General features: G+C 39.0%; 3 protein-coding genes and 1 long non-coding RNA gene across 10 annotated transcripts in view; 2 read left to right on the top strand and 2 right to left on the bottom strand.

Moving 5' to 3' along the window:
- The window catches only part of CHORDC1 (cysteine and histidine rich domain containing 1), an 18,242-nt gene extending 13,469 nt beyond the window's left edge, over positions 1-4,773 (top strand). The window contains exon 11 of the mRNA XM_068930525.1: positions 436-4,773. Coding sequence (XP_068786626.1) covers positions 436-579 — 144 coding nt within the window. The 3' untranslated portion in view covers positions 580-4,773. The remainder of the gene's footprint in view (positions 1-435) is intronic.
- Positions 4,774-10,388: 5,615 nt separating this feature from the next.
- LOC104153279 (N-acetylated-alpha-linked acidic dipeptidase 2) lies at positions 10,389-47,040 on the bottom strand. 4 transcript variants are annotated; one of them, XM_009689104.2, is made up of 19 exons: positions 46,914-47,040; positions 45,210-45,321; positions 41,216-41,402; positions 39,699-39,800; positions 38,745-38,870; positions 37,861-38,047; positions 36,657-36,750; positions 36,031-36,129; positions 33,797-33,882; positions 33,344-33,463; positions 32,827-32,909; positions 30,579-30,642; positions 27,879-27,946; positions 23,766-23,857; positions 22,245-22,335; positions 21,308-21,572; positions 17,900-17,981; positions 15,909-16,001; positions 10,406-14,249 (listed from the first exon to the last, which is right to left on the bottom strand). In XM_009689104.2, the coding sequence occupies exons 1-19, from the start codon at positions 46,993-46,995 to the stop codon at positions 14,060-14,062; spliced, it is 2,223 nt and encodes a 740-aa protein (XP_009687399.1). In that variant the 5' UTR covers positions 46,996-47,040; the 3' UTR covers positions 10,406-14,059. The 4 variants fall into 4 exon arrangements, with proteins under 4 accessions (XP_009687400.1, XP_068786628.1, XP_068786627.1 ...); XM_009689105.2 differs by lacking the exon at positions 45,210-45,321 and having other exon boundaries at positions 10,389-14,249; positions 46,914-46,982; XM_068930527.1 differs by lacking the exon at positions 39,699-39,800 and having other exon boundaries at positions 10,404-14,249.
- A 7,158-nt stretch (positions 47,041-54,198) lies between these two features.
- On the bottom strand, positions 54,199-90,911 carry LOC104153277 (putative N-acetylated-alpha-linked acidic dipeptidase). 4 transcript variants are annotated; one of them, XM_068930529.1, is made up of 20 exons: positions 90,687-90,870; positions 89,123-89,231; positions 86,381-86,567; positions 85,522-85,623; positions 81,122-81,247; positions 79,604-79,669; positions 79,218-79,404; positions 77,620-77,713; positions 71,399-71,497; positions 70,208-70,293; positions 69,004-69,123; positions 67,334-67,416; positions 66,865-66,928; positions 66,249-66,316; positions 64,116-64,207; positions 63,212-63,302; positions 62,109-62,373; positions 58,542-58,623; positions 56,371-56,463; positions 54,199-55,498 (listed from the first exon to the last, which is right to left on the bottom strand). In XM_068930529.1, the coding sequence occupies exons 1-20, from the start codon at positions 90,802-90,804 to the stop codon at positions 55,309-55,311; spliced, it is 2,322 nt and encodes a 773-aa protein (XP_068786630.1). In that variant the 5' UTR covers positions 90,805-90,870; the 3' UTR covers positions 54,199-55,308. The 4 variants fall into 4 exon arrangements, 3 of the variants coding, with proteins under 3 accessions (XP_068786630.1, XP_068786629.1, XP_068786631.1); XM_068930528.1 differs by having other exon boundaries at positions 79,568-79,669; XR_011138754.1 differs by lacking the exon at positions 58,542-58,623 and having other exon boundaries at positions 62,263-62,373; positions 79,568-79,669.
- An 88-nt stretch (positions 90,912-90,999) lies between these two features.
- LOC138065839 (uncharacterized) lies at positions 91,000-97,558 on the top strand. Its single transcript, XR_011138901.1, has 3 exons — positions 91,000-91,450; positions 91,644-91,752; positions 97,286-97,558. It is a non-coding gene; the product is annotated as an uncharacterized lncRNA (long non-coding RNA).
- Positions 97,559-144,179: the final 46,621 nt, after the last annotated feature.

The raw sequence follows: 144,179 nt of genomic DNA on the forward strand, positions 1-144,179 counted from the left end.
TACCCTGTTTGGAACAGGACAACTTCCTGAAGTCCCCTCTCACCTGAATTAGGATTCCTAAGATCCTGTCCTAAATATGGTAGTGGTATTGCAGAAAACTCTTATCACCAGATAAGTGCACGCTTAGGTATGTGTTAGGCTTGTGTGTATACATAGGCATATCTTCATAGCTTAGGAGTTGGAGATGGCTGAATATTAAAGATTTTTCCAGATAACCGATGGAATTTCATCTAAAAGTTAAATCTCTCTCAAATTTTAGAATATGCAGAATATTCAGGTGTAAGATAGAATAGTTCATAGCGAGTCCTGCTCTCAACTGTCACATCTAAAGATCTCTTAAAGTGTAGTGCATCAGGTAGCCTTCTCAACTTTAAGTCTTAAACATCTGGCAATTGTATTCTTAAACTGAAGTGTGAAACGTTTGCTCTGTTTTAGGTAATTGATGTAAAGAGGAGTTACGTGAACATGACAGCTACAAAGATTGAGCTTACTATGAGAAAAGCAGAGCCCCTATTATGGGCAAGTCTTGAATTACCAATATCCAATGCACAACAGAAAAAAGAGAATTCAGATCAATAATGAATGCCAGAGACAAGTTATTTCCCATCATGAAGTGGTGACTTGCTACTGTAATCAAATATTTAACTTTTATATAGATTCATTTTTTATGCTAGGTCTTGCACTCCAGTCTACAAAGAAAGTTAAAGTTGATGCACAGTAAACGAGGTTGTAAGCTTGAAGAGTAATAGCAATTTCTGCTCTTGCTTCCAAGAGTGTATTTATTCTAGTTGGAGCGTTTCGACGGGAAGTTAAAAAGCTATTACAGTTTGCTTACAGCCTTGCCTACTACGCGCTGACTTTCCAAATGGATATTCTCTCAGTCCATGCTGTATGTTAATTTTTCAAATGTTCTGTTTAGACTGGATCTACTGGGTAGTACATGCTGAATTCAGCTCTGTTCATTATGAAACTTTGAATGGTAAGGATATAAAATCTGAGTTTATGAAATGATTAACATGCGATTCCACATCTAAAATAAAAAGGGTACTTTAAACATGAAAGGACACTTGCAGGCTTGCACTTCTGTGTTCTGAAAACAATGTTTGTTTTATTATCTGTTGGCTGTGGAATGATGGAGTTAAAGGGTATTTTGCTAAGGGGTTAAGTACTTGTTTGCTCTCTTTTATATTTGAAAGCAGGAGATGAGACAAAACCCTACAGCTAGATAGGCAAGAGGGGATTTGTTTTTGTTTTCCTTTTGTTCCTGTGCCTTTCCCTAGCATTGGTGCTTGAATTGTTACATGTAAAAGTGAATGGGCAATGGAATGGCTGAATAATCTATCAAATTGCAGAATATTGTAAAATCGCCAAGTTACTATCTGTCTCTTTGGCAGTTATTAGAATGTATATTCTGTCCTATTCCCCAACATTCAAAATTACGAATCTTTTCCAAAGTAGGCGGATATCTGCAGTAGTCGGAGACTGTAGGTATCTCCAGGATAATTCCCTATTGGTATACATAGCTCTTGCTGCTGAAGGTGGTAAGCAAAGACGACTTATCCCATAGGTAAATTTATTGAAGAGAAACAAACAGCAAGCTTTAAAATGTGTGTCTTAAATCATAATTGTACCTTTGAATTAAAATGTTTTAAAAATACTTTTTTCCCCTTCAACCTCATAAGCAAAAGACAGTGAATGAAGAAAAACAAGGTCATATTTTTGTTTCCGTTTCTCCAACGGTAAAGATTTATGGCTGAAAACAGGAAAATTTTAAAGATGTGTCTTTTATCTAAGCAGCAACTTTGCAGTAACATTAATTTCTCATTCTGCTTAAAATTGCTTCTTAATCTTGGGTTACAGCTGATAGAAAATGCATGCTTCCTTGTTTATTTTGCATGATTTACACATAACTATTAATTGTGCCAAAACGTAAAAAGATACACACGCAGTCCTGTGGGGCTGATGCTTATCTTACCTACATTGACAGACCTGGAGCAAAGCCAGTAGGAACTTAAAATACAGGAAAAGCATTCTGAAGTTAAGGGTTTTCTAAGCATCTTAATCTTTTCCAATAGGTGTAATTTGATTTGAGTTCAGAGTTCTTTCTCTAGCAGTACTTTGAAATCCTACTTCATGCTTAAAGTAGTAGGAAGTATATTACCAAAGAACTACCTCTCCTCCCCCCCCCCCAAAAAAAAAAGGTGGGAGAGAGAAGAAGAAAGTAACACCAGTGGATTTTTTTATATATATATGTATGTGTGTGTGTGTGTATATGTATATATATATGTAAAATCTGTTCAGTGCTGCTTTACCTTTGTTTCAAGATCCTGTTTCCTCATTGACTTTGAGGAGGGAGTATGATCGCTTGCTCCTTTGGGCCCCTCTTTAAAAATACAGCTCTAAGTTAGCTTTAAGTTCTGCCTGAAAGCATTCTGTTAACTTACTAATGCCTTTTTAAAAGAAATTTGAAAGTGTGAGATGCTATTCATTGGTGGGATACAAGCTTGCAAAAATTGATGCCTGAAAACGATCCTCTAAAGATCGTACAGGTGTTCTCTAGTATGTTCTAGGCAAACAAGTCCAGTTTTTACAGTAGTGACAGTGATCACTTAAGTGGATAAAGAATTGCAGATGCTGCAACTAGTAGCATGCCATCTGTATTTTTGTAAGCAGAACACTGAACTTGAACAGCAAAATGAGAACTGTATAAATGCCAGGATAGAATTCTTATTTAACAAGCAAGTTAAAAAGTCTGTTTATCCACATGGATATATAAATAGTATAAATGTCTTATGTTAATGTTCTTGATGCTTTATTCCATCGTTTTCAGTTTAATTGCAGCATCATGTACAGTAAATTTAATTGTATAAAAATCAATTTTAAGGAACTATAAGGGAAATGGAATTACAGAATTTCTGTTTTTAAGCATATCATAATATTTAATGAAAGCCATCAGTCACCTGATCACACTAAACACTAAATTTAGCAAAGTGTAGATGAATGGAACTTCTGTTGTTCAGGCTACAGGCTTTGGAATCCTGAATCTATTTATTATACTGTTTAAAATTACATTCTGCTAGTAGCTGGGACAACTTGGCAATGCAGTAAGTAAAAGAAACCTCCTGTGAACATTGTCTTCTCTCTTTCTCTCTCTCTCGTTTTTTTTTATTTTTTTTTTTTTTTAATTCAGTTAGTTGACAGTTCCTACACTTCTCCTCTGTTGTTCATGCTTTCAGTGGAGAACTGTAGATATTTCAGGAGTTCCCTAATGACTTTCCTAATCAGTGACAATGAAAAAAAAATTTAAAATGCACCTGTTTTTGTTTTGTTTTTTTAAACAAAAAGAAAAAAACTTTGACCAGGCAAGGAGGTATAGGTTTTGAGAAACTACACTGTTATTTGCATGACCTATGACGTTTTTGGGAATAAAGGATGAATTTTCAGGTGTTGTAAATTGCTGCAAGTGTTTTGTTTTAAATGTATTAATTTTTTAGCAGTTTTATGTATGCATCCATCATAAAGTTGCAAAAGCTGTATCACTTACTGAATTGGAATGCTTTGAGGAGATTCTCACTCAGAAGCTGTCTTTAAAACTGATGTTTGATCCTGTGATATGGTGAAATGAGATTTTGAAATCGCAAGTAGCAGGTGGCACTTGAGTAGAATTTTCTTTTCACTAACTTTTATTAGTAAACGTGGAGAGAAGGTGAAACCAATTTTGGTACACCAAACCAATCATAATACTTCTTGAAAGCAGTATTTGAGAAGGTAGATAAGTGATTTTTTTTTGATCATACACGCTTTCACCTAATACAAGTGAAATTAAGTAACTACATAAAGCGTGAGCCAGTATGTACTAGAATATTTGCAGTTAAATTACACGTTATTTCATGTCTTCAGAAGTTGTACTGTATTTAACAGATTGGTTAACTTGCTGCAGTCTAGTTATATTTTTCTGTCATGGGACTCTAAAAGCTATACTGTATTTAAGAATAGTTTACATGTTATACATGTAGACAGCATATTATGTGTCTCAGAACTGACCATGCCGGTGCATGTAAAACTGTTTTCCTTCATAGTCCCTTCTCAAAATGAAAGATACTGTATGGATGTACAAATTTTGTGGGTTTTTTCCCCCTCTTGTTTATTTTCCTACCTACTGTTACATAATATTATCTCTAACAGAACATTTCTTGGAGGAGTTAGAATTTATTTTCAAGGTTAATACACATGGGCTGTTCCACTCTTCTGACTCCTACGTTTTACAAGGCACCAATGTAATTTTACAAAAAAACTTCCATCTACTGATCTGCTGGAACACTTGCATTATCAAGTCACCATTTCAGTAGTTTAGGAACTACTTTTGCTAGGAATTCTGCCTTGGGAAAAAAAAAAAATCTACTTATTCTGTGTAATGATGCCGTTTTTTGCTTGCATTCTTTAAACATGGCATGAGTGTTGGTGAAATAATGTACCATCGTTGGTCCTTCCCTATTGCTACTAATGTTTTTTTATTTCCACTCAGGAAAGATCTTTTTTTAAGGTAATGAGTTATGTGTCTGGAACACTATTTTAAAGTGGTAATAATTTTGCCATTATAACAGTCTTGAATTATGTTGGGGGAGGGAGGTGTCTTTTGCATGGTTGTCTGATTCTGCATATACATAAAACTTACATGCAGAAAATTTCTCTGATCTCATGTCTTTGTGCTTTAGGTTTTCTTTTTTTTTTTTCCTAAATGTATTCAATAAAATTCTTACTATGTGCTGGTTACTCGTGTTTATTTTTGACTGACTTTTTATTAGGGAGAGCTTTTCGAATTTGCTACACTGTTGTCCAAAAAAAAAAAAAAAGAAAAAGAAAAAACCCAAAGTAACCCCTATGTTTAAGGGAAAAGATGTGGCAAAGGGCTTTTTTCCCAATGCCTTGGTTTGTTTCTTTTTGTTTGTTTTCAAACAACAGCCCAATGAAAAGAGACATGAAGTTTTGCCTCCAGTTTGAATGGGCATGGCTACTCCGATGGGGACTTGTCTTGCTCATGGAAACTGTTCTGTCCAAGAACTTTGAGCTGTCACAAACTCCTTGGAATTGGAAGAAGCAGGCAATTGCATGGGAAAATGCGGAAGAGTGTCGAGGCGATAGGCGATGGAAGCTAGCCAGACCCTCCTGTAGGAAAAGGTGCATCTACAGGGCAGGCAGACCCATAGTCATGTGGCTGAGCCCATGCCAGCGTGGTGCTACACCTGGGCTTTGAATCGAGATTAGTGATGAGCTCATGCATAAGTGTATAGCACATAAAAACCTCACAGAGTTTCCCCCCCACCCCAGCATTCCTCGCCATGGACCGACACTCAGCAGTGCCAGGGACTCTCCTGCTCCACGACTACCTCACCTGGGAAATGGCTGGGGAACCCCCGCTCAGACGCGGAGGTAACAGACACTCAGTGTCTGCCCTAGTGGGCCTTGTGTTTGTGCATCTGTCCCTTGCAGGAGTCCAGGCGGTGCCTCTGCCTTACCCTCACAGCAGTATAATAGGTGTTGTGAAGATGTTACAGCCCTGCTGCTTTTTTTCTGTTTCCTTGGGAAAAGGAATAATGTAGCTTTCACAAGCCCTAGCGTTCCACCCAGAGGCGACTGTCTACCAAATGAAGGGTAGGCACTGGGGGGATGGGACGGTAAAAGTACGGAGGACAGGCAGACAAAGAGCACGGTGCTTAAGCCTCTGTCAGGCAGGGCAAAAATCAATCCCTCTTCATGGAATCAACATCTATCTGTTGGATTGCTGAATGTTTTGTTTTCGTTACATAGAATGGACAGAACTGAAGGACTACACGACTTAACTGCTGTCAGCTATACATTCGTAGTCTGAATGAACATGTCTGTCTTTAGCTTATTAGATCAATCTATATGACGACTGATTCTGACTTTTTAGTGTGTTCAGGACTTTTATTTTTTAGTGCTTTTGTGGGAAACGGGGCATTTTCTTGAATTAAATATCTAAATTTTGTTACCTACTTAAAATATGTATTTGAAAAATTACTTCCTCATTAATTTTTAATAAAAGCTACATTGCGGCCAAAGTCTTTCAAATGTAGCTGAGAGCACAGTGGTATGTTACAGCTGCTGTGAAATATTTTTAGTCCCAATACCTTTTTCCCTGAAATATGTATTTTGAATTTATTCAAAATTGGATAAAATAAATTTGAATTTATATTGATACTGCAGTACTAATACTGAATTTAATGCTTAGTGTGAAACTACACTAATGCGCTTCTAGCCTAGTATGTTTAAATATATTCCTTTTTATTGAAATACGTATTTGTGTGTTAGAGGCAGAGTTGACACTGCGCACTTTTAGAATCTGAGGGACTTAAGTAGTTTTAAAGGAACATCTTATAATGGAGTTACATTTTTGTTTACATAAACTTTAACCCAAACTCTAAAAATTCTGCCTTTACTTATGACAGTAGTTAACATTAGGATTGTCTACTTCTGAATAAACCTACAACAAAAGCATTAGGCTCAGAGTTATTTAATTGTAGCTCTGTAAATGAGATGCCTGTCAGTGCTTCTGTTACAAAATTTTTTCTTTGATGGATTTATAAATTACATAGAATATTTATGCTTTCCAAGAACAATTTGTTAACAATTGTAAAGAAGGTGGAAAGAAATAACAATAATTTTATAAGCACGAAGAGAGGTTTTTCAGATGCTTATAGGAAGATAACAGTATGTTCTCAGAAAACATTACTAACATCGAGGTTAATACAGAGCAGCACCTCCAATTGTGAGTGATCAAAAGCACTGAGTAGTTTTAAATTGCAATGTTACATAATAATTTTCCCTTGTTCCTCCTTGTAAAGATTCACATCATTGCCCTGTTTCAGCATTTCAGTATTTCTCCTTTACTGTTACTTTTCCTCAAGGATATAGTACTTCAGAACATGGATTGTCTGGGCAGAAATCTACTAATTGTTGTATATACTACAAGTTTATTGAATTTATTGTTGAACCATTATATTGACCAGTACTGCCTGAAAATTGCACTGTGGTTGGGACTGGCAAAGCCAAATGTCAGCATGGCTGACTCCCATAGGAGTGCTTAGGTGAACATTCCCTTTTCGAAGGTGTATTGCAGCTGGCAGTGTTGTACTCCCTCGTTTTTCCTCAGTACATTTTGTTCTATTCTTCACTGAAATTGTAAATAAAATCATCTGTAGAACAAACATCAACCATGAAGGAGCTGATAGATTTTGGCAGTGAATGGGTGCTTTTGTCAATGCATGGGTGCTTGCTGGTATGTCAGAGCTTTTCCATAAGCCAGTAAATAGTAAAGAGTGCTTTAGCACAAAAGTGAGTGTAATACAACCTGAGAAGCAAGTGCTGAGTTTTGTAATTGCACTCTGAATCCCGTGTATATACATAGCCCTCAGTCAAGTAATCATTTATCAGAGTGTACAGACTGCAGATGACAATGAAATGATTTATTAATTTCGCTATATGTGAGAACAAAGGCTGGTTGTGCTGAATTATCCTAACAAGGGTGGTTTGAAAACGTAAGGACAGAAAAGCTAGATCTGTTTCATCTATTTGTCCAGTTTGTACATACTCTTGACAAAGTATAAAAGAGCTGTCCTCTTCGACAGTTCTTTCAAAACCTTAAAACGTTGGTCTGTCCCCTGGGTAGTCCTTAAGTGAAGATTCTTCCTGACAGGTGATAGTCGGGGTAGCTTTTGTAGCTTGGCAAATACAGTAGCAGGCAGCAAGCCTTGTTATATCTTGTTTGACTGTAACAGTAATTTTCTAATGCCCAAATGGCTATTGCCTCCTTTGTTTTATTTTTGTATAGCCATATGGTAAAACTATATTTTTTATATAGATAATAGTAACAAGCAGTTACTCTGTGTAGGATGAAATATTTATGGTTCTAGCATTGTGTTGCAGAGGAATACAAGCCTGATACCATAGCAGAGGCCTTGAAAGCTGAGGGACAGTGTAGAAGAGTACTTGCATAGGATGGTTAGAGAAGGGGTGAGGGATGCTACTGGAGACCCAGCAGCATAAGCAGCTCACTAGTTATCAGCTAAATAAACGCAGACTGAGAGGCTGGGCAAGCAACGCCAACAGCAAAAAATACTCAGCGTGTGTAAGGCACTCCATATAATTTAGTGTGGCGTTTCAGAGCAGTGAAAAAAGAGCAAGGTGTGAAGTATTTGAAGAAACTAGTACTCGAAGAAATGGCAACTATGATGAGGAGGAAGACGCCATTAACATCAATCACACTTACCTTTGTGAAGAGCTTACAATCACTGTTCAGTCACTGTTGCTGCCTCACCGTAGACTGAACCCAACAACCTTAGGACGCAATGGGCTAGTGGAAAGGGTAGGTATTAAGGAAGTGTGTATCTGTTACTGAGAGGTTTTTCTGTCATAACGTTCTTTATTTCCTTTTTCTGTAATAATTAGTTGGGACTAATTCTTTGATTGGACAGTTAAGATTTCAGTTATACTAACACTAAACTTGACTTGTAAGGTGTGTTTCATTCTGACCATAGCAGGATGCATAGCATTCTGTTCCTTGCTCTGCCCTGGTAATGGGTGACTTGCACAAGTGCCTGCACCTTTTTCGGCTCTATTTCTACAAAGCTAGGCATGACGATATTTCTTTGAACTATTGGCTGAAGATAGTCTTACAGAACAGGCAGAAGATGTTAGAGCACCTGGACTTGGATTGAAAGAGTATGGAAATATGGTTTGGGAAGAGAAAAGAGCTCAAGAAAGAAGAATAGTGTTGCTTTTTTCAGGTGGGCGGTATTGGTTCCAAGAATATCAGAAGGGAAGAGTGATCTCATCGAGAACTAAATCTTTTAAAGCCTTTTTCTTTTGGTGTCCTCAGCTGGCAGTGTATGTATCTGCAGCCTGATGCCCTGCTGTTTATAGGTTATCTAAGGATGTGTTGTTACAACAGACACTGTGTCCAGCAGCTGTGGCTTGAGTTTCATTCTAAAAATACAGCCATGTTTGGAGGTAATGTGCATGGCTGCATCAGCAGTACGTCAGCAGCTTACTGTTAGTAAGCCAGCAAAGCGCATCTGGGGGAGGGGCCAGATAAACAGCAAGTCTATCTGACACCCTCTTATGAAATGCTTTTTCCAGTATTGCCTCTCTTGTTCTTTCCCTTTTCAGAAGGGTATAGCACGTTTGCAGTTCTACTTGAACCAAGCCCTACCACTTGTGCCTGTGGTACCAAACAAACTGGTTCTACTTCTCCATTCTTGGAGCTCCTCACCGCATAAGAAAATGGATGCACACTGCCGATTGTCCCGTAGAACAACTCGTACATTTTCTTAGATCCAGAAGAGAGTGTTCTAAAGGGGAAGGATTCTTTAGGAGAAACACTCTGTTGGCACTGACAAGCCTGATGTGAGCTGCCTTGACTCCATGGGTTATTACTGGCAGAAGCAAGAAACAATCCATGTGATTGGCAGCTCCTAAACCATTTAGGCCATCTCAGTTCCACCTGCTGGCACTGATTAATAGATGTGACTGATGTCCCTGCTAAACTCTCCTTGGAACTTAAGTCTCATATTCCACACACTTACTGTTAAATTACAAGGTTAAACAGTAGCCATTCTTATTTTATTGAACCTACTTATAGTCTCAGTGGTGTAGAATGGAAATAGTCTTTTATCTTAAAAAACGCTGTTGACTACATTCAGCTCCTACTGGTTTCTCTAGGGATAATCTCTCTTTAGCAGGTGTTGCTCAGTGAGCAACACATTGCTTTGGTTTGACTGAAAGGAGAATGTCATAGCAGAAGCAAGAGAAAGTAAAATGAAATTTCTATATTTCATTTCGTGTTGTCTTTCCTGCTTTGCAGTAATGCAGTCCATAATGTTCGCTTTCATTCAGCTCTTTTAACGGCTCTCTTAATGTATAACATTAAAATCTCAGAAGCGAAGATGAGGGAGTTTAGATTAAGAAATTATGGGATGTGCTGAGTATATACTGAGGATATACTATTCCTACCAGCTATAAAAAGCAGGTCCTCAACTGCTTTTAATATCATGCTGCCTGGAGGTTCCAGCTCTGCCTCTTTGCAGGTTTCTATACTCATGGCATTTTCTGGGAGGTATGAAATGTCCTCAGTGACTTTCAGATCATGTCAGCATCTTCCAGAATCTAATCCTGCTGTTTTCCTTAGGAGTAAATTGAGGTCACTGTTTAGCTCTTCTCTGCAGACGCTGTACAGCACCTTCTACCCTCTGAATGGCACCACTGCAGGATAAACTGTTTCTGCTCTCAAGCAATTTTGTTATATTAATGTGTTTGCTTAAAGAAAAAAAAATATATATATTTAATTATTTTCTTGATTTGAAGAGGACAATAAGCAACTTTTAAGGATACATTTATTCATTTTCGTGGGTTTCAATTAAGTGTACATGATTAGATGACCACCAACGCTCTTTAGGGGCTGTCTATTTAGTTGAGAGAAGAGCTATACCCAGAGAGCGCCAAGTAGTCTTCCCCAGTAACCTCTCTGTTCTAAATGCTTAAGGCAAGGTAAAAGAACAAAGTGGATTTATCTGCTCCCTCCATGTATACATATGTTTCAATTCCCAGACCTTCAGGGGGCCTTCTGAACCAAAGGTTGCATCTGGATCATGAGGCATGATCCCTTTATGAATATTCATTTCTGCTTGCATATATTTGTTAACCCCCTGTGACGCCTATCGCCCACTTAACCCTTCACAAGCTCCTGTAGCAATGGAGTTCCATGATGTGATCGCGTATTGTGCAAGGAGTCCCTTCGTTTTAAACCTGCTGTCTGATGCTGTATTAGGTACAAGCACAGCATGGCTAGGAGCAGGAGTAGTGTTAGTTCCCAAGGGAGAGAAAGGTATGGGTTACACAATGTATTTTATTTTTGATTACTATTTTTAAAAAATGTAATTTTAGATAGATCAGCTGAAGCAATTTAAAAGTTTGACCTCGACTTGACAAATTGCTTTGACTGAATCAAAAAACGGGACAAGTCAAAATGCTCTGTTCTAACCCCTGAACGGTACAGTTTTTGAGAGGATTTATGAAACTTCTTCAGCCACAGTCATCAGAAATTATACTTGCACTTCAGTCATCGGGACACTGGGACAGGCATTGCTCCACTCAAGCAATTATTTGATGCGTGACTCAGCCTTCTGAAGGGGTGCTAAGTTACAGGGTGTTAAGGGTGTTGAGAGAAGCATTGGCATCACTTAATCCCAAATACAATTTAATTTTCGAAGGTATTGAATTAGTTAATTATTGAATTATTAAGTTTTTATTAAGGGCGATTGTTTGGTTGTTATTTATTTAATGACAACACGCTGAAGGAGTGTTTTAAATTACTACCATTTTTGGTGCATAGCAAGGAGTGTTGTGATTGAACTGTGTTAGCACTTACTCAGTACAGAAGGAAGCATGTATGTTGTCCCCACTTTCTGACCATCACTGAACTGGACAATTGTTATAGCTTCCTTTCCAAAGGCAAGACAAAGATATTTCAAGCTTAAGGGAATCTGAAATAAATAAATAAATAAATTTCTTGGCACTGATCCCTTGAAACTGTTTGTCTGAGAGACAATTAGCAAACCAAATATCGAGTTTCATCTTTAATTTTACCAGATTGTTTTGTAGTCCTGCTCCAGCTTTAAATGCTGAAGTGTCTTTCTTCCTGCTACATGATTCACAAATTGCTTCAGTCAGGTTGAGTGATTGAACCCAAGTGTAGGCAATGTGTAAACAGAGTTTGTAAAGGACAGAGTAGGTGATCTAGCGTTATCTGTTTGTAAGAAGAGCCTGAAAAATCCCCAAACGCTTTGGAATTATAGGCAGCTAGAGATACACAAATACAGGAGCTCCTGGGCCGGAAGACAGCTGTAAGTTGCTTTATTGCACATCCACAGAAAAGGAGATACCAAAGACTGAAGCATGGAAGGCAATTTCAGCTCTGACCAACTGATCCTTTCGATACCAAATGTTTGGGACTTTATGGATATCAATCAGTATAAGACAATTGTAAGTGGTATGGTTTGCTTTTTTATAAGGGTTTAGGTATCACTCTCCCTCTGTAGATTGTAGTAGAGAGCTGCAGCTATTCATATACTTTTCAGATGTAGCAGATCACGATGAATCATAGGTTATAGTTCTCAAGTACAGGAGAGGAAGAAAGCAATAGATTCCAGCTCCGCGTTCACCCTGATGCAAGTTGTAATCTCTTTCTAGTGCTTCAAACAACGTACACAAATGCCAAGAGATAATGTATTGTTTTGCCTTTTGCAGCTTCAAAGTAATGAGCTTTGAAAACTAACTTGCACTAAAAAAGTATGCTTTACTGGTGCAACACTTCGCTCACTGGAATAGGAGAGGTAAAGCAAGGGCTGTGGAAGTGTTATCTCTCTCTCACATGCCTAAGGCTTGATTTGCAAAAGGCAATTTTAACAGTAAATTAGGAGCCTAATTTCCACAGATATATAGCTATTTGTGTTTCAGAGAGGCTCATTAGAAATGACGCCAATGAAAGCCTGTTTTCTTGGTAGCATTTTCCCCACAAATCAACCTCCTAAAGGACTGAGCTATAGCGATTTCTGCTTTCCTTGGCTGAATTCAAGGCAATGTTTGAGAGGGGAACAATTCTTTCTGTAGCCTAGAAGCAGTTACGTCCACTGTTCCGTTTCCCTAATTCTGTCCTTTCTTCTTCCACACCTTTTCTACTCTCCATAAACCAGAAAATATTATTCTCACTATGACCTACTGCAATTTATAGTTGTGAGAAAACTGCAATATGTTTTATATAAGATATGAAACTGGTTATTATCAGCTCCCATAAATTGGAATGCAATTTAATAAAATTTTATACGGTTTTATTAGTTGTGAAGCAGGTGAATGGGTAGTACTCTTAAAACTCAACTGAAGCAAGAATCATTTTTTTGTAAATTAAATAATTTTGTACTATTATCATTTTCATGCATATGAGTTTCTCTTTGAATGTATACACAGCTACTAAAGCAAACGTACTTTTGTTCTTATTAGAAGGTAGAATGACTGCATGAACTCAAGCCTGAGGCAACCAAAGAAGACATGCTGCATGCAGTGACAATGTTCTCCATCTCCCTCAGCTGGAGGGAGACATCACTGCATGAAATAGCTATCGCTTTCCCAGGGAAAAAGGAACAACAGCTGCCACTGCTGTGGGACCAGTGAAAGTGTCAGAAGCAGCAGGAAGTCAGTTCTCTGTTATCCCCTAATTTCTGATTTCTGAAGTGCAAAGAAAGGAGGGAGGTGCACAGTGATTTTCACAGGGCAGGACTCAGTATTCTCTCTGTAAAATGCAGATAAATCAGGTTTCTGCAAAAAAACAGCTGTCTTCTCTGATGATCAAGCATGTCCAGTAGCCCTTTGGCTCTCTTCAGCAGGAGGGTCTCTACATATATATGTATGCAATATACATATATATATATATATTTTTTTTTTTTTCAATAAAAGAAAGCAAATCAGGATAATGGGTCCTCACCAGCCCTACAGAAGGGCCTCTAAAATGAAGAAATGCCTTCAGTGTCTTATATTATAGAATTCACTATTAGAAAAATGTACCTCCTGAGCACTGATATTTTTCTTTGACAAGTGTGCTGTTGATCACTGCTATAGACAAGATTGGCAGACACCTATGCAAATAACTGGTTTTGTAACTGCACATCCAAAAAATCAGGACCTCAAAATCAGTAGATCCTTCAGAAAATATCTAATTGTGAACTGATTATTTTTTCTCCTCCCCAAAATTTTGCTTCCGTCTAGTGTTTTTCTTCAGGCTACCGTTTGGCTGGTATCAGAGAGGCAGTAATTTCTAGCTCAGGAGTTCTTTGATACACAAAGCTCAGCCTAACAGAACATTTGCATGCATTTAGAAGGCTGGAAACTGAGAAATGGTAGGCAGTTAGAAGAGACTGTGTTGCTATAGTAGGACCACTGCAGTGAACTTTAGACTTTGCTATTTGAGTGAGCTTTTCAAAAGCATAGGATGCTATGCTACTTCTTTCAGTGTCTCTGCTGCTGCCTGCACAGTGAAAGCTGCAACTGAAATCTGCCTCTTTACTTCTTCCCAGGCTCCACGCTGATCTGCTTTGCTTTCAATATCAAACATGGCATCATAGATTCCTGGGAAGGACTCTCCAGCATACTTGTTGTGACTGCTTGGAGCAAAGATGACATGTCTGTGGGGAAAGAAAAAAATGAAGGTATACTAAATAAAAGTAATTAACAGAGTGTGTGTTCATTGTAAGGAACTGTGTAAATCTGTGTACTACACAGAGCAACTAGGCATCATGTGAAGATCAGCACTCATTAAACATACAGGAAATCCAGGGGGACTTATCTCTAAAAAGACAGCATAAGCCAACCCTTAGGACAAAATCTATAGGGAAGGGGACTGGTTTAAAACAGGCAGCATTCTCCTTGGAAGAGGAACTGCATTCGTCTATTAGGAATGAAGCCATGTTAAGCTTTTGCAGCGGGGAGCTCAACACATCTGCTAAACAAATGTGGTAGTCAAACAGAACAGGGAACAAACCCAGTGATGGGTATACACTCAGTGAAGTGGAGCAGAAGCCTCAGAAAATAGCTAAACAATTTGACTGACGCTAGGTAGATCTGTGAAATGAATGTGAAAAGAGGGCAAAAAAAACCAGGGGAGGATGCTTGAGAAGCACATGAATTTTGCAGATCTCCTAGATAAGAACTGACTGGAACGGAAATGGGTAAAAGCGTTGTTAAATTTTGAAATATTTGTAGCCCTGCTTTTAAATTGGTTTGGGTGATATGACGTAATAAAGCACATTTGAATCATGTAAAAGATGCCCCCCAAATCAAAGCAAACACTAAAACTAAAGTAATAAATGCAAGCTAGCAAGAAAAAAATCCTTCGGCCAGCTCTAAATGACACCCTAGCACCCAAGGAGAAGAACTTCTAGGAAACAACGATTTCATTCTCCCAAAAGCCTGAAAGGCAGTTTATCCTAGGAAGAGGATGAAGCATGATTCTGAATTCTACGTGCCTAAGGGCACCAGAAGGCTTGGTGTGAAAGCCATCAGTGAGTGAGTCAGATGTATCTAGTCATTAGGAAAAAGGGACACTGAGAGTAAAACGTGGTAGTCACGTTCTTGACATTGAAAGCTAGCTTCTGTCAAGTGCTACTGATAAATGCACTGGACTTCTAGAAAGTGCACCAGTGTGATTCACCAAACATTGTCTTTCTCTAGGGCCACATGCTTGGAGAGAGAAAACGTAAAGGAAAAAAAACAGCGAAGGACTTGAGCTAACAGGAACATCTACAGAAGCAGTCAAAGCTGGGACAGAAAAGACTCTGTAGCACAGCTTTAACGGACCTTTATCTACCCTGTGTTCAAAGGTCACTCCTCTCAATCTCATTTCTTGACTTCTCACCTTCACTACAAAACTGTTCTTATCCTTTTCTCCCTTTTAGCATACTCTTCTCTTCTTTCTTTCCATATAGTTGATTCACCACTGAATCCTCACTTGGTACAGGTTTAAAAGAACTAGTTACAACAGAAGTGGTACTAAACACTTGCACATAAAATTCATAGAGCAGGTTGGCTAAAAAATACAGAGTGCCAGACCCCAGAACTAGGGAATGGGAACTAGGCAACACAAGGCTGATGCAGACAAAGAGGTCTCCTTAGGGGCTGTAAACAAAGTCCTCTGCTCACTGGGTTATGCCTAAAACAGAATCTGTCAAGCTATAAGGCCTAAAAAAGGTCTACATAGCAGTTCAGCTGACCAGCCAGTCAGGGTGGGATCGACTTGCTAAAAACATAGTGCCTCAGACAGTTAGTTAGGTAACTTGTTGCCTCACCTGTAAAATTTCCTGCCTGGTAGGCCAAGAGGATCAATGAAAGCTCTTTCTATAAACATCAACTGATCGTTCATGATTCGCACTGCAACTGGACTGCAGAAAATGGAGAGAGAGATTCACATAATGAAGAAATATGACTGTTCAGTTTAATTCAAACACTTTTCCTTTTCTTTGGACAGACGAATGAAAAAGATGGTCTGCATTTTGCCAAAAGATGAGGTTTTTGCAAATTGAAGTATTCAATATATGCTATACCAATGCATTAGGATTTCTGTGTTGGAATTTGCAAAACTCAACTACAGCACTTTGTGAGATGTGAAATAAATGGAGACTTTCTCATAGTGACAGAAACCTGTTTAGTACTAAATGGTGCTTGGAAGATCCTACTTAGCAGAGTGGGCAAAGATGAAGATACCTGGATTCAGGTGTATCCCTGGAAGCCAGATGTCTAAGCTCTCACTCTAGTAAGTGGAGCCTATAGTGCAATGCAGCTGACCAGGCAGTAAGGATGGGATTCAGCTGCCTAAACATAACTATCTGGTACCACAGTAGGTGCCTAGGAGCACGTGGCTTCCAGCCACTGCACCTAAAGGGCATGGGATTCTCATAGGGCCCATAGGTTTGCAAGTCCCATATGCACATCTTGCACACTCTAGAGGATTACTGTTTCTTTAAGGATGAACGAAGTCACCCACTAGGCTCCACTGACTGGGCTGCCTAGATCTCAGTGTACTGAGAGTACGAATGTACTAAAAGCAACAAAGTGTAGGTGTAAATAGTGAGCTCAATCTCACATTAACTTTCTCTGGGACCTGCTGTTCTACTTATTATAATAATTTAAATTACAAGTTTATATTAGCAATAAGCTCTTCAGCTGATACTCCGCTTCTTCCAGGTTTTCCTGCGTGGCACAGGGTCCATCTGTCCGGTTGCTTCACTTGAAGCTGTGTCCAGCTCCTCCTCAGCTTGGGGGGCACTGAACCTCTTCATCAGCTGCACGTCTTCAGGAGGAGCAAGAGCCTTTCTCCTCACATGAGAAGTGATCCGCTTCCAGCCTTTTTCTTCTACACAGAGTTATGGCTTACTGTTCTACTTGGCACAGAGCCCACTTGCATCTCCAGTGCTGTGGAGACTCTTGAAGATGTAGGGTCTCAGAGAATATCCTATCTCTTGCTCATCTTCTCAGATGCTATGCAGCCTGCTTACTTCCTCCTGCAACTCCTTTACCTGGCAACACAACTAATCAACAGCAGCACACCTTCTGCAGAAAAGTTGATTGCCAGCCCAAACCTCACAGAGACGCCTCAGGCACTCCCTGCAGCCTGAGGCAGAGCTACAGCCGCTATCAGGTCTGTCTGGGTGGAAGCCTCTGATACGAACGATGCACTGAATCCAATAGCTACTGGGGAATGCGCTCTGCAGCGTCATATCCATATTGAGGAAGCGTGTGCTACTATGACTGGAGACGAAGGCCCCTTCTTTGCACCCATCTGCGTGAACTGCTGCGCCAAGTGCTGCATCTGTTTGCTGCCTCTGATAGCTGTGCTCTTCATCACCAAAGGCAGTATTCCTCTTAGCAGATATTACCTGCCTCAGGGTTTGAGGGCTCTAGTCTATGCTAGTCAGCTAGACAACTTGTTTAATCATTGGAGTGCAAGAGGGGCTGCTCTGGGTATCTAAGGCAGATATGATGAACTGGCTCTTCAAAATACAAATTTCACTCTACTCAAGATAATGGGAATCAGAATAACTAATCATATCTAAAAGCTAAGCTACATAAATATCACCCCAAAGAGAGACCAGAAATGCGGACAGCACTAAAATTAAAGCCTGTAGTCTTCTGTCAGATGGAACTAGCACTGACAGTGGGTCTTTTTTAATTCCTTTTCTAAGCAAGGTCTATGGGCTTCAGGAATGCCCCTGGACAAGGAAAGGAAAGACTATGTATGGAACTATGTTAAGATGGATATATGTATTTTCTTCAGACTTACTCATTCATGTCAGCTTGTTCAAGTCTCCTATGAAACTCAGCAGCCGCCTTTGAGAAATTCATCACAGCAGAAAAAAGAGGATCTAGAAAAGGAAAGATCTTTTACATAATTTCAGAGTTTTTCTGAACCCAATATATCTTTCAGTGTTCTGGGGTCGGGGGCAGAGGGACAAATACATTTGTTGGTGTTGTTATAATTCTATTAATTTTATTGTCTCTCCCAGAATTCATTAGTTTTTCTACTGCAGATTTCTAAAGAGCTGCGCTATTAGCAGTAATACACAAAGACCTTGAGCAACTATGCCAACAACAAAGCAGATTGCTCGGTAAAGCTTTCTCAGGTATACAACTTGTCTCTCCCTGGCAAGGAAAAGACAGGCTGGGATTGCAAGTGGAAGACACTGCAGTTTAATAAAGCACTGTACTGCAGTGTTTAGCTGAAGAAGCCTGACGTAGACCAAAAATTCTAGCTCTTCCTCCAAGCTCTTCAAAGACAGCAGGATTTTCCTCTTGGAATTTCAGACATTTCCTATCCACATCACACTAGACAACTATGATATGTATATTGAATAGTATTAACTGAGACGTAAAATAAACAATTGTCACGGTGCACAAGGATAGCCAAGGTAGCTTTAAAGTAACTAGTGAAGGCACTAGTTGCCACATGTATCGAGAAGTCCCATGCTTGCTCCATGCTTGCACTACAGTTGGAGCATACAAGGTAGCTCTGCCACAACCTTGTGTGCCATCCCAGAGTTCTGATACTCAAGCCCCGGGATTTTGCCTGTTATGCCTCATTATGTGGAAGCAACATGGTTAGCAGGTAAGTTCAGTTGCTTTTTCCTGCTCTGTCCCTGGCAGTATGCCCAGCCCCTGTGGAGCAACTTAGCCAAAGAAGCAGGAGAACTTTCTGCTAATGATAGTAGCTGGGACAATTTTTCTGTGGAAGGGTCTATTTGAAATAGACGTGGGCAAACCTATCAAGTAATTTTTGCTACAAGTAATTTTTGTAGAACAGGAAAAAGGTGAACGGTGTACGGAGAAGAATTTCTGACCTTACCAAAAACATAAGTCCATTCCATAGAAGGAAGTTTTACAAATTGTACATTTTGCCCACAAGTTTCAGAAAGCTTCAGATAAACTAGTGTTCCCTCTCTTTGATCCTACAGGAAAATGGCACATATGATCGGGCCATCTCCTACATCTAGTTGCCTATGGGTAACCATGACGTACAAATGTCCTTACATTCAACAGACTCTTAAAAAATCACTTAGGGTCTCTGTTCCCAAGATCCCTGTTGAAAGCTGTTCTACAGTCTCATTTGTTCTTCTGATTTCCAGCCACTGTTTTGATTCATCAGCAGCTTAAACTTATTTGTTCTTGTATTAATATTTTTGTTTAGCTTACACCATTTCAGGCAAAGATTTTACCCCTGCAACCTGTTTAGAGACTGCAGCGTTTAGAGATGCAGGTCACCTTGTGAGAGTGAGAATTTTACGCTTGTCTGCAACTGTGCATTTCCACAGGGGAATAGATATAAGTTTGTTAGAAGAGAGAGTCCTGCCCTTGTTTACATCATGCCTATCTTACGGTAACAGATTATGTTTCAGAAGTAGGAGGGGAATTAAGAGAAAAAAGAGCGGTCACCTGAAAATTTATAAGAATTTGTACTCATGCTTACTAGCTGTTCAGTTTTGGTTATTTTAGAAAATATTATTATCATAACAAACTTTTCTTTTTTTTTTCCCATAAACCTTAGCTCCTGATAGCATATAAGCAAATGAAAGTATTTCTTGAAAAAAAGGTTTCCAGCCTTCACTGCTGCAGAGGAGCAGCTGAAATGTGAATCCCAAGGCAAATAAAAAAGCTTTATCTACTAGATCTACTATTTTCAAAGATATTTGTGTGACTAATTCGGGCTTAATTTACAGTTTTCTGTCATTTAGTATTGGCAGTAGGCAATCCCATGGAAATGCTGAGTGAAATGAATTTTAATTTTTATAGTATTGCAAAAAACATCCATGCATTGTAATGCATTATGGTGCAACAGAATAAAACAATGAAAAAAAATATATAATTTTAATTAAGAACTAATTTAAAGATGCTCAGATATCACAGAAGAGCCATGAAAATAATAACATACTGGAAAATATGCCTTGTAATAAATGGTTTAAAGTGCCGTGTCTATCTCGTTATTAAGGAGAGGATTAAATGACACTTGGGGGACAAAAATTCCAAAAAAAAGACAGCTTCTAAAATACAGTTAACATAGGAACAAAGGCAGATGCATTTGCTGGAAGGCAAGGTTGGACAAATTTGAATTTTAAATGAGAATAAAACCCAAACAATGAAAATAATTATCAGAAGAATGATTTAACACAAAAATTGGCAGATTTTCCATTAATGGAAATGGAAAATCCAGATGTGATGTTTTTGCTAAAAGATACGCTGCAGTTCACACAAGAATTTATTGAAAGAAATCCTTGTGCCATGCAAAATCTCAGACCAGATGATGACATATAAGGCTTTCTCTGTCTTGAGTGGCCTTTTTACACAACAGGTATCGTTTCAAATTTGTTGAGAATATTAACCTAAGGCCATTCTAAGAAGGTTTGAAATTATGCTTTTGATTTTCTCCAAATGAGGATTCAATCTGAGTTACTTTTAATTTTTCACTTCACTGTAAAGAGCACTGCACCTCTAAAAAACTAATTTAAGTCTCTAAACCTTGGGCTCACTAGATGGCAAGTGGGATAGGACTGACTGAAATCATCCTTGGTACAAAAGCACAAGGTATGAATGAGGAAAGAAAAAGACGAGAGATAGGGAGAGAAGGAAAATGACTGTTGAAGCTGCACGAGCCTGTGCCCCAGAGTGCTCTACAGCCCCTTATGTTATATGCCTCATTACAGTGTGTTCAAGTGTTCAACCAATGAATGTATTTCTGCCGAAGTGACACAAGTGCTTCTATAGCCTAAAATAGGTAGCTGGGCACAGAAACAATAAGGAAGCTGCCCAAGGTCAGATTAAGTCCTTCGCTGAGGAGAGATGGACACTTGCGTCTCCCAAGTTCCAGTCAGTAGTCCTAAAGGTTGAGCCTGCCTTCTTTTTTTAAGAAAAAATACCTGGTCCTGGGCAAGACCAGTCTCTGCCTTTGGCTGTGGTACATGACTGCTCAAGAGCCCTCTAATAATACAAATCATTAATAATATGCATGAAAATTATTATAACTGTCTCATCTGGACAATAATGTGTTACATCAGTGAAATTCTTGGAGGGCTCTTTCTATCTTGTCATGGCATAATTGAAACATAAAAGACAGGAATTCAGAGATATAGCAGGTATGTCATGTCTCCGTATATTTCTAATCGATACGCTCAAAAAAATACTGCTGTGGTTAGTTACTCACCAAATGATACTTTGTAAGTTTTCAGTTGTTCTTCATGTTTTTTGGCCAACTTATAAATTCTATTACTATATCCTTTTAAGGCTTCTCCATAATCTCGACAGTCGAAAGGAAGGATGTAGGAATCTGCAAGTTCATAAACCAGTTTGCCTCGTAACTGGGCAATTGTTAGCTGTTTCCTGAAGGTGGGGTCATAAAATTTTTCCACTAACTCAAAGGTCTCATACACAGTGTGATAAACGGGATAATTGCTGAATTTGTCTGCTTTCTGAAAAAGAGCAAGTAAATTTGTCACTGCTCTGTATTCTAACTGCATTTAAGGGATGTGTTGACCACATAAAGGCTATGATGTTTTGCACAACTTCCAAAAAGCTGTACGTTACAGAGCACAATTTTCTATCCTTCCCATTTTTCTGTGTTCATCTTATGAAACTAAAACAACATGGATCTATGGATGTCACACAAGATAAAGTGAACAGGATTCCTTCTCTTCATCTGCACTGACCTGCCTTCAGCTCCATTATACAGAGACTGCTTTCACCAAATATGAGAAGAGTCTGGGGTTCTGGATAGCAGCAGTCTTTAATTATAGCCCTCTTGGATATTGTACAGTTTTTTTTCTGAACAGATTCATGGAAAATGTCTGTATTATGGGTACTACTAATAGTACAGTGGAATGAAGTCTACACCTCCAATAAGATTTTATGAATATCTTTCTGTGAGCTAGACAGCCTACAGAGCGTACACATCACTCTAACGTGTGTATTCTCCAAGCTTTTGGGTTTTTTGCTAAATGAAAAGATGACATTGATACGCAAAACAGTCAAAGATTCCTTGAAGATTTCTTTCAATTTCAGTACTAAATTAACTATGAATAACTGCTTTTAAAAGACAACTGCTTAGCACTATCAAACTTCTTCAAGGAGTATAGACCACTTACCCTATTCTTGGTATAACGAACTCTGCCTGATGCAATTCCCAGTCGCTGAAAGTAAGCTTCAAAATCACTGCCTGATCCCAGTTTGTTTATTCTACATTAGGAAAGAAAACATGTCTGTGTAAGAGTACTTATTTTATAACAGGGTGGGAATTTATGCCAAATGCAGATTTTCAAACAAACAGAGACGAAAGCTTCCGAAGGGCACATCAGGGACGCTAGTGAGATCAGAGACTGGACAAGTGGCAACCCTAACTTGTCTAACTGATTTTAGTCCAACACACTAAACCAGCATCCAGTATTACTAGGAGGATCTTTTACTCTAACAGGTAGCAACCCTGATTATGACACTGACTACATTAGGAAAAAAGCACACAGTGTGGACACTATCAGTCACGAGAGCTGCAGAATTGCATCAGATAAGCCTCTGCAATCTTAAAATGTTAATAATCTATTTCCAAACTAATACGTGTTGGAAATAAATGTATGTAAAGACAGATGTGTTTATATCCTTAACATATTCCGCAGTTCAGTCAAAGCTTGGTAAATAATTTCCACTGCAGAAGACACAACTAGCATTCAATACTTACAAGTAAATATTGCCATCTACTGGGTAGATGTGGCAAGACAGAGGAAAAGAAAACATATAAAAATGATAACAGAGACAACTGTAATGTTCTAAGAAATTCTTTAATATTTATTTAAATTTTTTGTTCAGTTTTATGTGTAAATATCTAGTCAGGAAAATAATTGGTGCTTCCCAATTGAAAAAGAAAAACCTAGTGAAAGTTGTTAGAATAAACTGCTTGCATGAAATTATTTGTATCAGCAGAGAGGGGCCAAATCTGGTAGCTTTTATACAGAGGAGAAATCTTACTCAGTCTAATGAATCTAGAAATTCACGTTACTGAGGTTTGAAAGATAGGGTCAATATATACAGAACATCATTAGTCAAATTGCATGATGGTCCATTCTATTTACTTACATGAGTAATGCTACACTGAATAAGATTTAGCTCTACCAATCACAAGCTCAAAAATGTCTTGAAGTTTTAATGCCTTCAGATATAGATTTGTAAAGTATTACATCTCTCTCCATTGTATAAACAAAGTACAAGTATCATGAGAGCTTTTTAATTACTGCTCTAGGCAGTTTCTTTCAAAAAAACTTTCGCTTATCTTAATAATCTTGATATTTTCTCATGTACTAGGGTGACTAAACTATATTCTGAATTCTTTCCCTGCCCTTCGCTTCTATAATTGCTTTGCAAATCTTTTATTTTTCTATACTCCTTTAAAGAGTATGAGGTTTTATTTTGCAGTGGACATAGATGTCACCAATGTGGGCTTAAAAAATAATATTGTAAGATTTTATTTTATTTTAAAAGATATTGTTAGAGAGTCACCTTGCAATAAAAGGTTTTGTACTACTGTCATCAAGAGCACCTCTTGAAAAATTCTGGAGAGTAGCCATGCTATGGTATGATGCAAGTACTAGGAAAGGAAAAACAGATTAATAGCTTACCTGGGGTAACTATTATTTTCAGTTGCAGGGTCTTTCTCTAGCCAGCTTTCATAAAGAGACTTACTTTCATAACCCTCATCAGGGCTTGAAATCTGGAGAGGAAAAGATTATAATCTCTAATACCCCTAATTCCATTCAGTTTCAAAGGAGATCCTAACAACTATCTATCTATCTGCATCATTCTTAATCTCAAAGATTGCTGTGTCCAAGACAGTAGTCATACATTATTTACATTCATTACTTACTCTTACGGATCCCAACCGTGAACACCCTCTCACAGGCGATGGGAACTGTCCACAGACAGGACAATCAATAGCTGGAGCCCATCATTTTCTGGGGGAAACTAGAAAAATCCTGGGTATTTCTGAGACTTTTTTCACACCTTATTATAGCATTGTGTACGTACATATGCATATACATATGTAGTGCTATGGAGCTGCTCCAGCAACCAGGCTGCTCCAGCTGTGCTCTTTTCCACAGGCAAGGGAAGAAGAAAGCCCTAAGCCATTGGAAGTTTGCCCCATGCAGCGCTAATATTCTCTCAGCTGGCTGAGCCTGAAATGTGACTGCTTTCTGCTGTAGGAAGGCTACAAAGGAATTATGCTAGAAGGAAGGGTCAAAAGCAGTCATTAACTACATTACAGCAGTGTCAAGGGGAGTCAACAAAGATTGGAGTCCTATTGTGCAAGACATTGTATGTACAAATGTACTTCCCATCCCTACCTTAAAAATATGGAAAGCTGTGTAACCATTTTAGAAAAGATAAGTATTATTAGTATATTCATCATACTGATGGGAAAACTATGAAACAGTACAAAATTAGTTGACCAGAGTTGCTAGGAAATCTGTGGCAGAGCTACAGATCAATTGAACGCTCTGGTCCCTGGCCTCTAGCTACACTTACCAGTCTTTAATAGTTATGGCTGAAGCCAGGCATGGTCCTTTATTATAAAATTGTTTGTGATGGGCAGAGGATTGGGATTTTTTTTTTTGTTTATTTTTTCAGACAAGGAAAATCTTTCTTTCAAATACAAAACCTAAATGTGCACAGCCAAAGCAAACGGTTCCACAGTACTGCAGGGACTTAAATTCTGCATTGAAAAATACACAGACTCCCAATTGAAAATTCCAGGAGTTCTGACCTCTGAGTTTATGGCAGCAGCTAGCAGAAAAATAACAACGCTGTGAAGTAACTGCTTGGCTGCTGTCATTTCCAGGGCACTTTGGTCAAGTTCTAGGGCTAAACTGAAAATGGCACATTCATAAAAGCAAGCTGAACTCTGACTTATGGGAATAGTACTCCATGCTAAGGCAGAGATGTTATTTTGACACCTCTGGTTATGTAAAAACCATTGGTCAGCTTTTTCATACAACACGGAGAGTCAAGTAAAATATACAATTTTCACCGACTTCTTAGATCCAAATCTAGAATCAGTGTAAGCTCACTAATATCTCAAGAGGAGATGCAGAGTTCTGTAAATATAAATGCAAGGCAAAAAGTGATCAAGAAAATATGAGAATTTGAGTCAGACTATTGCAGATGCTGGCGTTTTAAGTGCAGAACTCCCTGGAGCACAGAACTTCATGTGTACCCTGCATGTTTTGGTGAGAAGCAGCTCACTCAAAACCAAGAATAGAAAAGAGATATTGGGATGGGTGTGCTAGATTGAACTCTTCAATCTGAACAGAAATCGCTTTCCTTCAGACGTGCATAATTTCCACCCACATCTCTGGGCCTCTTTTGCATACTGCGCTTCCTGAATGAAATTCAATCCCACGCAAAAGCCCAATGCAAGTATAGGGAATATTTCAGTTCCATTTATACTAACTTCCTGAGGTGCACAGGACTTCTGGCTGTTCAAGAAACCGGTTACCAAGACATGCAAAGACTTAAAGGGTTGAGGCCTTGTTGTATACATCTAGTTTCCCAATGCTTTCTAAAAACAAATGCATTCCTAAATGCAATCCTAGTTAGGTATTCCTCACATCTTCCAGAGTCTATCAAAACATAACTGTTCTCAAGTATAAGTGTTTTAGAGAAAGGATCGCTGGAGGTCTCTGGTGACACATCAACACTAGTCAATTAAAGATGGTTGGGAAATGAAAACGCTAGTGCCCAAGCACTATAGAAATCGGATCGTGAATTTATTTGTCGTAACGGTGAGAGGTGGTCCCAGATCTAACAGTAAAAAAAGGTAGGAAAGTGCTATGCTAGAAAAATGTGGAAAGGATTATCTCAAATTTATTTTGAGAGCCAGTGGAAAAATACGAGTAAGAAGAAAAAAACACTGCAAATAAGATTCTTTGGAGAAACAAAATGACAGAAGAAAACTGAGAAAAGTGTTCCTTGAATGAATACAAAAAGCAGAGAGAAGAAGAGAATCAGAATGTTGCTGCAGAATTCTGCTCTGTGATACAACAGAAAAAAAGTAACTGTGTTTGCCTATAACAAATGAATAAGAAAAAAAAAAAAAGCTAAGATGTTCCAACAGTGGCTTTTAGGAACTCAGGGAATAGTCAGACTTTCCACTGACAACTCTCTACTATAAACCCATCCCCTCAATAAATGAAGGAAGAAGTATACACATGAACATAATGCACTTCTTAGGTACTCTTCAGCAAGGAAACAGCATGGAATTATGGAGTAGCTATCAGGCTTTCTATTGTTTATATTACATTTCTGCTGTTATAAGCTTAAATGACATTGAGCAGGAACATTCTCAAAAAAGCCAGTCTCTCAAGAATTTCATACGGTACTTTAATGGACGTTTTCTACCCAAAGTCAGTATTAGTTGAATGTGGACTTGAGATCAAAGAGTGAGGTAGTATTTATAGCCCTGAGCATTTTTAGTCCGCTTATCTTTTGCAGATATACGGATCCCTGGATAAGTGGATTGCCGCAGACAAAGTAAGTTATACTAAGCAGGGCCCTGCAGCACTAGGGATGTGGAAACGTTCACAGGTGAAACAGACTGCCTATCAGTACATACAGTGTCAAGGCTAATATATGAATAAATATAGCTTCTTCCCCTGAAAGGGAGAAAGAGTAAGATAAAATGAGCTGATAAGAAAATAAAACGTAGAGAAGAAAAGAAAAATACAGGAATAGCATTGATAAACCACCCTAGATTCACACCAAAGCATTTCCAGTGTTAAAAGAAAATGTCCTGCATTTGAAAATAACTCAAAATGAATGCAATTCTTATAAGGGAGACTAATACCTGAAGCCATCTGACCAAGTGCAGTTATAGCACAGATTCTGCTCCTTTAATAGTTAAAAAGGTACTTTGAGAGGTGTGTACGTACAAGAGTGGACAACCAGATCTGGTCAGATGAATCTCAATCTAAAGGCACCTATTTCTAGCCATTGCCTTTAAAAGAAGCCTAAGTTGCTTAACCGTGACACAGATGCCTTCAGTTAATTGAGATGAATCCAGATCTGAGGATAGCACTGGCTCATGCTCGCTCGTGAGGATAGTGCAATGGCTCATGCTAGGTACCTAATCTGGTTAACTCCTTATACAGCCAACAAAGTTTCATGCCTTAGTGGGTCCCAGTCTTATAGCGTTGTGATTATTCACGCTGAGGTGAAAGTGAGGGAGACCTAACTAGACCCCTTGTAGTCAAGCACATCCATACATGTGGTCTTGTAAGGCCCGCTAAATCTTTTGATAATACAGTATCTCAAGGTCTGAGTAAGATAGGGAGGAGATTTAAGAAGAACAAACAGACAGGAAAAAAAGGCAGCAAGCCAATCTGGAAAGCAATAGATTCTGTTCTGCACTTCAAATGGAAACGTAAAACACAATTTATTTCCTTGAATTTCCTTACTCGTTTTGACAATCTAACTTCAGTGGTTTATTATCTTGTCTTTATTCGGTTTTTATACCATACATTGCAAATAATATTCCAGGTAGGTAAGATACACCTTTCAGCCTTTCAAAGAATACTGAAGATCTGTGAGCCTGGACTGTACACCAACGAGGAGAAGTTTTGCCACTGATTTTGGTGGGATCAAGATTCTTCCAGCCCCGCCACAAGATATGATATCCAATAAACGTGCAGTTTCACATTATCAGAAAGTCAAAAATAATAGACAGTCTGATTTTGTACCTCTTTTGTCAGATTATACACCAGTTTGTAGAGAAGGGGGGTGCAGTCAACTCTTAATGTGTAGTTGCCTGAAAATGAAACACAGACATGGAAATCTTCCCCTTACATACCAGCTGGGATTAGTAACATTATCTTCTTAATGGATTAAGCCCTGCAGTCTTTTCTTAGACAAACCTCTCCTTGACTCTAAGACAAAAATTGTAGATCTCGCATCAGAATATATACAGAAACAGACTATTTATTTGGTCATGTTGTGTAAGCTGCTGCCTCTAAATGACAATGATGCACTGAATACAGTACCAACACAGTAATGTAATCAATCCTTCCCATATTTCTAAAATACACCCAACTATCTTTCATTTGCTACAAGCCCTTTTCGTTCACATGCTCCCCAAAGCTTATGTTAAACAGAAGGCAGTGGTAATATCCCATAAAAAGAAGTTCTTAAAAATAAAGTGAGTGCATTCAGGAACTGTGCAGGAGGAAGAACATACTTCTTACAACATTTTTAAAGTTCAAAGCGGCTACTTCTCTTACAATAAGGAGGTCTTTCTGAATGCTTTTGCTGACTGTAACTGGAAGATAGGCCATCTTCTGAGTAAGAGCAAGACACTTGGCTTTCTGTATTTCAGAACTAAACTTCACCTAGACAAGAGGCAACATAGATGAAGAGTAGTGTTTTCATCCATTCTCTTCTAAAGCTCCTCTATACCACCAGGCTCTGGCTTCTACACTTTACACCCATGAAGCTTCCACTTTGCCTGAGGGCTACGTCAGACTAGCTGGAGTCTCTCATGCTGAAGTTAGCAGAAAGGGCTCCACCCAAAAGAAATAATTACCATCTTGGAGGCAGGCAGGAGTAAAGTAGTCTCCTCTACAGACTACAGCCATCTAATAGCAGCTGGGAAAACATCTCTCCCCTTAGATACAGACTAAAACAAAGATGGGTGAGAAGGCTTTGTCTTAATAAAACATAAGCTATGAGATAACACTGTTAATAGATTTTGATATGGCTGTAGACTAAAGGGTCATCCTTTGCACAAGACATACTCGTAAAAGGACTAGACCGACAATTACAACACCCCCATAATGATAGCAAAAAGTACCAGGTAACATTACTAATGTTACCAAAGAGAGTCTATACTTGAGAACCGGAAATTAGACTCACAAAAGTGTGCAAAAGGATGATCCACTATTTCTTTTCTAAAACATGGCACAGGAAGCACTGTAGAAAATGCGTGATGATAAAGAAAATAATCTCCAGGGTATATGAATGGCATAGCTCTGCCAGAGATTTTAATATTTAGAGTCAGGTGAAAAATGGTTAAGATACATAAAACAGTACATTGCAGCATGGTGCTCTTTTTCCTTATTATATATTTCTTTTGCAGTGGTGTTGCTTTCACATTTTCTTTAATGCTTGGAGTAAGAGACATGTCTGAACAATCAAGATTTGGAAGCAAATTGTTAATGCATCAGCATGTTGGCTCCAAATCAGCTAAAAAATATGTGTTATAACCCATGCTGAGAATAATACGCGGTTGTAAAGCTATTATTTCATCCATGAGATCTTCTAGGCGTGAAATTCTGCTCTACTTTTTACACAGCATGTAGGCTGCATAATTGGAAGAATAGCTCTCCTCTCCCTATACCCCAACACCATTTCAGCATTTAGAAACTGCTTGGCTTTTTGTTTCCTTCCAAACCCTTTGTGACAGATAGAATTTGCAGTTGACGGAAAGAAAAAGATTTCTTAAATATGCCTATCGATATACATTGTATTGAAACGCTGTAAGCCCAGATAAGTTGGGTTTAACATGGGAAGAGCAATGCCCTAAGTAACTGATGTCATGATGCAGGACAGCCTCGTGGGATTCCACTGACTATTATTTCAGTACAGACGATACCAAATAAAGCCCTTTTGTAACAAAACTCAGTATAATTTAAGAGAGATATTATCGTTCTCATTATTCCAATTTAGGTCATAGTGCTGACCGCAACATCCAAAATTCAGTTTCTAAGCAGCATGCTGGCATGCCAGGTTCTTCACAGAATTTGAAGGGCATAGTGAGCCCAATAATGGTGGGTCATCTCTTTGGGAAACACTCTTGAGTGCCTATTTTTCCAGGAGACTTCTGCCATGATACATAAGTAACTCTCTGCACAGTCCAAGCAAAGTACAGGTGACAGCAGTGGCCCAAAGCACAGAAATGAATTCCTACCTCCACAAAATCTAAGCCCAGTGCCTTGGCACAAATTTTCTTGAGATTGTAATAAATGATAGTGCCCCAAAATATTATCGGTCCACAGTAAAAAGAGCTGGAGCTGCACACACAGCACAAAGAGCCCTGCCTTACACATACTGAAACTGTAATTGTATATTGAAGCTAATGGAGTTAAGAAAGAGTTTCAAATTCAGACTGCCTGATTCTTTAGCCTAGACTACTATATTCCCTCAGCAGACCTTCTGGACTCAGCACACGTGGGCTGGAGTTCACGGAGGGTGCTACTTGTAAGGAGAAAACAACACAAAAATTTAAATGATCTCTCTCACCACTCAATTTTACATTTGTTACATTTATTCTCAATTTCATATCATCTGTCTTATGTTTGCCAGCTCTGGATGCAATAAATAATAGAGAATGAAATATTAAAATTAACATCTGGGAAGTACAGTGAGTTTAAAAGCAAAAGACACACCTTCTATAGAAGAATCGGTGTTGATGTATGCAACTGCTCGCTCCTGGAGGACTCTGGCATTTTCCTGAGGTTGTAGAAGTATAATTGTTAATTTTAATTGTTGACATTCCGTCAAGAGCACGTTAAGTACATTCTTTTTTACAGCATTCCATTTAAGAATCCAGTCAGGATAAGTAGTGCTATGTACCTTACTAATTATATTAATGTTTGCGGATGGGTCAATGATCTGGGCACACGAAATGCACTCCTGCTTTCTGGGACTTCTTAATTTGTTTCAGGTGCATGAAATGTAGATGCTTTTCCCTTCATCACACATAAGCAAGATGGAACAGGAGACTTACTGAACAGTATCGCCACAGGGCAAAGATAAGGTTATACCTGTGTTTTAACTGTACACTTCCTGTGCTTAGAAACTATGGCACATTATCAAGTTGAACTGCAACTGCTTTTTCAACTTGCAACACATGACTGTGAGGTGATCCAGAATTCCTCTGTGATTTTCATCCCTAGTTACTCGTGTGAGCTCCCAGGACTGAATTCAGTTTTGATCTTTTGATCACTGGTAAACTGGGTATTGCTCTCATTTCTACACTCTCCCATTTCAAGAAGGGATGAGTCAAAGCACTGACGTTTCTTATTAAACTGAATTTGATTGCCCGTTTTGAGACAACGAGAGCATTTCTTTCATTCTAAATATATACACACACATATGCTTCTTTTTGGGAAACTGGTAACTATGTTTGAAATTGATACTCTAATCAGTAAGTCTTGGCTTTGTAATAGATATTCTAATTAGTTTAGTAATTGATATTTGATTTGTTCAATTTATAAACCAATTAATCATTGCTAAGTTATTTGAACTACAAATTGCATTGGTAATTGATAACACCACAATGCACTTGGTGTCACAGTAGAAGAAATTCTGCAAAAGAAAATGAATGGAGGGAGAAAGCATGTGTATACATACATGTGGCCTTGCATAAGTGCAAAATTATATTAGCAAAATAAAGAAATTCCTTCATTTACAAGCAACGAAGATTGCTTATGTAACAAAAGGAATTGCCACAGTTGCAGAGTCTGCTTGTTACATAGAGCAATGTGAATATAACGGGTTAATTTTCCTCAAGATTTAGAAGATGACAGATCTGCCAGCTGCAGAAAACACGGATGTAAGCTGTGAGGAATGTCTCTAGAGAAACTGAATCTAATTTAGGTGTCAAAGAGGACAAATGTACACTGCCAAAATAAAGCAAGAAAACAATAGTACAAGAACAAATATGAAATACGAATTGTGCATGTTCATTTCAAATATGTGCATGTTCAAATATTGTGCATGTTCATATCAAATATGAATTGTGCTTATGACTTTCTAATCTTTCAATCTTCAAGACATTGCATGAAGTAAAGGATTACTAGATACTAAATTATTAAACTAAAAATATTACAGAACAGAGGTAGCAATATGAGAACAAATCAAACAAAAAGAGCTCCTAATTTACTCATGACTTGCTTAACGGATATTGATATTTTAAGTATCATTGTTTCCTGTTCCTCAGAGTTTAAAAACAGCTGTGCTTTTCGTATTGACAACATCTAAATATGTGTAGATACATGGGCAGATAAAGAATGCACAAATAAAAGTTTTATACACAGTATACTTTTGCTACCCATGGAGTTTAGCTGGCATGAAGTTTTAATTCCAACACTTTATCTTAAAATCAATTATTAGTGAGAAACTTTAAATTTTGCTTTTCTGATCTAACTTCCCATAAACCAAAGATCACAGACTTTTTCATTTGCCAAAGAGGATTCATTTCCATGCAAAGAATTTGGTGTGCTTACGGATCACAGAGGCATGATCTGAACTTTACTTTATAGAAACAAAAGGAATTTCTGAAGTAGAAAGTGAGAGAATAAATCAATTTAGATTATATACAGTGCTATCATTTTGTTGAATGAAGGGAGAGGTTTCCACACAGGACAGAGACCACTAAGGGACACTAGTTTTGAATCAAAGTAGATTTTTAAATTTTAGAAGAGCTTGTGCGCTCGTGTTGTTGTGAGTAGTTAGATGGGCCATTCGTATAAATACATAAGGGAGGGTCACAGCTCCTGAAGAGGAGTCTGTCATGCTCCAATGTTACCTTGAACCCACTGATTTCAGACTAGGGACAGACATCACTGGCAGACTGGGCCTGCCTGCAACAGACTTCCCAGTTACGCTTTCTTTATACTGTTCTTCATTTACCTCAGCCCATTCTGTGGAACCCAACAATCCAAATTCTTCTGCATCCCAGCTAGCAAAAATAATAGTTCGCTTAGGTCTCCAACCTGTCAATACACAGTTAAACTTGAAAATTAGACTTAAATTTAGGAAGTCTAACTAAAGATCACCACAGTTAACTAAATCACTTTTTAAAAAATTAACACTTAAGTCATACAGCAATAAGAAAATCCCCTCTAAATTCCTGAATTGAAAGTACTACTATAGAGGCATTTCCTGTAATCTAACATTTTCAGTCCATACAACTAAAAGGATAACATTACACTGATGAGAGACATGAGAGAACAACTTCAACCAACTAAGATTCAATGCTAGTTATGCAGCTCTTCAATAAATCTGCCTGTTTCATAATGAGAAATACTACTTTCTGTAGAGGTGAAAAGTTAAATTAACACAACTGCTTATGGGAATATTCAACAAAATACCTCCAAGGTGCTGGTTTTCCATACCCATCCTTTAAACTCTTTAGTAAATAAGTTACCTTCCATCTTCATTTTACCAAAACTCCGAACGATCTCTTGAAGAACAGCAGCCCCAGTAGTTGGATCAATACCACCAAATACCCAGGAGTCTCTGTGACCTCCTAAAATAATATACCTATCTGGAAAAAAAAAAAAAATCCTTAATCCAAAATGCATTTAGGTTACCTGTATTTCCTTTGATTCCACCCCTACTTGTGTCAAAAGGAAAATAAGGCTTAATATCAGCAATAGGGATTTATTTTTAAGATAAATGTCTCTCTAACATTCTCATTCAAATATATTCTTAGGAATGTCAATACTGTGAGGGCAGGGAAGGACAAGGTGTTAAGGATTTCTCAGATTCCAGTACTATCTGGTCATCTCAAAAACTTGTAGTTTCTTGCAACATGAGAACAATTTCACCAAATATAAAATAAAGAAGAAATTAAAATCCCGAAGCACCTGACGCTCACCTGGTTCCATCGCTCCTCTGAGGATGCCAATGACATTGTAAATTCGTGTTATTTTATTGTTTGTTTGAACATGCATTCTGACTTTTCTGAAATGAAAAGCAGTGTGGAGTAACCATCTCTGACTTGAGAGGACAATAAAAATTCAGTGTAAGAGTTTGTAAGCCAGTAAATTTGTGTGCCTGCTCTGCTTTGTATATTCTGCATTGATCTAATCCCTGATGTTGCACCAGTATCCCATTTTTATTTCAGATTAAACTATTCACATAAAGATGCCATAAGAACTCATCTATACATTTTCAAATATTTAAATAATTTATTGAATTTGCACTTATGGGAGTCAATACTTGAAAATTACAGGAGGAAACTGGCAGGCATATACAGTAATTAAAAATATATTTAAATGATCAAAAATGATAATTGCGGAGATACATATTTTTATAAAGAATATGTCGTGCTTCTGCAGCACAATTAAGTGTAACAAGATAGTAACTGGAGAAATGATCATTGTAATTATTCATTCATGAATAAATTCAAATCTCTGTTTAGGGCAGCAGATCAAAATCAAGCTTTGCCAAAACAAACAAAAAAAAAAGGTATAAAAAGAAAGGAAACTCAGGAGAAGTGAAAATAACGGAGTATTCAAACTTTCTTTAACTTGTAGAAAAAAAAAGCAAAACACCAAACAACTATGCTTTTATTTGTGTCTGGCAAAACTTCAAGAGTTTCACATCTGAAGTCATCTTTTCAGCAGCAAATCTACATAACTGTCAAAATCAAAAGCTACTTCAGGACAGCTATTGGATCTTTGCCCAGAAAATAACTGACATCAATGCCTTGAGTTTGTAAATACTTGCGCACTTTTCATGTGCAAGTGACTCTTTACTTAGACTCGAAAGACTGATTTGGATATGGCGGTACTCTGATAGAGAAGTATATGTAGGAACAGCCTATAATATTTAGAAAACTGTGTCACTATCAAGTAGGAAGACGTCAAAAAGTGCATTCCAAAATATTTCCCATGTAGATGTTCTGCTGATGGATCACATGGTTTCTTTTCTCACTGCTTAGTTTTATTGCTCTTCAAGGCGTTCAAAACACTGCCTTAATTTTGTCAAATGTGTTCTGTTACTTGTTTTCATAGCTTACTCATTTTCGTTTGCTGTTAAAACACAGCAAGAAAGACTGATGATAAATGAGGTCTTTATACAATTATCTATTCAGACTCTTTTTTTTGCATGAGGTGGAGCAGTGATAATGAAGCATCATTATTACACACCGCCCATTGCCGTACTCCTCATGGAATAACATCTCATGCCAACTGCAACTAATTTATCCTACACATTTCTACAGGAAAGCGACCTTTAGCTTTATCTATCACAGCTTATCATTTATAAATGAGAAGGAACTACTGTGATGCTCCCTGACAACCAGCCAAATCCCTGACAGCCCACAACAATTGCTACATGGTTCAGTCTGCTAGAGAGCCACTCTGTTAGCGCTGGAGAGTTGGCTAGTTTTATTTCTCCACTAGATCTGAGAAAATGCAAACAGTAAACACATTATTGCTAATCCAACTGGTTGAAGTCCAATTTCTCCCAAACAAATCAACAAGACGCTTTGTGTTCTTTGGCCGTCTTAGCATTTAGGGCTTTCAGCTATGGGCCTGCCAGGTTTGGGGAACAATTGATGTACTCCGAAAGCGTTTCACAAACTTCACAGCTCTAAGTTCACAGAAGTCCTGGGAGGCTTCCATTGGACAAGAGAAAAACACATATAGGAGAACTACTGAAAAGCCAGTGCTTCCCTCTTTCATCACAACAAGGTGATTGTTCTATTGTTGCCTCAATCATCAGAAACAGGAAGGAAAGAATAAGTGAGGAGAAGTTTTAGGTTCATTCAACAGTAATAGAAAATGGCCACTTTCTGCTGTCCAGCCATTTTTAAAAGCACCAGTGAAACTCTACCTGATTCTTAAAGTTAGGACTGAGGTGGAAATAACAGAATCTGATTTAAACCCCCTGAATCTCTCTCCATTGACTTTGGGGGACACTGAGTAAACCCATAGTTTTGACCATTCCACTTATTTTCAAATCCGAATCATTATCACTGCGTATTTCCCACTCAGAAGGAAGTTAATTTCTTCAGAATATTTCTCTAGAGGTACTGTTTCACAGCCTTGTTTTTGTTAAGATTTTTTTTCAATATCAGATAAATAGATGAGTATTCAAACAGACCTTGTAGAAAAGTGGTGTGCAAACCCTGGCCCTATATTATAAGACACATTGAGACTTCCCTTCCAGCTGCTGTCTGGAGCCGCAGGTCCTCCCATTGCACTGTTAAGCGAAAACCAGGACAAATGTAATTGATCAATAGGTTAAAACAAGAAATTCCTGTAATGGTTACTGTATGTAAGACAAGGTGGGTATACAAAAATTCTTTAAGACACATATCATGCCATTAACTGATTGCTTTGAAATCTCCCCATAAACTTAAACAAGATAATTATGTACAGTTTATTAAAAAGGAAAGGCCTGTCAACTAACATAAGTGCTTAGCCTTTTTAAATATATAATTGGGTTGGGTTAAAAGAAAGCAAGGAAAGGGGTTTTTAATTTTCTATCTTCTTACTACAGTTCACTAGATTTTACATTGTTCTTTAAAAACAAAACATAGGCAAATTTGTTTTTCCATAGAAGGCTTGCAGGCAGTTGCTATTTATTCATGTTTTCTGCAGCGTACACCACTATAAAAGAACAATAAATACAAGTAACAGCATGGATTTTACCATCTTAGTATGAAAGAATTGTGCTGTATATTTGTGAATACTAAATTCTGTTAAAGACGAAGGATGCATATTCACCGTAATAATACTTCTGCATCATGATATCCAATGGGATGAACTGGGATCTTAGGAATCCCTACTCCTTCTTTAACCTTATACCGGAAAGTGTACTCTGAGAAAACAGAACAAAATGCCAAGTCTTAGTGTTGCTATCAACTTCCACCAAACCGGAATTACTTCTGAACAACGCAGCCACACAGCAGCCACAAACACATATTACTTCTCTACTTCTTAAATCACTTCTTAGACACCAGTTCTAGGAAACTAAAATGTTGTAATAAGACAGAGCTCAAACTCAATAGTGCATCCGCACAACTAGAAGCCTCCACTTTCAGCACAAGGTCAGATTTGCTGCCCATCCACAATACTTGCACATCCTCAAAACTGACTATGGGATAAACCAGCTGGTGTGTGAGGGGAAGACGGCTCCTGTGCAGCCTGTTGTCAGGCTGCAGAAGATACCCACAGATGCATTTACCTATACCCCAGACAAGCAGTGGTACTCGGGAATCTTGTGGGCCAAGCACACCCAGTCTATCCTGTTAATCCTTCTGGTGTTGTCTTTTATGCCCCCAACAGTGCTCACATAAACCATTGAGCTTTCTAGAAGCATCCCTGTGTTCCCATCCTGTCAGCAGATGGGATTGGTAGGCACCTCAGTTCAGACATAATTCAGGCTGCCTGCAAGGGCTAGACATACATATTGTGCCAAATCTCAAAAGACCCCAGGTTTGTCTTTTAATACAGAAATTTTACTCCCTGTAAGTTGAATTTTAAACTGTGTTTCTGTTTGGAATTTAGGATGAGCAAGGAAATGTACCTCTAAGCAAAGCTATTACTCCTCTTTGATGTTAGACTATAATCTAGTTTACATCGGTCTGAGAAAGACAGAAATTTTAAAAGAACCATAAATTCTCAGCAATTTTCTACTGCTTTGTAGTCTGTAAACCAATCCACATCCTGTTTTCCAATGAGTTATAAGGCTGGTACCACATAAAAGGAGATTTTACTAAAAACTTTCTCTTCCTAACTCAAAGCAACCAGTTGAAATGACATACAGATAGAACCTGATCTGCAATAGGAGAACAAATTTCTGCTAAAAATCATTTTAAGCAGCTTGTGTCTTTGCATTGTACTGGAAAAAAGAATGAATTTCTAGTGACACAATAACTTTCAGCACCAGTTTAGAAAGAACATGATGATCCAGAGATCTCTCACTCACCTTTTGCAGGATAACCTGGTGTTAGAGGGTCCCCAGCTCCATTCAGGTTTAATACATTCCCACGCTGGGCTCCTCCACCTGGAAGGTTCCAGCCATCTGGATAAACATCTACTCCTGGGGCACAGTAGTCAGCAGGGTCTGAATAAAGTATGATCCCTTGGGCTCCTGCTAATATGGCATTTTTAACCTGTGAAATGATTTGCTTTTAAGATATGTCAAATGATCTTTTTTTAATACAGTCATAAATCTGAATGTTGCAACATACTTCCCGTGGTGAGACAGTTTTAGAAGTCATCGTCGTGGAAGAGTTAAAATGATCACAGACTCAGCAGAAGAACACACCACAGTGAAAAAGAGTATGCTCATGTGTGTCACACCTTTTGTCATAGCTCAAGGCTATGAGATAAAGCACAAGGCATAAAACAGAGGCACAGTACTGACCATTATCCCTATTAATCCACTAACCCTTCAGTTTTGTTGGAGTCGTTGTCTAAAGTCAGATAATTTTGTTATTTAAACTCTGTGCCTCAGGTTCCTTGTCAAATTCTTACATCTTCAAAATACTGCAGCTCTGTGGAGGAAAAGTAGTAACAGACCCGGCTGTAAAATCTGTTTGGTTCCCTAAAGTAATCTCTCACAAGAACTGCCTAAGGAGTTTGCAGTCACCTCCTTCTCAGGAGTTTAATACATTCATCTGTTCTTATTGTTTTGGAAGTTATTCTTAGAACATAGTCATACTGGCTAGATTGCAGGCGTCCTTCTGCTTACGTGTTCCAACTTACAGTCCTCATTAACTCCTGCTGTTTCTACTACGAGCAGTGTCAGAAACAATAAATTAAAAAAATAAAAAATAAAATAAATAAAACATAAAACACAACCCTTACTTTGTTTCCTCTGAAGATCTTCCCATATCTGGCAATGACAATCTTTCCCGTACAGTTAATTCCCATTTCACGCTCCAGCTTAAAAAAATCTTCAGTGCGGCCATAGTTCACATATACTAGATCTGCCTGCACAGGAAAAAAAAGCAGTTTCACGGCAACTGGTCATTCAATAAACAGAATATCTGTTTTCACAGATACGCAGTTTTATTCAGTATGTATGATATAGTTAAGTCTTTGCATTTCTGCAGACCAGAGTTCCCATAGAAATAATAGTAAAAGATTTCCATAATATTCTATAGGAAGTCTTGGTTCAAACTACTGACCCTTCTGCACTTTCCTGCACTTACAGCAGCCCTGTCCACTGAGGTTTAAAACTAAAACAGTGGACTTTGCCAGACTTGAAAAGTTTGTGGCCATGCCACAGAAGGCATATATGTAAGGAACAGCGCTACTCATTACATAGATAGTATACACAAACACTCCCTCTTAAATAATGTTATCCATCTATGCAATGTAATGTTGCCCCTGATTGATTCCTCTATGATAAATTTTGTAGTCTTTCAAGACATACCCCTAATCTAAAGTGTTTTCCTAACTGATTTATATATTGCTATTTCTTCTTAAGACTTATGTAGCACCTTTCCACGTGATTGAGTAATGGGGAGTAACCTGAGATGTATCCAACATTTTCCATAAAGATAAAAGCCTTTAATTCATTATGTGATTCACATTTCTAGCACTTTGAGAGAGCTTTTTTTAACAGGAGACTTCAGACCTTCACACAGTACGTGGCCTAGCTGTCCTTTTGTTCTAGTTGTTAATTAACCATTATATTAATGGTTAATTAAAACTACTACAAGAAATATTTTCAGAAGTTGGAACAATCTGTCCCAGCAAGGGTTTCTCAAAATATGACTTCAACTAATAATACTGTGCTGTAATTTTTTTTCTTACCTCTAGCATTCCTTGTGCTGAAAAAGCATTATATGGTGGCAGAATACCAGTAACATTTTCATATCCTTGAGGAGGTGGTTCAAACAATGATGTATTGAAAATCTACCAATCAAAACCAGAAGTCTTTGATTAAATACTCCACCTCCAGGCACAAGTTTGTATAGTAAGTTTGGTTACTGCAAACGATTTACATAAACCATTCCTGGTTTACATAAATTATTAGCAAAAAAAAAAAAAAAAAAACTAAAGCAGGCATAAATTCAAATAAAAACTAGCTAGTGATATATAGTTTAATTTTCATAAGAGAATGCATATAGGAACACAGAGAGATAGATCACTGGTCACCAGAGGCTCATGAATCAATGACCGAACCTAAGGAAAGAAGTAGCTGAAAAATGCCAAGAGATGGTGATAGTAAAAAGTCATCCACATCATTATAGGCATTTTTGGTGGATACTCCCACCTGTATTATTACTTATCTCTTTATCTCTTTGGTAGATACTCTTTAGTAGATACTTTCCAGGTAAATGTGCTGTCTTTCATCACTATCCATAACAAGTATGTTGTTTCAAGGTTTACCTCTACTCTTTGTCACCCTGTGAGATCCAGCTGAGAGACTGTGTGAGGACAGAAAGTTTCTGTAGGGATCTCCCCATCCTGTTACCTCTAAACTTCTGTTATCCCTGTGCCCAAACTCCCCAGGTTCTACCCAGTTCCTACCTCCCTGCTACCCTGTTCCCCTGGTAGTCTTAACTCCCTTCCTCACTCAGGCTCCTTGGCAGATTTTACTTCTAGATCTTTATTTTCCTGGATATACACAATGAAGAAGGTGGCTATAGAATGACTGCTCAGTATTACTTCCAACCCTAGACTTAGGAGACACCAAAGGAAGCTAGTAGGATCAGGTTCAGAACAAATGAAAGGACGTAGTAACTCATGCAGTGGGTAGCAGCTGTGTGGCACTCATGTCAGCATGTTGTAGAAGTAAAAATTGTACAAGTGTTCACATAGAGACTGGGCAAGTGTTTGAAAGAGAGATCTAATGAGGGTCCTTAAAATACTAATTGCATCTGGCTCAGAGAAGCCCTGAGCTGAAAACAGCTTGACACTGGAAGAATGCATGCATCAGATATGTTTCCTTGTTCTTAAACTTCCCTGTGCAGTCACGTAAAGCTGTTGATGGAAACAAGATACTATTTTAGATATATCCTTAATCTGAACCACTACGGTCATTTTTACATGTTAGGGCTTACTGGTTTTAAGTCTCTGTCTGTTCACAACATCCTCCCTAAATCTCAGTTTCCCTCTGTTGTCAGAGGCACTGAGATTCCAGTCACTCTGCTCTGTTCTGTTGAAAGGCCTGGAAAACTCATTTCTTAATACGAGTCCCCTTTGCACTGGATTTTTCACCACATTATAAAACACAATGCTGGGATGAGGAGGTAGGAAGGCAGAAGAAGACACTGTTTCTTTAAAGCAATCTTACATAAATATAGTTTCATCATTAAAAATATCACCTCATTTCCTTGATCATCAATTACTGAAATGTAGTTTGGCTGCGTTTCATTTGGGTAGGAAAGAAGGACATCATAATGAACTAGTTCTGCTGAATCCAGTCCAAATTCCTTCCACTGGCCTTGAATTTGTTTGGCAAGAAAAAGATTCTGTTCTGTTCCTGCGAGGTGAGGAAACTTCGTAAAGGAACTAGAAAATAGAAAATCACCAGTAAGCAATAAGCTCGGAGAAACAGAACGGCCAAGCTGGATCAGTGTTTCTAAAGCTTATCTTCACGCCACGTGCACAGAAAGTAAGTTGTTATGGTTAAAGTCTGAGCTGCATAACAAGATTGTTTGTCAGAGAGAGTCAGGATAAGCACTAAGGGTAGTTAGAGCAGGGGATTTTTCCTGAGGCCCTAAGATAAGTCAGATCAGCTTTTTGCTTTGTATAACAGAAATAGCCACAACTACCTAAAAGCAACAAAAATCAGTATCAATGACATTCAACAAAAGAATGTGAACAGTGTGCAAGGAGCACAAAAGATACAGAAAGGCTACACATTCAGAAAGGAACCCTCCAAATAATTCTGATATCAGAATGATGGATTTATTTAGTGTTGGCATAAAACATATTTAGTAAGTTTAACTGGAAAATCATTACGTCAAATTATCTGAATAGAGTTATTTGTTCCTATTTTTTCTTAATCAAAAGCCTGAATAATATAAGCCTTATTAACAATATTTACATCCAGATCAGATACACTACATAACAGTGTTAAATGGTCAGAAATAACTTCCAGCACCTCTGGGCTACCCCACACAAATCTTTCCACAGTTTGTCTGGCCCAGTGAAAAATTGACTAACGGTGAATGCTCATCAGTCAGCTGAGTACTGCATACCCACCCTTGGATTCCCAACAGGTCACTTGTTACTGGCTGCCTACTGGATGTCAGGTATCATTAATTCGCACTAAAAAATGGTACCAAATATAATTGATTAGTACCAGTTGAACCGGACAGTTCAGATAATTTTCAACCCACCCAACAATTTGCTCTTCCAGTACACAGTTTCTCAGCTTCCAAATAGGAATGCTGTGGGAGACAATGTCCAAGGCCTTGTTAAAGTCAAGGATGTTACATCCACTGTAGCGTCTCTGCTCATCCATACAGTCAGTCATTTCCTTGTGGAAGGCAATCACTCTGATCAGTGTGATTAGCTACACAATAAATGAATGCTGACTGTCCCTGAATATCTTCTTGTCCTTCATGTGTTTGGAAACTTTTCAGGGACTGAGGTGAAGCTGACCAGCCTACAGTCCCCCAGATTCTCCTTCTTTCCTTTCTCAAAAGTGAGCACATTAGCCTTTTTCAGTCATGAGAGACCTCTCTCAATCACTAAAGGTTCCCATACATGATTGACAGCAGCCTTGCAATCGTAACACCCAGGCCTTTCAGCAAACGCCATCTGGCCCCTGGGTTTGAATACACCTAGATTCTCTAAGTTGACCCTAACCTTCTGCTCCCCACTGCTGACTGTCCCTCCTGCTGGTACACACAGAGGTCTGGAAGCAACCTTCGCCAAGGCAAAAACGGTATTGAGTACTTCAGACTTTCCTGTGTCAATCAACATAACAGATTCATATTTCCTCTGAACTTCCTTTTGTTACCAACGTTCTGGTAGAATCCTTCCCCGTTACCCTTGCAATCCCTTTTGAGCTTTAGTTTCAGCTGGGCATGGGCCATCCTGATTTCCTGTCCAAGTGCCTGAACAGAGCTTTTACATTCCTCCTTCGTTGCCTGTCCTCTTCTTGCATTTTAATTCTTTAAGTATTTTAAGTATGTTATAGCTCCATAAGTACTGTAGTTTTATATACTACAGATATGCCAGCAGGAAAAATATACTGAAATAAGTGAGAGATTTCTGAACTAGCAGCTCCTGGAACAGTCTTCCTCTTTTCACACCACACAAAATACAAAAGAGACGTCTACTGAACTGTCAAGAAAGTGAGGTACACACAGGACTGATCTGATATTATGGGGTATTCACTTCTGTAAATGAATTATGAGATAACAACAGGGGCTAACGGCCTCAGAAAAAATCCTCCTGCCATAGGTAATTCCTAAATAAAAACTACAGTAACAGGAAATCTCACATCAGGAATGTTACACAAAAGAAACACACTAAAAATGACAATGATGTTCCAATTATTACCCTGGAAAGCACTATAAATTCAGAAATTTCAAAATTTAAATTTATAACAATCCCAGTGTGTATGTGTATAGAAGCAAGCAGGAAAGGCACCCAAAACAAACTCAGCTCTGCCATGTAGTGACATCATTCAATAAATAGACTTAATTGATACATCTTAGAACTTCCAGTCCCCAAACTAATTGAATATTATTGAATTGCAACACGATTGAATATCGTGTTTTATTTCAGTGTTTCACCTCCAAATAGTTTCATCTTTTGCAGAGCTATGGTTAAATGCTAAGGTCAAGATGTCTGCATTTTCTGATACTTACTGTTTGTTTTCTCGACTTAATAGAAGTGGATCGAGTAGTTTTAAAAGCTAAAATTATGTGTCAAAATTATGCAGTTAATAGTTTTTTAAGCTTTAAAAAAAGTTTTTGGATAGTCGATAATAAAATTTTTCTGCAGCTCCTACTTTTTGTTTGAACTTAGAAAAAAATGGTTACGAAGTATTTGGCCCATCATCAAAGCAAGCAGACAAACCAAATACCATTACTAACTTAGAGCCAAGAAACTTTAGCATAACTGCAGAGCTATTTTCATGCTGTCTTCAATGTGCATGCTACCTAGACTCTGGCTCAAACATAATCTTCAGGGACTCTCTCACTGAAAGCAACAAATATAAGATAAGATACTGCCTATACACTTAAAGAGCTAATTCATGGTAGAAATGAAAGGTTTGGGCTTTAGAATAAATGTACAGACATCAAATTTGTCAGTAATCTTTTGATGTTCATGATGCAGCTGCAGAGTTACATGCTGAATACCAACATGTTACTAACCAGAGGTTACTTTTGTGAATTTCTGTGTGGATATATTTGTTTCTCTGTAGAAGACACAAATATGCACAAGAAGGATTGTTTTCGTTTTCAGTGAAACACACAGTAAAAGCAAGAAAGTACTTCTATGTACTTAGCATTTTAGATATTTTGAAAGAACTATACAGATGCACTAGGATGGAAATAAGCATACCTTATTTCAATTTACAACATGCAAGCCTTAATCAAACGTGTACACATACTGTACTTGGACAGGGACCTGTGGCTTCTGAATGAGAAGACAGGATATCATGGGGTATCAAGCACCCACTTTAAAAGACATTATCCAGTCTGACTGCACTACAGGAATTATGACTTGTAACTACACATGCAACTCAGTGCCATGTAAACTTTGTACTTGTACAAACTGTTTGCACTCCAAGATTCGTGAGGAAAAAATAGATAGTTATATTACTTTAAATTAAGACTATGGAAAATCTTCATAACAGAAAAAGGCATGATAAGCACTAGCAGCAATTCATGTAGAATATTCTGAAATATTTTACTATTATAAATAAATATTATTAAAGTAACTTGCAAAGAGATAAGAGTTTTACCTATGCAAGTCTTTTAATTCCTTAAAATACGTCAATCTTCATGTGCATATCACAAAACAGGAACTATATATGGCAAAACGAAAATAGTAATAGAAATTTAATTCAAGGGTTTTTTTTGCATTCTCTAGGTCTCCCATTTCCTCTATACTGCTTGAAGGAAGTAAACTTAAGAGCACAACAATTCTGAAAAGTTAACTTCAAAAATGAAGGGGAAGGAAGGGTTGTGAGTCCCTCCCTCTTCCTCTTCCCAAACACCTTGTACAAAACAAGCAATTCCAAAGTACCCTAATAGCACTGCTTTCAAAGACTATTTTTTGGAGCTGATGTTACCATTTTCTGACATTTGTGACTGATAAAATTATTTGAAAATCAAGGCGCGCAGGGCTTACCGAAGGAATTGCTTTATGTTTTCTGCTTTCATTTCAGCCATAAGCTTCTGTCTCACATTTTGATAGACATCTGCTGAGGTGGTTGCTTTCTCAGTTGGTTTTGTAAACCATCCTAAAACACATTTGAAAAGCATCCTACTTACCAAGAGCCCCACTCCTCACATATTTAAGCCCATATGCAACCTAAAATATTAAACAGTCTCATTAAATTCAACAGGATGAACAGGGCTCAGAGCACCCTCTGTCAGTGTTTGCTGACTCAAATGCAGAAGTGAAATAGAAAAGTAAAATATACTCTGTTTTCTGAATTGCATAAAAGTGATGTACTTAATTAAAAAAAGCATACCCTAAATGTCTGGTAATAATAGTCCCTTTTTAAAGTAAAGTTCATCTGTCTTTAATCTCTAAACTACATCTTAACTGGTGATTTACCTATTCACAGGGGGAGGATTAGACTTCTCATACCCATAATGAAATTCCCACTTCATTTATACATCTATTTAAAAATAAACGCATGAGTGTATTCAAAGTGAAGGTATAGGACTCAACAGCCATTCTGCCAGCATTGTAATAGTTAGGAATTTGGGGAAAGGAGCTTAGACTATTTAAAAATTAGAGGAATAAATTAACTGGGATCTTAGTCAATTTTGAACAGTCAAAGATATTTCAGGTGCCATAAATCTGATGGGAGGATGATGTCAAACATATTACTTTGCCCTTAAAAAAAATCCTTTTGCTATTTTAACTAGAAAATGTCAAAATGGAGAATTTGTCACAACAAAACCAATCATATGTGTTCTCACATACACAATATATATGACCTGTTAAGATTTAAATGTACTTGTAGCACCAATTTGAATATAATAAAATGACACTGGATCAGATCAAAGGTCCATCTTTGACCTTACTCTGCTCTGGGTAGTGGTCAAAAGATTACATTCAGGGAAATGTATAAGAATAGCACAAGCACATAAGGATATTTCCCTGTCCAAGTCAGTCTCCAGAAATTAGCAGTTCAGGGATCTCCTAAATCAAATTAATGCTTTTTATATTTAATAGCCCTCATAGATTTTTATTTCATGGTTTAGTCTTAATTGTGTGCTACAATGCAAGTTTAAAAATAAAGCAGGCAGATGTAGAAATACAATTTTATAGTGACTTAGTACCAAATGATGCAAGGGACTACAGAAGAGGATCTGATGTGCTATTGAAGTACACCATACATGATGGAAACTTCAGCAACCCTACTCTGGGCTGTCAGTCAAAACTCCTCCTCCTCTTCATTCTGACCTTAATTTCTAAGACAGAAACTGAATAGGAGCATTTAAATAGAGCTGCAGTAAAAATCAGGACATACAAATGAAAAAAAAATCCTGGAGTTTTTGCAGTCACAAAAGTGTCAAGCTCTTCCACTAATCTCTCCTCTTTTAATGCCTGTTACGGAAAGCTGCCCATTCATCAGGGCTCATCTTGGGCTGAAGCATGTGACTGCTGCATTCTTCTCACGCCCCCAAACGCCCAAATTGCTAGAGAGAGAAGAACAACCTCTTAGAAAACAGTGGGGCAAGTGAGTACTTTACAAAGTCCCTGAAAAGCAGTAAAAGCTTGCTGATGGGTTCACATTGCTATTCACAGCAGGGTTTGCACATAAAAATCTGCAGAGGGCAAAGACTGTAGGCTGAGTCCCCGTGGCTCTGCACTCACCTGTGAGTAAGCCCAGTAAGAAACAGCCCAGCAGTCCAGGGCAGCCCAGCCACATGCGGAGGGTGGTCCTGCTCCCGGCCATATGGTACCGTGGTGGCCAGCAGCTCTGCGGTCAGTAAGGAGTGCAGGCAAGCAGCCGCCGCCTTCCTCCTCCTCTTCCTCCTCCCACCCTCAGCCTCAGGGCTGCCCCTGGCTTCTATGATTCTCAGCTCCGGTCCTGCCAAATCAGCCTTAATCGCTGGATGATGATACTGTGATTCTCTGAACGCAATAAAATACTTATTTTGCTGGCCTCGCCCCACAAGACAGCTTGTGTGGCTATACGTGTATCTCCACAATAAATATGCCTCCAGACTGTGCACCAAGCAATGCATAAATACTATTTTAAAGGCTAATTTGTTCTATCAGGAACAAATCAGGACTAACTATCAGGACTTTCTGCTTTTGAAAGTTCCTCTTTTAAGCGTAATTGTAATCAGTATTTAGCCCAGTGGAAGTGGCCAAGAGATGAAATGGCACAAGGGAAAATTTTTTTATTTCTTTACTGAAGAAGCATAGAATTGTTCCTCTTTGCAATCTGTGGTCAGATTAATCCCTGGCAAGTGATGAACACTTAGAGTAGCTCAAAATACAACCGAGATCAACCACCTGGGATGCTACCCAGTTTGAAACTTGAAAAAGTTGCAAAATGATTTCCTATACTCTCTTGCTTTGTACAGTGTGGATTACAAGATTCTCAGGATCTAGTTTTGGTGGTTGAATTCAGTCAAATCAGCACCTCACAGATATTTCAAAAGTAAGGACACAATCCCAGCCCAGACATTTTGTACAAACTTACCTGGCCCTGCATATCACTGCTGGTGGGCTCTGGCACTGCCACATTGAAGCCAAGTCTGATCTTTCTGGAAATAACGACCTTCCCATCTGAGATCAATAACTGGCTGAAGGTAGGAAAGTTTTTCTGGGAGCCTGTACATGCTTTGATTCTCACCACACATTCTCCAAGGAGTCCAAATGAAAGAGATCCTGTGAAAGAAATGATAGGGCTCCAAGGATCAAACTTTTCTCAAATACTAGGCTGAAACAAAAATATTCAGAAACAGTTGAAAAGACTGGCTCATGTCCCTGCCATTTCACTGGGGCTTTTCAGAACAGCCAGAGATTAGAAAAGAATCACACCACTCAGGTATTCTGGTCCAGTTACAGCCACTGCTTTAAGCATATGGCTGCATGTCTATGTCCAAATGATAAGCACATCCACTTCTGTGATCTTGTTTATCTGTCATTTCCCAACTGCTCATAAGCCATCACAAATTCTAAACAGCAAAGACTTTTCACACGAAAATCTCACTTGACATATACAAACCAGATGGAATTCCACCTACAGAAATTATAAAGAATGAGCATAATGGTGTATTATTAGCATTTATACAGCACCACAGGTGTAGGCCTGGCACATAATAGACAGAAAAGTGTCAAGAGCTTTTGGAGATTGCTATCTAAATTAGACCTCATATGATGATAATATCAGTGGAGGAAGAGGATAAAAATAGCAACAATAAGAAAGTATGACGCGTACTTATTCCTATGCCTACATCTTTTAAAGTGGCAACTGCAGCAGCAATATTGAGGTTGAAACCAATACTGAGGCTGAACCCAATACTGAGGCTGAACCTGGAATCTCATGTTTAAAACAGCAATGAAAGCCTTCTACCATTTGTGACACAGTCCTAATTCCATTAGTTATTAGTTGTGGCATGTTCTTATACTTCATGGATTAGCCAAGTTGATGCACTTGCAGTGTATGGTGAGCTATACTGTTCCTGTAAAAGTGCGTATAACATACAGTATAAATCCATGCCTTGAATCAGCTTGGTATGCTGTGGAGATCAGTGTAAGGAGTGACATTACTATATGAGAATTTTTGTGTCCTTCGTAGGTCATACCTATATTATATATATTTAAAATTACCTGCTGATACATTGCAAGAGCGTCCCTGAACTATCTCACTCACTTCCTGGGAAGATGAGAAAACAGTCTGTCTCCAAAGGAAACAGAAGTTTTGCCTTGATAATGGAGCGTACCGACGCTGCTGGCTTCCCCTTTGGAAAGGGCAATGGGGCACAGCAGTTCAGATGCTTCTAAAAGAGTGTATGGACAGAGCAGCTAGAACTAAATTTTCTGAAAGAAGGGAGAGGGAATAAAGCTACTTCCTCCTATATCAGCTTCTCTTTTTGTTCTGTTTCTTTACCTCCCTTACTTTCTTCTCATTGCAGATACTGCAAGTTCTGAGACATGAAGCATAAGGAATGTAGTATCTACCCTGCATGTTCAAATGTTGCTGGAGTCCCGGGACATGCCATAAATAACCCCCATACATGTTACTAAACCATAAAGCCAAAGTTGTAGCATCTTGTCTTAGGTATCCTGAAACACCTTGGAACACTGGAGTCAAAAGAAAAATGAGCCTGAGGTGGTGAGGTCTGAAGTACAGCGTGCCTGGAATGGAAAGTCACATCCGTGAGGCGGTGGAAGAAGCTGCTCCAAACCAAACCCTGTCTCACTATTAGCTGTCACTAGGCATCTCTGGCCAAGGCCAGAGCTCAGAGCTTTTAGATGATCAGTACTCCATAATGCTCGTGTCTCTCTGAGTCACTTTGTGACAAAACCAATAACAGATCCATTTGCCTCCCTATTCTTTTGCATGGGTCTTTTCCTGCTGGAACCAAAGTATTATCAGCAAAAGACATTGGTAAGACTTCACACTAACTTTAGGCTAAGTTTAATCAAAGCTCAGGCTTGAGGTTCAGAGGAGATGAAATTGGTCCTAAGTAGCCAGTAAAATTATGCATGATAAACAATGTGAAAAGATCACTAGGAAAAGTGATTTATCAGACCAGCTGATATAACTGGAAAAAAGGTACCAAAAAATCTTGAACACACAGTACTTCTTTAAGTTAATAACACTTTTAAAACTAGTAAGAAAACTGTTACTGCGTGAGCCTTGTATTGCAGTGAGGAATGCTGAGAACTGCTCATATTGAGAGTAAAAAAGAGTGCAGTTTAGATGAAGCTAGCAGAACTTGCAGACAGCTACATATGTTCTATTTAATAATAATAATAATAATAATAATAAAATCTCTAGTAAACCAGAAAAACTCCAAAGATAGCAAGGATGCACATGCAAAATTAACATGTATTCGTGTGCTAAATATGCTATTAGCCAAATAGCAAAAGTAGCACAGTATATAAGATAATTTCTTTCTGTATAACATACAGAAAGAATGCCATGGCTTGCAAATTGTGGACTGTAGCTGGCCAGCAGCTGGGTTAACACCTAACAGTAAGAAATACATGCTAACGTTGTGCTGCTTAACCTATTGTTTGAATAAAGGTTGAATTTGTGGCTTGAGAGATCAAAGGTCTGTGGTTTGTGGGAAAGAGAGATCTTGGAGGAAAGAAAGCAACAGGTGAATGTTCAACTGCAATTTTAAATTAGCAGTTTCCTTCTCATTCTGACACTTTCACAGTTTCCACAGAACTCTCTCACAGCCTTTGCAGCCTGATTACCAGATTAAAAGGGTAGATTTTGATGCCTTGAGTTGGAATCACTGTTATCTTGAACTTCAGGAGTACCTTCTTTAGCTGATTCCAGCTCAAATAAAGTTTACATTGCTGGTAGCTGAAGTTCAGCTTGCAAAATTTAACCTTTTATTTCTATGAGAGGAACGTATCCATTGAGGTAGCGAGAGTAAGGACTGTGCATTGAATATAAACCAAAATATATCTTCCAGTATATACAATGCAATGGGACAGAGCCAGGCTCTTCATGGTAGTGCCTGGCAGCAAGACGATAAACAGGCATAAACTGAAAAATGAAAGGTTCCCTTTCAATATAAAAGCTTTTTCACCATAAAGGCAGTGAAGGACTGGCGCAGGTTTCCCGGCGAATTTGTCCGGTCTCCATTTTTGGAGATTTTGAAGATAAGACTGGATAAAGCCCTTTGCAACCTGGTCTGACCTCATAGTTGACCTTGCTTTGAGCAGGAGGTTGGACTAGAGACCTCCTGAATTATCCTATGATCCTATGATATCCTTCCATTCATTGCAATTCCCTGGTCTTGGGACCTGCTGTCAATCAAGGAAAAGAATAGAATTTATGGAGACTCTGTCTCTCCAGCTGTGACAAGAGTTGGCTGCTCTGCACCACCACAATACTCTCTGTAGTCCAGCAGCTGATTTCAAACTGATCACACAAGCAGAGATGAGCACTCGTTTAACCTCAAAGATCTTGACTACTAGTGATTAGTCTGCCTCAGCTAAGCCAACACTCAAATTAAGTCCTGTGGTGAGAGGATCCCCTCATTCAGAAACGATGCAACAGACTTGCAAATCAAAGCCCATAGTTTCAACTTCAGACAAATACGCTATATTTGCATGGCGTGTATCGTGATAGCTAGAATTTATAGGTGTAGATATAGGTGTAGATTCTGTCCCTCATACCCATGGGTATGTTTCCATTTCCTTTGATGTACACATCTAGTGCACAGGAGGATCATTGTATGAAGTTCTTTGGAAAATTTTGGCAGTATTAATTGGTGGTCATATGACAAGAAGTACTTTCTTCAGAAAAAACTGTTGCTTTTCATTTCATCTCCAGATTCTTTAATGTTATTGCTCAAATAACTGGTTAACAGCACTTGACAATGTTAAGAGTGAATTTTAACTCACTGCGGTAGTCAAGCAAAGACAACTTTTTTATGGTCCTTGACGTTCTATTTCACTGAAAGAGAACTGGCGCACAAACCTTGTACCACATCTTGTATAAGAAGAGATTTCACACTTGGGGCCTGAAACAGTAATAGCTATATTTCTGTACTACCAATAGATCTAATAAAGAATATAGATGCTTAAAAGGTAGCTGTTGCTGTACCTAGCTTCTAGTTGCCAGCCCTTCCTTAGCAGACTGGACTATAGCACAGACCTTGTTCATGTGGCAGGTTCAGTTTTTTGAGCTCTCAGAATCAACGGACTGGAAATGTTTCTCAGTGCAGTTACAAAGTTCCCAAGAACTTATTAACAGAGAGAGATTGCAATACTGATTATTTATTTATTTTGCCAATGATGTCCCTCACTTGTGTGGTAGGAGGTAGATGACTTTATTCACTGGCATGTTATTTGGCTTGACTTTGTTCATAGAAGTCACATGTGACCCTTGCTTCTTTGCATCATCCCAGAAAAATAGTCACGTGAAAGGACATTCCTCTGTGCATATACAACTATTCTTTCATTTTTGTTGGTTCTTTAAGAATCCTACTGAGGCAAATAGGAAACAGCCAGTTGCATATGTACTCATGCAAATATTTTGTCGTGTAGTTTGGACAGCGGAATACGAAACATGTACCTTCAGCATTTAGCTACATATGCTTCTCTGTTTGTTGTTGAGTAATGACACTAGTCACATCTGCCTGGAACAGTCTTTACGGAACTTAAGGTTGGACTGGCTATACCTATTCTGTAGAAGACTGACAATAAAAAGGAATATAGGTGGAAGAATATTCTTTCTAGAATTTCCCTAAGAATCCTTGAAGGCTAAAGAGCATCTGGTCTTTTATTTGAAAGTTAAAAATTGACCAAGAACTCCTGGTTGAATATGAGCCACAATGTGTCTAAATGCTAGATGCTGCCATGCTTAACTTATAGCTTGCAGAACTAGATGTCTGTGCTCCCTTCCTCACAGAGAGGAAGGAGTCTGAGGTATATGCTTATTGGTGCAGTTTACCATGGAATACCTACCTTCCCACCATCTGTCTGTCTTCTCTCCCAGAAAGTCCCAGACATGGTACAAAGATGTCTCAGCAGTTCTTGAAGAAGCTATTGCAGTCACAAGCTGCAGCCCAGCATATTGAGAAAAACCAAAATGAGAAGAACCACAACCTGAATCGTAAGCTGTGGTGGTTTCCTGTAGTGGGGCCAAGAACATCCAAGAGGATGCTGGATAAGTAAGAATAAGAATCATAGTAGCTGTCTCAACAGATGCCAGCACCAACTGTTAGACTCCTCAGGACTGAGATTAAAAACCCTCACGCTGAAGAGGGAGATGCACAACACACTCACAAACTGCATGGAGCATAGGGTTTTTAACCTCATGTCTCTCTGTTATTTAGGTGACTGGGTCAGGGCTTGGGGCAAGAGTGGGACTGACTCTATCTGAAGATTTTCTTTTCTCAAGGAATTAAGCAAAGCTCTGTTTGCTCTTAAAATTCAACTGCTACAGGTTGTGGTTCGCAATGAACAAACGTGGGTCACAACCTGCATCCACATCTGGGAGAAGGGATTGAACAGTTTGAATCCCACCTAACCAAAATATCATGGTAAACCATTACACTGCAATCAGCCTTCTGAGTGCTTTCTCTCTCTGGACCAATCAGCCCTGACTTATTTCTACTCAGAGGCACAGAGTAAACAGGAGAGAGCTTCTGCCCCTATATCCTATCCACTACAGTGGTTAGGGGACAGCCCTGAACTGTGTGTTTAAAATAGTTTAAAATAGATTTTCTTTAAATGGATGTTGCCACATCTAGTACCACTAGAGCGGTACTACAGCCAGGAGTGTCACAAGCTCTGTATTTTGTTAGGTACTGGACCCTGCCGTTGTATATTATCTGCCAGCTATTGCCAGAAACGTCCCTAAGGAAACTTAAATGAAACAACGCTGTGATTAAGCAAGATATTAGAAAGTTATGTCTTCTGAGTTGAGAGAAAAGGTTGCTGAGGGAATTTACACATCAAATAGGGAGACAGCTCTAAAATGTTGGACTTTGGCGCTTCAATCCTGGATACGTCCTCCCCAACAATGGAAAAATACTCTTTTTGGATCCAGCTGGTCAATAAAAGCTGTTCATCACTTCTCCCTCTGCAGCGCGGATAGTCAATTTGCATTATCATTCCCTGGATTGCTGCAGACAACATCCTCTAGGTTAGCTTAACTGATGATCTAAACTAAAAAGCCTAATTTTGCCAGAGATGGATTACAGACCATCGGAATGAATTGCTCCAATGGTATAAAGAGCACCTCTGGCAGGAAGGAATGACAAAACAGGTGGAGACAGCAATGCCTCTCATCAGCACAACTAAATGTGGGAGAAGATATGTCTCCATGGTCTTACTCCAACTTTTTTAAACGCTTTCATAAAAAAGTAAAAATCAACTGGGGATGACGGTGGGTGTAAGAGCATTTCCTATTATCAGGTTAGCCAGATTATAGTATGAGAAAGACTAATAGTTTAGTAAAACAATGACTTTAATTATAATCACTTGCCTACAGGGATTTAATGAGAAGAGATGAGAAACATTTATGAACAAATGAGGTGCTACAGAAAAGTATCTACCATGATCCTGAAATCCATCAGACCATGGAGCCGTCTTCCAGAAGTGGTGGAAGCCTCAGCTGAAATGGCAGATCAAATTGCACAAAAATATTTGCTGTGCAAGAGCCAAGAAAACCTCCAGTGACAGTGTTGCGTGAAGTGTCCTGATTCTCTGAAAGTCTTCTCTGTCCAATGTCAGTTGTCTGGTGCACTGCTTTCAAGCAGTTGTAAGAGTAAGCTGCAGGCCAAAACCAGAAATACAGAGTATAGAAAGATGGTAATAATTTGGTGTCCTTTCCAAGTAAGAGCATAATGAATTTTGTTTGCTTCTAATTGTCTTCATATTAAAAATGTCTGCATATGGGCAAGGCATGATAGGAGTAGATGTTGGATGAGAGAATAAAAGCAGGTCTTCATCTTGAAAGATATGCTTTGTGAGATCACTTTACGGATGACAAGGTGTATTGCCATATCTTTAGTCTGGTGATTAAAAGCTTCTTGCCTAATTTTATTTGCAAACAGCTACAAGACCCGGCATGTGATGACAAGAACATCAGTGAGTGAATTCTGGGCTGACAGCCCAACACTTGTTAGGATTGTTACACATCCTTCACACTGCATTAGACAGTCTTCCCATCTTCATGCATGAAACTTCTGTTTTCCTGATCCACTATAAGAAGTGCTTATAAAAATTAATCAAGCTAGCTAAATTAAAAGCTCTGAAAACATACCCAATGGTAAGTAATTCTTAATATACTAAGCAGAGAGAAAACATCATTTTTTTAAATGTAGACTCTCACTTCAGAAGTTATGTAAAGCTTGAGCTCGTCTAAAGGAGGATACTACCTTGGTAACACATTTAAATACATTCCACTCAGGTATATTATTTGCAAAGAACACAACTGTCTGGGCTTCGTGTTCCTGCAATAATCCTCCTACTGTTTTAAATGCTCTGTTTTTGAGGCTTCCGCAAACTGTCATATGCAGTCTTTTGCTGATGCTGATATTGTTGATGTTGCTGATATTTATGCTACTTCTTTCAGTGTCTCTGCTGCTGCCTGCACAGTGAAGGCTGCAATGGAAATCTGCCTCTTTACTTCTTCCCAGGCTTTATGTTGATCAGCTTTACTTTCAATATCAAACATGGCATCATAGATTCCTGGGAATGATTCTCCTGCATACTTATTATGGCTGCTTGGAGCAAAGATGACATGTCTGTAGGGAAGTTGAGAAAAAAAAAAACAATATTCTACATTAGGAAAATAAAGTATATTATTTTTTGAATAAATCTAATCTGTATCTATATCAGCTGTTAAATTCTTGACATTGAAGATGCAAATAAGAGTCTTGTACTGATAGTACCCATAATCTACGAAGTAAGAAAATAAAATATGAGCTACATTATTCCATATAAGCACACGCTTTGAGGTAAGAAAGCTGATGCTTTAACAAGATATTTTAATTAGAAGTTATGAGAAGTACAATGTAAATCTGCAGTTCTCTTCCTGGAAGCACTCTTTAGTGGAAAGACTGTTGTTTTGAATTATGCAGAGTGGGAGAAGGACCAAAAAACTAGACTCGACTTGACTATTCTGCCTTTCAAGAAAGATTTATTTCTTGAACGGGATGAGAGAGCTACTGAATTCACTTCAGTGCTACTGAAGTATTTCACTCTACACTCTGTTTGCTAGTATGGTTATTCTGCTATAATCAGTCAAATTTTAGATGTTTCAAGTATACCGTATTTTACTTTCAAGTCACGGTAACTTCCTCAAGATCCTTTACCCCTGCAATGATTTGAACTGAGTTCAACTCCAAACTTTTAATTCTGGTTAAAAACCCCACTGAAATCACTGGAAATGGGTTTACTGATCTTAATAGGCTTTTGACAAAACGCTTGCATTCTGTATGGTATATCTCACTAAAATTTTCCCTAACATTCTTTTCCCTTTTAAATCTTATTTCTCCTTTTTACCTACTTTTACCATGTTGAATATAATCATTACAATTCTGCTGAGAGAGCTGTAAATCATAAAGGGATTCTCATAAAGTCCTTAGGCAGAAAGTGAAAAATAAGCATTCCTTACCTGTAGAATGGCCTATCAGGTAGTCCAAGAGGATCAATGAAAGCTCTTTCTAGAAACATGAGCTGATCATTTAAAGATCTGACAGCAAGCAGGCTAAAAAGAAGAAAACAGAAGAATATTTTAGCTGTAAAGTGTTTGGTCCACTTTCATCCTGTGCCAGAACACTCACAGCTCTGGATTTATGAAGAATAGATCCAAGACGTGGAAATTCTAGTGCAGCGCACAGAAGACAGCCCATGTCAGCTAACCTGCACAACAGAACTACACTGATCTAGACTGTTAGACAGTCTAATTTATAACCTGAAAGCCTCCTAAAACTGTTCCAAAAGGACAAGGAATAGTGTCAAAGAAAATGTAGACTTATCAGATATTTTCTCTCATGCCACATCTTACTCCTGGATCTCCTTTTCATTAGTGTGCTTAAGCAGGCCATTCTTTTCTACGACAGGTTTTTAAAAGACCCTATTTTCCACAGAGCCAAATAACACCAAATCACCTCAAAATCAGCTCAGTAAAGTCACATTTATTTTTATGTAGAACAACATCATCTGAGAAACAGGAACCTTGTGATTTTAGAATCATCCTTTCAGTCATTCAAGAATTGCTTTTCTTGATAGCACAGATTATAAATCCCCTAGAGCACAGACCATCTGTGTCTGTGTGCTTTGAATAGCTCTGAGCATAGTACTGAGGCTCAACAAATAAAAGAACTGCTAAGAAGAATGTATTTAATGTACACGGGTTTGGTAGTCTATGCCCCAAGTAACTTATTGCAGAGTTTCAAAGACACTTACCAAGAAAGACTGAGGTAAAATTTATATCATTATAAGCCAGAGTGCTCTTCTTATCATTGACATTGTTTCAAATTCACACTAGTGTAAATGGAATCAGAATCTGATTGACTGAATTGATGCTTAGATTTAGCCCACCCATCAATGCAATCATTTTGAACCGAACTTTTTAATTTGCTGCTGTGCTACATAATTCAGCAGGACACATGTTATTTGCCACATGGAATCACTAAGGTTAACAGTAAAGTGTTTTCTTCTATATTTATTTTGAAACTTCATCTATGTCTGCTGATATATTTTAGTGGTATATAGTATATTTTAGTGATATATTTTTAATATATTTTAGAAAAATAAATAGATCGAGATTTACAAGGTAAATCAAATATATAGACTTTCTGATAACTGACAGAAGAGATCTGAGAGGACAGAGAAATTTGTAAATGGAACATAAAACAGAAACTGGCTAAATAACTGTAGAGTTCTACTTATAAAGCCAAATTCTCTGCTCATCTAAATGAGCCTTTCTGAAGTAATATAATGCAGTATAAAAGCACTATAACTACGAAGCCCATATAAATGTCTATCCATTAGGAACTTATTGTTAGTTCATTTATCTTTAAAGTTGCCACCAGAGAAAGATGGCTCTTATTCTCACCTACTCTTCCATATGGGTAAGCATATGGCTAAATCTGATTCTTCCCAAGAAATGTAACTATAAATAAACATATGTAGAGGAAGTTTGCTTTCTTGTTACGGGCATGGCCTACAGAGACAAAATTAAGAATCGAGTCAAAAGCTAATGAGGACTTTTGGCAAAGGTGGTGCACAGAATTTCTGTAAAGCTTGTCAAAAAGCCTGACAAGACTACAGTCATGGTATAGCTATCCTCTGCATCACTTAGTACCAATATCTTCAAAATTACAGAGTGCTGACAACCGAAAATACTAAGTCTACATTTTTTCTTTAATGATAATCCAGTGATAAAACCTAGGATGTTTTCGGCACTTGCAGGAATTGACACACCTGAGCTGGTTCTCCTCATGCTGACCAACAGCTAGTCACATTCATGTATGCTCCTGGCATTGCTTCTGAGCTAAGACCTGTCAAGAACTGACAATCATTAGCTTGGACACTCTTCAGAGTCAACACAGCTAGATTCCCAGTCTCTGCAGTGTCTCAGATGTCCACTAGTTCAACACTTTTGCATTTTGTTTCATTGAGTAACCAGATCTTTCAAGACAAGACTTCATAGGGAATCCAAATGACTGACAGTTACCTGTCACCAAGATTATTTGTGGAACTAAATGCAAGTGAAGACTGTGCTCTGTGAATCCAGAAGACTACAGATTACTTGGTTGGAAGAAAAATTGTTCAACTTACTTATTGATATCTATTTGCTGCAGACTCTCATGAAACTGAGCAGCGATTTCTGTAAAATTCTTCACAGCTGAAAAGAGAGCATCTAGAGGGAGCAGGAAGGAAGCATTTAATTTCAGATTCTGAAGAAATCATTTACCAGATCAAATTCTTCCAACTAAAACTACTTATCTTTCACTGTGATCATGATCTGATGGTTCTTACTGAATGAAAAATAAAATCAAATGACCTCATGTTACTACATTAAAGAGTAAATCTATATGATCTTGTGTGAAATCTTGTCTTGGACAGAACAGAAATTAGTGTTTCTGTGAATACTGTTATTAGCTACTGGAAGAAAGCAAAGCACAGATTGCCAGAACTGGACTATTCACGTAGGTGTAGGTTTTTACAAAGCTCGCAGGAGCGAGCAAGCAAGCAAATGAGAAAGAATGAGGATGTGTCTGTATGTGTGTGTATCTGACGCTGATTATTAGTAGCCAGGGTAAGATTGGATCACAGAATCACAGAATCATAGGAGAGATGCTCCAGTCCCCTCATCAGCTTTGTAGCCCTCCGTTGGACTCTCTCCAGTAGCACCAGTCTCTCTTGTCCTGGGGAGCCCAGAATTGGACACAGGACTCCAGGGGAGGCCTCCCCAGGGCGGAGAAGAGGGCGAGGATCACCTCCCTCCACCTGCTGGCAACACTCTGCCTCATGCACCCCAGGATCCCATTGGGCCTTCTTGGCCACAAGGGCACACTGCTGGCTTAACTTGTTGTCCACCAGCACTCCCAGGTCCTTCTCGGCAGAGCTACTTCCCAGCAGGTCAACCCCCAGCCTGTCCTGCTGCATGGGGTTCTTCCTCCCTAAGTGCAGGACCCTCCACTTGCCTTTGTTGAACTTCAGGAGGTTCCTCTCCGCCCACCTCTCCAGCCTGGCCAGGTCCCTCTGAAGGGCAGCACAGCCTTCTGGTGTGTTAGCCTCTCCCCCCAGTTTAGGATCATCAGCAAACTTGCAGAGGGTGCACTCTGTGCCTTCCTCCAGGTCATTGATGAATACATTGAACAAGACTGGACCCAGGACTGACCCCTGGGGGACACCGCTAGCTACAGGCCTCCAACTTGACTCTGTGCCATTCACCACAACCCTCTGAGCTCGGCCATCCAGCCAGTTCTCAAGCCACCTCACCGTCCACTCATCCAGTCCACACTTCCTGAGTTTACCTATGAGGATGCGATGGGAGACAGTGTCAAAAGCCTTGCTCAAGTCCAGGGAGACAACATCCACTGCTCTCCCCTCATCTACCCCTACTCATTCCATCACAGAAGGCTATCAAGTTGGCTAAGCATGATTTCCCTTTGGTGAATCTGTGCTGACTACTCCTGATCACCTTCTTGTCCTCCACATGCTTAGTGAGGACCTCCAGGAGGAGCTGCACCATCACCTTTCCAGGGATGGAGGTGAGGCTGACAGGCCTGGAGTTTCCTGGCTCCTCCTTCTTGCCCTTTTGGAAGACTGGAATGACATTGGCTTTCTTCTAGTCCTCAGGCACCTCTCCTGATCTCCAGGACCTTTCCAAGATGATGGAGAGTGGCCTAGCGATAACATCCGCCAGCTCCCTCAGCACTCGTGGGTGCATCCCGTCAGGGCCCATGGATTTGTGAATGTCAAGTTTGGACAAAAGATCTCTAACCCGATCCTCCTCCACGAAGGGAGAGTCTTCCTTTCTCCAGACGTCCTCTCTTGTCTCCAAGGTCTGGAATTCCTGAGGACTGGCCTTAGCAGTGAAGACTGAAGCAAAGAAGGCATTCAGCAACTCCGCCTTCTCTGTATCCTTCGTCACCAGGGCACCCACCTCATTCAGCAGCAGGCCCACATTTTCCCTAGTCTTCCTTTTGTTGCTGATGTATTTGAAGAAGGCCTTCTTGTTGTCCTTGACATCCCTTGCCAGATTTCATTCCAACTGGGCCTTAGCCTTCCTTGTCGCATCCCTGCACGCTCTGACAACGTCCCTGTATTCCTCCCAAGTGGCCTGTCCCCTTTTCCACATTCTGTACACTTCCTTCTTCTGCTGGAGTTTGGCCAGGAGTTCCTTGCTCATCCATGCAGGTCTCCTGCCCGCTTTGCTCGACTTCTTCCTCAGAGGGATGCACTGCTCTTGAGCCTGGAGGCAGTGACGCTTGAATATTAACCAGCTTTCTTGGACCCCTCTTCCTTCTAGGGCCCTACCCCAGGTGATTCCTCCAAGTAGGTCCCTCAAGAGGCCAAAGTTAGCTCTCCTCAAGTCCAGCGTTGCAATCCTACTCATTGCCCTGCTCCCTCCTCGCAGGATCCTGAACTCCACCATCTCATGGTCCCTGCAGCCAAGGCTGCCCCCAACCTTCACCTCTCCAACTAGACATTCTTTGTTCGTTAGTACAAGGTCTAGCATTGCACCTCTCCTCGTTGGCGTCTCCATCACCTGGGTCAAGAAGTTATCCTCAATGCTCTGCAGGAACCTCTTTGACTGTTTATGTCTAGCTGTGCTGTCTTCCCAGCAGATGACAGCTTGGTTGAAGCTCCCATGAGAACCAGGGCCTGTGATCGTGAGGCTACTTCCAGCTGTCTATAGAAGGCATCATTGACTTCGTCTTCCTCATGAGGTGGCCTGTAGTAAATCCCCACCACCATGTCACCCATGTCAGCCTGCCCTTTAATCCTTACCCATAGGCTCTCCACTTGCTCTTCATCCACCCCTAGGCAGAGCTCCACACCTTCTAGTTGCTCCCTCAACTGAGTAGTATATAATGTTGCCAATACAACATACCACAATAAAGAGGAGGCTTCTCACGTAGGAGACATGTTGAGAGTCCCTTTTATCTGAATAAAATTTCACATGCCAGTACAAGATCCTTACTGCAGCACAGGGATGGACCATGTCTGCCTGACCTCAGTCAGCAAGTCCTCAGTCAATCAACTCCTGAGGCTTGCAATTGTCATCACTGAACTGAAATCATAAACGAAACAATGAGAAGTTCCAACGGGATATAAGGAAAAATTTTTTCACCCTGAGTATAGTCAAGCACTGCTGTCCAGAGAGGTTTTGCAGTCTCTGTCCTTATTGGTTTTCAAGATTGGATCAGATAAAGGTCTGACCAACCCGGTCTGATCTCATAACTGACCCTGTTTTGAGCAGGCTGAGCTGGTCAGCCTCCTGAGGTCTCTTACAATCTGAATTATCCTATGATCCTAGGATCAGAAATGGATAGAGAAATATCCAGCATCATAAGCTGCAAAGCAGTGTGACTTTTGTAGGGATCAAGAAAAAGGTATCTTGCTAGCAACATGGATGTATGGTGCACAGGTCAAATAACAAGTCGCTGCGTCTCACTATTAGCTCTACAAGGCAGTGGTATAGTTTCTACACCAGTATACTAGTGACTTAACATATTCAAACTTCAAATTATTTGAGAATATAGCTCCTGTTTTATTCACTGTTCACACAGCACAAAGCACAAGTAAGTACCAGTTCATGACTAAGACTAATGCATTAAGATAAGGCACTGCTAGTATTAACAAAAGAGGACAGTGATGAAAGATTGTACGTACCAAAGGATACACTGTACGTTGCCAGTTCCTCTTCATGATTCTTTGACAAATTATAGATGATGTGAGCATAATTGCTCACAGCTGCTGCATAATCTCTACAGTCGAAAGGAAGGACAACGGAGTTGGCCAATTCAAACACCAGCCCTCCCCGTACCTGAGCTACTGTCAGATGATTCTTGAAAGTGGGATCATAAAACTTCTCCACAATTTCATAGGTTTCATAGACACTGTGGTAAACTGGATAGCTGCTATATTTTTCTACATTCTGAAACAGAAACAAACAAAACCAAACAAAATCAATACTAAGGTCAGCTGTGGACATTTCAGCTTTGCTTGAAAACCTATGCTGTGAAATTCAAGGCACTGTAAAGTTAAGTGTTCAAGTCACACTAGTCCTCTCTAGCCACTACAAAAAGTTGAATGAGAAGAACTGCTCAGTGATGACTCTCTTAGACATTGACCTTATGATGAGGTTAACTGTGCTTTGGAGAGGTCACTCTCTACTGAACAGGTACACGGCCTAGGTAAGTAGCTAAAACAGACACGTAACTTTTAGTTGGCTAAATTTAGGTGGTTGTTCCTCCTCTCTTTGAATGACTCTCAACAGTCATTTTTATCCGTGTCTTTGGATATGCCTTTTCAAAAGAAAAGCTCTCATTTAATAGATTGCCCCTCATACACTTCTGAATTGGTCTCATCTCATTGCATGCTGCAGAGTCAAACTTATCTTCCCCCCCCCCCAAAAAAAAAAATTCAAAGCTTCGTAATTCTTCTTAAGTCATTAATTCTTCTTAAGATATCATAAGGCACACATAAGCCTTCACTAGCCATAGAAAGTTCTGAGTACATCCATGTACTCTAAGCAAAGGTCCTTTTATTTCTGTTTGACTGACACCAAGTTTACCATTATTCCGATTCATTAAATAATTGTGTTTTAGTAGTACGTGAGTTCTGCTAATGAGCTGCGACTCCACTCTGGCACACTAAACAGAACCAACAATTATACTCCTGTTCCCAAAAGCTGGCAGTCTGAACAGCTGAATTACAGTTGACATTATTTAGACTGTTGCATGGGAAACATAATTACAAAGACATAGCCTTACCCAGTTTTTACTGTAACGTGCTCTGCCAGAAGCGATGCCAAGCCGTTGAAAAAAGACCTCAAAGTCATTGCCAGAACCCAGTTTATTTATTCTTTAACAAAAAAGAGGAAAATGCCTTGAATGACAATACTTATAGTTTAATTTTTAGTATGTTTCCAAGTACCGTAGTAAGTTATTTATTCTCTAGTCTCAGTCACTACACAGTCTTTTCCTAGCATGCTTGTCCTGTCAGTTCCATAAATTGCCTACGACACCTACATTACATGCACGTCTTACTGTCATATTCTCAGAAGGCTAGACTTGTTGCAGAGAAATCAAAAACTCAAGAGGACAATTTGAATCACTATCTTTCATCACTGAAAAGACCCAATGACCTTCCTTCTCCTGACTTCCATCATCCACAGGCTCTCAGCTCGGAGAAAACACAACACCACCAGCATGACTTCCTATAAGAGAATCAGTCTTCAAGACTGTGTAGAGGACTCCTGGTAATTTTGAAGGACAGTGTTGTAAACACCTGCCTTGTATGCTCCTAAACTACTCAAAATCAGAGGCCTTCCAGGAGACCAGAAGCAAGTGCAAGAGAAAGCTGCTGTGTTAATGTCTTGTGTGCCTGACACTGGTTTGTGCCTACTACCCTGATGTGTCTAAATCTTTATAAACTACATTAACACTTTGCTTTCATACACAAAGTCTCCTGTTCACGCTACAAAGGCAATTTCACAAAATTGTTGTACAATACTGTAGCTCGACTGCAATCAACAAAACTTTGAAATTTATATAAGCTGAGAATCTCACTGTTTCTTTCAAGTACTCAACTTTTCAAGTGGATATTTTTTTAAAAACACACACTCTGTAAGCTACAATAACTTCTGGCATATACTTTATTTCTTCTGTTACTGACCTGGGGACCTCTTTATATTCTCTTGATGGGTTTTTTTTATACCAGCTCTCATATAGAGATTTGCCTTCAAATCCCTCATCAGGACTTGGTATCTAGAAAAAATATATTGGAAAGAAAGACAAAAGGTACAACCGAAAATACTACCAAGCAACAAATCTACACCCTGCCATCATTTCAAGCCTACAGCTTAGAGCAATGACTCGGTCATAAACTTAAGTGTCTCAGCCCTTCTGCATTTCTCTTTAAACATTTCAAATGCACAGCGTTTTTCAGAGGAATCAATTTTTTGCTAAAAATACGTAGTTTTAGACGGTAAAAAAACACAGGAAAAGCAAAATATTTCCAATTAGCATTTCCAAAATGAAACATTCTGATTATTCATTATGAGATTTCCAGCAATTCAATTCAAATATTCAACATGTAAAAAGCCACAAAAAGAAAACTTCTTGTTTCACTTTGGCAGAAAAACTGAAACAATTTTGTCTTTAGTTAATTCAAAACTGATTCTCCTCTTTTTTAGTTCAGGCAAAGATTTTCATGGATTCAGTAGTTATCTTAGAAGAGCAAAGTGTGGAATAGTCTTACAGTAGTCAGTATAGCTGCTATTGAGATATAAAAATCATCATCACAATAAAGTTCATTCCTACCACTATTTTCAAATAATTCTTTAGATTATTGAGCAGAATAAACACTGCAGGTATTTTTTCTTCTGTCTTCTTTATTGACAGGCAGGTGAAGTACTATCATTTTTTCTAAGTGAAGCTAATTTTTCACAGAACAGTGTTAATGCATTTTGCCACAGATTAGTTTAGGGCAGGATCATGAAGGGCCTGCTTCCTGACCAGCATTCTTGGCAGATACTAGCTACCAACAGAGCGTGGTAACATGCATTTGCCAGCCTTTTGTCACTGCTCCTTAGCTCTAGGAAGGGTTATGCAACCATGCTTACTGGTATTTAGGTCAACATTTTAACAATGATTCTTGGTGCCCAAATTGAGACTCTGCAGGCCTGATTTTCTGACAGTTCTGAACGCCTGCACTTGACATTGGTTACTATGGGAACTGCAGGTGATCAGCACTTCTGCAGCTCAAGACAGAAACACCTTTAGCTGGGCACCTAATTTTAACAGATTTAAATTATATTTATTGTTTTCCAATTGTGAAAAGTGATTATTTTGAATCTTTAAAGCTCCTTTACTTTTGAATCAGGCTAACAGCAGCTTCCAAGAAATAACAAGTTATTGACCTTGGAAAAGACAGATGGGTGAATATATACAGCAGATGAACACAGAGACAGTAGATACAAAGGACACGCAGAGTAATTGAAGATAAATACATATATTTATACATATAGAGATATATAAGACACACACACACAGAACGTGAATTACATGTTTCTGAACAGATGCCTTCAATAAGGATTGGAAGACTGAAGAAAATGCCAAATTAAAAGGCTTATTAGTACCAGCCTCTAAGATCTACTCTTACAGCAATGAGCACCTTACACGTAAGACAGTGAGGCTATCTGCTGAGGAAGGTTTAATCTTTCAATTTTATGTGCCAAATAAATACGCATGAGAGCATCAGGATCACGGCCAATGACTCAACACTTTGACCAAATCTGTCACATCATGTTAAACACAACACTGTAGCAAGCCTGACTTCCTCCTCCGCCTAAAGGAAGTCAGATCCTTCTACCACCACGGGCATCCTGGTAGCTGGACTGGACCACCTAGTTTGTGCTTGTTCGGATTCTCTGGCTCATGGAATTTTTTTGTTCTTCTCTACTCAGGAGTAAAGCTTTCACAGGAGAAGTGGAAAAATACCCTTATCCTGAATAGCTGGTAATTTATCGGTAGAAGCCTGAAATACCTTTGCCGCCCCTGGAAAAAAGCTCCAATTACTTGGCTGTTAACTTAAAAAGGAAGTAACATCTAACATCACGTTTATACACAGAACCACATCCAATAAGTGAGCACTGAATATCCCTGTTGGAACCAAGTACTCAGAAAAATGCCTGCTTCTGCACTCATTTCATAGACGTGATTCATTCATGCCACATATAAGCAGGAGGCAGTTGGAACAGATAAACAGAATTTCATATGGCAGGCTGACAGCTTCAAGTAATATTACCTCTTTGGTCAGACTGTATACCAGTCTGTACATCAGTGGTGTACAATCTACTCTTAGTGTGTAGTTTCCTGAAAAACAAGAAAAATTAGTTAGATTAGGAAGCAATTTCTACTCATTTGAGGCCTTGTGCCATTATTTGTAAGTAAGAAGGGGACTTAGAGATACACACACACTACCAGGAAAAAGCTGATTCTCCTCCATGTAGAACGGTTCTCCTGATGTTCTCCTGATGTAATGTAGTCAGTGCATTTGTACTGGTTTAGGATGGATTACAGTCCAGCTTTTGAAGGAACCCTTACGCTGATAACCCACAACATGAGAGGAGAACCTAACTCTATAGATTTTACAGAGGTGCTGACAGGGGTACAGCCTTTGTTCTCCCTCTCCTCACAGCTTCCCAAATGGTGTAGTTATTGTGATGCACCACTTCCTCTAAGTAACAGGAAATATCTGAAGGATACTTATGACTCTGGGTCATTGTTTCCCTGCATATGTACTCCTGGACTAATGCAATAATATTATGTTGACGTTTTCATAGATCCCCAAGGCAAAATGACTCACAGTCATCTGTATATACCATCACTATTTCTGTAAAATGTAAGTCAACACTACATACCTTCCACGGAGGAATCTGCATTGATATAAGCCACTCCTCGTGATTGTAATACTTTGGCATTTTCCTATGAGAAGAGGAAGAAAATGTTGATGGAATTTTTTTCCTCAAAACTATTTTCACATTCACAGGAGTAAATAACAGCTGTTTCAGAGAAAGACATCCAATAACCTCCTGTAAGCAGTCATATATATTTTGCTATTCAGTAAGGAAACTCGTGTGTGTGTGTGTGTGTGTGTGTGTGTGTGTGTGTGTGTGTGTGTGTGCGTGCGTGTGTGTGCGTGTGTGTGTGCGTGTGTGTGTGTGTGTGCATATGTGTAAGAGAAAGAGAGAGAGTGAGAGAGAAAGAAAGAGAAAGAGAGAAAATGAGAGAGAGAGTGATTGAGTAAGCAAGCTGAACATACCTCTCTGGTACAGATTTCTCAAAGATCTGTCACTGTAAAAATTTTGCTTTGAACGCTTATTGGTTTACCTCAGCCCACTCTGTCGATCCTAACAAGCCAAATTCCTCTGCATCCCAGCTTGCAAACAGCACTGTTCTCCTTGGCCTCCATCCTGCAATAAAATACAATAAAAATATATTACAGAAATAGAGACTGCCTGGTACATACTGATAACGAACATGAAAAAAAAATATCAGGTTTGGTGGCCTCATCTCTTATCCTGATCTGTGGAGAAAGAAGAATGTTTATGGAACATCAAGTCCTTCACTAATGTAATCTAACAATGCTTTACTAATTTTTTTGAGATCTCAAATCTACTACAATATTTGCAATATTAGGCCAAATACAACATTCTTTTTCTTCTCTCAGCTTTAGTGGTAATGAAATTTTCTAGAATTCAATACTATGCACAAAATAAAAAGTATGTACCTATGTGTGAATTCTTGAAAGAATTCTTTTCTGCTCTTTTTATTCGGTTCAACCCAGTATACATTTTAAATTGAGGTCTATTCTAACAGAAGAAGGTGTTTTGATATATTTCATTTCTATTAGTGCACTTATGTGACCTGTTTCCCAAATGCTGGGTTTCAAAATCTGAAGAAATTCCCTGTAAATGTGACAGATCACATTCCAAGTGAAGATCTTTCATTTAAAGTTCTGCATTTGATTAAACCCAGATTAAACAAAGGAACTGGCTATATTACCCTGCATCTCTATCTTTGCTCCGTTTTCTTTGAGGCTATCAGGGCCTTTTCATCTTTTGCTCCTCTTTTTTTTCTTCTTTTTCCTTTTCAACTTCGTTTCCACAGACACTGTTTCCCACGATATCCAATAACAGGATGGGGATGGAAAGAAAATTAAATTCCAATAGCTTTTAAATGCAGTAGGTGGGCAAAGAAAGCTCCTGCAGCACACTGTTTGAGTCGTATCAGAGCTTCGTTCCATGGCATGTCCGATGGGAAGAAAGCATTTGCTCTGACAGCAGAAACCTGGTGCAGTTGACATTTGACCCTCTTCTAATATAGTTAGGTAACAGGTATTTTAACTATTATTTCCCACTATGTTTACACAGCTCATTTTCTGCACAACATAGATATGCTTCACTTGTTCTGAGGTCTATCTCCAAAGCACATTCAAATGATCAGGAGGCTCTGAATGTTGCTCTTCTGAAGCCTCAGTCTGCCAAGATATCAGTTTCAAAGGACCATTGAAGTATGCAGTTTGACCAGCCTCAAATACACAGTAACCAATTATACCTGAATATCACATTTATTTCATTATCCTACCCATATCTTCCGTGCTGTATTTTGTTTTCCTTCAAATATACTTTCTCTTCAGCAGAACCACCTCACAGATACCAAGGTTATAACTAGAACTGTAATTAAGAGCTGCAGAACACTGTGCTGTTCCAGAGATCAGTGAGATACACTATTGGATATGATGCATACAATAGTTATAAACTTATTAGTGATAATTATAGTAAATATCTAAATTTTCATTTCAAGGCCTCGATTTTGCAGACCATACGAGCATGTATTTAAGTATATGCTCAAATACCAGAAAAATCAATGTGCACAGCTAAGAGCAGATTTTGTAGATTATGTAAGTATGTATTTAAGCATATGCTCAAATACCAGAAAAATCAATGTGCACAGCTGAGAGCAGTGTTTTGGCATGCTTTATTCTTTCATCATATTACCTTCCTTTTTCAGTTTTCCAAAGCTCCTCACAATCTCATGAACCACAGCTGCCCCACTTTGAGGATCAATGCCACCAAATACCCAAGAGTCACGGTGGCCTCCTAGGATGACATACCTGTCTAGAGAAATAATTATGGAGGTTTATTTAAAGAAATAATTTATTTTAAAGAATGTTTATTAAAAAAAAAAATCCTGTCACAGTAATGTTAATGGAAAACAATATCTAATTGTCTACGTAGGTGTCAGATAACAAACAAGTTTATAATATACATAATGGAATGGCAAAAGACATTTTAAAACTCCAAAGACATTTTCCTCCATTTTAAGTCAATGTTAAAGAACTTTTCAAACGCAGTAACTTGATCCCATGAGACCTAAAATAGTCTAAATTCCAGTGCCACAATGTTACTTCTATTATTAGAAATATAACTTTTCTCTGAAGACAGAAACATCCTGTCACATTTTACAATAGAATGTTTCATAGTAGAGGTGACAATCTAATTATATTTGTTCACCATGTCAACTTGCAACACTGAAGTATGCTGAAGGCAGTATTTCTCTGAATATAATACACAGCCAGTTATAAAAAAGTTGTCAAAAATATGATGGACATTTGATTAATATGATAAAAAACAGACTAGATCTTGGTGATTACAGTACGGTGAACGGCTGTGTTTCAGGCAACAGGCAATGTTGCAGTCATAGATTAAATGATGTTATCATCCTAGAGATGTCTGTAGGTCTGTTTTTTTGGAGGTGTAAAGATCACTGATTACAAGAGATTATAAGACAATCAACAAATCAATAATGGTGGAAATTATATCTTCAGATAGAATGCAAAATCTTTACAAACTTCTGCTATTCTCCATTTGTTTTTTGAACTCTTACAGCTCATAATACTACTCCAAATTAACAAGGAAAAATATCCACTTAAGAATGTTCTTTCAGTTGTAAAGTTACTTGCCTGAAGACAAACATTTCTGTCTGGGTTATGACTCTCTCTTGAAAATCAGAATCGATAATGAAAGTGCTGATGTGCCCTGAATGACACGAAAACCGGTGCAATAAATATTTCAATAGAAACGCTCATGTAGCTCAGTATCTCAGAGAAAACTCCCTTCCTCATTGCTCCCTTGTAACTATTACTAGGTGCATCTAGAGGTCACTGCACACCCACAGAACACCAAAGACAAATGACTTTACCTGGTTCCATTGTGCCTCTGATGGTTCCGATCACATTGTAAATCCTTGTTACTTTGTTGTTACTATGAATGTGTATTTTCACCTTTCTAGTATATTAGAAAGAAATCCAAAGTGAAAATCCAGTGAATAAAACAACTGATACTTTTTAAAAGTGTATAATAAAAATTGTTTGTAATGAAAGAATTTTGGTCAAATTTACTCGCCATTAAACCAGAGCAAATCTGAAAAGATTCGACTGTAGTTTGTCTGGATTTATACTTGTGTAACTGAGATCAGCATTTGGCCCTTGACAGCTATCTATTGTTATTGATGTCAGTAAGATTTATACTGGATAACAAGCTCAGAGCTCCAAACTGAAAAACATTATTTTGCTAGCAGATTATTTTTAAATTTGGGAGAGTAAAAGAAAAATAAAAATCATCTAATGCTAAAAAGATAAAAAGTTCTAATCATCCAGAAGTTGGTGTAAATCAGAATTGACTCCAGCACAGTCAATGCTGGTCTGGCTTCTCAAGAATCAGAAAATCACAAGGCTTGAGTTGCATTAGAGACTTTTGTTTGTTTATCTACAACATAGCTTGAGGTTCAACAATTCATTCTCAAGTACTGGCTGCATATTTTTCAGAAAAAAATTTGCATGTGGTTTGACTAAGAACGAGAAAAGTTCAAATAGTTCACATGAAGTCAATATCACACCAGCCAATATTGAAACAGCTGAACATCAGTCCTAAACTGTAATCATTAAACCAGTTTAAACACAGTCTGAAACAAAAAAATATTACATTACTGTTAGAACATTTTTTCTGGAAAACCCAACTTGTAGATTAATATTGTTTTATATAAGGCAATAGTTATGACCAAAAACTGGACCCACATGAACTAAAAGAAGACTACAAACCAAATTCAGTTCTCAAAAAATATCCAGGCTCATCACAGAGTTTGTCGAAGTCTAGAAACTTTCCAAATGAAGCTGTTTCAAGATTAGCTTGAAACTAAAGCAATTCATACATATCCATCCAATCAGATGTAAATCTGCTAAAGCTTTGCACTGAGTTCACCTCAGCACAGGAAACAGTCAGAATCAAAAGGAAGATTCAAATAACCCCAACTGTTCTACTTTTGGTCATACTCTGTTGCTATAGCTCTACTTCCCTAATCATGAACACATTTTTCTTTTGAAGAAAAACTGACCTTGTAGAATAATTTGCTGTGAAACCAGGACCAATGTTGTAAGATACATTCAAACCTCCTTTCCAGCTATTATGTGGTGGTGCAGGCCCTCCCATGTTACTAGTATGAAAAAAAAATACATTAGTATCAGTTACAGGCATCTTGCAAGAGACGAAGCACAAGTGAGGAACCAGGACCCCACTTTTTTAGGTCCTGTACAAAATAGACCAAAATTATGGTCTTTGTCTTGGAAAGTTTGCACTATAAGCTTCCACGGGAGAATTATCCATGTTTTTAGCTACATAAACACTAGCAAATTAAACAGGTACAGGAATGGTCCTGGGCACTGAGGCCACCTGTTCATGGAACAACCTACTCCTATGTTGGAATACTCTCTCAGCCATCAAAGGTTTTGCATACAAACTATCTCTCGTAAATGGTCTATGGAATCTTTAAATTCCTTGAACTGCGTTTGCAGTTCATTCAGGACAGTGTTACTTGGCACAGAACAAAAACATCTCAGGAATCCTTCTAACAGTTTACCAGTACAGATAATTGTGTTTCAGTGCCTGTCTCTGGCCAGTTTAATCTGCTAGCATAAATACAGTTGATGTATTTTAAAGACCTCTAAATTTGGAGAAACATGGTCAGTTGGTTAAAGTCATCTGTTCCTGTTCCATTGTCAAATGTAAACTTTTTTCTCAGTTACCTAGCTGGAAACTCAGTGGATCAGAATCAGCTCATACTTACTCACCTACTCTAAAGGATTTACATTTTTGATGTGAACTTGTGAGGGATATAAAGAAAAAATATTAAAAGGTATGCTAGACATTCTGGTTATTATTAGGTAAAACGCCTTTATTGCAAGGAGAAGCAAGTCCTTTACTGCAAATACATTCTTCAGTCAAGCTTGTTTCACAGAACATTTCAGCATGTCTTCAAGCCCTCAGTACGTTTTTATGCAAGAATAGGACAGAATGAAAAACTAGAAGTTATAACTTCTCAAGACAAAAGTGAAAGCAAGAACCCAGTATCTTTCTTATATTTCACTCATAATTCTGAAATTTCTTATATTTCACTCATAATTCTGAAATTCAAGTTCTATAATTATTTACCATTTAGAGGATTAAAGAGAGCTAGCTAGTTATACCATAGTTATACATATTAATCTCCTATACAACTACTAGTTGGCTGTGGAAAAAAGACTTTTTTAAACTAATACTTTTATTATTATGAGCAATTATCCTCCTAACAATGATGAGTGTAAAGTTTTGAAGAAAAGATAGTTTGGAGATGTATTAGTCCAAAAAGGTTGGGAGGATATGTGTGTTACAGTGTTAATTTAACACAAGGCATGAAAAGACATCAAAGACATTAAAATTCTGCCTTATATGCAAACAAGTAGCTTCAATTTACTTCAGAGGAAAACCTGCATATAGAACTAGGGCAGAATTTCCTTTCCCAGAATGAAAGTCTAAAGCAATGCAAAGCACTGCTATAAGTAAACCTGAAACAGGCAATTTTACCCACATTCCCTGGAATTATCATACATTTTATATTTCTGCAGATACACAAACTTTACTTTAATGACAGGTAAATTTATTTATTGAGTGTACCAGCTGATTTAGATGCTAAAAAATTGAAGTGTTCAGATTACTCCCTCAGCAAATAGGAATTATATGTGCCCTCCACCAGGGAAGAAACCTTTCCATCTACTGAAGAACCAAAGAATGTTCAGTGGTAAAGGAGATGAAAGTCCTGAAAATAAGTAAGACTTAGACACCTTTAATATTTTAGCCAAAATTTGCAAAAGGACTTTTAGGCACCGCTCCCAGTACTGTCCACAGAGATCAACGAGGTACCTGCATTTTGCTATGGAATGCATGGGGCAAAGCTAGACATCTCCAAAATAGATTGACAACATGCTGCATATGGATTCAAAAAGGTAGCATCAGAGAGAGGAGAGATAACTTAAACACCTAAATCATCCCAGGCAATATAGAAAACTGACTCACTGTTTTTTTTAAAATATGGGGAAGGAAGAGGAGAAGCTATTCAGTGGTCCCATGCCTCTCTCTACTTCTGGAACCTTTTCCATGGCTAATTATGTATTTTGCATTAAATGTACTGGATACAATACGAAATAATATACGGTCAGAGACTAGACCACTACCTAGCCCTCTCATCAGAAGAAAGACTTAGGCTGTCTATCACCTATTCTCTTTCCACTTCTATGAATCTTGCACTCTAGCTATTCACTAGCCCACCCCAGCCCGACAGTTAGGGAACTCTCCTGAAAAGCGTTAAGTTCTCTGTGGATCACTTACCCCCAGGGTCAAAGGATCTCCAACTTCCAAAGTAAGACAGGACCAGAAAGATGATCTGAGGAAGGAGCTGTTCATTGTGGTAGGTTATATAATTAAAGACTAGTTACCATGAATACAAAGGCCCAGAAAGGATGGTAAGGATCAGAAGAACAATGACGGACAAGGTAATCAGTGAAAACAGAGTACCCTGAATGGCCTGCTCCTAAAACCATCATAGGGGAACGATCAACCCATTGCCATTGGTGTGAAACCCACCAAGATGAGGCAACCAGAGAAACTCTCTCCGGAATACCTTGTAGATGAAGACAGTTACTGCCTAAAGGGGAACAAGGCTTATTATGATATGCAGGGAAGAACTTTCTGGTACTGTGTAAAATCTATGTTTTAAGGGAACTGTGCTGATGTGTGAGACATTATGGCTGTTTTGAGAAAGGGGGAAAGGCAAGGAAAGGGAGGGATCAGAGTGGCTTGGGCAGGAACAAACATGGGAAAATAGAAGAGAAATGGTCCAGCCAAGTGTAAACAGTTGGCTGGTGAGTGCGCTTGTCTGTCCATGCCCTGTGCCTGATCACCACAATCTGTCCTATCTTTTTATTAAATTATATTCCTAAGTAGTTTCCTGGAGGGGTGCTCTCTAATCTATGTTTATGTGCATGGTGAGAAGCCGAAAAGCAACTGGAGAAGGGGCCACAAGTCAAAGGGACCTGTAAGTCTGGGGGCCAGCAACTGGAGAGGCTGGGACTGTGTGTTTCCTTGGGAACTTCAATCCTGTATTTGCACAAGTAGGCACGTGTAATTCGCTAGCAAACTTCAAGACAGAGTAGCTGGTGAGTAGGATAATAGGTCTAGGAGCGAACTAGTGGAGACACCACAGGTCTGAGAGACAGCTACTGGAGAGACCAGAGGGTCCAAGTACCTGCTACTGAGCAGACCGTAGGTCTGGACCAGCTACCAAATAGACCTGTTTGTGTTTCTGTGTGTGTTATAAGAAGTAGTTTGAATACTAGCAACCGGAGTGGGGCTGCAAACCTTGGGAACTCATACGTCCAGGTGCCAGCAACTGGAGCGAACAGAGGCTTTAGGGCCAGCTACTGGACAGACTGAGTGTCTAAGGGTAGCTACTGGAGTGATGCATACTGTGTGTGTGGATACATATGTGTATATATATACATACATTCCACTAGCAGACTTCAATTCTGATTAGCCAGGGGGGACAAGCAGGATTGGGTTGTCCATGCTGTTAATGTTTGTGTGAGTGCCGCAGGTTTATGCGAGTGCTGGTAAGACACTATTTTCTATTTGTGTTGATCTGTGTGGTTGGCTGTGTGTGGGCATGTGTGTGTGTGCCTATTTGGAATATATGCTCAGCCTTGCCACTTGTTGAACCTGGTGACCCAGGGCCACAGCAGCCTCACATCTATCAGGCTACTAGATTCAGCAGCCTCTAAGACTTTGTACCAAATACATTTCTTCAGACGGATATATATGTGTGCATACAAAGTAACACACGCTAAAGTGCCTAAAATAAGGTTTGAGGCAAAAATTGTTAAACTTCTGAATGCTGTTGCAACTAAGCGGTTAGGAGAAGTTTTTGTGAGCCAGTAAAATAAGAGCAACCTACCTAAATTCTGCCTGGAATGCCCAAACACTTTTGAGGTACTAGGTCTTAAGGCTAAAATTCTGCTTAAGTAGAGGAAATAAAAAAGAGATGTTAACCTGTTAATTCATAACAGATAATTGTTTTTCTTTACTTTTCCCTGCCATCCCTTACCCCCAGAAGAAAAGAACACTTTAATACTTCTATTGCAATTCATACCACTTGGGAGATACAGCCACATGTGAGCAAAGGTGAGTTCAACATGTAATAATACCTCAGCACTTCAGAACACTCATGTCAGCATTGTGAATAAGATCTGTAATGTTCCTGTTTCTCAAATGCTCATGCCAAGGTATTTGTGAACAAGCTTTCTGGCATCAACACAGAACACTAGTTTGTCTTCTGGCTCATATTAAGCTTTCTGCAAAGTTGAAAAAAAGAAAGGAGAAAGTACGTTTTGTGAAGCAGGGAACCAGAAGACTGGAGAATATGTACCGCATATAGTGTTCCCTTCACTACTACTCATTAGACCAATCCCTGATGTACCACCACGCTAAGTGTGCTCGTTTTTAAGATTACTGTTTTTGTTTTCGTAGGATTTCTGGATTTAATCTGCACATGTCTAGTGTGCACCTATTACTACATAGATGTATCTTTAGACCTGGGATTGTTTTTAAATTTCAAATTAACTTAATGCATGCTATTACTGTTGTGAGTTCAATGGAACCGGTTGTCTTCGGGATTAGGACTTGTGACAATAATGCTTGGCAGTATGGTTCAGAAGCCTATACTATAGTTTAATAATAGCACTGTTTCACATCATTCAAAAATCTGAAAGGAAAAATCACATTGTTAAAGCTATCTCAGTATCAGGTTTCAGGAATAAGCATACTGATGGACTGTTTTATAAACTGTCTTTCTAGTTAAGGCAGCTATCGCTGTCTCTGTGTCACAGACCGTAGAAGTAGTCTTGCATCTTACAAGAACAGAAGAATTTGATAGAATGAATGAAACAGGGAGAAAAAGTTGTGGAGCAGTGAGAAGTCTATTTCACCTATGTACTTCACCTATGTACCATCCATCCATTCATGAAGGAGGTTCGCCTGACTTATTCTTAAACTCCAACCAACAGAGGCTTCACAGCTTCCCCAGACAATCTATTTGGGAACTTCAGGTTTTTCATTACATTTAAACTGAAAAGTCCATACCTGAATTACCTGAATACCACCTGAATTGTACATGGTGTTTTCCACTTTATATCTTACCCTCAGTGGTAATAAGTAGGTGTTTATTCCTCTCCTCTCTACATCTACCTGTTTCAGATGTGAGGACTCTCATTACATTTCCCTTCCGTTTCTTTCTCCTAGACTAAACAACCACCAATGGCTCAGCCTTCTCTTTCTCTGTGCTTTCTAAACCTTTACTCAGTCTGTCTACTATAGTACAAATTCTGGTAAATTGGTCCGTATCTTTTTTGATGAAGTGCCCAAAATCGGACTCAATATTCCCACAGAGGCATCAGACAGAGCAAAATGATTTATCAGGTGACTTAGATATAAGCTCCTCTACAAATACACACCCGCTATTATGTTCACCTGTTGTCCTGAACTGTGGTACTGTTACCAGCCCTGGTATCCCCCACTCTGTGCAGCTAATGATACAAAAAATCATTCCTGCACGCGAGGGGAATGCGGCACTTGCCACTCAATTGAATCTGAGTTTTTTCAGACAATTTATTTGGTTTGTTAAGATCACTACAAATTTTATTGCTGTCATCTGGCAAGCTGCCAGCCTGTCTTCTTGTCACTGGCATATTTAATAAGTACACTTTGTAGAGCTCTATTAAATTCCCTGTAACATTCCAGAGTTTCGCAGGGGTTCTTATCTTAGTTTGAGAGAGCACATGCGTTCATATAACGGAGAACAAAGTACAGGTCCTGTACCATAAAACATGAATGATAAATATTTGCTGGACAAATGAAGGATTTTATTGGTGGTCTTTTTCATAAGATGAGTATTATGGCAACCCCACAAATCATCGTCTTTATTTAAACTAAAACACAGTATATAACTTCAGTAAAATATTTGATTGATCATGATAATGATCCTTTCTAGATCACTCAGCACACATCAAATATATAGTAACAGATACTAGAATATGTTTACCTCTTATGGAGATCCTAATTGTAAATGAATGTACTATTTCAGCAACTAAACTAGCAGAAAAGTGCAAAAGTCTTTTCCTCTTCTTTTCAAATACTTTTAGGACTTTCACAAAGAAATCTATTTAAAATTCCCAATGTCTCCTACATACTTACCGCAGTAGTAACTCAGCATCATGATAACCAATGGGATGAACTGGAATTTTTGGGAGACCTATACCACTGGCTTTGTCTAATCGGTAGGTGTATTCTGAAGACAGAAGAAAGATATACTTACAACTCTCAGAAGGAATTTGTACAATTCATAGCACAGTTCTAACACAGGCGTCAACAATGATTATTTCATTTTCCTAGAAAATGGGCTGACATTTCCTCAGTGATTTCATTTTTATGCCTCATCAACATGTTTTCAGAGAGACACTAATAAAAAATTCTCCCATTAGTGTCTGCAGTCATACATCCAGAGCCGCCTGGAAATTTTCAAATTTATTCTTTATTTTTAGGTTGAAATGCTTTGGGGTAGAAATACTTCTTTTAATATAAAGGGACTTTGGATAAAGCCAAAGAGCTAGAATAAGAGTAAAGAGAGAGCCAGTAGTCTGATGCTTGGAACGTTCAGCTGGGAACTGAAAAATTTTGCCAGTTGATAAGAGAGGTAGATAAAATCTTATGTACTCAGCAACCGAATATTCTGTTCTCGTCTTGTTTTCATGAAGAAAAAAAAAAGTCTAGGTTTTGTCTTGTCAAGAGTTCAAATACATTTTTTTTTTTTTTTTTTACAAAACAGAATCTTAATTTTCACAGGATGGGCAAAAATTGACATTTGAAAGCTATTTCTCTAGCTGATGTGGAAAAAATGGAGTTTCTTCCTTATATAGCATTTAGAGGGACCCTTGTTGTGGGAGGCAGACAGAGATTCATCAATCAGAGATGAAAAGAAATTCATTGGATCTAGTACGAGGAACTAGAAATCATCACCATGGTCTATTGCTGCTACGCCGCAACTGTGGACAGATATCTTCTTCCAGCTCAAGTTGTACCGGTCAAAGACAAAACTTTCCCCATTACTTAGGCATTACTCTTCTTGAGGTGACTACCTCCTTCAGACATGCTGGCTCAGGTCCTATTGTGAGTGGTCCTTACCATATTTCAGTCAAAAATGAGGTGGACTGAGTGTTAAATGAAATGTCTTAGGCAGACCTCAAATGAACAGCTGAGGCAGCATGAGGTGAAGGTGATGAACCAGCAGGGAATGGTAATCTCAGGAGCTTCATCTGCAGGCAGCTGACCAATCTCAGTGCGGAAGACCTAGCGTTGCTGGTGGGGCCCCTTGTGGAGGGTAAGCAGCCCCCACTTGCAGAAAGGGGAACTGCAGAAACAAAGAAACCTGGAAGCTGTGCAGGCTGGCTCTTGGCTGGCTTGCTGATGTGAAGCAGAAATAAAAACTAGTATATCAACTGTTGAACACTTGTGTCATCATCTCTGGGTTATGTACGAGAGTGAACTTGTGTAAGTCTGTGAAGTTATACAGCCCAGTGCTGCACAAAGGGGCTCTCTTAACTTCCCCTCACTTTCTCTTATGTACCATTTGCAGAAGTGCCCTGATGAGGTGAAGCCCAAAGCTGCCTCCGTTGAGCAACAGAAAAAATAAGAAAAGATGTATTTTGTTCCCACGGGAAAGAACATCCTTGTCACCCTCCTCAATCCCTTCTGAAACCAGACCCTCAGAGAATGACTTCTTCACTGTCACTCACCCTTCGCAGGATAGCCTGGTGTCAGAGGATCCCCTGCCCCATTCAGGTTTAATACGTTTCCACGCTGAGCTCCTCCACCTGGCAGGTTCCAGCCAGTTGGATAGGGATTTACTCCTGGGGCACAGTAGTCAGCAGGGTCAGAGTACAGAATGACTCCCTTAGCACCTGCCAGTTCAGCATTCTTCACCTGCAAAGCAGATCTCCGGTCCCATTCAGTCCCTTATACCTTGACACAGCGCTCAAGGGGCAAAAGAAAGTATTGTAAACTACAATGATTATTCCTCAAAGCCTCTTACACTGCTTGGGCTAGGTAAAGGAATTGTTATAGGAATTAAAAATCTGGCCCATACCTGTCTCATACCATGTAATTTCCTGGAAATACATACGCAGATACTGGGTTCCGTATGATCGTTAAGAGATCTTCTGTTTCTTGAGTTTTCGTTGGGAAGTAACTGCAGTAACATGGAAACCATGCTCCAGTGTGTTACTCCATAAACTGAATTTGTATTCTGTCATCCAGATCAAAGCTATTACCTGACCATTAAAATGTATACATCATGTGTTGAAAAAACTCTATCATAAACACTGATGTAACCCTATCTTTCAGCTAGTCACGTATTTACCTAGATGATCTCTTGAATGTATCTCAGGGCTTGGACTACACAGAAAGATATATTACTAGAGAGCTTGAAACTGCCATTTGTTTGCAAATAAGCCTAATGCCAAAGACTGCACATGCTTATAAAGGCAGAAGGACTAATCTGCATGCTGTTTTGATAAAGGAAAGCGTTCTCATACTCATGTTAATGGCAAACTGTATTAGTGCAATCCTGATTGATGGAGGTAAAGAGAGACAGTATTCTGATACATAGGTCATTCTGACATCCTAATTTATTTTCCTACTAGGTAGGACAGTGCTGCATAGTGTGTGAGTGGTAATTAATCCTCAAAACAGTTTTAATTTTGGGTATTTTATTCCAGAGTTATTACAGCTTTTCTAGGAAATATAGTACTTGTCTTTAACCTCCATCCTGTTCTTCCACACCACTAAGATATCTAAATGAAAGTATATTTCTCCAGATTGTATAGTCTTTTCCATTCAGATAGTATCTTTAAAGATGGTAACTTATGAACAATTTAGTGAAAATATTAGCTGACCCAGAGTACGAGTCATATTTTTCCCAGGAGAAAATGGCATATATGTAAATCAATGAGCTATCCATTCAAAGGGAACATTAGTTAAGAACATATAATAAGATTACGTATTCTAAAGAGGAGATTCAGTGTTTGGCCCTCTGAAGTAACAGAGAAATATAAAATATAGTCCTGCCCAAATCACGGTCAAAAAAAAAGCCAAATACACTTACAGCAGACTGTCTGTTGACATCCCTATTGAGAAAAGCACTTGCGTACATGCTTGAAGTAAGTGCATGACTTTCCTGTCAGGCCACAGATGTCTACAGAAATGTATAGTTTAAAAATATTTGTGAGATAGGGACAGGAATAAATATACGGAGAGTTTTAAATAGCCTCCCTACAGACTGATCTCTGCATAGTGTAGAGAAACCTTTATAAAGAAACGCAGGATAGGTGTTTTAAAGCACAGCTGAACCAATAGAGAAGAATAGGCTACTTAGAGCACGTTGCCTAAAAACATTAGTAACATTTGGAACAATTTATAGTATGTAGATGAATATAAAACTACACATAATTTTTCAAATTATTTACTTTTAGATGTAATATATATATATTGAACATATATTTTAATTTCCTACTCAAGAATCATCTTTGAACACAGCTCTATGAAAAGCTCAATTACACTAAAATCTCCAGAGGTAAGAATTTCAGCCTTTTGGAATCTGTTAGAAGACAGCACGAGAAAGATTTTTACATAGATGCGTTACCTTATTTCCTCTGAAGATCCTGCCATATCTAGCGATTACAATCTTTCCGGTACAGTTGATTCCCATTTCACGTTCTAGCTTAAAGAAGTCCTCAGTGCGACCATAATTCACATACACTAATTCACCCTGGTAGAAACGGGTAGAATTTAAAACAAGGATGTCAAGGAGCGTGTAAGAAGGGCGATGTGATCTAGTAAGAGAATAAGCTAGGAACAATGGGCTCCGGTATTGGCTCTGATATGAATTCTTCTTTGATCATGAGCCAAATAGATAGGCAAGTGACATCTAATGAATTTAGGCTCCTACCATCGGAAGCTGTCTGACTTTGATCTCCATGGAGAACATAAGATATGTCTTCTAAACTAGAAACATAGAGTAAGTGCTCTGAGTATGGCTCTTGCTTCTCTTTGTTGCCTTTATAAGAAGCTGGATTCAGTCTCAGAGAGCAGGAGGTATTCTGAACCCAGACATCACAGTTAATAGCAATTGTATCTTAAGCACCACAGTAGACTGGTGCTTATATCCTACGAAATTCTCAGGACCCTTGATTCCTATTCAATATTGCAGAAGTTACAGAGTATCATAATAAGTACACTTTGCACATGAACAAAGTATCCCTCATGTTTGTGTTTCAATCATGTTATTCCATACTTGGCACATGACTGTATGTAGCTGACATTCCTGAATGTCAGCTACCTAAAAGTAGTGTGCATAGTCTAATGAGGTCAGGTAGTGTGCTCTATAGCCAGTGATGATAGTTTGGAAGTTCTAGAGCTTTTTCACTCCATACCTGTTTTAAAAACCTTTTTCTAAGAGGGAATAAACTGCACTTTGGAAACACCTCTCACTGACTATAGATGGAGCTTCAAAGACTAGTTTAGCAAGATGACTATAATTTCAAATGACTAAAATTAGATGACAGGAAACTCTTCCTTAGTGAGTTTTCCTTTATTACTAGACATATCCAGAGAGATCTTCCATTTTAATTTCAAAAAGTTACAAGCTTAAAGGTCCTACACTGATGAAATTCCTGGACTAGACATTCAGCTTGGCTGATGTTATAGCATACAGCACATCCTGATAGATTGTCGTACAGTCATTTTAACTGTACTGGTTTCATCACTAATCTGCCCAAATTGCAATTTCTTCTTAAATTAAGCAAAATGGAACAGTGTAGATTAATGAAATAAGAGGAACCGTATTGAAATAAGGAGAGCAGTTTCACACCTGCTAAGATTCTGTCTCTCTCTGTTCAAAGAGTGTCATAAACACAAGGATTATTTTTGGGGAGGCTTTCCTGAATTTATGTACTAGCTTTTCCTCCCAGTAAAATCAAAGGTAACTCTACTGAAGTTGAGAGACATTCTCTACTACAATTAGATGAAGTAAAAGGGAAATTTGATCCTTCATTTTAGCTTAAGTTCTTTAGAATAACTTGTAGAAAATGCTTCAATTTGTAGTCTATTGCATATTTTCAGACAAGTATAAAAATGTTGATTTGAATGGTCTGGCTTACATAACTGCAGAGCTTTAATTAAGGGCAACCTGCTGGTTGCCACAATGAGAGTAGTTGTTCTGCAATGAAACACAAAGCAAATTATCATGAGAGTAAAATTTTATGGTAAAAAATCTATTTATATATTTTACAGTTTGTTTTTTTATAATGTCTTTGATTAAGTAAACGCCATCACAAAAAGATACGGCCAGTTCTGTTATTTAGGAAAAGCCCTCATGAATATATCTGATGAAAAGTATATAATCCAGATTTACAGTGTGAAGTAAAATAACATTTTTCACGGTGCTGCAGAGTAATTAATCTTTGGATTTATGAAACTGCATTAAAAGGTACTTATTTGAAGATTCTGGCAATCTTGGATGCATTACATAGCAAATAACACTTCCTCAATGCCATTCCTTTAGCATCTCTGAAAACCCTTCATCTTTAACTTTCCTTAGCATGATTAAGGATTACATCAATGCTATGAATTTCTCATCAGAGCATTGTGACAATTTATACCATAATTTCCTAGTAATGTAATAAAACCCCTCATGTTTATAGAACTGCCATTTAAAAAATATTATAAAATAAAAGTTATGAGAATGTAGTGTGGACTCTTTTTACAAAATGTCTTTTGGGCTCTTTCAGCTTAGAGGGCTCAAGCACATCTTGCTTGTGACCATCATTAACTGTATGTGAGTACTTGTGTAGTCAAGTCAATTAAAAATGAAAGAAGGAGCAGAATGTTACTGTTATGGATGATACTGTTATTCCAAACTGAAATTACTGCATGTTAAGTACAGAATATAACTTTACTTTGTTACTTTGCCTGCTTTCCATTAAATATTTATATTAGAAGAAATTTCTGCCAGAAGCTTAACTTTTTTTCATCTGAACTGGGGGTTGAACCAGATGATTTGGTCCCTTCCCTCCCACTACCCTTTTCAAGGCTTTTTAGGCTGAAGTGCGTTGTAATTTCACTTTTTCAACGGCTTCTTTCAAACTGATGCTGCCATATGCTGCACTTAACACTTCCCTCCCTAATGACACAATGGTTTTGAAGTCTTTTAAAGGAAAGAAAGTTTACTCACTTTAGAGCATTAAGAGATAATTCCTTGTGATAAAGAGCAGTCTCATCTGATTTAATGGAAGTATAATGCTTCCTGACCATACATATGGGATAATCAAATCATTCTAGCCAGAGTAAAGCAACACTGCTGATATTCTTATTGCTTTCAATTAGAAGAACTAAGAAAAAAATCTAGCATGTCGGTCACTATGAGAAAACTAAGTCAGTAAAGGTAGCATTCAGTTAAAGATTAAGATATTTATATGTGGGTGTCTACATACAGACTATTTTCAACAGAGATGTAGTTAATACAACCTAGACAGTGATCAAGGTCACCAGCCTCTAAGGCTTAAAGCAGTTAGTTAAGCATAGCGGTCTAGTGTCATTTGAGACAGCCTAACATATCCAAGAAAAGGGGTAGCAGATATACCACAGGATCCAGAAGAAACCTGTGCTTTTCTAGAGTAACAGCCAGTCAGTATATCCTAGGGAATCTCAAATGGCACTAGACACCAATGCTTAAGAAACTAAACTGAACATCAAGCTCTATACTGAGATGAGTTAAATTGTTATCTAGGGTCCACTGACTGCATTGAGTAAAGCTCCACTGACTACCATGGCAGTTCAGATACCAAAAGCACATATGGGCACCTACCTGAAAATACCTAAATTTATATGTTTAGTCTGAAGTCGAAGCCTATCTGAAGTGGCTGGTTAACCTGGAGACAGCCAGATTCTATACTCAGCTGGTGTTGCCGACCTCAGTGACGAGAAGTTTCCAAAGGTGCTTCCAGTTCTGCTTCTGCAACAGTGCAGGAATATAGATCTCCCATGCACTGAAAAGCAGAAATAAGGTGGAACTGTTTCAAAATCTCTGCAGGGTCTCACTCCATCAGGCAGGTAGCTACTGTCCCACTCTGACAGGATTTATCTTTCCAAAACACAGTTATTTCCACACCTTTTTTTTAAAAGCAGCTGGTGGAAAAGGAATGATGCTAGCAGTGATTTTACATAACAACTCCCTGATTAGAGCACTCCCCCACAAAAAGTGACCTCTCTCAGTTACAAAAAAAGTGACTGAGTGACCTCTCAGTACGAAGAACTTTGAACCCATTTCTCCCACTTTCTAAGAGCATGGCCTACTCATGGGGCTATAGTTAGCTGGCATGCAGATACTTTGTACCCTTCTTCCTTCATTGAACCTGGAGCCGTAAGCAGGAATGGTTTGCAAAATTCTTAAGCAGAGACAGAACATAAGACTGATGAATGCACTTATCAAGTTCAACATCTCTCTTTCCATAACTTAGTTATATTTTTAATGGAATAGCTTTTAATATAAAATGCATAAACAGGCCTGAGAGAACTCACAGGAGTCCAGATAGTATCGAGTAGTCTCCCTGCTGAGCTAAATATATGTTCCCTCCTGTGCTATTTGCAGTACAGATGCACACAACTCCTTTCAAAAGTTGCTCACTGGAGAACGCTATTGTTAACAGCCCCAACTAAGCACCTATAGCTTCTTGTCAGAATATTATGTAATAACAAAAACATAAGCATCATATTTTGAAAAGACAATTTGTCTTTTAGGTATTCTTCCTTTCAAAAACCTCTTTCCTTTTTCAAAGGAAAAGGCAAAAAAATCCCATTCCGACTCAGATCACAGAAAAAATTTAAACAGATAGGTATGACTGCTCAATTACAAAGCTGCTCCATTGCTCCATTCCCTCGAACACGAGGGCTAGCACAAGGCTAGCACACCTTTCCTACTTATGATGTCAGGTTTTGAATGAATAAAGCTTAAAAGCCAGAAATTTCTCAGTTCTATTCTTTTACCTCAGGCATTCCTTGGGCTGAAAACGCACTGTAAGGTGGCACCACATCTCTAACAGCCTCATATCCTGGAGGAGGAGGCTCAGATAACGATGTGTTGAAAATCTAGCATGAAAGAAGAAACAAAAAAGTAAACCAGACAATATGAGAAAGAAGTACTGTATATTCAGGTGCATTTCCTAGGCATTTGTCGTTTAAAGGATTCTAGTTCTGTGACTGTAAGTGAAGAGTGGCCAAAACTTTTACAAGCACTGGGCATCACTTTCAGTATGCAGATGCAAGGTGTTATCTTGCAAACCGCATCTCCACTCTTCACATCATATCCCACTTACACAACATCGGGTCCCTTAACGCGGTCCCTGTACAGCAAATAAAAGCAGTAAAAAAAAGGTCTTATTCTGCTTATCCCTAGAGCTTCCACAAGCAATAGAGCTGCACCGTAATGAACCGATTTTGCTTGTCTCAGTACTTCTGGAGGCCTATGCTTCTAGAAATTGAATTTAGCCCAATCACTAGTACTATACAAATGATTCAACGCAAATAACGACACTGACTACAGTTGCCTTCCTCTTTCTAAATAGTATTTTAAAAATAATTGAATTACCTAAAATAATTCCCTTATATAATTCTCTTTCAATCCATACATCCCAGTATGCTGTATGAATCAGGGTAATTATTAGTATACCTAGCACACAGATGGAGAAACAAAGAAACAAAAAAGTAAACTGGAATCATTAATTTCCATGAGTTTTGGATCACACCCAACACCATCAACAGAGAAGATGATACCTTTCCCTCACAGTCATCCAAGGTATTATAGGAAGGCGATTTTTTTCCTTGGTTGAAAATTGGTTTTCTTTACCTCGTTTCCATGCTCATCAATTATTGAGATGTAGTTGGGCTTAGTTTCATCAGGGTAAGAGAGTAAGACATCATAGTGAGCCAGCTGAACAGAATCCAATCCAAACTCCTTCCACTCAGCTTGGATTTGCTTTGCCAGGTGCAGATTCTCCTCTGTTCCTGCTAAGTGTGGAAGCCGTGTAAAATTGCTAGGGAGAAAGAAGTCAGTCAGGATCAAGCATTGCAGATATATTCAGAACTCCTCTTACCCTAGTTAGAAATAAACCCATTAGAAAACGCCCTAGAGATAAGCAGATGTACACAGACTAAAGCAGGACACAGTCCTCTCTGGATCTTTGTTTTTGTCTGTCTTATATATAGGCTGAGGTAAAGGGTTTCAGTTTGTCCTGAACTATCACAAATGTAATCTTCCTAGCAGCGTAGTTTAGCAGAAATGACTTACCTGTGGGGTCTCGCCTTTTTCTTCTCATTGGCCTCGATGGCCAATCATTTCTATGCATAATAAGACCAATCTCCCTTGTGAAGTGATTAAATAACTGAATTTAAATTATCTTTATGCAGTCAATTTAAAAATGTGCAGAATCAATCTGACTTCTATACGCAATTAACTGTATATTTTTCTCAGAGCCCAATATTTTAATTAATTTTGACACAAATATTTATTGAAAAGTGTGTCTTGTATATTTACCTCTGAGTGCATCTTGTATGCAAATGAAAGAGAACGAGTTCACAGTGACATATCAGCAGGGAACAGGAAACCCCAATTGCTTATGACTTAAAAATCATTCAGTCATATATTACAAGTAACAGTGAAAGGTACCATGAATAGCGAATAACCCACTGCCTGGAAAAATTTGCCCAGACCATTGAGAAAGTCCAATGGTAAAGCAAGCTGAAGAAGCACCAAGCTGAATGAAGATGTCATCATCATGCCCTCATTCTGTCACAAGACCACGTCATCAACAACATGACATTGAAACATGAGCCACTCCAGCTAGGAAATGTTAATGAGGAAAAGTGGATCTTGGATGGAGAAGGAGTACAAGTTTGGGAAAAAAATTAATTCTTGACCTCCAGGGAGAACAAAGGCAGCAAACAAAGCACTTGTAAGCACTATACATTCCTGCTTTTGAGCAGAATGCTGCTAGGTAAAACCATGTTCCTCTGAGAAAGTCAACATCGTGCATCAACACTGTACTAGAAATCTCTGTTATAGTGAAGGTACCACCCTCTGGCTGATATATCGAACCAAGTGCATGCTTATGTGTTAAAGAGCCAATGGTTGTTTTCTGTAAGAATTGAGAACGTTTAACTCCCATGTCTTGGTTAAAATTTGATTTAAGCAATAATATCCTCCTGTATTTATTCCCATTTAATTCAATATTGCATTCTTCCTCATTTCCTGTTCTAAGCTGTTGACTGCTTGTACTGGTTATTCTGAGTATTTGCTGAGTATTAAGTATTTGCTGTATTTCATCACAAAATTGGCTGCATTACATGAGACAGGGAGTTTGGATGGCAGAAAACAGTCCTTTTACGGAGCTGTTTAGCAACAGTTGACTTGGTAGGAATCATAACACAGGTCAAGACTGTAAAAAGTCCTAAGGCCTCAGTTTTCCACAACGCTCTTCGTAGTAAAAGGAATGTACTTTCCAGTTAATTTACTCGTAATAATTTATGGTAAGTGCACTTAAAGTGAAATGAGTGGGATAGCCACAATCCCATCAACTGAAGATGTTTTTTAGTAGGATTAGTTTTAAACGCTTTTTTTTTTGGTAAGGCTTTGTAACAAGATACAACTGCAAGCTACTTAATCAGGCTAGGAATTAAATGTAAGCCAGACTCTGTTGATTATTCCTAAAATCATTGATCCTCTGATACTTTTTTACACAGAAAGTTAATTTGTTTCCATAAACTATGACTTCTGACCTAATCCTGAGTGGAATTTACATTTTAACACATGGTACGCTCCCCTGGTAGACAAACAATCTGTTTATAAGGTCCCTAAAATAAACAACTAATGGCAAAACAGCTTTCTTTTAATTAAAGCTTCTAATTAAGTTACAGAAATTAAGGACTGTAATAGATTTTAAAAAACCTATATGGCTGTCTTCCACCAATGGAATCTTCAGGAACAAATGTCAGCAGCTTTGCTTTTAGGGTTTAATAAAAGAAACACAGCATTTTTAAAATCACTTGTCTAATTTAAGTATTGAAGGGCAGGTAAGATAAATAAATTATTTGGAAAAAAAATCAAGATCTTAGAAAAAACCCTGAAAATTTAAGAATATTAGATTTATTGTGAACAGTCTGGTGTACCATTAGCTGACCACCTGGTATCTACCATTTCCGTTCTAGCTATGTACTGTGCAGAGCGAGAGGGCCTGATAACCTATCTTCTTCATGAAAGTGAGTACAAGGTCAGAATGGTGGCAGATAATATATGCAATTTGGTCACAGCATGATAAAGCGTGAAGGGAAAAGAGTAGTAAGGAATGAAGGTTTAAGCAGCAGGGTGAACTGAAAGTTAGGACCACTGGTATGATTTTCTTCTCTTTTATGTTGAGGCACTATTTTCCATTGAACCTCTTTGACTCAAATCCTTTCATAAGGTCCAATCTGAAGGGACACATTAGAGAAAAACTGTGGCCCAGAATATGCATACCATCCTCAGTCAGTGGGCTGGTTCCGCTTTGAATCTTTTTTTTTTCTTTTATGATTGATAAGCCTACACATTACTTACTAAAGAAACTGCTTGATGTTTTCAGCTTTCATTTCAGCCATAAATGCTGCCTTCATCTCCTCGTGAGGACTCACAGATGTCTTTTCTTCTGTAGGTTTTGCAAACCAGCCTACATAACACACCAAAACATAATCATGAAAACACCAGGAGAACAATATTTCCATGACACACACCGTGGCTCTTTGGGATCCCTGAAATATTTTCACTGTGTATTTTACACTTGTTTTTATTAAGGTACGGTCAAGCAGCCACAACTAAGGCAGCGCCTGGTAATATCAGTGGCGGTCCCACATACAGTAAGAGAACTTATGGACTAGGTATATGTTGAGGGGAGTAAAATGTTATGCCTTTTCATCACAGTTACTCTGCCCTGGATGCTGAGGAGTCCCACCTATTTTCCTTGAGTACCAGAATGCTGTCAGTCATTTCAGTCACCTCAGCAACAAGACAGCAGCTCCACAAAAATGCACAGATATATAGATAGCCTTTGCAAGGAACAGATGTCTTGTAACCATTTTCTTACTCTCCGGTCCATCTGACTCTTATTCTGGAATCGTTCCCTTACTGTACAGGGATTATCAGAATATGTGGCGAGAGGAACATCTACCTGGAAAGAAAGTGTTTCTGACATCTGTTTTTATTGTCAAGTTGGAGATCGGACATGTTCTGTGCAAGTGCAGCAGAAGTTACATGGCTAGTGCAAACAGGAGAAGCCATGGGAAGCTGAGAGCAGGCAACACACTGGCACGCATGACAGACTGGTCACTACCATGGGCACAGGCTCTTTCCACATGAGGATAAAGTTGGGCTTTCCAATGGCAGGAACTTCAAGTAAATACCAAAAGACACTTCAGAATATATGCAGCTTTTTTGTTTTCCTTCCCCTCCCTTCCCTCCAGCCCCAGTGCAGATCTTATCCAGGCGAGGAAGAGAGGAGTAAGGGAAGGGAAGCTGCTTGTGGGAACCACCTGCAGGCCTGCCTGCTTGGGCCCTGTGGGAGATGGGACAGTAAATTAAAGACTACTTTCCCTTTCCTGTCTGCTCTCCGATCCCAAAACTATCTGTCTGTTCTCTCGGGGCATGAAAATCTTCCTGTGTATCACGTTTGGGCTCTGCGTCTTTTAAACGCACTGGGGTCGACGAGCCTGTTTTCTACCTCTTTCTCAGAAACTGAGAGGGTCTTCTACTGCCCATAGTTTAACTACTCTACATAAAAAGAAAACCGAAAAACAAGCCGAAAAGACACTCTCAGCACAAGACTCCCCCTCGCTGCGGAGGAGCTAGAAATGCCCGGGGCTGCTCCCGGAGACGAGGGAACGGCGCCAGGCAGGGCCCGAGGGGACAGTGAGCGCAACGGCCCGGACTGGCGAGTAAAGGGGCGGCCGGCGACGGCCCGTCCGGCTGGGCCTGCCGTCACCTCGCAACCAGCAGCGGCGAAGCCCCGCTGGGGCAGCCGGCCCGCGCCTGCCCCCGGTCCCCCGCCTGGCTCCGCGACGCCTCCCTCGGCTGGGAAGGGCCAGGAGCCCCCAGGGGGGAGGGGAGGGGGGTTTAGCCCGCACTGTACCGATGAGGAACCCGAGGAAGAAGAGCCCGGCCGCTGCTCCCAGAATCAGAGCCCAGAAGCGGCCGCTGGCTGCTCTGGGGCCGGCGGGCTCCGTGATGGTGCGCAGCGAGGTCCACATCGCGAGCCGACCTGCTCCGCGCCGCGCCGCGCCGGATCGCGCCCCTCGGCCCCCGCCCCGCCCCACGGCGACAGCGGGCGGCCGCGCGCCGGCCGTTGGCCCCACTGCAGCTCGCGCACAGGCCGTTGGCCCCGCCCCCAGCCCGCCCGGCGGCCGTTGGCCCCGCCCCCAGCCCGCCCGGCGGCCGTTGGCCCCGCCCCCAGCCGGCTCGCGGCGGCCCGGCACCTGCCGCCTGAGGGCGGGCGGCTCGGGCCCCTGCGGCGTCGCTGTGGGGACTCCTCTCTCCCCCATCGGCGGCATCGGGCCCTCCCTCCGTCACGCCCGGGGCGAGGAAGGAGATATCGGAGCCCAGCCGGGTGCAGAAGCCGCTGTCCTGGCAGTTACCGCTCTCCTGTCTGTCGGTCGTGGCACGCCCCGTTTCTTTCTGCCTTCTCCCGCCGTCTGTGTTTGCCCACGGTGTCCTGCCGCCCCCGTGAAGCACCACCCGTGTATCTCGCACTCTGGTTATTCTAACTCCCAACAAAATGTGGTTAGGAACTGCAGCCATGATGTCAACGCCTGGTTCACCTTGGTCGTTTCACGCAGGGCTGTGCTGCCAATGGCGCAGTTGGCGGGACCACCAGGAAGGCAAACAATTAAAAATAAGGTAAAAGTCATTATTTTAAGACATATATTTAAAAAAAAATATTGTGCCTCACTAGCTAACACTTCATAAAAGCTATAAAGACTCTCTAGAGAGAAAATGTGGCCCTCTGGATTAATTTGCCAGAGATGGATTGACCGCTAAATGTTTCTGTGCTATCTACAATGAGGACACCCAAGTTTTCTTCCCCATATAGTGCTGTAAGCAGTTGCAAGACCTGTGACCACAGCAGCAGGAGGGAGGACTGCACCATGTCCACAAGAAGCTTTTCAGCAGTTTGGAAAGCATCTGCAGGGCTCCTGGAGGTAGGTGGAGTATCTCAGTTTGGAAAAGTCCTTCTCTACAGAATGAGTAATGTGGTGTAATTCCTGGTGGACAAACAAGGACTTGAGCACTAGAAATGCATTTACCTTTTCTCCTATCTTGCAGGTTCCTGTGGGTACAGGAGGAGGAGTCGGGGGGGAAGGCTTGAGGAATGGGATCCCACTTAAAAAAACACTTCACCTCCATCCATTTTTAAGAGTATCATTTCTTTACAGTGGTACAACCCCTAAGAGTATGTTACCTGGAACCTCTGTCAGCTGCTGGTTTGGCTTTGTACCCATTTGACTTTACTGGAATCTTTTTCTGCCTCTTTAGATCTCTATAGTTTTGGAAAGGCTTCTCCATTCAGTCCGGTCATCATATCTGGGAGGAGGCTGTACCATTAGGTCCATGAACAAGCAGTGATTTGGCATCTAAGGCTGGCCTCCCTGGCTGTTTACAAATGCTCGTGCTCAGAATCCTTGCTCAGCCGCCAACTAGGGAGACAACTCACGTCCACATATAGTATGGACAGCTTGTTATCAACACAGAGTGAATCACTCTGTACGTCTGGGCCTATTGTGCCACACTACTTGCTGATGTAAACGTAACCGAAGTCTAGAATGATTCCATACACTGGACTTGATTGATCTCATCTGCAGAGTCCGTTGCACTAGAAACTCTTAGTATGAGACAACGAGGTAGACCCTGTGCAAAACAGAAGTATTGTTTATGCCCTTTTATTAGCAAAGAGCAGTACAGCAATAACATATAATTCCAAATTTATAAAATACAATAAAACTCCAAATGACCAAGTACAGCTACTAAAAAAAAATCATGATACTCAGTCCTGCTTTTAATGATCTAGATTATACTCTGAGTAAGGTCCTCTGCCACATTGCCAAGTCAAACCCAGATGCCTGCCAAGTTACTTTCATCATGATAGCTTTTGTAAATACCATTTTGTAATGCCTAGCTCTTCCATATTATATATACAGAACCTAGATTCGGAAATGAGCGTAGTGGATCTTCTCAAACCCCTAAAGGGTTAGGTGCACTAATATCCAGTGCTGAAAATCTTAAGTTCTTTTGGGATTCAGGTGTCTGTTAAAGAGGATTTTCCAGCCAATGACTGTTAGTTTCAGGGAGGACAAATTTCAGAGCTCTTTTCCATATAGCTCCCTAAGAGCTGAGAAATAAATCCCTACTGAATTTAATTGTGGCAGATGAGGGTTGTACTTCCACTCAGCAGTCTACTTTCTTTCACCATTCTGCATCGGGAGTGACAAAATGTGCCCATGTTCATTACCATCCTGCTATACACTGGTGTAAGCTGCACTCAAATAGTAGTTTTAAGTTAAGTTAGCTGAAAAACTTCTGTTCTGGCATTCCTAATTAATTCTGTTCTGGCAGAAGATAGACCGGATAGCTGGAAATGGTAAGCTCTGCAGTCACCGCCTCTCTAGTGGAGATCATAAGTCTGAGGTAATTAGTATATGGCTTATTTAAGACCTCATAGGTTAAGCCATCAGAAGATATATCATATGCTGAATGGTGCCATTGTCCATAGCCTGAGGGCATCAGCTGAGCTGCTCTCTGGTTGTGGCTGTACTGAGTGACAGTCTTGTATCTTTCCATCATATTCCACAGTACAGGACTCCCATAGTGTCCTAATGGAATATTCTGCACCTATCTTCTAACCAGTGCTTTTGGATTTCACCTTAAAAGGTAGATGGAAACCTCTGGGCCTAGGAACTTCAAAGTGATCCTGGCTCAGCTAATTTTTCTCTGAAGCCCTTGGAAATTAAGCTAATGAGGCACTGTAGGACTAAGCATTGATTAACAAAAAGAGAAAGTATCTCTAGATTAATATTCCAGAGGGATTTAATCTATTTTCAATGAGTTACAGTGATACGGAGTCACATAAAATAAGATAAAAAGGAACAGTGAGAAAACTGAGATGGGAATATTGTCAAAAGTCATGGTGCTTTTCTGTAGTCTAAAAGTAATCTGCAAGCCCACCATGCTTAAAAGGTCTGGATTACTGCTTTAAGCCATTAGATGTAGTCTTTTACTGTGCCTAAAGCTTGGACAGGTCTTTATGACCCTTACATACACAATAGCAGCAGCCAATGGGCATTAAAAAAGCTTTATGCAAAAGCAAATTACAGTTGTGATAAATGTTTAAAATGCTATGCTTTTTCCTATACAGTACCATGTAGGTCACTTTGCTGACAAAAAATTTCACTAAACTAAAAATGGGAAAAGTAAATACTTCTCTTCTCTCTATGCTTTAGTGGAAAACCTGTTACAAAAGGGGACACTACCAGATATTTTTCTTATCTCTGAGCTGTGAGGAATCTATGGACAAAATTTATTTTCAATTCATCCAGTTCCAGGAGACAAAATCACTGGGTTTTGAGATGCAGATCTTGGACAATACTTTGGTTAGGATTATTTATTTACATATCATTTGTCATGACATGGTTTTCCTCGGTACAATTTAACCACTTTCATGTGATTGTTTTATATAGGATGCAAGGTGTTATATAAACAGCTACTGTGCTACTTTCTTCTGCTACATCTTATCTTATTTGCTAGCCCTTCTGGATGTGGAAATGTCCATCCATTTATTTTTAGCTTACTAAAAATAAAGCCTACAAATATTTCCAGGTTTTTGGTGTACCTACCAAGTGAGGTGAACACGCTATAAATTTACTCAGCACTGGGGTTTTGGGAAGGGTGGAGAAAGGTCTCTGAGTGGCCTGACTGAAAGCTTGTGTGTCAGGATCAGAGCGGGGGCCAAAGAGGGAGATGTCATGCTGGCCGTCTGCTACAGGTTGCCCTATCAAGAAGAGAAAATGGATGAAGCCTTCTTTAAACAACCAGAAGTCTCATGACTGCAAACCCTCCAGTGTGAGAGTGGTTAAGCAATGGAACAGATTGCCTGAAGACGTGGGATATAAATGCTTGGCGCTTTTCAAAACTCAGCTGCACAAAGCCCTGTGCAAGCCGATCTAACTTGGAAGTTAGTCCTGCTCTGAGTAGGAAGTTGGTCCAGACTGATCTCCTGGGATCCCTTCTAACCTAAATTTTTCTATGATTCTGTGATTTTAATAGAGAGCTGCCTGTGGATTAATGTGCTGTCTACTTTGTAAATATTACAATCTGTGTTTCTCTGTTATATATTTGCCATGGAGATAGTGAAATGAAAAGGCTTGCCTAGCTCCCAAGGGTTCTGTAGGGTTAAATCATTTATTTTGAAAAAAAAAAAAAAACACACACACATGTTCCAAATCTCTGTTATGCTGTAGAACCACTCACTAATTAAATTTGAAGTGTTTCTGATAGAAGTTATTATTATGCGAAATAAATGAGATGTATTCTTGCGAAGTATCAATAGACATGCAGGAAATGAAACCTAGAAGATTTTTCACCTAGAAAATGTTTCTTACACTTTCTTATAGCTTCATATCTTAAAACTATTCAACATACCAGCTATCAACTTTTTACCTATATATTATACAGCACAGAAATAAAATAAGCAGGTTTTTAACCTATTTTTCTTTCCCCTTGTATATACTCCTCTGGATATACCCACAACAGAAATCATATAGATTAAATTTTGTTAGGTGGCTAGAAACCTTATTGCTCCTAATCTTCACAAGTCACAAAAGTACTTTTGAAACTACCCATTCTGTAAGGTGCCACATATGTCTATGTATTAGAAATAAAATTGGAGCTGTCTTAGTGTCTTTTGCCCTGTAGATCTGTATAAATTTCAGAAGGCAGAATGCTACTGCTGTGCCTGCATGAAACTTTGAGCAATGACAGAAGTCAATGTAAACAGCATCTCCCTGAGTTTAATTTTTAGGAGTCAGGTTTATTAGCTTTCTTTATTCGAGTTTCTGCCATGCCTTTATGCTGTGTTCTTAGAGGTCTGTGGAGTATTTGCATTGCAAAGGTAACATTTCTTTTACTGAGATTTTGGTGACTATCAAAAAAAGAAACAGCAATAGGGCTGGGAGTTTGCTTTCCTGCTCTAAGCGCTCACTCATTTTCTACTTCCTCTTTCTTCAGAGTTCCTTTTGTCTCCACTTTCCTTTCTAGTGATTTCCTCTCCTTTATTCTCCAGTTCTTAAGACTTAGTAAGGGAAGCAATTCTTGTGCCCCCGTGAAAACGGGAATGAATTGACCTAGTAACTACCTATTGTTCAGGTACCCTCTTCTATTAACTCCCTTCTTTCTTAAATTGTTACAAGTTACTCTGTCAGAAATAATTATACTCCCTGCTTCTGGGGCTTGCTAATGAAATGCTAGGATATTTTAGCTTCTACAGAAGTCATTCAGGTGAACATCCGGCTATTTGCAGGAGGGTGTCTGGTTATTCAAATAGTAGAGAGTGTGTTTCTGGGCAGTACATCGTACTAAAGGAAGGAAGAGGAAGGTACTGTGTGTACTAGGTCCTGTGGAATGGCCTGTGGAGGATCTCTGCCACACACAGAAAGTCCTGAGGTGATTCTAAATTGTAACGGAGACTGATTGGGTTGCCTGACAGGGTTGCCAGATACAGGAGAAAGGTAAAGTTAGGTAAGACAGCTACGCTGACTTAACAGCTTGCCACACTGAATGAGGGAGCTTTTGCTACTTACTGCTGCTCCTGGCCTCACAGTTCATTTCTCTCCCAGTTAGGATGTTCGTTGGACTGTTTGGGAGCTGGTTTATTAGCCTTCCTGAGTGTGACACAGAAAGTATTTGCTTCTTTGCAGCTTTAGTTTGCTGCGGGATTATTCCATTAGACCGATCCCTGGAGGAGTCAGACAAGCTGCCGACCCAGCACAAGGTGATCTGGGGGATACCTGCCCTTTTGGTGGCAGCAAAATATAAAATCAGTTCAAGGTGCCCTGAGCTGATATCACCAGGAGATTGTAAAAGGCCTGCTACTAACACAGGATTAAACTCTGCTTTGGCTGAACTGCCTGGAATCTTGCCATGAGTTCAGAATGAGTTCTTATGGAAAGGCAATTTCTTCTGTACCTATCTACAGCTTTTGTCTTCCCATGGCATGGGTGGAAAAAACTGCAATGGCAAAAAGTAGTGTGGAAAACAAGGGGAGAATGCAGCTCTGCTGAAGATATACACATGGAAACCCTCTCTGCCTTTAGAGCATAGCTGATGTCAAAATGTGTGCCTTTCTGTTCTGACAAATCAATAAACTGCAATTTAGTCATGTCACAGCTGTCTCAAGATGGGCATCCTGATAGCGTTTGCTTTCCTCATAGCAGCATGGGAGTGCTGTGAAACTTGTTAATATCCTAGATTTTGCATGCTGCAGCAGTAAAGGCTAAAACTGTTTTTTCTGTGCTACCTACACAGACTTAAACTGTGCTGCCTTTTAAATACTCCTTTTTACAGATGGTGAGTCAGTATATTAGTCAATATGTATTCTTTGAATTTTATGCAGTAGTAGTGTTGCTGTGATTATCACCCTTACATGTGTTTTGGCAATTTATTCTTTCTGATTTTCTGTTGCAGCTGGAAGAGATTTGGTATGTGGAATCAGAAGCAGAGATCCACTTCAATTCTGTTGGTGAACAAGACACACTGGCTTTAAATTTTACAAACAAGTTAAAAATAGGCACCACTGTAATGGACATTTCTGTTTGTTTTGTGGTTGCATTGTAATGCAAAGTAGGAAGGTTATTTTTTCATAGTTTCCTGTTCTGAATTTCATCTCAGAAATGAGATACTGATAACTCTCAATGGGATTTTTTGTGGTCAGACGTTAGAAATAAATATTTGCTCCACAAGTTTGCAATATCTGTTTAAATTTTGTTTCCTTTTCAGGATGATCCTGTAGTTGGAGATCTTACTTTACTTTATTTCTTTTTAGGACCATTATATTCAGGGAAATTTGAATATGTCACTTTTGATAGCACCATTTCTCCTGGGGAGTGTGAAGCACTTTTTACAGGGTACTTCTTTTCATCCTCACTGAGCCTAAAGAATAGATTTTTTTTTGACTTGTCTGAGGTCACTGTTAGAGACAGGAAGGTCTCTGATTTCCCAGCCCTGTATCCTGACCACAAGACTACAATAACTTCCCTGAACCAAAGTCTGTTGGTATTCCTTGACTTTTAACTAGTTCTTGGTCTCTGTAACGACTATTACTGTGAAGAAAAGTTGTTCTAACAAAGATAATTGTGCCCTGTTTGCATGTTGAGAAAAAAAAAAACTGCCAGTGAAAGTTCTGCTTAAAGTGTCATAATTTCTGCAGTAGGTAAAAGATAGGGAGATTTTTTTCCCATTGCTGTGGATATTTCAAGCTTTGTCTTTGAAAAATATCCCACTGGCTCAGATTAGCTGTCCTTCAAACGTGCATCTAAATACTTCACTGATGTTCACTACTGCATACAAATCCATAGTGTGGGCCTAAATCACAACAGTCCTACTCTCTAGTCTTTTTAAAAAGGAACTGCAGTGGTGTGAAACTGGAAGGATACACAAGTAAATTGGGCTCCTGAACTTTGTATGATCACTATGCAAGGGACAAATTGAAGTACGCTCAACCTACTGATAAAAAAAGCAATTGAGAGAGCAATAAAAGGAAATGCAGCTATATAAAAAATACGAGGAAAGGACAGAGTTCAGATTAAAGAGAGAAACTGAAGAAAGGCAAGACAATAAATAACTCTTTTTAAAAATAACTGTTGTAAAAGTCCTGCAGTGCAAGGGGAGAAAATGGTTTCTCCTGTCGTGGCCTCTGTACAGAAGTCATCAGTTCTTAGAGACTCTGTGGGAAAAGGAAGTGCTAACATCTGTTTCCCCATGTTCTGGTCAGTGAATTTGATATTGATTGAAGAAAGAATTCTCTTCAAGAGTTCGGTCACTTTGGCTGTTCCACCCAACAGTGAAAGGAAAGCCCTCTTCTGCTGAACCATTTTCTGCTGAAAATATATCACTCCAGCAGAGCTTGAAACAAGCACTAAACTAAATTGATTGAAATGAAGGTCTGACGTACTGCAGAGTAGCTGGAAATTGGATCTGTTGGGTCCACTTCTTCCCTCAGTCACTATAAGATTAATTGCTTCAGTTTGGAATGGCTTTGCTCCTTGTGTTGTTAAGAGATATCTTAATACTTCCAACTTTTATATGGTTCGGTTAAAATTACTATCTGCCTCTCAACTTCCAAATGTGAAGCTAATGAAATTAGTGACTCTGAGGAGACCAGCCATATCTGCTTTTATTTTTTCTTTATAGGTGAACGGCAGGCAGAAGACATCAGGTCCCATTATTGTCTTACGTGTTTTGAAAATATAAATGAAACAGCCCTAAGTTCCCAGTATTCTAGGAAAATGAAAGTGAACAAATGTTCACATAGAAATTTTTGTGGGATTACATCTTGACCAGCATCACACCTTGGTCGCTAGCCTCCCTCACAATGTCTGCATCATCAGTCCTTCCTCTGCTGCTCTTAGCCCCCCAAATATGACTTTACTGGACCTCACTGTCAATCGTTACCACCTCTTATTATTAAAAAGCCAGTACAGAATCCAGTGATGTGGTGGTACAGAGGCAATGTGAGTGTCAATGTCTGTATGATCGGTGTCCTAACAGACAAAGGATAAGGAACACCCGAGCATCTCTTTTTCTGCTATATACCGCTATTTTTAAGTCTGCAAAGAAAAAGTTACATGTCCCTGGGGGAGAAGAGTGAGGAAGGGAAGAATGAAGTATCTGAAAATTTCTGGAAGCAAATTAATGTAAAGGAGAACAGTTGCATTTCTGAGATCTTACATATATAAGTATTGTACCTTGAGATAACTAATGGTGACCCGTACCCAGAGGTAAACACGTAATGGAATAGCCATTTTAGCTTGTGGTTCATTGGTTATGAATCTTGGAATATATGATGCATATGACTAACCCTGAAGGAAAAGAAAATAGTGATAATACATCCCCATTCTTAAAAGAAGGCTGTTAAGAAATATGTGATGAAGAGATATTTCCCTTATTTTCCTGTAATATTCATGCTTAGCCACCAGATGGCATCCACAGACTGTCCACCCATTTGAGCATACTCGCCACCTATTTTTTTAACTTCTGTGACTGAAGACAATAGCATGATAGGGCTGCTTTGCTTTCAAGGAAGTAAGCAAAGAAAAAAGCGACAGTAAAACGAACATGATGGGTTTGGTTCTTCTGATTTCCACTTATACTTGCTGTATATCAGTGCAGCTACAGCATGTACAACTTGGGGAAGTGAGGAATCAGGCTTGCTGAATCTGTATGTGTGCAAAGATGTGTCTATGTAATGCATTTAAATCTAGCAGAGTAAATTCATTCAGCTGAGGCTGTAGTTACAATATTCTCATAACTCCTTTTGTAAGCTGGTTGGATAAGGTCAGGCCACGTCCTCAGCTTGTGGGAAGAGAAAATGCTGTACATTCAGATGAGTTATATTGGCCTAAGCCAGTGAAAACAGTAGTCCTAGTTTTATAGCATCTGGTGTGATGTAGCCTACAAACTACATAGAAACTTGTTAAATATCATGTATTCAATGTGAGAGACTACAATTTCTTTTACCACCATTCCTTCTTTCTTCCCTTCTTATTCCTTCTTTCATCCCCCATCACTCCTACTGAGCAGGAAATACTGCAGTGTTGCAGGTGACTATGAGTATGCCTCCTGTTGGGAGCCTGCTAGGATACCATCTCCTTGTTACAGCTTAGCCTTTCACTCTTGTATACTAATGTCAAAAACATACCTCTATTCTTCTAGTGTGACGTCATCAATAGCATGAAAGTTGAGGTTTGACTTAGATACATTGATAATAGATCCCTAAATTCTTCATTTAGAGAGATGATTGTTAGTATTTTGCAGACATGGAGTCCCGGTAGGCTAAACTCTGTGCAAATCTGTCATGGAATGGGACCTTCTTAAAAGAGGGCTTACAAGCTAAATAGTATGGGGGGCTATTAGTGTGGGGGAGGAGTAGGACACGTCCAAGATCACAGAGCTTATCAATACAGAACCAGTAAGAAATCCCAGGTAATCCAGACTGACTGGTGGTCACTGGCTCTATAGCATTCACGGAACATATAGTATCATTTAAACTTTTTGTTTTCCTGCGTTCTTAGAATTGATTTTAACTTCAGTGTAGCAGGCTACGTATTACTGTCCAAGGAGGACCCGAGAATGGCAACACAAGAAACTGAGTTTTCCTGTGAGCTGGTAGATGTGTGCTTGGTATTTATTTACCTTTTGCTTTCCCTGAATACTGGAAGTTTTTCTGAGCTGACAGGATTTGGGGAACATACAGAAGACAGCATTTTAATGCCCTTCCTGGTCCAAAGGATAATTTGAGTAGGCAGGCTGGGAGGGACCATGCCTAGCAGAGACATGCACCAAATGAAATGAGGCCTAGTGACTAAGTGACTTCTGTTTCTTTCCAGAGATATTAATGGAGTTTCTCTGGATTTACTGGATGCAAAGAATGGGAGCAAATGGCTCTCTAAATCTAACTGGACTCTGTTCAGCCTTGAGAGTATTGTGTTATTTTTATTTGGTTCTTTAAATACCTTTTTTTCTGTAAGAAAATAAACCAAGCCTTCAAAGAGAGTTTAAGTCCAAAAGAAAAAATTGCATAGGTATATAGATTACATGCAAGGATGCTAGAGCTTCCTCAGAACTGGTTTGTACTGTACAGCGGTTTAGGGTACAGTATGTGAGCGTCCTTTCTCTGTGGAAAACATTTTGAAGCTTTTTGCAAGGTTTGAGATTCAGGATGTGGTAGTGACTGGTGAATCCTGCACGTGTGTAGGCTGAGGAAGTGGCAGGCTGAGTGTCATCCTTTTTACTTCTTTAGTCACCATCTGATGTTGATGAGCAGAGGGAGCTCCTCCACCCTTTAATGCAGAACAACTTTTCAGTAGATAAATCTGATCAGTCTTCAACAGGACATCCTGGCCATCAAAAAGCTCCTGCCTCAGCAGGATCTAGTGCCACCTGACTTGACTGTGGCCTATTGGAAATCAAGGCATACCAGCTTAAAAGGAAAATTGCTTTAGAGTATTGGGATCACAGTGTCTTGTAGTAGGGGAGTATGCCCTTTAACAGGATCCTATTGAATTGTAAAACAGTAGTAGCTGAAGTGCAGTGCGGCAGCTACTTCTCTCGCTCAGTTTACCTGATGAGAAGGTGCAGCCTGTTGTGGGACACAGTTCTGACCAGCTAGTTGCAACTGACAGATTAAATCCCTTAGCGAGAAGGAAGCTGTGATGATTCCTTGAGGTATCTTGCTAGGAAGGAGTGCAAAGTGAAAGCTGCTTGCATGAGTCTCTTACACTCAGTGTAAGAGACTGAGCTCATCTTGACAGTATGGAGAGAATTTAGAATAAGGAGAGGATTTAACAGAACTGTGGGCCCTCCCTTGCACACTGACTGAAGCAGAGAAATATCTTGGAACTATGGGTAGCTTTGCAGTTATCTTATCCTTGATTTTCATCAGAGGACTGTACTTCAAAAAGGACATGACTGTGAAGTTAATTCCTAAGTAGCCCTTTCTCTCAGTTCTACCTTAAACAGCAGCCTACATGTTTGGAATGCTGCAGGGATGAAGAATCACAGACCCACTTATTTCCCTCCCACACATTTCATTCGCTGGTGGCTTTCTAAAAGGCTTTACCATTGACTGCTTCCTGACCTACTTTATTTCACATCTGTAGACCAAGAAGGATTTAATCAGTTACTGTTCATTCTTTTCCAGAAGGAAAAGCTGGCAATACTGTTTTTATTTTCATCTTAGAAAAAAAGAATGTTACTCATGTCCTAAGATGAGGTCATAATTTGCCTTTGGTTTAGGTAATGGGAGAGGACATGCCTATTAGAGCTTTTGTTTTGATTATTAACTGCCATTCCTGCACTAAGATAAAAGACATTGCATCCTTCTATCTTCAGGGTGTTCTGACTCTAACATGGGCCCCCAGAGCTGTTGGTGCCTTTTTTTTTCCAGACTCTGGTTCCCAGTCTTGGAGATCTGGTCTACAGTCTTGAATAGCTAAGCTAATGTCCATTTCTGTTAAAGCTTGTGACACTTCCTAATGTCTTTAAGAACAAAAACTAATTTCAGACAGCTGAGAGAATAAAATTGATCCTAACTCCTGTGAAACAATATTACAATTCATAATTAAAAAAAAAAAAAGTTTATTCAAGGTAGTACTGCACTAGAGAAGTGGTAAACACTGACCATCTAGAATATATATTATGCAATTTATAGATCTCTAATGGCTGTTCTGTTATAGATTTCTTCACTCTCAGTAGTCAGATATGCAGGAAAGAACAGAGCATGTTATATTGCTATTACTTAAGAGGAACATAGACCATAGAGCACTGCAGCAACTATACATGACTTACTAGAGCCCTCTGCTGCAACACCAGAATTATATTGTTCTTAAAAAACATGTCTTGTAATGCTACCATCTATGGAATATTTATATTGTGAAATGTCCTTGAGGTTGCTAAGTGCTTTCGTTGCAGGGAGGGATTTTTTTGTATGTTAGTTAAAGTACTCTTGTGAATGCCTTTGTCTGTTATTTTGCTGCATTGTTTGGATACTTCATCATTTTGTGAGTGGAGTCATTAGTAAGGATGATGGTACAGTGCTTAGCTAGCCAGTTGCTTTTAACAGGAGAAATGCTTCTGAAGCTCAGTTTGACACTTGGTCCTTGCCTATTTCAGGGCCTGGTCCTAGTGCTTATGGTACTGTTTGTGTAAGTAAGGGCTGTAAGCTTGGGACTTTTTGATGTATGCTTCATGGCAATGGAAAAGATCAGTAGTTATTTTTTCCAGATGTTATACATGAGGAAATTCCATCTTACTTTTTTTTTTTTTTTTGAAATAGAAACCTGTTGATCTTTTGTTATTATTATAGAGGATACCTGTTTATATTCCAATGAGCAATGTTGGTGCTACTGCTGAGATATCACATGAGAATGTCTCAGCCTTTACATCCCCATCAAGTGTACACTATACAGTATATTCTTACATCTTATGCCATGCACAGTGGAATGCATGTTAGAGGGGAGGGAGTGTTATCTAAAAAACACAATAGAAACCTGTTTTAAGACTTTCAGAAATAGCTAGTTATTGTAACTGTTCTGGTTGGGAGAAAGCAAAAGATCTTAACTTTTTGCTGTTGTTCATTTAATTTTACAGATAGGCATGAGAATTCACCTTCTGGAAAATCAGTCTTTCTGAGTTGTGTGAAGTTTTGCATCTAGGATCCTGTCTTAACCCTGGCTTTGACTTGATGTGTGAACTGGAAAATGATCCCTTGTATTATTTTTGGGACTCATTCTTCTATAGAATAATACACCCTCAATTTCACTTGGGGTTTGAGGTTCGCTTAAACTTATAAAGCCATCCTCAAATGAAAAAATATTACAATAAGACAGGTCTGGTTTTTCACTCCATCTGTTCTATTGCAACTATGTTGAAGACGGTAGAGCAAAGGGAAAAATGCTCAAACTAGAAAAGAAAGCCTTCCTTTGCCATCACACCAATAGCGTAGCAATTCTACCTACAACATTCTTACTAAATAACTGAATTATTCATTGAAACAGAGGGAGAAGGGAGAAAATGAGATGGGAATAGATGAAAACGTCCGCTGACTAGCCTAGACCAACAAGACATTTACTAGCTGGATTCGTGGCTTTGAATTTCACCCCCAAATCATTTGGAAGGTTATTTTGTTAAAGGACTGCAATGTCTTGTAAATGTGATGGTAATAAAGAAAGCATCCTGGTGTTCCAGGCTGATGGTCTAGAGGACAAGGATGATTCTGTGATGTTAAAGATGTGCACTGTAATCAGACAAATTAAGTCAAGGACTCTTGTGCTGTTGCTTATACCTATTTTCTTACTAATCTGTGATATATCCTAGATCACTATGACCTATGGATTCCTCTGGGCATTAAATAGAAGAAGAGAAACATGTAGAGGTGAAGGAGTCTTAAACTGGCATATTGCCCATTTACATTGTAACATAGCGTCTTTTTCTTGTATTACACAGTTTAACCTATCCCATCTACACCACTGCCTCACTCAGGCAACCAGACTTCCCCTGCCTTCCCTCCTTTTTTTTTCTCCCTCCACGTCATTCAACAGTACATGTCAATGGGACTTAGGTGTCTCTGCATGTTGTCAGGTACTTAGACATTAGGCTATTTTATAAGATTCTGTTCTGGTTTAGGTCAACAAATTGACCTAGACTGAAGCAATAGCTTTCCAGTTGCTCTGTGCTCCTGTAGAAGTCACTGTTACAAAACTTTACACGAGGAGGACGAGGACTTGTTCCCTTCTTGGCCAAAATTTGTACTATGGTATTTAAGAGTGCTTCTAGCAGCTTTATTGATTTTTCCAAATATTCAGGCAAAAAACAATGTCTGACTTTTAATTCTATGTATAATCTTGTTCTATCCTTGTCACTATAGTGTCTGAACTCCTTTTAGTAAAAAATACAACTAAAGCTTGATGAGCATGAGCCTCCCTTTTTCCCTCCTTGGGGGAATTAGCAGTTGCATATCCTATCCATTGGGCCATCAGGCCACCAATAGTATTCTTAAATTTAATCTGAGCCAACAAATACTTTTTCTTCACAACTGCTTGGGTCATTTCTAGTAGTACTGTAGCACTGCCAAATCAAAACCTTTTTTACAATTTTTTTATTTTTTTTGCTAGCACACTTGCCTGGATCTGGCCCTTTAAATTTATTAGACATTTGTTCTCAAACTGCTGCTTGCAGTAGCTTCCGCAGTGAATTTTCATGGACCTTTGTGCAGGTATTCTGGTGCCATGCTTTCAGAGTACTTTGTAACGATGATTTTTGGAGCAGTGATATTTGGATAAAACCCTTTGAATTGCAAGTAAGGGTGTAAAGACAGATGATGCTTAGTTTCTGAACTGTACCATTTATTTGAGATGAGTCAGGTATATGATTAGAACTCTACGCTCTTGCATACTGTTTGAATAATGCTTATAGACTTGAGTCCTGGTTTTATTCAAGTCAGTGACAAAACTCTAAGTATAGTGAAAGTAAAGCTATACCTCTTTATTTAGGATGTAATTTAGGATAGCTGCCAAAGCCCACAGACTATATGAAGAAATCTTAAAGCTGTGTGGTCTAGTGCCACAGTATAGATTTTAAATTTTGTTGTACACATCATAGGCGTACATTTTCTTGAATGCTTTTTAAACAATAATGGTGAAACATAAGTTTCACATTCATTTAGCATGAAACTTTCCTGTGCAGTGTTTGTAGCTGGAGAATTGCAGTTCTGTGTTAGGATGAGAGATCCAAAAAGTGAAACGTGGAAGGAACAAATGAGCGGTTCATTCGTAACAGCAATACTGGATCAAATCTAGAATTACATAACTGGAGTGAAATCAGTTAGCTCTTGACAAATTAAGAAGTTGAGTTTTTTATGGGATTAGAAATATGCGTTAGGAAATTCTCATGTTTTTCTTTAAGGCACAGTCTGGATGGGATTATCCTTACCGTTATTTAAGGTTGGACAGGATACATTTTCTAAGTTAGGTGAGAGTTGGATCAGATTTGATAGCTCTTTTTAAGAGTACAACTAATGGCATTTACTCTCCAGGATTAATGCGTATGTCTCATGAGTAGTTCAAGTTTGAAGACTCTGTCACAAGTCTTCATTATGACTAAAGCTGTCACTATCTGAAAGCCAGGTCAACCTCAAAAAGATTTTTGACTATAATATATCATGCTGCCAACATCCTTTTCTTGCAGTACATTTATACTTGTCATTATAGTAGCCATCTGAAATGAATAATAATAGTGATATCAGTCCTGCTCTTTTTAGGAGGAGGTATAGTAGGAGTGGAAAAAATTCTAACTGGAATGAGTTTACATTTTTAATTAGTATTTTTTTCTTCTCTTGAAGGTGGGGTTACTGGCTGGCAAGAATTTAGAGATGGCAAAGTGCCATTGTTTCCATGTATAATGAAAAAACTTTTCCCGTCCCGAAACAGAGTGTGAAAAATATAAACCAGCTTCCCTGAGAGGGCCAGACTCTAGATTTATCTGCTGTCTGAATTTCTTCTTTTCTCTGCTCCTAGGAATCACACTAAACAATTGACTTTTTATGTCTCCTTTTAAGCAGGTTCTGTTCGCTATTCAGCACAATTTTTACAAAAATTAAATAGAAATTAAGGGTTGAGTCACTGCTTGAAACTTAGAGCATTTCAACAAGCGTCTTCATTTTGTAACATTTTTCTCTCTGTAGTCTTACTAACTATTACTTTTTGTTTATATAGATTTTTCAAGTCTACCTTGGTATCAGATGGTTGAATTTCTGAATACAGAACTATCTGGATATTACATTTCTGAAGTCCTAATCAGGTGCAATGGTCTGTCCTCCTTCATCTCTAGAGTTCAGTTGTGCACCTTGTCTCAGGAGTACCAGGAGATGATAAATGACCCTGGTTTTGTTCGTAAGAGACTGAGCATCTGAGATCTATTTTCATTCACCGTTCAAAACAGGCATAGTTGCTGAAAGGCATAGCCATGACTTTACTACCAGTTTATGTAACGTAAGCTATATAATATGAAGCAGGAATCCTGAGGCCTAGCCACCCTTCCTGGACTTAAAGAGTATGTAAAAGAAAGACTCCAAAACCAGCAGACTCTCTACTGCACATGTGGCTGATGGCATCAGATGAAGTGGGTAGAAAAACAGTGCCAGTATGAAAGCTGCTCAGATCATAGAAGAGCAGGGAGCAGAACTGATGGTGAACTTAGATAAATCCAAGAAAGAGATGGTTGTCTGACTTGCGTATTGATGAGTGATATGCTGTGTGCTCTTTCTGTTATTGGAATGCCAAGGACGCTACCTTGTTCTGCCTGTTCTTACGAGAGACATAATCCACCACTGAAATTGCCCCTTTCCCCCCTCAATGTGGCAAAAGGGACAAGCATCATAGCCTTAGTGCCCGTGTGAGCCACTCTGGGTCACTCTCACTCTGCAGGGACAAAGTGGTGGTGTGGCCAGCACTGCCAGTGATACTTACAGGGCTTTTTTGGCTCGGTGTATAAAACTTGCATGCACAGGAGGTCACTAGGCTTGCTGCACATTCACTGTGGAGTCACTCCCAGGCCTGCTTAGTCTTGCATATCTGTTTTCAAGGCGACTTTGTGCTGGGCCCCTTCTGCGTGAGGGGCATGGGACTGACGTGATCCACAACTGAAAACAGCACTGACAAATTTAGTAGCTCTCATATCCAAAAGCATCCAAACTGACTGAAAAAGCTTGATAGTCACTGGACCTCAGCAGTCCCTACCTGGCAATCCCAGTGCTAAGTATCTGCTGCAGACTTGCGTGCATGTAAAAAATGCTTAGAGATGTTGTTTTTCCTTTTTACAATGCTCCTGGACGAGGTTAGAAGAAGTCTTTCGCAGTCATCAAAGTTTTCTTTGGAGGAGTATTCCAATTCTTCCTTCAGTGTACTCATAAAATGAGCAAGCTATTGCCACTAGGCTGTCTTTCCCTCCTCTAAGGTTTATATGGTGACTTTATGTGATTTTCACTATCCTGTGAATGGACAACTTGCAATGCTTGTCTATTTTGCTGACAGTACTTCCATAAACAACATATGTCTGCATTTCCTTATCTGGTTTTCACAATAATACTTGGGCCTGTCAGCATATACTTCTGCATCTCTGAGGAAAGCCAATTAACCCCTCTGTACCTCTTTAAAAGTAGCGAGAAATCATTCTGCTAACGTTCACTGAAGTGCAACTGCTTTACTCCTGTATCTTAAAATAGCATTTTAAAATTCTTCCAGTTAATAGCTTCCTTAGAAAGAATGCTCCCTGTAATCAAAATAACGTTACTGGAGTTTTGTAAAGGCACGTACCCTTTATTTCTTCTCTGGAGCCCTAAAAAAGCAAGTTTTTTCCTGCCTTATAACTAATATATTGCCTTACAGCTAATAAAGCCTTTGGGAATTCCAGGAAGGGAAAGGTAAACATGTTCATATTCCAAAACTGTTCTCTACAGCTCTAATTCAACATAGTATTTATGCCCTTACCATTTAAGGACACTGATTTCTGTGGAGACTTTTAATCAGTTTGTAAGTGAGAATATGTTTGTGTGTGACTCAAAGGCCTTTTCACAATTTCAGTTTATTTTTTAGAAATAATATAACAATATACATACTGCATATCATATGCATGTGCTCGTGTTCTGCATCCAATGTGAAATGATCACCTGCTATTCTTCCCCATTTTTAATCAATGAAAGAGCAATAAAAAAATTTCCCAAGTTGGTTGTTCAGAGCTACAAGCTCGCAGCTATTTTAGGCATCTAAACCAAGGGCTTTTACGATGTAAGTAACCTATCAGTACTCTTTCAATCTTCCAAAATTTACCAAGACTTTCCTAAGCAACAAAAATAAAATGTCCTTCTTCTTCCCCCTTTTCTCCTTTTTCTCGTCAAGGTCTAAAATCCTGGTTTGTTAACTGAAACCATCCAAGTGGAGCTATGCTGCGAGAGGAAGAAAGAGAAAACAGCCAAAGAAGTTTAAAATAGCTTTACTGAACCCCTTCATAACTTGGCTTAGATACCAACTCTCAGCCCAGAGTATTCCAAAATTTGGGTTGATACTTCATTGACTTAAGTATTTTACAAAGAGTATTTTGCAATTTTTTTTTAATTTGTTCCTTGGCAGTCTAAGTGATCCAGCAATTTAAGCTGGTGCCTGTCTAAGCATGTCACTGCTTAAAGGTCTTGGAACAACCATTGTAAGCCCAGATCGAAAAATGCAGTGAATTTCTATATTGTCTCCATTGTATTTACCTTTTTTGATGTCAAGGTAGTCTGCCTAGGAAATTAGTAACAGGTCAGTTGTTCTAAACAGATTGTATTCCAGATTACAATTTCTTCAATTGCCTCAGCCGTAACAAGCAAAACTGTGTAATACCATTTTAATCCTTTATGAGTATATAGAGAGATATTCTAAAATCTAAAAATTATTCTTAGCATGCAGGAATTTTTATACTGAAGTTAGGGAAAGTATTAGAATGCTGTTTCATTAACTATCTGAAATATTCCCAGTTTCTGGTTTGCTGCAGAATATAGCCATCTGAAGTGGATAATCTTTACAAGAGGCAGAGATTAATGAGGCAAATCAAAATAAAGAAGAAAATCACAGGTATGATGAAGTGCATCTACAGAATGAGGATGTTAGATCAACGTTAATTAAATAATCATTTTTAAAGGGCATACAAGCAATACTTGTAATAAATGCAACATGTTATTTTCTTGCCTTTAACACCAGTTATATTTGGATATATTTCTTTCACTAACAATATTTGTCATTTTTCAGTTGGCAAACCCTGTTGGCTTCTTTCCTTTCTATATTGTCTGAAGCAGAAATGAATGAAAGAAAGCTGGACAGGAAGAAGAAAATTCTGTAAAAAAAAAAAAATTTTTAAATGTTTTTCTTTCAAAAGATTAGAAAAAATAGTTAGACTTCCTCTGTTGAAGTCTTAATTTTTCCAAACTTTTTAAACAAAATTCTATTTGTCTCCTTGAAAATGAAAAAGTCCTAGAAATAAAGTCACTATTTTTAGATAACCCTCGGGGGGGCGGGGGGGAGTGGGGGCGGGGAGAAGAGGAACAGAAACTTTTTTAAGTGGAAGAAGGAAAGAAATCTTATTGGGAAATCTTTTAATCTGCTCTTGGTTTATTCTAAACAGCTGAATTTTGACTAGTTTGGACGTGACTGTTTTCCTGAGCCAAATTTAGAACACACTAAAGTCTATTAAGAGGCACTGGAATAAGTGATAGTGGTGAACACAGGTGAAATGGGATATAAGATCTGAAGGTTAACTGAACTCCTTTGAAGAATTTCAGTTGATATTCACCACAACACACAATGCAAGACTGAACGTTGACTTAATGCAGAGGATGTAAATTCTTCAGTATAAGACTGAAGACTTTACTTATTCTGCCTAGAAACTACTCTTTACAGGTGCCTTTTAAGTTGTATATTAAGGAAAACATTGAAGAGCTCTGGCTCAATGATTTACCAAGCACTAGAAGTATTACTTATGTGTTTACCCTGTTTATAAACTCTTCTGTTTATAGCTGTTAGAGATAAAATTCTGGGCTCACAGCCCTTTGAGCTGACCTGGTATGGCTTTTCTTAGGTATTAATTAATTAACTCATAAATGAAAAACAGAAACAGACTATCTACGGTGAGGGCATGATCTCCTTTGTTGGAGGCATTTAAAAGCAGGTGCGATAAACTAATGTGGCTGGGGGTTGGGGGAGGAGTGACTCAGCAGGGAGAGGGCCTCTGTCTTTCAATTGCGCTTCATGATTACAATGTCAAGTGTCAGGGAAATGTGCCAGGAAAAAAGGAGTGTGGTATTAAAAAGAGCATATAGATTAATTTGAAGTATTTTTTTCAGTCACTTGTACCAGTGGCAGACATGAATAATCCTGCAAGTAGGGATCTCTGTGTGATAATGGCAGTGCCATTGTGGATTGCATTTCTGTCCCATCTGTCCACTCCTCGTGGCCCTTCTCTATATTAGTCAGGGAATGTGGAAGATGTGTTTCCAGTGGGACTGATGATGATCTGTCAGGCAGACAAGCTCCTTCACTCGCTGAACAAGCAATAATATATTGATCATTCAGCAAACACCTCCTGTAGAACTCCTTGCCCTGGAAAATCAATCCTTGACTAGCTGGTACGTTTTGTAGAAGCAGAATCCACAATCATTCTTCAATGACTTATATTTTTCTTTCAGTACTTTCAGCTGCATATCTTCTTGCATTTATTATTTAGGATGATTAAATATATGTTTAAAGTTCCATGTTTAGTGTAAAAAAATCATACTAATGTCCTTTTCTTAGCTCTTCAATGGCCTCAGATCTGCTAAGATTCTTAAATCTTCAGTGGCCTCAGAATTGGGAAGAAAATAGAATTTCACTATACTTCCACTATGCTGTGAGGAGCAGAGTATTACAGATAGTTAGTTTTCAGTGGTGAAGAGCTAGGGTGAGTGTTAGGAAAACTTTTTAACTGTACGAGGAGTGAAGCACTGTAGCAAGCTCTGTCAGGTAACTGCAGAATACTTTCTCTTCTGTAATGGAGCATTCTTCTGCCCTTTAGCAAAAAGTCAATTTGACTTACATTGATGGAGTTAGCAGCTGACTGTACTTTAGTCATCATTGAAGGTCCAGAAGAAATTGTTATGTTAATGAAATAAGTCACCAAATTCAATAAGAATATATAATGTCACTGGAGCTCTTTTCCCAGAACTAATTCTGAATGAGTTCCAATCCTGACGAATCTTGGAAAATTAGGATTTTTATGTCAGGAAAGTTCTTAGACAATTATTTAATTTTCTAACAGTATTTTCCTTCATAAGACTTTCAGTAGAGATATATTTGAATATTATGCAGCAAAAATTCTGGCAAGCAAGATATAAAAAGTATAAAAAGTAAAATGGACATAATCAAAATTCTGTGGTCTGACACTGACATAGAATGCTTAAATCCACTCACAAGATTTAGTATCTATGTAGCACAATAGAATCACTAGCTGTTACTCCATAGTTATGTTTTTCTACCCAATCAACAGAGATGTCTAGAGAGAAAAAATAACATATATTGGAGAGGCTACAAATGCATTTCAAAGCCATAGAAAAATCTGTGACTTAAACATCAAACAAAGAATCTTCAACTGAAATGCTCTTTTTAATACTATCTGAAAATGTTAAAGTTGGAAGTACATCAGAAGTCACAGACAGATGTCTAACTGCCTTCTGAAGTGTATAGCACTCCCTGAAAAGTCTCTCTGAACCTGACTTGAAGGGAGGACTTGATCATAGGAAATAGGATTGGAAGGGACCACTGGGGGCAGAAAAGGATATATGTATTTATGAGATGAATTTCATTTCTGACAGATGCCTACCCAACAGTTCCTAAAAATATTCTATGAGAGAGGTTTCACCAGCTTTGACTGGCAACTTATCCTGTGCCTCATTTTCCTTATTGCTAGGAAGCTTTTCTTTTCTGATGTTGAACAAAATCTCTGTTGCTGAAATTTAACACATGACCTATTGGTTTACTCACAGTGGAAATGGAAAGGAGTTTATTCCTTATAGCTATCATTTACCTATTTGAAGATCAATATACATTTCCTCATTTTTCCCTCTCCAAAAAAAACAGCTCTTTTTTTTTTTTTTTCTAGGAGATGTTGATCATCTTTTTTCTAGCCTCGTTCCCTGAACGTTCTCCAGTTGATCCACATCTTTCTTGCATTGCGATGTGGAAAGTTAAGTGACTTTATATACAGGACATGTAAAGAGGTGTCCTGGCATAGATACAGATGGTAAGGGAATGGAATGCTTGCAGATGCATGCATATGGAAAGTTGAAATGCATGCCTAGGTGAGGCTATGCTTAGTCAGTCAAACTGACTGTCATTGAACTTCATCAAATTCTGATGCCCCAGATAAGGCTATCAGTCATTCCCAGATGATTTATCGATTACATTATGAATTCTCCGTTTCTGGAGAGAAGCTCTGCTGCACCACACCTTTGTGAAGCTGAGACTTCGGTGCTTTAGAAGGTAAGCACTGAGGTATGAAGTAGCTGTCACTTCTTTGGAACAACCTGTTAGCATCAGTCAGCTGCATTCCTGTACTTCTGTGTGCTTGACAGGCATCCTGTGCGGAGTGATTGGTGATATACTAATTTTATAATTGGTTCCCTTAAATTACATTTTGCATTTTTCATGGAATATTTGTTTTGAATTCCACAGTGTAGTATTCTGATGGAAAGTAAAATCTTTATCTGACGCCTCTTAGAAACACCTGGCAATTGCTTGGTTACTTGATAGGATGTTGTGCTTGAGAAATATCATCCAGTTAAAAAACAACGTGTGTGCCTACAAGGCAGAAGAATTAAGAGTTTTACCTTCTAACCTTTCTAGATTAAGAGTCTTTGCTCTTTTACTCCATAAACAGTGAGATATTTAAGATTGAAAGATTATGGCAAACTTGATTAGATCGTTGCCTTTCATGTAAAGTAGCTGTCAGAGACAGCTTCAGCCAAAATGGAAGAAGATGTAATAGCATTCAGTAGTCAGCATAACGTCTGCAAAGGATGTTTCAGTGTGTATGACATAAACTGAGGTAGAGAAAGGAGCAACCTGCTGGAAGAAAGAATCAATCCAAACTTAGAAGAGCCATGGAGAAAAAGTTAGAAGATTGCTGGAAAGGTGCTCGCTGTAAGCAAGGAAACTGCCTTTGTTTCCATTCCTTGTGCTCAGGAGGATTCAGATGCTTATAAAACACGAGCAGTATCATATGTACATATGCTGTCACCTAGCTTTTTCTCAGTTTCTCATCCTACTTCATTTATAAGAAGCCATTTTATCTTCTCTCTCTGATCAGGAAGGTAGCCCTGGTGCTAGAAATAAAATTACCAAGTAGATATATTATGAGCTAGTATATACCTATAGTAATGTGGAACAAATCGTGGAAGAACTTGGGACACTATAAAGACCATTATATTTTTATTACCACAGAAAGCTGAAAAAATAACATTTTTGTTAAAGTAGTAACTGCAGAATATCTAGGCAGACTGAAAAGCATACTTGCAAAAGCCTTCTCCGTAATAGTGAGAAAGCTTAGGGAGAATGCCTTGGCTATAAGTTATAGAAGATTACACCCCTTTCTCTCCCCAGAATTAGGACTGGTTAACAAAGAGATGACTTACATGTAAGTTACGAAAAGATGAAATATGGTATGGATGTAGGTGCTAAAAGTGGCAATCTAGAACAAAATTAAAGGACCACAGTCAAAATCATCTGTATGCATGTGGAACAGAGCCAGTCAGGAGACTTGGGTAACCATGGACAGAATACATTTTTTATCCTACTTCAACTGTAACATACCAAGGCCTGGATGGAAAAAGGTGACGGTGTACTAGTTCATAGTAAAAGCTTTAAGGATAGCTTATTTGCTTAGTTCAGCATTGTAGCACGAGTATATGGCTAAATACGACAGCATGTTTTAGTGGCCAGCCTAAGTCACCCAAGTCTGATAGAACTGAAGGATAAAACTCTCAGAAAACAGATTAATCTAGAAATGATGCAAGCCTTGGACATGCAGTGGAAAGCTAGCTAGCCAAAGCATGCCAAGAGCTAAATATTGAGGAATGAATCAGCTGTTTGAGATGATGGAAGACCTGTGGAGATTTGTGCTACACGTATACCAAAAAGCTGTGAAGGTAAACTGGCATTAAACTGATTTATAAATGTTCAGCTGGACTTGAACTTAAATTACAATCATCTAAAGAAGGCTAAGGACACTCTAAGAGAGTAAGAAATTTGTTATACTAAGCTTTCCTTGCACAAGAAGAGGAAACAGCTACTAATAAGAAAGACAGAAGATGAAAGGTGGTTGTGAGCATAGCTGTGTTTAGGGAAAAGAAAATGGCATCCTGGGTCATGGCATTATTGAACTATTAGAAAGCGAAAAAAAAAGTCAGTGATCAGGACAATGACTGGAACATGCGGTTACACAAAAGTGGGATATGACAGCTCTAGAATCCAAGAAAGAAGTTTGGGACATGGAAAAACTGATCTACGTTTTAGCATGGCTAATAACTTTAGAGTCAGTCCTATGACAAGTATCTGCAAATTTCATCTGCTGAAGTTGCTTTTTGAAAATCTGACATAGATCAAATTGTTTGTAGGCAATTGGCTTTCAGGAACTACTCCAGGAGAAATAATTATTAGAACCTTTGAGTTCTGTGATCTTTCTGAACTAAAAGAAAAAAGGGATAGAGATGTAAAAGTGATGAAAGAGTGAGCAATCTCAGTTTTTTTGGCTGAATGTTTGAGCAGCAACAGAGGAGAAATCTGTTTATAGAATGTAGATATAGAATAAATCTATACTTTGGATTCAAGAGTCTACATCAGTGTTTCTGATCCAACATAAGACTGATACTGGAAGATCCCAATTCATTAAACAAACTTATGATTTTATTGGTAGGAGTATGGTATTCTAGATCTCTGAAGAAATATCATGAAGATCTCGGTGAAGTTTTAGTCCACAGTTCTGATTAAGAAAAAGGACAGGAGCACCAGGCTGCACAGAATTCGATGAAGTATCTTTAAACACTTCCTGTCTGTAAAAGAGATGGAGGGAGGATCCCTGAGGATGTAGCAGGTCATTCTGACTCCTGGCATACAATGTTAAAATTGAGTGCTAGGAACTGTAAGAAGACTTTAAAGATGTTGGAGGATGGGAGTTTTCATAGCAGGTAACTTAGAGATGAATTTGGGGCTACACACCTGTCTCATCTGAGGCTTCGTAAGGGTATTCCATGATGGGCTATTGGCTTGTTCCAGATCAGCTGACATTGATAAGGCTGAAAGTGATAGGCCTGATTTGTCAGATCTACTGCACATGCATAACTGCTCTGAACATGCACAGTTATTGCAGGCGCTTCAGAAATCAATAGAATGCCCTTTAACTCAGCACAGCATAGATCACTTAAGATAGTACTTTATGGTGAAAAGTCGGTTAGCCCATACATCATGATATTTATTATAGGGTAATACAAAACTTCTGAAAAAAAGCTGCTGTATTTGTAAATTATCAGTGTGTAGAGTTGAAAGCTAGACTTTTGCTAACAAAGAAACTTAAGACTGCATGCTGCTCAGCCCTCAGAAACTTACAATATCAGGATTTCTTAACTCTTCTATTGAAGAAGGCTTGGATTTTTGGAGAGTTTTTGGGGGAAGGGAAAGTTTTGCTGTTATTCTGGTACTACTGCATGGGCTGAGCAAATCGCTTCAGTGGCTGACCTAATGTTGCTTAGTATTTTCAGGGCTAAAATCTTTGTTCACTGTTTCTGTTCTGGCCTAGCTGTTTTAAAACACTTTTCGTGTTAGGCAGTGCAAGTACTATCAATTTTCAGGGAAGTATTCATGCCGAAATATAAATTATTAAACAAAGAAATGACTTGCAACATTAAAAGTCTAAATTCCTCTGAGAGGGAGCATTGAACCAGACTTGATGAATTGCTGGAAATGATTAATGATTAGAAATGAACTCTTCAGTCATTAGTTGTCTGGGAAGAGTCTTGTGAGTGCAGCAGATTAGGGATCCCTGTAGCACATCCTTAGAATTTTGCAGGGCAGCTTGCCAAATGGCTGAAAAAACTGTAAAGCTACTCTTCCAGTCAAAAGAGGGTATAGATACAAATGTGTTAATTCTGAGGGCTTCTTTAAATGCTTAAGTAGAAAGGAAAGTAATTCATTACTCGAGAACATGAGTATGCCGAGCATGAGAGTTGCCTCTTGGTTATTGTCCATATTTTGCAGAGATGCAATGGGTGCTGGCCTATTTTCTAACAGAACATTTGCAAGGTTGCCAGAATAGACTGCAATAATAAAAGTTTAATAGAAGTAAAAATACCAGAGTAACCCAAGTGTGCTGTACAATAGATGCTAATATACTGCTGTCTGTGGAGCTTTAATTTGCCAAAAACAACTAATACAGTGATTTTGCATATTCTTGTATCAGTTAAGAGTTTCTGACGTTGAAATGTATGAAATTCTTTTATGTTTTTACCTGGCTCCTTCCTGCCTCCCAATATTCTTTTTCATTCTTGTTATTTTCTTTTTATTTTATCCACAGTCCTGCATTATTTCTCTTTCTCCTTTATATTCCACATACCTGTTGTGATTTCCCTGGATTTTAGAAAAAAACAATCAGCATTCACAATCACTCCTAAAACCAATCTGTTGGTATGTTGATGAAGAATGGCTGATGAATTCCCAGCACCAGATGTTCTGTCCAATTGCTAAAGCATGAATGAGAACCATGCAAAAGTATACTGCTCAGTCATCATCAAGAACTAACAACATCTGGTTCATTTGAAGGTGCCCTCTGCCACAGTAACATTATATTAAATTCTGTGCACTGTAGGATAAAGGAAACTAATGTATTTTCTATCAGGCTCTGGGGGATAGTAGGTGTTTCTGTCAGTAAATCAGAGTGCTACTAACTGTTGAAAGAAAATAACTGCAAATAAATGAGTTTATTTGCTGCTGTTTAGGTTCTCAATTTCCAGCTAAACGAGAGATTTCAGTGGCTGTTTTCTGGTTAACTGACGTTTTTCCTGTGTATTTATTAAAAAAAAAAAAAAAAAAAAAAAAAGGAATGAGATCCATGCTTTTACTTTCCTTGGTTATTTCTTGAAATATTTATTGGTTATTTCTGAAGATAAAGTCACAAGTTGGTAATCTACAAATTGTGAAATTGCATTGTTTACATATTCACAAAGTTATGTTTTCAGAAGGTCACGTAACTAGTAAAATATCAAGCTATTACAAAATTCATTTGCAGTGCAGTACTTTGGTAGAGTGATATGATATTAGCTTGTCCTAAGCAAAATTACAAAAGGGAAAGTTTAGCAGAATTGTTGCTAAATTCATGCCTGATTGGGATATGTACAAATGGTTTCCGTGGCTGGCAATTTGAACCAACCTAGATTCCAAATTTAGTACTACAGACTGGAGAACTGAGTGAAGATTCACATGGTCTCAACATGATACCTTCTCAAACATGAGTTTTGTTAACCAGTTTATTTCTTCTTAGCTCCCTAAATACTAAGGCTGCGGTTATCTCTTCTGTTGTCCTCAAAGAAGAGCGATACCTTGGTACCAGTGGTGTGATACCTTGGGACTAGGCAGTGCAATGTTTTTTTGGCCCTGCAAATCAGTGGGAAGAGCAGAGGGAGCTGCAGGACTCTGGAACTGTAGCTACGCAGTTCTCTGGCTCTTACAGGATATGTATAGGATATGGATATATATGGATATATATGATATATTTGGTGTCCCCCAGGGGTCAGTCCTGGGTCCAGTCTTGTTCAATGTATTCATCAGTGACCTGGAGGAAGGGACAGAGTGCACCCTCAGCAAGTTTGCTGATGATACTAAACTGCGGGGGGAGAGGCTAACACACCAGAAGACTGTGCTGCCATTCAGAGGGACGTGGACAGGCTGGAGAGCTGGGCGGAGAGGAACCTCATGAAGTTCCACAAAGGCAAGTGCAAGGGCCTGCACCTAGGGAGGAAGAACCCCATGCAGCAGGACAGGCTGGGGGTTGACCTGTTGGAAAGTAGCTCTGCCGAGAAGGACCTGGGAGTGCTGGTGGACAACAAGTTAAGCATGAGCCAGCAATGTGTGCTGGTGGCCAAGAAGGCCAATGGTCTCCTGGGGTGCATGAGGCAGAGTGTTGCCAGCAGGTCGGGGGAGGTGATCCTCGCCCTCTCCTCAGCCCTGGGGAGGCCTCCCCTGGAGTGCTGTGTCCAATTCTGGGCTCCCCAGGACAAGAGAGACATGGCGCTACTGGAGAGAGTCCAGCGGAGGGCTACAAAGCTGATTAGAGGGCTGGAGCACCTCTCCTCTGAAGAAAGGCTGCGAGAGCTGGGCCTGTTCAGCCTGGAGAAGAGAAGATTGAGAGGGGATCTCATCAACGTGCACAAGTATCTGAAGGGGGAGTGTCAAGAGGATGAGGCCAGCCTCTTCTCCGTGGTGCCCAGCAACAGGACAAGAGGCAATGGGCAGAAACTGAACCACGGGAAGTCCCACCTAAACCTGGGGAAAAACTTCTTCACTGTGAGGGTGACAGAGCCCTGGCACAGGTTGCCCAGAGAGGTAGTGGAGTCTCCTTCGCTGGAGATATTCAAAAGCCGTCTGGATGTGATCCTGGTCAATGCGCTCTAGATGTCCCTGCTGGAGCAGGGAGGTTGGACTAGATGATCTCCAGAGGTCCCTTCCAACCTCAACCATTCTGTAATTCTGTGATTCTGTGAAAAGAAAGAGTGGTTTGAGGTCTAATTATCTGATACCTCCTCCCCACCATCTAAGCACTCTTTTGACTCGCCCAGTCTTAATGCAGCTGGAGAAGATATTATAGCCTCAACAATCAGCTGTTTCTGCTGAGAATGGGCACAATTAAAACATCCCTGTTGCAGATCATCTACAAAAATTTTATGACCCTCAAACGTCCTTTCTCTGAGGACACCTGAAGAAGATCTTATAACATGAATTTTGCTTCTGCATACAAGAGGCTAGATTAAATCTTTCATCAAATACACATAACCCATTCAGAACCAAATTCTTCTCTCTCTTATTCCTCTTTTCACATCTATCATGATGTCAAAACCAATATTTTATGAGAACCCAATGAAATTCAATTCTTCCTTGCTTATCTTAAAACTTGCTTTGCTTTAGTTTTATTTCCTAACTCATTTTCTAGTTTAGTAGAATACAGGGAACCAGTATGAAGGGACATGTTTCTTCTGGCTGAAACACGGGTTTTCTGATCTGAAATAGGATTTTTGTAGTCTATTTTTTATGGGGCTTATTGTAATAATCTTTTTATTTCTTTGAATGGGACTATTCAAATACATAGAACTACTAGAGATAGCTGCCACATTTTGTCAACTAAACACTTCCAAAATAATCCAGTGAAATCTTGGATTGGAATTTTATAATTGATTACATAGATACAATTAGATCAATGCAATTTCCGTCAGCTGCAATGGGAGCTGCATCTGTGAGAGTGGATCTGAATCAGTTCCATTCTGGAGTCTGTAAATATAGCTGGGAAATACGACCCATATTCTCCTCTTTGTTTGGCATAAATCTGGTGTAAATATAAGCTGCACTTGGCCAGCAAGTTAATTGCTTTTGACTCAGACATCTTCTTGTTGATCATCTGGTAACAACAGAACAAATTCTCTGTCTAGTTCTGTTCCTCGTTGTGTGTCTGTTTAAGTACTTTTTGTTGTTGCTGTCTTTCTATTAGCCCAGTCTACCCTGGTGTGGTTAAGGCAACTTTGGTTGATGGGTGTTCTTCAGCTAGAATAACCAAACGTAAGAGGCTACTATGTAATTAACTCTTTCACTTTGCAGTGAATCTCCAGACTGTAGAGTAATTCTTGACATTGACGGTTCATATGTGAAAGCTTACCTGACATGCAGCTCTTCTGCCTTTTTAAGGCATTCTTAGGGCAGGGTTGAAGATATTTTTCCCAAGCAATCAGTTTAAACTGCACTGCTCTGTCTTGCTCTTAAAGCCCTACAGACATATTCAGGGTAACATAATGCACTGATTACATGATGTAAATGAATTCATAGATACCACAATGAAAACATAAGGTTTTCTCTTCTATTTCTTATAATTAGTATCAATTACATCACAAGTTGTTTTTATAAGGAAAGAGGCATTAGGATATTTGAAGTGTTGAATGCCCGCTGTTATCAGCTTTGTAAAGAGCTGAGGTATCTGGCTACATATCTTATTTGCTGGTATTGACTTAGAAGAAAAAGGTTGCTTTAATTCTTAGAAATAATAGACACAAGCCACACTGAAACAATGTGACTGAAAAATCCCTACGCTGTTTCTTGCTGCTTCTCAAAGGACTCGGTTGGAGTCAGGAACCATTTCTGTGGTTAATAGCATTTTTCCCATTGGTGTCGGTTTTTTTTTTTTTTTTTTTTTCCTATTAGTCCAATTTGTCATGGGTTCATACATGGGATTTTCTTTGATAGTGATAGTGTTACTGACTCCTATACATTGGTTCCAGGCTGAGTTTCATATTGTGTGAGGAAGCAATAGCCAGTCAGACTCTCACACAACCAGGACCAGGTCTGTCTGTCAGTCAAGACCAGTCACTGAACTCTTAAACAGGCATGCAGTGGGGGAATCTTTGCCTATATTATTCTCCCCAAAAGGTAGCTTCACAGAAGCCATGCAAATGTGTAGTATTGTATGTTGTTAAATCTTCATCTGGATATACAGCTTTGGTTAAATTGGTCAGTGTTTCTAGTTTAGCTACATTCTTCCCCACACACTTCACTCTGTAGCAGTAAAGGTTTGGGTGGGTTAAAAGTGGAAAGATGAATAGGAGTGCCATTGATTTTTGGAGTGGGTGAGTTGTACTGTTGAGGAAATTTAGCTATGATTGATAGGGCTTTTTCTGTCCCATTGGGTGAGATCAACTGTGGATAAGAACTCCTTTTTTGTAGGGGTTTTTAGTGCTGGTTCCTGGGTACTTGGATTGCCATAAAGAAATTTGCTCTATTGAGTTATATGTCTAAATTGGAATAGTTGATTGAATACTGTGTTTCCTCCTTCATAACAGAATATTAAGAGGAGAGTTGTCCTCTGAATTTTGCTTTGCTGGGAGCAGTATATGTGCATATGTAAAAGCATCCTTCATGTGGCTATTTTAATCTCTTTCCTCTGGATTCACTGTTAATGATCGTAGCTGTCTTTCTTTTAGATACGCTTTTTGTGATTTTGCTGAGATATCCTTATATCATTACTTTTTCTAATACCAAATTTTATGATTCACTGGGTTACGTTATTACTGATTTTTCTTCCTTGTTTTCCAGAGGATGTCATGGTGCTAGGAACCCATGCTTTGTCATTAGCTCCTGTAAAAGTGAACAAGTGCCACATTCCTTTCACTTCAAAGTGCAATTGCATTCTTCCTTTAATTTCTGTATTGGCTCATGAATCAAGAACAATCTAGATATTTTCCCTTGTAACTGTCTTATGTGTTTTGTAAAGAAAGGAATTCATTTTTAATTTCTTCTGGTTGCTATGTAAGTATTCATAATTTCTTTGTATTTCTTTACAACAACTAAATCACCTTCCCCTGTATTGTCCCACCACACAATTTCTTCCTGTATGTGTTTTTAATTACAGTGACAAGGTAGGTTGTACAATGGAATAGAATAGTTTAGGATTCTCTGCAACTCCCTGTTTCCTGAATGAGTCTCTCACGTTCTACTAAGATTTGGGGTTTTGGGCCATAAAATATTGCTGCAGTTGGGAATTCACTCTTACTTTATTCTTTTACTTTTCTTCCTGTCTTGATTGTGCACTTGGTGATGTCGAGTAAGAAGATGAGTCCGAGTTTTAAGCAAGCATCACACTAGCTTGAAACTTAATGCAAGCGTGCTGTTCCTTCAGCCCTCACTCTCTTCCAGAGGCAATGCTAACATCTGGTTTGTGATGCTGCAGTCTCTCTGAGTTGAAGAAAACAGATAACACTAATGCTCTGGATGTGTGCTAGACTGTGTATCAGCAGGGAATGACATGAATCAATGGTTCCCTGCCTTTCTGCATTGTTTTGTTGTGCATCTGAGATAAGAGCACACAGATAACACATGAACACATTGTGTTTCAGCAGAAACTGGGGCAGATTCCCTGCATATGTGTTCTGAATGTGTATGTGCTTTAAAATATACTGAATGTGTATGTGCTTTAAAATATGGGTGGCAATTTGAGGCCATCTCTGCTTTGGACCCTATCTGGGCTTGAGTATTGAACTGGAAGTGAAAGGCTTTCAGAATGTGAAGGTGTGATTCAGGAGTTCCCTTATTGACAAATTTGATAGTTTGCTCTTGAAAAGCAGCTACTTAAAATGAAACTCTAGTTTGGGGTTCCTTTATTTTTGAAGCATAGTTATAAATTTTCATCCTTAGGAATTCTCAGAAAATGTTTTAATTTTAAGAACAGCTGTAGGAAAATAGATGATATTTGGGGAGACAAGTGGTTATCTACGGGATACTAAGAGGCACTTTTTAGTCTCCGATTGCAAAGAACTGCTCAGTACCAGCAAGTTTCACTATTGTTGCTTTGGGAGAATTGAAGTACGGAACAGACAGCAAGCCTTGCTAAGCTTGCACAGGAGTTGAGACTAGAGCCAGCATCTCTTAGATATCCACTTCTGTTTTCCTGTAGCTGTTTCTATACAGGGTGATATTAACAGGCTCTTCAGTTGGAAATTATCTTTTTTATTCAGTGGTGTTATCCATGGATGGGCATCTTACTACAACATATCTTGCTTTGCATTACTCCTGTTACCTATCATGGTAAGAAGGATGTTCGATGTTAAGATAAAGTGTGTGGATAGCGGGCAAGGTCTCTGGGTTCTGGTTCTGACTGATGCACTTCTTTAGCTTTCTCCAAGCCGTTATTTCTGTGGCTCAGGTTCAGCAGTTCAGATGAATAAACTGCTTCAAAAGAAAAACTATGTGAGGATAACTATGATAAGACTTAAATGCTCTATGATAGCAGAAGTGGCTGGCCATAGAAAGTCTTCATGGATTTGATACTAACCTTTTGTCAGCTCTTGAATTTGATTAAAGAGATATCATTTTGCTTGGGATAAAAGTCCCAGTTCTGATAGAGTTTTCCTTTAAAAAAAAAAAAAAGACTGTAACTCATGTTTATAGATTCAATCTCAAAAACATGTTCAAAGTAGCTTAGATATTTAAATATGTGAATCTGCCTTTTTTAATTACTCTTTTTTTCCGCAATTGCATTCTTTGGGAGCTGAGTCATAGATGTATTTTTAATGCTTAGATTTGGCAGTCTTACACAAAATGAATTGTCACCCAAAGGTAAAGTCAAAAGAATATTATAAATCTTAAAATGGGAAAAGAATGTTTTATACAGCAAAGCAATGTTAAAACTGAGCTCTTGCTACATGTGATAGAAAGAGAGTTAGATGTCTCTTATTTCTCAAATGTCTTGTTTGAAACCACTTTTTGACGTGGTCATAAGTTAATTGCTGTGGAATGAGTCCCTGGTGCAAAGCTAGACTATTTCAATATGTAATAAAAAGAAAGAGAAGTAGTTTTCTTAATCTCATTTATCTCAGCAGTTCCCCAGTCTGAGATGCATCCTGAGGAGGGCTCTTTGATTTAAAATAATTACTTTATTAATATGTTTGAATTAACAAGAAAAAATGAGTAGCTATTGAATTTCTGGATGCGAATGCTAGTTTGAGCTCTACAGTTCAGATTAGAATGTGCTTCCTGAAAGTCAATGTTTCTCTTTTGCGGACTGATTTAACTCTTTGGCATATATTGATTCTAGTTCTCTTTGATGGGGGAATGTTCTTGGGGATACGATCTACTAAACTATCTGTGTGTGACAAAGAAAAGACATTGCAGAGTTTCTGATTTCCTCTAGCATCCATGCTTCAAGTTAGTAGATGTGTTTCTGCAGCTGAATATCTGTATGAAGTTACTCAGCACCGTCAGTGTTGTGACCTTTCTTCAGAGTATGAACAGACTGTACTTAGTACAAATGGAAGGTGAAGAGGGATCAAAGGGGACAAATGGGAAGGGTGAACTTTCTTTTCCCTCCAAGGTAGCTAAACTGTGGTCCCTGAGGGATTTCTGGCTTGTGATAAAGGGTGATTAAAAGAAATGAGACCTGAAGCTTTATTACAAATTTCTCATTTGTGAGTACACCTCTGGGTTACATATCCCATAAAATGTTGCAGTGTAAGAGATGATACATTTATATATATGATTTGTGTACTGAGTAGAATTTTATTTCAGTTTGCATTTCCACAGTGTTGTTATAGTTCAAGACAATAAAAGGAAAATTGGGTTTATAGTCTTAACTCGTACCTATCAGAGTGAAATGTCAAGTGAATCTATTAAAATGGAACTCATCACTTGGATCATGTGCTTAAGAAAAAAACCCTTGGGCTGTGTATGATATATCACTCCAAAGGATACATCCTGCACCCAGAACAAGTAGTGAGATTATTGTTCAGAATAGTGAGATGAAATGAAAAAGCTGTGTACCGGAAGGATTGTCCACTTTCCGGAACATACTTGCTTTACTGGCAGAAGGCTGCCTGGGACCTGTATTTACTTTCTACAGATGCAATCTGAATGTATCTCTATCTGTATTGTTGCTCAGGCCTTCCAAAGCTGACGCTCTCTTCCCTTGAAGGCAGAACATTGGTTATTCCCCTTAGTCTGAGAGAAGATTATTACTTGAAATAATGTAAACCCACATCCACAGATTCACAGCGCAGAGATAATTCCTAGCTATGTGAAATCCATTAAATGCAAAGGTGATGCATGCTTGTATTCCTAAACCAACAGTGCATTAACACTGGATTGCTTATGGCTCTATTAAATAGTGTTTAGTAGTTCAGAAGAATGTAAACATTCTTCCTACATGTTGCCTACGTGTTTAGAATAGTGTTTTAAAACGTGCATATATGGATTTGGGTTCATATTGCCACATTTAGAAGATCTACCGGAACTAAGTGCTAATGTTAACATAAAAAGCTCACAAGGTGAAATTTACTTCTGAGCTGAAAGCAAGAATGAAGATTAGATACTACCTAAATCCTAATTAAGCGCAGAATGCAACAATCTTCATTTGCACTATATCATTCTAGAGGTGCTTGACTGATTTATGACACAGTAACTGAACACCAAATTTGACCATTTTGCCTAAGAAAAAGGGAACTTCGCTTTAGTCCATGCACATAATCATATTTAGGGCAATGGACTAAAGAAAGAACAAACTAACAAATGTGTATTGCAAGTGACTGAGATTCTTTGCTTGGACACTTGGAATGCATTCACTGACTTTTTCTCTTTTGTGGATAGGGAGTCCAGGAATTAGAACAAGAACATTGAACAGTCTCTTGGTATTTCCTTTTGTTGCTGCTGTTTCAGCCCCATGTTACAGATACACAAATTCCATGACTTGTAATTCCATTATTCCAAGGGGAATCGTTATTGTTATGATTACTAATTAGCAACTGAATTATAATTTTTAGAAAGCTAAGCACAATAGAAATAGCTGGATGACTGCTCAGATTAAATATAATAGATGAAATGATAGGAACATGGCAACGCTCTGAGTCTAGGTGATGTCCTCTGATCTTATGGCTGGGTCTTGTAAAACTTCCACTTTGTACAATATCTGTTTTCCATATTATTTTGAGTGTATTTTAGTTACCTAACTCATTCTACGGTTTCCATCTGTAAAAGAGTTACTTTTACAAATAAGACAATTTCAAAAGACATTTCTGCTGAGCAGTGAGTCTTCATCTATGGGGAACCAGAAACAAGCACTACTAACACTGACAAAGTTTGAATAACGATGCTCTGTCTGTGTGCAGACTGCTGAAGATAATTGCTTCCTTTCTGTGGACAAGGACAGCTTTCTTTAGCACTAGACCCCTTGCTCTATTCTTTTCTGCACCTGCTGCTTTTTCTTTCCACTTGCCACTCTAAAATTTCAATAGCGCCCCTTGATTTGTGCAGTGTAACCCAGTGATCCTTCTATGAAGGACAGGGAAGTGGATAATATTCCATTCATTATTACATTTTATAACTGGCAAATGTAGTAAGTATGGAAGTGAAATTGGGACAAAGTCATATTAATGGATAAATATATAATTTTTTGGATGTTCAATCCAAGCATTACCCATTTATGATATCTATTCAGGACACCTTGTCTAATGTCATTGGGTGAGTTCTTGATCCATACAGGGCAGTGAAAATTTCATAGTGTAGCCAGGATTTTAATGGTTCTTTGAAGAGAGTTCGTGGAGTCCTCTACAGGTGCCTAACACATCCCAATGCTACCCTGTTGTTTATCATTTTTGTACCATATATAGAGAGTAAGCAAAGAAGCCTTGCAGTAGTTCTAGTGATTACTGACCTATATGTGTATAGATGAACATTGTAAAAATGATCTGTCTCTGTTTTAACTGTACATAAGGAGACCAGAATAAGGCTTTCAGGAAAACTTGGATCATATGACAGAAATCTATTTAAATAGGAATGTATCCTCTGTTGCTGTTAGTCTGCTGAATAGTCTGGTATCTATCCTCAATCATTAAGTCATTTTTTTAACAAGGTGATGAAGGACTGTGACGTTACTGCATTTTCTTGGCAGTTTAACTAACCAAGAAAACTGATGGCACAGGCAATTGCAAGCTGGTCCACAGTAGAAATGCAAAGTAAATATGTCAGCTCACAAATTTTGTGCCTTTAAATATTTCCGCTATCACTTATGCCTATGTACTGGAATTGTTTGACTAAGGCTCTGAGTCTCATGTTAGGTAGGAGACTGTATGAGATCAGCCAAATGCATTCCTACTAACTTAAAATGCATAATCTAAAAGGGCATCTGTTTGAGATCTGCATTTGTACACTATTAAAAGGGATGTACTGTGCCTATCCCATACAGTAGCCAATTCAAACTGTATCCTTTTAATGCAAATAGTAAAGAAAAAAATATAGAACTGTTGACAAAAATGCTTATGCCTGTCTCTGAAATTCCTGTTCTTTTTTTTCTACCCTCTTAGGGTTAGAGAAGAGTGGAGGCAGACACAGATGATGGTTTTTGTACTGTGGGTTCTCTGAAGCAGAGACTGATGCTTTCCATCCATCACCTGCCACAGTCAGAGGCCTAATCTGGTTGAGGTCCCTTAGCACTTCTGCAATAAATTTAAAATTTCAACTTCCATATCCATTCCAGGTTCTTCTAGACTGAGGAGATGGCTTCCTCTATATGATGCAAGCTGGGTGTTTTCCTTTTTCCCATGCTGTGTCAGTCTAATTTCTTAAGTTGCAAGTGTGTGAGCAGTTATATTTCAATGAAAAGCCATCACAGGTGAATGAGATTCCATTTATATTGGGATTGATCCTGGCCTATTCTGGATGCTGAGCATTTTCCACATTATAAGGTGGTAGGAGAAGTGTCATAGTGGAAACACATATGAAACAGAGTGGAAGGCAGAGAGGAGGTGAGGTAGTTACACACACATATATATATATATATATATGATCTTGCCTTAGAAGTCTCATCTGTGGTGCAGCTTAGTAGAAGACAGCTTATGGGCAACTTCTGTTTTTTAAGACACACAGGATATGGACTAGGGCAATATTACTTTATCCAAATCCTCTTACTCCACTATGCAAGAATCACAGCCATAAATCAACGTCAGAACAAAGACAGATGAACAGATTTGCTTTGGGAGGTGAGTTGTTTAACACTGCGGCCCTTTTAAAATTTCTCTCTTAATTAGAACAGCTACCACGGAGCTATGTTACTTGACTTAAATTTCATTTTCAGTAACACAGAATAAATGTGTGGCCTCTATGATATGCACTGACATACTAGAGATTGAACCAAGAAAGCATCTTAAGGAAAAAACATTAAATAATTACAGCTAGAATTAGAGAACCAGTGGTTCCATAGTTAGTGCTACATCTGATCTCTGTCTTTGATATTCTGGCCTCACAGAGAGAGCTCTGTTAACATGCATTAGAGGTGGATTTAGAATGTTTAAGGTATGGGGAAGAATATGCTTCTTAGCAGGCTAAGTTACCTCCATGGATTCAGCTGGATTGTTTAGTTCCTGTTCTATTTTAAATCTCAGATATTTGATTTGGATTCAGCTTTGGAACAGTATCAACATTATTTTTTTTATTTCCACGTTTGACTAGTGGTACCACACTTAAAGAATATTGTTTCCCCAATATGTCCAGCAAAGCTTATGAAAACCTAATGGATCAGGTGTTCTGTTGTGAATCTGTCAAAATCAATGGCGTTGCAAGTTGCAACAGGGACTAACTTTGATCAATGAGAGAAGAAAAAATGTCAAATAGGAGACTGGTCATAATTGGTTTTATACTATCTTTTACTTTGATTCAAGACTCAGTGCTGATCGTATGCCTCCAAGGAGGCACAAGTTACTGATACGATTTTTATGCTGTATTTACTCTTTCTGGTAGCCTTAGGAAGCTAGCCATTAAAAGAAGACATTAGAATAAGAACTTTATAAGCATAAGTGACAGCCAGGCAGCCAGACATCATCATTCCCTATTAATATAATTATAAATATTTTTACTCCATTTACAAAGTTTAATTAAACTTGACAGGTAAACTTTCTAAATTTTAGTTTAGCTAGATTAACTGTACCTCACAGATAATCTATTTGTGCTAACTTCCCTGCTTCTCCAAAATCATTGCACTTTTTCAGTCCAGGAAAAGACTGGCAAAATCTGAAGAATTCATGTTATCGGTCGCACAGATGGGCTCAGAATATTATGCAGACAAATTACACTGAGCTGCCTACTCAGGTCAGCAGATTGCCCATTAAGGATAGATAATCTGTTAATGATTTAGGATGCATTTGTGGGCAGAGGGGAGCAAAAGTTCTGGCCAAAGCTGTTCCCATTGAGTTGGATTAATACCAGTGGCCAATAATTTATCACCTAGAGCACTGAGAAGTGAATTGCAGCTAGCTAACTGGATATACTAGCTAAACCCACCACGGTAGAAAAGGGCAGCTACATACAAGACACTGCTGAATTATACACTGAGGATGCTTTCTGTTGGCTCTTTCCCATAAAAAGAATTGTGAAGGGCATACAGTAACTGTGCCACACTACTGTGAAATCTGATTTGTACTTCCTATCACTTTTTACTTTTACTTCTATTTCTTTTTCTGCAAACTAAACACTAAAGCTGTTGATGCTTGCATTCCAGTCCAGGTGGCTAATTTTAAGGTATCTGATGTTAGAGGCAAATAAAACACTGCCTTTTAAAAAAAGTGCAAAAACAAGGAAGCATACCACCGTTTAGCCTTAAAAGCCAGCTCCAATTCTTACTCTAGCTTGAGCTAAGCATTAAAAAAAACTTTTCTTTGGGCCACTTACATTTTATTTGCTAATATCCTTAGTTCTGCTTTCTCTGCATATTTTATGTCATCTCAATGACAAACATATCAGAGATGATATTTTGTGCTTTGCGTTTCTAATGCTTATAAGACTTTTGCACTAAATGCATTCATTTTTGCATTAGTGTTTGATCTGAATAGTTATTAAAGGCTTTTTCTGTGTGGAAATTGAAGTAAGTAAGTAAATAAGTCATGTAAGTCATGTAAGTCATCATCCCAGAATGCTTTTATTACCTTTGTGGTATTTGGTATTGCTGACAGTAGATATCTAAAAGAATTGATCAGAATGAATTACAGAATCAAAGAATCACAGAATGGTTGAGGTTGGAAGGGACCTCTGGAGATCATCTAGTCCAACCTCCCTGCTCCAGCAGGGACATCTAGAGCGCATTGACCAGGATCACATCCAGACGGCTTTTGAATATCTCCAGCGAAGGAGACTCCACTACCTCTCTGGGCAACCTGTGCCAGGGCTCTGTCACCCTCACAGTGAAGAAGTTTTTCCCCAGGTTTAGGTGGGACTTCCCGTGGTTCAGTTTCTGCCCGTTGCCTCTTGTCCTGTTGCTGGGCACCACGGAGAAGAGGCTGGCCTCATCCTCTTGACACTCTCCCTTCAGATACTTGTGCACGTTGATGAGATCCCCTCTCAATCTTCTCTTCTCCAGGCTGAACAGGCCCAGCTCTCTCAGCCTTTCTTCAGAGGAGAGGTGCTCCAGCCCTCTAATCAGCTTTGTAGCCCTCCGCTGGACTCTCTCCAGTAGCGCCATGTCTCTCTTGTACTGGGGAGCCCAGAACTGGACACAGGACTCCAGGGGAGGCCTCCCCAGGGCTGAGGAGAGGGCGAGGATCACCTCCCTCCACCTGCTGGCAACACTCTGCCTCATGCACCCCAGGAGACCATTGGCCTTCTTGGCCACTGCTGCCTCATGCTTAACTGGCTGTCCACCAGCACTCCCAGGTCCTTCTCGGCAGAGCTACTTTCCAGCAGGTCAACCCCCAGCCTGTCCTGCTGCATGGGGTTCTTCCTCCCTAGGTGCAGGACCCTCTACTTGCCTTTGTGGAACTTCAGGAGGTTCCTCTCCGCCCAGCTCTCCAGCCTGGCCACGTCCCTTTGAAGGGCAGCACAGTCTTCTGGTGTGTTAGCCTCTCCCCCCCAGTTTAGTATCATCAGCAAACTTGCTGAGGGTGCACTCTGTGTCATTGATGAATACATTGAACAAGACTGGACCCAGGACTGACCCCTAGCGCTAGCCACAGGCCTCCAACTTGACTCTGCGCCATTCACCACAACCCTCTGAGCTCGGCCATCCAGCCAGTTCTCAAGCCACCTCACCGTCCACTCATCCAGTCCACACTTCTTGAGTTTACCTATGAGGATGCGATGGGAGACAGTGTCCAAAGCCTTGCTGAAGTCCAGGGAGACAACATCCACTGCTCTCCCCTCATCTACCCAGCCACTCATTCCATCAGAGAAGGCTATCACATTGGTCAAGCATGATTTCCCTCTGCTGAATCCATGCTGACTACTCCTGATCACCACCTTGTCCTCCACATGCTTAGTGAGGACCTCCAGGAGGAGCTGCACCATCACCTTTCCAGGGATGGAGGTGAGGCTGGCAGGCCTGGAGTTTCCTGGCTCCTCCTTCTTGCCCTTTTGGAAGAGTGGGGTGACATTGGCTTTCTTCTAGTCCTCAGGCACCTCTCCTCTTCTCCAGGACCTTTCCAAGAGGATGGAGAGTGGCCTAGCAATAACATCCGCCAGCTCCCTCAGCACTTGTGGGTGCATCCCATCGGGGCCCATGGATTTGTGAATGTCAAGTTTGGACAAAAGATCTCTAACCTGATCCTCCTCCACCAAGGGAGAGTCTTCCTTTCTCCAGCCTTCCTCTCTTGTCTCCAAGGTCTGGAATTCCTCAGGACTGGCCTTAGCAGTGAAGACTGAAGCAAAGGCAGCATTCAACAACTCTGCCTTCTCTATATCCTTTGTTACCAGGGCACCCGCCCCATTCAGCAGCGGGCCCACATTTTCCCTGATGCCCTGATGTTTTTCCACAACCATGTACTCTGTACTGGGGACAAAAGATGTCCTTAAGACTGCATTTCCTTTGGTAAGCTCACTTCAAAAGGAGATAGGAAACTGGTAGAAATATTTTATTTTATATGCTATAACAGAAGTATGATATGTATTTGGAGTGTTTGCATAGGAGAGGGGAACTGCAGTAGGAACGCTGCATTACTGAGCTACATCAGAATTGGTAATGAATCCGTGGATCCTTTCTTCTACTTATGACACTAAAATACCTGGCTCTGGTCAGTTTGGCCTTCTAAGACTTTTATTCTTATACAAAATAAGTGTTAGTTCTAAAACTTAAAAGGGATTCAGAAGTTACTCAGAAGTTATTTGTGTTGCAAACATCTGTACATTTGTATTGCTTACAAATCTTTGATTAGATCAGAATCCCTCTGGGCTTGGTCCTATAATGTCTTCTTCCCTGATGAGCTGACAGCCTAAATATAAAAAGTAGAAAAATTGTGGCCTATCCTACTGTTTTATTGATGGAGTCTGAAATATATTAAGATATATTAAAGACAAAACTTAAAAAAAAAAACCAATGAATTAAACAAGAATTAATATTCTGTTGGCTAGGAGAATTAAAACAGTGAAAACAAAAATGAAAGTCAAAAAGATCTGCCAGCCTCCCTAGGGTGGTGACTATCCAATGTAAAAATTCACACATCCAAACCTACTCTGGGTACTTGGACACTCAAAACATCCAATGTAATTTAGGCAGAGTTCTGTACTAACACAGCTTGTCTTTCTAAGGCTGTACTCAAATTTGTAGCAAGATAAATCAGCACATGTAAAGCTCTGACTTTCTATGGCTATACTACTTTTTGTAGCCACACTAACTTGGTTTCTGTGCACTCTGTGGCAATGTGCAACGTAGCTGTATCCTAGGCCTGTGATATGGAGACCACAAGAATCCTTGCCTCCAAATTCATGCCAACATTCTTGAAAGTGTTGTTGTACAGTTAAAAATTTTTGGTTGTGTTTTGCCTGCTGAAGGTGGTGACTGACTTGGTAATCACTACTAGCCATCTGCAACTGGGAAGTAAACTGCATTAGTTTTATGGCAGTAAATCATTATCCTGTACGAATAAAATCACTTTTGTATGTATAACTTTATGCAAGCTGTTCTTTTCGCACGTTGTATGTTTTTAATATATACATGCCTAAGCATAACACAATATGCATACTTTTTTTCAAAGTAGTGCCTATTCTCCTCATCTTTTTATCTAAAAGAATTGATGCCTTTTCACTATTAAATATAAAGAAAACAATGACAGAGCTCTGTATACAGTATGGGTCAAATCTATTAACAGAGCCTGGTATGATATTCAGCCAGGAGACACTCCTAGTAGCTTTGGGCCTGGGAGTTTACAATGCTAAACTGTTTCACTTCAGTTGTTTCTCTGCACAAATTCCCTTTCTGAGAATCAGGCAGCCAGAAGATGACATTTAGGCTGACCTTCCAAGAAAAAAAAAAATTGTTTTTATTATTTTAACAAGGGCTACAGAGGTTTATCTAAGCATCTGCTAAACTTGACTAATATTCCCTAAGTTTGACATTTGATATGACAAATGGATGCTAAGTACATTAATATGAATTATTATTATGTTTTTAAAAATAAAAAGGAAATTTTGACCCATCCTGGATGAGCAAAGGCAGTAAATCCCTAACCAATGCTTGATTATAGTGTGAATCCAAGAAACCATTATTGCTATGTTAATGGCAATGCCTTAGTTTAAAGCATTAGCGTCTGCAGTTTGGGGTAGATTGGTTATATATTTCATATTGGTGTAAAATTTGCATAGTGTTTCACCTTTTAAAAGCTGCATAAAAGCCAATCAGTGGCCTGGAGAATCACACAGACCCTGTAAACATGAGTCATCCTGAATCAAAGTAGTAACTGAGGATGTGAATTAATGAATTCATAAAGAGTTAGTTCCAAAATGTGTCTATTTAAAAGGAACAAGCTCTTATGATTGCAATCACAATGTTCCAGTCACCTTTAAAACAAAATTAAAATCTCAATCTAAAATTGCATTAAAAAGCTGTAAAACTTCACACGTTTTATGTAAAGCCATGAGTTAGCTAGATGCATTTAGTTGTGAAACCCTGAAAATTGTTTTACCCACAGCAAATATATTAATAAAATCCAAGTATCTCAGATATTTTTGTATGTGGGCTTCCTTGGCTGTCGGTGAAACTACTTAAAATCATATAGGTCCTGAAGGGAGTGAGTGAATAGAGCAAAGCTTCAGACAACTGATGAAGTTACTGCCTCCAGTTGTCTGCCAGTCCTCTCCTGCACAGAGGATGAGGCTATTACGGATTATCTTTATCACTCTGAGTACATTAAAGGTAAGTTGGCTTCCTTAATGCATGAGGCTAATGAGCCATTTGGCCACCTCCCTGCTGGACGGGCAAAGAAGCTAGAATCTAACTTGGTCACTAACCAAGTGGCACTAACCAGTGCTGTTGCTATTGCTTTCATCTAATAAATTGGAGTACAAAGAACAATTTTCCAGAGCAGCATGGGGCTCACCATTGCAAGCAAATGGCCTCAGTATTTATCCTGCTTCATGGCTGAGACTGTAACTTTGCTGATCTCATAGCTGTCGTAGATATTGATGTCTCATCTAGGTATTCTGAAACTGTCGTTCAAATTTAGACACTTCTTCAATATCTTTTAAAAATGTAACTCACCATAAAGTGAATACTAATAGCTCAGTGGTTTTTTGGCTTTGATTTACCACAGAGAGTTTTTAAAGAGTATATAAAGAAAAAAAAAAAAGAATGAAAAACAGACAGAAAAAATACAGATATGTCCCCCAAAATCTATAGTTTACACATAAATGAGCTGGAGTTCAAGCTCCCAGTCATCATGCCTGCTTGGTTTATTCAGCAAGTGTAGCAGCCTTCTCTTCCATTCTGCTTGAAATGAATTCTGTTTCAGAACAGGTCTCTGGTTGCAGTGGACTTACCAAAGTCTGTGCAATTAGCACTTAGAGAAGAGCATGACAACAGAGCATGACAATAGAAGGGAAATGCATAAAGACAGATCATCAATTTACTAGTTGAAACTATTGATATATCTCTGCTGAGAAGCTGGCTCACAAAGAGATCAACAACCTACTCCATTTTTCTATTAGAAAGAGGCTCTGCTAATAGCTATGCTAACTGAGGTCTTTTATAGTGCTTTTCCTGTGTAAGGACTACACTGATTAGCTCTGCTTCTGGTTTTCCCCAGTTGAGAGCAAGGGCTTTGTAGTAGCCGTCAAGTGGTGAAGCACCATCTGGATTGGCGTGAATGCACAGCATGGAAAGCTAACATACCTGCTGCACCAGCAACAGAGCAGATATATCCGTATGTTCACTGGAAGGCAACTGGTCAGCTTCCAATGGACCTCAACAGTTGCATACACAATTGAATAAAATACATATATTTATTGCCAAAGATGAAGTTACGGTATTATTAACACGGGTCAGGAAGGTCCAGTTTCTCTCTGTCTGTGCTAAAATAGAAAAGCATTTAATCCTGGAATATGTTTGTTAGCTCCTCTCTTTCAAGGGATTCACGATGGATTTAGTGGGATGCCAAATGTCTTGATTTATCTATTGGGGTTAATTAAACTTAATTTCAAACACAGGCTTGAAGATGACAGCCCAGATCTCTGAAGGACGCATGCCTTCTGTTCCCTCAATTAGTGTGAAGGCATACTAGCTGACATTTTAGTAATACCTTCTAGATTTGCTTTTTTAAGGTGAAGCGTAGAATTGTCTTTGCAATGTTGCCTGACAGGCCCTTTCAACTTATCAAGCTCAATGTGTCTATTCCAGAGTGAGAGCTTTGTTTTTTCCTTTACAGTGCTTAGTGGCTGAACCTTAAAAATAAGGATAAGGCTGGTAAAAATAGGAGATTAGTCAATTATTATATAACAAATATGAGAAGTTCCAACTTCAAAGGATTCCAAAAAAGGGTGGAAATAAGCAGAAGAAAAATAAATCATTTAAAGGAAATATAGCTTGGTTCTTACCAGTTTTCTTTCAAAAGCAAGGGAGACGATGAGAAGGAAGAATTTTTAATTGTTATGTATTACAGAATAGCCAATCATAACCCTTAATCTGAAAGCCAAGAAAGGGATTGATGTGTTAGTATGTCTGTGCATTATAGATTTATTAATCCGATTCATTAGTAGGAACTAGTTTGAATTTCAAGGAACAAGTAAGATTAGAGGAAGTTTGGATGAGGTAGGGTTTTATTTCTCCTTTGATGGGAAATTTTTGCTTTCCACATGTTATAGCAGAACACGCAGATGCTTTTAACTAAAACAACTGCTGAAACAATTTTTTCTTCTACTCCCTTTTACTGGGCAGTTTGAAATGTTAACATTCAGTTTTTAGTGAAATATCTATTAATTAAATACATAGATTCTGACTTTTGAACTCTTTACCTTTTCTCTTTGCACTGGGCAGAAGAGGGTATGGAAGGTTAACAATCCGGAGATGGAAGATAATTTTTAATTTTTGTAATGAACTGACAATTCTTCTCTTCTCTTTACTTTCCCTCCTCCCCTTTATTGGAAAAAAAGGGGTCAGAATAGGAAAAATAGGAAAATGATCTGGGGAGAAAACCTCCAGGTGAAATTTTATTTTGAAAGAGAAAGCAATTTTTACTCCAAATTTTATTTATTTTTCCTTATCAATTCTCACTGGAACAACCTGGAGAGTTGAAAACTGAGCAAAATATGAAGTTTATTCCTCTGAAACATGCCACTGAATTCCTCCCTTCTCCTTTGCCCTTGATCAAATCTAGTTAATGTGCAAACATTCTTGATGCTTCCTGTAGTGTGATCATGAAGGAATGATCTAAATAGTTATTAGAAACTTTAAATTTAGTCTTATATTTTCCTATCCAACTCCTCCAGTCTCACTTACCGCTCCTTGTCTCTCTAAAAAGAGATCTGAATACAGTATGTGAAGGAAAACAGGAAAAATGCTTTCCAGAACCATTGCATGTCAAGCAGGCATACTTGGAATCAGTTTTTAAAACTGTTCTTAAATGTTAAGGCCTCATAAGGCCTTTTGAAGGTTCCCTGTTGTTTCTGGAAAAGGGTCATGTTTACTGACCTCATGTTCCTTTTAACCGAAACCTGAGGCAATCCTAGAGGACCGGACCTGGATGCTTACAGTGAGGTTGCGTGTATAAGGTTGAGACAATATAGTGTGAGCTTGCAGCCACCCAAATTAAGGTCCTATTTTTCTACTCCACCACCACACCATTTCCCTGGAAATGTACTCCTGTTGTTCCCTGTATGCTGTCTCCTGAGCTCATCCGATAGCCTGAGTGAGCCAGTTCTGCTCTCTTATTCCAACAGAATTAGTCAATTAATGAGGTTAGATGCTTTTTTTTCCCCCATGTTTTAGTGAGCACAACCAGCTCACAAATCAGTCAGCAAAACACCTGAGCTCAAGGAAGCACTCGTGCTTTGGGGAGATGGGAGTTGGGACTGCCTCTTTCAGAAATAGCAATCTCCTAACTGTAGCATAACGCTTACCTTACAAATTAGCATATTCAAATAGCCAGTGTCTTTTTTGTAAAACTGAAATGGGACTAGGAGGTGGACAATAGGAACAGAGCTGCATACAGCAAGTCTGAAAGTGTAAGTAACAATGACAAAACTCTTCACTTTTTCTGCCGTCGTCTCCATGTTTCTCAAATGCTAATTAAGACTTCAACATTCTTGCCAGACATCTGAGGTATGAGAATATGAAGAATCTTGCCCTAGGTTACGCAGCAAGTAACTGGTGGCTCCCAGGAGTCTCTGCCTTCCAACAGCTAACTTCACTGCTGGTGTTAAAGGAAACAATAGTGTTGCTTAATTGAATTGGCATTCTATGCCCTGTTCTGTTCCCTGTAAATTGCAGAACTCTAATATCAGTAAAGGAAAAATATTCATGCTGTCTGAGACAGGATTTGATTTGAACCAGATGCCCTCCTTAGTCCCTAATGAAGGCTCATGTCAGGAGTAATTCCTTGACCCATCAAAAATTCTTTTGGAGGACAAGCTATGGACTTGATGTGTCTGAAGAGGAAGCTAAAGAGAGACAGATATAGGTTAAGTTTCAAGGGCAGCCAAACTGTCTTGGGAACCTTTTCTACCCTGCAGTCAAAGCCTCCATCATCTGAAAGTTGGCGTCCAGGGGTGCTGCTGATGGTTTTTCCTCATTTGCTTTTGATTGCTACTTTATGCTTTAAGTTGCAAAAATGGGGTGCACTTTGCAGATTAGCCATGATAAATTGTTATTTTTTTCCTAGGCACTGTCCAAGAAGCAGGTTTGTTGTTTGTTTGTTTGTTTGTTTTAGGTATGACTGTTGGCTGTCATTGCTGGTCTTTCACTGGCGACCTTTCAGTCCCCAGTGCTCTCTCCAATGTACAGTTAGTTAACTGTGAATACATTTAATTAAAGCTGTGTCTCACAGCAGGGGAAGTATTAGCAGTCTGTATATCATTAGGCTTTTTGTTTTTATTAGTCTAAGAGTGTTTTAGGACTCTCACTATGAAAATATCATGGCATCCCCATCTGCTTTCCCTTGACAGAATCTGTAGCCAGTTACAAAATTTAGACTTTGAATAGACTGTGAGCTGAGAGAAAACTATTCCCTCATCAACCTTGTCTTAATTGTTAAGCACTGTGACTGCAATAATATTTTAAATTCATGTCACCGGATTTGGTACTTCCTCATTTAAAATATTTCAGTGGTGAAAGTTATAGTAACACCTGTCAATGATTTGTGCAAGAGCAGTCAGCAGAAAGTGGGAAAGAGGAATTATACAAGAGAGAAAAAGACATTTAGAGTTTTGGAAGCACAAATCAAAAATGTCCATGATACAATATAAGTTAATAAGGGGAAGAAAGATTTTCTTTGGGGACGTAATTACCTGATAGGACTTCATTCAGTTCCCAGTCCTCCCCTCTCTTTCAAAACACACATGAAATAGTTGCCATTGGCGTTCTCTGGTGGGGGACAGAACATCTTCCTGTTTGCTCAGGCCGTGTTCTTCCATCTGTAAATCCCAGAATCCTTCAAAACCCAAATATGTATCCCCTGTCGTTACAATCTCTGTCTATCTTGTGCTGCATTATCAGTGAACTGGAAAACATTGTCACAGTGTTTTCACCTTGTACTACATTTGGTGAGATTCTCTTGACAGTTAAGAACTTAAGCGAGCCTCTACATTTAATGAGAATTTAGAAATGACGTCAGATATGCTTGCACCTTTAAAAAGAAAAAAGTGGCAGAAGATTGAGGTGACTGTTGCAAATTGTTATGAATTTTGATGTTTTAAAACTATTTCATTTTATCTACATGCACTACTATACAGCACATATCTAACAGGAGATCATTGTTAATATAGTAAGACTAGCAGGTTTTTTCACCAGTTGTATATAAGCGTAACGAATAGTCAAATTAGTGCAAAAATGAAGTAAAGCTGTCATGAATCACACCTTTGTTTTATTTTATGGAGGGGAAACATAGTCTACTTTAATTAAAACAGTAAACTCTTGTCCAAGGCTCCAGGCTTGCAATCATAATTATGTACATTATTAATGAAAGAAAGAGAATTTGCTTCAGCAATTCTGCAGCTTCTGCTTTGAGAAACACGCCCTTTACTTTCTCCAGAGTCCATTAAACCCCTATGGTCCTAGAACATCATCGTGTGGGGATTATTTCTGAAGAAGAGAGAAGAGGTAAGTTTCAGTACCCTGACAGCCTCTCAGAGACAATACTGCTGATCTGCTGCTAGGAAGTAGGAACATCTGATGACTGCAGGTCAGGGTAGAAGAGAGAGGCAGCCCTACCCAGAAATGTGATCTAAAACATTTTAAGGAATTCTACATCCTGCATGTTAAACTCTACCAAGGATCAAGGGGCTGTTAAAATAGCAGGAGTCTCATAAACAGAGACTTGAAATCCTGATGCAGTGTTCACATATGGTTTGTTTGCTTCCTCTGGCTCCCTTTGAAACTGCAGAATTTACAGGACTATTTGAGTGACCTGGAACATTATTATTTTAATAAAATACCTATTTCATTATAACATTTTAAGTGTTGGAATCTTGGGATCTTACCATGAAAAAGATCTCCTGGGCAGATAAGGAGCATAGCAAAGATGTTCCTTTGTCTGCTGGATGCCTACAGAAGCGGATGGCTATGAGGGGGACAGAGTTCAGGAATTATTCATACAAATATAGTACTTCTAGGCCCTTTCCTTACTTCATATTGTTCATCTTTTCCATTTCTAGTGCTGCTTTCAGTCAATCTGTAGAGCAGTTGGGAATAAGGAAGGTACCGCTTTTCAAGACCACCATGGTGTCAAGGCCCTGAGTGCACTTGTAGGCCTTAATTGCTCTGACCAGCCTCACCTGGGACCTCCACTCCCTTTGCACCCTTTGCACACTGCTCCAGAGGCTCCATTTAAGTTCAAGTTGGTCCTTCAGTCCTTGCCTGAGCTATACTGTGTGTCTAGCTCTGTCTCCTGTATGGCTCTTGGACCTATGTTGTAGCTTTCTCTCCAGTCCTGTCTCTGGCCAGTCTCCTGTTGCTCCTGGTTGGACCACCTGGATGGATGCTGGACCTCATTCATCACCTCCTTTGTCTGGGACTGCTTATGGAAACTGTTATCTGCTCGGCTTGAGTACTGTGGGAATGTGCCCCAGTCAGTGAGGACAGTGCCTATGCTGTGGCCACTTGTGGCTCCCAGCTCACTCTTCCCTGTGGAGCAGTCCTACTTTTGCTGCTCCCTGATGCTTGAAATGTTCAGTTTTCTTTTTTCAGAAATTCTGTGTAGGAGCTTAGATATTATGTTATAAAGAGCCAGAACTCAAGGTGTTAGGTTCCATTTAGTCAATACATTGATTCAACTGGACATGGAAATGAAAATTACTAAACTGGAGTGGATTCTAGTCTCAGGATGCTTAGCACCTGCTGGGAAAAAATTGTATGTGTGTAGAGAATGAGTTATATTTAATTCCAGAATTCTGATATTCTGATTGCATTAAATATGAGTCTATTACTAAAGATTATTGCCAAATGGTGGGAGAAGAAGGGGAGGCATGAGGAAGAGATGTTATATGTATTTTTTAGAGAGAATAAAACAACCTTGGACATGGTAGACTGACCTTGGTTATATGCACGATGTTGCAATAAGATTTGAAGAAGGAAACCCTTTACCAGTGTGATGGTATATGGAGTGTAGAGAAAATGCAACATGAATTTCCCAAGAACAAACAATATTCAGTAATCCAATAGTTTTCTTTCATAAGATTTCTTTCCTCACCTCCCCACCCCTCCAATAAAGTAAATGCAGCAAATTTCCCTTTTCTGGACCTTGAGGAAAAATTTGAAAGCAGCAAATACAATGCTATGAAATACTGGGCAAAGCATTCCCGCTAGAGAGAAGGAAGTATTAATTCCATTGTGCAAGTCTTTGGAAACCTATGATTTGATGGACAGGGAAAAGGGTCATCTGGCTGTGTCTACAGTGCAAGGAGAAGATATCTCGTGATGTGCCTGCAGTTCTGGTCTGCTGATCACCCAGATTGCTGCACCTACCCTGAAAACAGGGTATGTTGGCGATGATGCTCACACAAGTCTTGCTCCACCAAGGAGTCATAACACTGTCTTGCTGCACATTCAGGATGGCAAAGTACCTAGCAGAATATCCCTGTTCCATAGTGCAGAAACAACTTGATTATTCAGGGAATGGAGCTCATACTGAATGTTTAGAAGACAGCATGTTTAGCCTCAAAAACAGAGGCTGAGTGGACAGGTGATTGCTATCTGTAAATGCATTGGGAAGAAACAGCAGGAGAAGAAAAGAACAATTTAAGCTAAAAGACAGTATTAGAACAACTTCAGAGTGGATTTCAGAGAACATAAATATATTTAAGCTGGCTAACAGAAGAAAGTATCTGGCTATCTGGAGGATGAAGTATGATGACTATGCAGTAATAACAGGAGGAGCAGGATTGAAATGAGAATTATGAAAGAAATCTCATTGAGTGGTTCCTCCAAGGTCTGAGTTCACCGATCCAAGAGGTTCCTTCTATTCATGTTATGACCTTTTGCAGCGCACTGAGAATTGATCGATTTTGACACAAAGCAAGACTAGTCAGCAACTCTGATAACTGTCACTTCCACTTTAGGCTTGGATATGGTCAATTGCTTACTACTATACGCTTCAATTTTTCGCAGAGCGTTTTAGACTATTTAATTTTTCCCTAAATAATGAGAAATACTTACGTTGAATTAGCTGGTTCTATGTTATTGATTACTGTATGACTTAGGGAGACAGAAATCTTTTTCCTTTATTGGGTGGCCTTAAGACTGTGTCCACTGTGCTCTGCACTAAGTCAACACAAAGCAGAAGGATATTCTCTGCCCCAATAGATGATTGTATCTATTTTCACAGATATATTTATCTTAATTTTTCCCTGACTGCCAGCCCCCTAGAAGGTTACAACTTCTGATGTTTACTTGCAGCATTTACAGAATTAGAGTAGCAATATACAACAAAGATGATTTACTAACATAAAATATTAACTGACCCAAATGTCTCCTTTAAATATATACATGAAGGAAAAATTGAAGTTATGATTTTCTGCTAATAAGGAAAGCATCTCTTCAATTACTAATGTTATGATGAAGAGAAAAACAAATAATGATGGAGGAGGTAAATTTTATTCACACTACGAATAATCTGCTAAGCAGTAGAATTCTGTGTGTTGAAGAACCTGACATTTCTTTTAAAAAAAGGGCAAAAATATTTTGGTTCTTATGTTCATGAGATGGACCAGTTAAGGTCCAGAAAACTGCAATAATTTTTTCATGGTCGCACCAAAAATCAATATCACTTATGCTGGTTATAAGCAGAGGTATGACTGTTAAGTCTAGTGCTTGAGGAATTCTTACCTATCAACAGAACTTTCTGCTTTTGAACTACTGTAAGGAAATGAAACTTTAAAAGAAGTTAAAGATCTTTCCACTCCTACGTTCTTTTGTTTGTACTTAAAGTCAGCTAACAAGTGAGTGATACAGAGGATACCACAGGCTGCTTATAGGAATATGTTTTCGTTGTTAAAAGGTTTCAAGCAAGTACAAAAATCCAGAGAGCTGCCAAGAAAAGACCTATTAAATGTCCAGTATTAATGGACTTTCTTTTGCTGAAGGGGAAGTTGAATCTTGCTCATAGTCTCTTGAGCATGAAAATGCAATAAGAGAAAATTGAAGTGCAGGAAAGTAGCATATGAAATTCCCTGAAAATGTGCATGACAGACCCGAGGCAGCATTTCTCGTAAAAGGTGAGGGTCTTACATATTTGTCCAAGAGCTGAGAAAATGTAGATTGGACTCCCAGAACAATTTAAATTTAATGATACCTTCCAGTGAGAAGGGTTCTAGCCAGGACAAAGTAAGGGTGTCCCGTGGTGTGTACGAGGGAGAACAGCGGATGCGGAACAAGAGCAGTAATGGTCACAGGTTCTGCCTGGCTTGAAAGGAGGAGGAGTGGGGCTGGGAGCTGAAACAGTGTGAGGAAGGCAAATGAGCATCCTGCCCCAAGCACTGAAGTGTTTTGGTAAGGCTCTCCAAGCTGTAAATTTAGGGTATTCTACCTCCTTGTGAGAGAGGCAGAGAAGTGGAAA

This window comes from Struthio camelus, chromosome 1 (genome assembly GCF_040807025.1).
Source record: "Struthio camelus isolate bStrCam1 chromosome 1, bStrCam1.hap1, whole genome shotgun sequence".
Taxonomy (NCBI): domain Eukaryota; kingdom Metazoa; phylum Chordata; class Aves; order Struthioniformes; family Struthionidae; genus Struthio; species Struthio camelus.

Bases quoted from the DNA above. Each gene is read 5' to 3' on its own strand.
- LOC104153277 (XM_068930528.1), bottom strand. From the start codon at position 90,804: ATGTGGACCTCGCTGCGCACCATCACGGAGCCCGCCGGCCCCAGAGCA. The intron at 77,714-79,217 runs GTGAGTGACAGT...TTCTGTCTTCAG, and splicing joins ACCAGGCTATCCTGCGAAGG to AATACACCTACCGATTAGAC. The intron at 58,624-62,108 runs GTACGTACAATC...TGCTCCCTCTAG, and splicing joins AACGTACAGTGTATCCTTTG to ATGCTCTCTTTTCAGCTGTG.
- LOC104153279 (XM_009689104.2), bottom strand. From the start codon at position 46,995: ATGGCCGGGAGCAGGACCACCCTCCGCATGTGGCTGGGCTGCCCTGGA. The intron at 32,910-33,343 runs GTAACTTATTTA...GTGTATTGACAG, and splicing joins TGGTAAAATGAAGATGGAAG to GTTGGAGACCTAAGCGAACT. The intron at 16,002-17,899 runs GTAAGTCTGAAG...CATTTTCTGCAG, and splicing joins GAACAAGCTGACATGAATGA to TCCAGTTGCAGTGCGAATCA.